Below are 144,179 nucleotides of genomic sequence, written 5' to 3' on the forward strand. Positions count from 1 at the left end.
TGAAGTGTCATCTTTCACCTTCTTGCTTGCTTTCCGCTTAGATCCCAAAGATTCTCTACTGGATTACAGTCAGGGGATCTTGCAGGCCACTCCATACGGTGAATGCCATTTCCCTCAACAAACTGATCTACAATTTGCTAACTTTTCAAGATTCAAGATTCAAGATTCAAGATAATTTATTGTCATGTATAAAATATACATAAAATTTGTTTTCGGACAAAAATAAAGATAGAGGTGCATAAATGAAGAATATAAATCATGAAATAACTTAAATTAACATGAGTTTTATACCATACATACATAAAATACATACATTTAATACAAAAAAAATGAAATATTGCAGGAGAAAATAAGCGTATATAAAGTATGCATTTTTTTCCTTCGCCTCATTCGCCCCATCCAGGCACTTCCATATGCTAGAGCACTCCTCCAGTTGAGACTTTAACACATGTTCTACACGCCACCACTACCCCCCCCCCGACTCTCACAGAGTACACTTCCACATACACACCCACACACACACACACACACACACACACGCACACACACATACCCCACGCCCGCGAGTTACACCCATATAAACTTATACATACACACACACATACACCAAAACTATCACCTAATCAACGTGAAAGAGCGCTCCAGCACACAAAAAGCCTGGGCAAGGATAGGAGACAGTAAATTATCTCAAAGAGAATTTGCTGCGTGACAAAGGCTATAAAAAGACAGAGACATTCATACTCCATACTAAAATACAACAGGCAGTGTGACGTATTGCAAATGCTCAATAATGTTATCATATTTGTATTTTGTTTAAAAGTTCTCTTAATTCTTTTCCTTCTTTCCTTTTCTGCGTATGTTCCAGTAACAAATACAATATATAATAAATTAAAAATATTTCATCACAAAATCTGAAACATTCAATTCAGTCATAGGTCATAGGGTTGGCAAGACATGCAGCTCAAAACTTCCCAGGTCTACTGTTGGCTCATCCACAATTACACTGCTGCTGTTAACAAATTTGTGTACAATTATTTTGCAACTTGCTTAGGAAATGTACACAACATACTTATTATAACCTTAAGTGCAACTTTTTTCCATGCATTTTGAAATAAAATGCATTTTTTTTTTCACACCAATAATGATATCTGGTGGCAATGATATGCCATTCATATTATGAGTAATAAAATTCCCTATCCATTCCCGTTTGAATTATGGAAATCGGTAAAATACTTTTTGAGATATATCAAAAAACGCTAGGGGGAAACTTACTTTTTTGGTTATTTCAGCCTGCCTTCTGTAAGAGGACGTCAAGTACTCTTTTATTTTGCAAGACAAGTGAAAATATGTTGAATTATTTCGTTGTACATATGTGACATCACGAGCTGTAGTAGTCTTCTCATCCAGCAGTGACAGCGCAGAAACTTCAAAAATTCAAAACTTTTGAATGGATTGTCAACATTTCCTCAAACTTTCACTGATGTGTTCTATTAATTTTGCAGTATTCTCTCAATCCACATGAACATTAATATAAGGGGAACTTGTCCTTCAAGAGAAGAATCATGACTGATAACATAAAATGAAAAATGCATGAGTGACATTACTGCATGTCATCTATAGTTTGGATGATTTTTTTTTTCGTCATACTTCAAGCTATTTAGAAATAAACTATTCTCCCTGATGATACCTTCTTTTTAATGTGAAATAATGTCATCATCGTATTTTACAACACCTGATGAGATTTGAAATTGGTGTTTCTAACTTTTAATCTCAATACCAAATATTTAGCCCTCCGAAATTTTCATCTGTCATCAACGCAGCTTTCATCAGCAGAATGACCCGTCTTCTCTGCTGAAGACTTGACGGTTAGTAAGCGGGTCATAAACTTTCGGAAGTTTAACACCAATTTCAGATGAATTTTCAATACAGATGAGCTTCTTCTATAATACCTGAAGAGATTCTTAATACCCAACTGGTCGAGTGCTCAAATTTTACCTTGATCAGGAAATTAATTGCTTTATATATTTAGAATAACTTCGATAATATGATAGTAGGATTTTTCATTTCTCCCTTTTAGAATTTGTTCTTCTCATCACGTGCTCATAATACTAATCTGTTTTCTCCTTCTTCCTCTTCTCTTCCGTCTTTGCCAGGAGAAGAGGAAAACGGAATGGTCTTAGTCGGAACACTTCCGATAATCGAGACACGTATGCAGGGTTGCAACCTGTGTCTGGCCCCGATTCAGTCTACCAAGGATTGAGAGTGAAGGTCGAGTCGAAATCCAGCGATCCTCCAGATCAGGTTTACGAAAATCAATTCGTTATGGCTCCGCGAGGGAGAAAGGCGCACCTTCGTTCAAATGCCGGCGACACCGGTGATAACGAATACGCGCTTTGTGAATATGCGAATTGTCAAAAGGTGTAATATTTGAATGAAAAGAACATTGTAACCCCCCCCCCCCCAAAAAAAAAAAAGAAGTACATTACGATGAGATTCCGAACAGCATGAATTTTTTTCTTGTTTGTGTTAAGAGGGATCTTTTAACTTTTTAAGAAAAATATAACGTAGATATGATAAGATATTGCACAAGGCAAAAAAAAACCCACACAAACAAACAAAGAAACAAACAATATGTACCATTATACATTATGCATATTTCTTATCACATTGATTATGTAATGTTTGTTTCTTCTAGAGCTGTAATATTCCTTTCACAAAGCAGTAAGCCACTAACAAAGTTTGTATAATTGTCATTCACTTCGAGAAATTAGACATCTTTTTTTCGCTTATTTGTACTAAGTATACACGACTTACACTAATCTTCTTAATGCTTTCACATGAACGACACAGAAATTTTAAAGAAGACACCATCAGTAATTGGGACTAAACTCTATGATGTTTATATTAAAGTGAGATGTTAAGGAATGTGAAATAGGATATGAAATATTTACGAAATAACATACAAGAATGAAAAATAATAGTAAGCGGAGGTGCTGTAATCAGAAGAAACTTCACCATGGATAATCGGCTCATCATGAAACATGATGAACACCGAACGTGGAGAATCTAATAAACGAAGTTTGCAAGATTGTAAGAATAAGCACGTGGGAGTTTGATTGGCCATATGATACAGAATCAGACATTACCCTTTATAGATAAAACATCAAACATTGTGTAATGCAATGTATTCGTTAATCTTGACTCGTGTTTTCCATGGGCTTGAAATGAGTGGAGAGAGATGAGCATTGTTTCTGGATCGACTCTGTTTATTCCAAGGAAGAGTATTGTATGAGCAATTATACATTCCAGAGCCCACCCACGCATTCTGCTTCACTTTTCGTGCTTTGGATAGTTATATACACCTGTAGCCCGTGAATGAACCCACCGCACGTTTCTATAGTCGGTCAGAGAGCGTGGACATCGGAATTTTGCAGTACATAACTAAATACACATAAAACATTGTGTATAATGTGTTTAAATGGCTGGAATACGAGAAGTAAAACATGCGGCTCTTGTCCTTGTCATGTTTTCTTCGCGCCTTCCTCTTTTCTTTTCTTTTTCCTTTCTTACAACAAACTATAAATCATGCATTTGGATAGGCTCAACTATACATACAGAATGAAAGCAATGTATTTATTATTAGACAATGCTGCGTGTGTGTTTGATAATAGTATTTCATTTTGACATGAATTGTATATAGCTATAATTATGTAGACACAATTTGATGCTTAGGTTATTATAGAAGTGTATAAAAATGTAATGTGTCGTGTGCATAAACATACATACCATGCAATATGTGCATTTTCTCAGGATAGAAGTTTTGTAAATGTATAGTTTATAATCATGTTAGCTGTTATCTTTAATTGTCCTTTGTGATGTTAACACTTTCTATCATGACTATGAAAGACTTAGAGCAGTTCTAAACATGCACGACCATAACAGTGTCTGAAAGGTATAATACCGTGTGTCTATCTTGGATCTTTTATTTGTCCTGATGCAAGCACTCATCTCATAGTCAGAGTATTTAGGTAAAACATATAGGGCACTAACACTCATGATGGTGATGGTTGAGTTGGTTATTCAATAAAATGCGTATACATAACTTTTATAATGTTTGTACATTGTGCTATATTTAATGTTACATTCTACTCTGATGTATACGTTTCCGGTTTTACCATCGGCATGGCAGAAACGATTCCATTCAATGCTGAGGCGATGACGTCACTTTTTTTAATTCATCAAGGGTTTTTGCCAAAGAATTAACTGTAATGTGAACATGCGTAACTTCAGAATCCTTTACCTTTCTTGTTTCTTATCCAACATCACGACGAAGTGAATTGGGTATAGAATGAACGTAAAATCGGTCATTGTGATTATAATGCAATGCCATGAGAGTAAATTGAATTTTGAAAAGATTTGAATCATTTTTATCCCAGCAAAGTGTACCTTCGATGAAAATGTATTCTTAAAGATAACGAGGAATGAGAAATTTCGCGAGGTGGAATTTCCATATTGCCCAACAGTACACAATATATATATATATATATATATATATATATATATATAATATTAAACATGTTGAGATTTCACTAGTCTTTCCACGAAGAAATGAAGAAATAAACTGAAGAAGGCGGAGTCGAACAAACTCATTTTATATTGGCATAAAAAAAGTGTATTACCAGTTTATTTCTTCATTACATTGACGACGCAATGAGAAGAAGAAGAAGAAGGAGAAGAAAAAAAGAAGAATTAATGTAAGAAGACTAGGAAGAAGACTACCTACGTGACACGACATCGATTGCACTGATGTTGCTGTGGAAGTATATTTTGTCTTTTAACACATAGTGTAACTTTATAAGTTTATAGAATATCTAAATATGAACCTGAATTCGAGAATTGTTTGGTTAAATTAAGTCCCGTAGATAGAATTTTTCTTTCGTTTATAAGGTGTTTGAAAAATAAGTAACCTAGCAGGATGGTATACACAAACATCCCAAGAAGTGAAAGAATTTCTGAAAGTTGTTCTTACTTAGGCTATATTGGTTATGAATTTCATTATTTGTTTCGATGTCCGCTTTTTCAAAATTTCCAAAAAAAGCGCTATAGAAATACTTCTGCAAACATCCAAACATACTAAAAATTAATTCATTTTTTGGATGACACTTACTTTAGAGATTGGTAAAGATGGCAAAATTTTGTTAAGAAATTGTTCAGTATTTTGATAGGTAATTAATCATATGCATTTAAACAGAATCATAATAACATTCATTTGACTTTTATGTTTATTCATTTTTTATTTTATTTATTTATTTATTTATTTATGTATTTATGTATTTATTTATTTGCAAATATGACCATTAAAGATGATTAAGTTGTTATGGTATATAGGTCTATCTATAGGAAATTTTGTATACGCCTAGGCATAATATATTTATGAGTTCGTGTTTTAGCTCTCGCAGGCAGTCCCTGCAACTTTTCTGTGCGCTAATAATATATTTTGTCGTATTTTGTAGGCCTATGGGACCTATTGATTTTGAACCGCTGGAACCCGCATATCCCCAAAATGGGGTCATTGAGTTGAGAAACGTTCACAGAAATATTGCTGTGCCACAGCCGTACACCACTCCATCACACACACATGTCACTTCCACACACAAGCATGGATATTTCTATTTTTGTTTTTCCATAATCTTTTATTGATTCCATATTCAAAACAATTTCATAACAAATCAAATCACATATATTACAAAATCCACGATTTATCATGACACAATTTTATTATAATGAAATCAAACCAAGCTGTACTTTCAGCAGAAACAGTACATTCGTATACGATGCACCAGAGAAAGAAAACAACATACACTGCTTACTTACTTTCATTAAAATCAGATCGAGCTGTACTTTCAGCATAACAGTACAATTATTCAAAAAAAAAAAGAAGAAGAAGAAAACTACTTATCACGTTATCAATCTTTCCACACATCCAAATGAAATCGATATTCCCTTTAATCACTTTGAGTATGGGAGGGGTATCTTGCCACCCTCCTATTGATTGGTCCCCTCTATAGACTTAGTACACTTTTGGAAATGACAATTTCCGAATTTCCCACAAAAAGTGTGCTTCAGATCGCTTTATTTTAATTTAAAAACGCAAGCTCCGTCGAGCGGGAGGGGACATCCCCCATCCACACCCCTCCCCCTCTACCTCATTTGACTTTGTACATACACACAGATGATGCACACGCGGAATTAAGCTAAATGTCGTGATTTTGCTATTAACACCCTCCCTGAATAAAAAAAAAAAAAACCAACGTAATTATTTCCATCATTATTATTTTTTTTGGGGGGGGGGGGGGGAGGGGGAGTTTAGAAAAATTTCAAGTATCGCACCAAAAGTTTGCATCAGATCGCTGAATTCCAGGTCTGAAAATGTTAAATCACCTTCGTGTGGGAGAAGAAATATCCCCCATATAATCATGTACACCCTCGTGGGCATGCCTTTTCTGTTTGATTGCTTAACAGACAGCGTTCATGAAATTCATTGTAAGAATACAAGACGTTTATCCAAATGCTACCACTTTATAGGCAAATTGTTCAATAATAATCCACATCAAAATATCCTGCTACCTCAAACAAGTGGGGTCGTTTCAAGTCGATAAAACATGCATCAAATTGCACCATTTACAACATAAAAATGCAAAAAGTTCTCACCATGGGGGGGGGGGGGGGGGGGGGCTTGACCTTCACACCCCGGTCCCGCAGCCCCCCCCCCCCCCCACACACACACACACACTGAAAAACGTTCCGCGGCCCCTGCAGATCAATCTAATCAAATTATTTCATTAATCAATCAGTCTATGCATAATGATTGTATTGCTTCACCTACTGGTTAGTATGTTATTGGTTAAGAATCACCAGTGTATAACACAATGAACACGTCGAGCTGGAATATCAACAGAAAACATAAAATATATTACATTAATGGGGAGCGGGTCAGTTTGATCAAGAAATTGTTTTGGTTTACCATCAAATTCTTCAGGGTGCATTGATTGAACATCAACCGACACTGTTTTCATCACAAAGTTGTGTGTTTTTTTTTTGAAAAATACATATCTTTTCAGAGAGATGATGAGGTATCGTTTATTATAACTTATATAGAAAGTAATATTTGTTTGTTTTTTACTTGCTTTATCAAAAAGTCAATTCTATTCCATATACATATCAATGTATAGAGAGAGAAACAACATACAAGTTTTTTTTCATGAGATGACAATCAGCTATAGAGAAATCACGGTTTTTACTGTTTTTCACATAAAACAAACAACCTTGAATTGAATTACATTGAATTGAATTAAAGCTCACTTATTACTTATATTCTTTAATTCACATTCCATGCTATCTATCATTCAAATATTGACTAGCTTTATATTGCATTGACCTACAGTATAAACATGTAAGTACTGTACAACATGCCTTTCTGTTGGCCTACGGTAGGCTAATGTGATGTTTTCTGCATGACTGTCCTGTGAACATGTGATTGATGAAGCTAAAAAATCAGAGATTTCGACACTTCTAAAAGATAAACCACATGGTATAATTCAAATGACAAGGATTTTACATGTCACAAAGGAAAGCATTGGAGTCAATCGGAAGAAATTTGACAATGATGCACGCCTTGAAACTGGATTGAGATCTTGTCACTGCGAAACCGTGCGCAGTGTTCGTCGTAGACACTGAAACGGGCAAGTACGATAATTTGATTAAAATGCAAGCGCCTGGAACCAAGAATAACTAGTCGTTTATCCGCGCATAGCAACAACATTTCACGAATCGAAATGGCTGATGAGAGGTAAGTACCCAACAATTTTCGTAATATTTCAAAGCGCCCTGTGTCATGAAAGATATTTCTATCTGTTTATATCGTCTACGTGCCTTTCTAGGTTTTGTCTGTCGCAGCTGAATCAGGAAGGTGTCATAAACTGAAGCGAAACTGTAAGGCACCGTGACAACCGAGAATCCACAGCTATAGCTAACTTGTGCGGCTTGTTACTCGTCTAGTGTACGATTGTACAACACAGTGGTTCGTGGGCGATTGGGCACTGCGCTGTGCAACTGTGTGATACGTCCGTAGCCGTAGGTTCTCGATTGGCGTTGCATTGCAGCGCGCAGAATTACTGAAGTCCGCTGAACCATGATTAGAAATCATTATTTAGAATTTAATTAGTTGACAGTGAGTGGCACTTTCTTCAACAAAATGAACCCCTCATTTCTTGCTATCCATTAGAAATCCAGAAGGATAGACTAGATCATGAGATTCAGAGGCAGAGCTTTGACCTATTTATGTATTGGGATTGTGCCGAGTTCTAACGTTACCGTTGACGCGTTGTCTGAATGATCAGTCTTTACTAGTTACAAAATTGTATGAATGTGTGATTTCCAAAAGTTTATATTCCCTTGTTTATTATTTGCTCCAGAGCAAATGTCATTTTTATCTCATCTGGATATTTGTTTTGTGTGAAGACCTTCAAGTAGAGACCAGGAAGAGCTGGACAAAATGGAGGAGCCTCCAGCCCAGCAGATCGAAGAAGCTGTTGAACAAGGTGAGGTTTTAAATCTGAGTGTTCTTACTATCCCCTTTTCATATTTTCAATATTTCTAGCATAATGAAGAACACTTGGCCATTGATATTTCAAAACATTTGAACTGCAAATCCAAATTACCTTAAATTTTGTCAATCTGTTCTACTAGTTCATGGAATTCACACACATATGTATTCAAGGTAATTTTCCCATTAAACCCAAATAGTATGTATAAAAGGTTGGGGCACTTCCTATTGGCAGGGCACCTTCCCATCGGCACCCTGCGTATCATGGCTGTTTGCGTATAGAACGAAAAGGTACACGCGGGATTAAGTGTCATTAGCTATAAAGACAATAAAAACGAAGAAACGAAAATCAAACTCAAACAAACCAAGCTAAAAATTACACATCCGCTCAGTAACGACACATGGCTGTGAAATTCACGTGTATTAGTCACTATTACCTATGGCCTGTGAAATTCACGTGTATTACCTATGCTGTGAAATTCACGTGTATTACCTATGGAGGGGAGGGGGTGCCGATCGCAAGGTACTCTTTTTAGCTGCGCGAAGAAAACGGAACGCACGCACTAAAATTGCGCCATTTTAAAACGGAGATTCATAATCAACGAGACGGTCACGACATTCAAAACTGCAGTATTTATGGCATATTTGAGGTAAGAATTAGGCGGATTTGTGTTTTTCGAATAAACAAGCTACAGATCCTTAGGGTGACGATACAAAAATGTAGGTGGTACCCCCAACCCTACTGCTCACATGCTGGCCACCAAATACAGCAGAGGGGACATTGATAACTGCTTCTTGTACCCCAGCTTAGTATGCAAAATATACATGAAGAGCCCATTGATGTTTGATGAGCTGACATTATCACCAGCATATTATAGATCTATCATGATTGAATAACTATTAGGGATTTATCCTAATAACATCCTCAGTGGAAATCTGAAAATGCCAAATATTCCAAAGATGTTTTTGTTTTGTTCTTTGTCTTGCAGTATTATGAAATCAATTGTGAAAGTGAAGCACCATATTAATTTGTGATATAAGTGGGTTCCTTTTATTTGATTCTCTGCAATAAAGGTGAGGAACAGCCAGAAGATGCACCCCAGGAGGAAGAGGCTCCTGCTCCACCAGAGGACGAGCCAGCAGCAGAAGAGGTATAGAATTCTGTCTGCATGTCTATACTTTGATCATAAATGCTATCATCCGCAATTCTGTACATATTGATCTGGGAAATCATATAGACAACAATGACAAAGTTTCGATGGATTTTTTTTTTTTAAACGCTTACAGGTGTTTTTGCTGTTTTGTAACATATCTATTGAAACAGTCACAGCCTGAGTGAAGAGCTATGAATTCAAAAGAAAATTGAAATGAAAAACGGCGCTGCTTACCATGAGAAAACATGTAAGCAGATTGCAAGGGAAGGTGCTTACAGAAACAAAACTGTGATGATCTTATCTTCTACATACTAGTTTCAGCGTATTAGTCCCATATACACTTTCAGTGTACTTTCAAACATACATGGTTGTCCGGAACCCTTAAAGCAGAATACTATTAAAGGAAACGCATATTTTGTTGGATTATTCCCCCATTTCAAGCATAGAGCATGTTAAACACAGCGGCCTTTAATTCACCCATTTAGAAAATTGCGTTTTGGAGAACGGCTGCTTAGAAAAATTGTATCCTGAATCATGCTCAATCGGAAGATCCGTGGTTATTTTGGGGGGCGTGTCCATGACGTCATGGGATGAAAGGCAAACCCGGAAGTATCACACAACAGCCTAAGCTTACCTATGTATGCTCTCGATGAGAGCGTGATGTCGAGGCTCATACCCCGAAATCCCAAGACATTTTTTATCAGAATGTCACAAAAAATGAAATAAAATTGTTTTCTACTTCAAGTCTCCTGTGAAATCACACATTTCCTCGTTTAAATAGAGTCTGTTATGTGTTATTTAGGCCACGAATACAGAAGCTGTCAGGCCTAGTGCCTGTACGATGGTGCTTCGTAGTCGATCAGTCACATGCATGCGCCCATCACCGTCCGCGTATGTCGCAGTGCAGTAGTATAAAAGAGCGGAGAAGCCTGAACTTCGTATACTAGTACCTCTTTGATACGTACAATGTATTATATCGGCAGTTCATCGGTAGTACTACAGCTGTGTACGCCATGTACATATTGTACATGTATTTAGCGAGTCTATTTTTTCGCGAATCGGGACTTGCCAATAATTTCGCGAGTGCTTAAATTCGTGGTTGTGGAGTACACCACGGAAGAAGGAAATATATACAGAAAGATAGTTAATATTTTCTCGTGTTTTTAAATTCGCAAAAAGCACCAGGTTCGCGAAATTGGCGAAAATAATAAAAAAAAACTCGCGAAACATTCGGCGTACGTGGATTGCTAATGCTAGATACCACGCAATCAATGCGCGGGCACTGGCTAAGACCTAAGTCGAAGTCTTGACTAGGCCGGCCGGCCTATCTGGTGATAAACGATACAGAGCACTGCGATTTTCATCGATAGTGATAAAACTTTGATGGACTCGGTGAAGTAATGGATGGATCGTGCAGTACCTAGCTCTTGCTAGGTAGAGTGCTGATGAGCTGTGAACGGGAGTACGGAGTGAGTTAGCCCGACCAGACGCTGTAAGTATACGCTGTGCGAATACCTGTCGCGACGTACCTACGTACAGCGACTGGGCTGTATAGGAGTGAGTGTGATGTGATTGATAATACGTAGCCCAACCAGACGCTGCGCTACTTACAGCGACTGGGCTGTGTTCAGTTAGGCCTACTGCTGCTCTGAAGTACGAGATCAAGTCAGCACTAAGCTCAGTTCATTTTCAGTTCAGAATAAAAAAAAAACTCTTACTCATCTAAATTTTGAAGTCTACCTGGTATTGGTCCTGCGTCACCAACATTGTCCCCTGGCCTGCCGTGTGGCAAGGGCTCGTACTGCCAATCTCCACTTAAGTCCGTCCGCTTCAATCGGACCGCCCTGGGCCTTCCCCACTAGCTCGCCCATAGCATCTCCCTCCTGCGCCCCGCCGTGTGGCTCGTCAGCAACATCTATCTCTCCAACTTCACCAGGGTCATCATCACTAGTTTCATCATTGTTATCATCACTAGTGTGTACTGTATCACTCAGTTCATCATCGCTCCCACATTCAAATTCCACCAAGAAATCATCCTGATCATCACTGATGTCGTGCAGTATCGAAAAACAAACTTTTAAACTTTGTATGCAAATACTATCTACAACAACTTGTATGATAAAATGCATGCATTATGCGCGCGGGGGCCTAAGTCGCTCGAGACCTTGCGCGATTCCTTTCATCCCATGACGTCATCGGCAAAGCCTCGAAATTTACGCTGTGACCTAGATTTCATGGGGGTGACAGGTGTAAATTTTCAAAATCCTCTAACTCCACTTCAAAAAGGCCATTTTAAACGATGTAAACGACAAATTGTTCTATGTGTCCCACTCTTTCACTTCATATATAATTCTATTTCTTTAGTATTCCCCTTTAAGAACTGTGTTGTTGTGCTTGTGAACAATCCCTGTTGTAGTCAATCAGTTTTTTTTTTTAATTTTAGTCAAATTATTACTTTTTGTCTTTAAACCAAACTGCCTCTTTGCAGGAAAAAAAAAGAAAGTGGTTATGCTACTCCACATACCCATGTCTGTGCATATAATGTGTTCTGCAAAAAATTGTATTATCTTATTTTTTTGTACTGTCTCTCTGGCTTTTTTCTAACAGTGATCTACTGTAGATAATTCCAGAGTGCCATTAAATTTACATCAACAGTGTTATCACAATTTAGTAATTCTTTGAAGCACAGACATCTTTGCCAGAACTTGATAAGGCTTCAAATAAGAAGCAGTGTGTCTCTTTTATCGAAAAGTACCATGTGGAGTTAATCTCTTTTTGTGTAGGCGGTAGATGCTCCCCCTCCAGATGAAAGGCCCTCATCTGGTGCACAGCGGCCCTCATCTGCAACCCAGCGGCCCCCTTCAGCTACAAGGTCACCCTCTGGTGGCAAAGCCTCGCCCGCAGACCGGCCCCCATCTGCTGGGAGGCCGCCCTCGGCTACTAGGCCCCCCTCGGCCACAAGACCCTCCTCTGCTACTAGGCCACCCTCTGCAACAAGACCCCCATCTGCTGGAAGACCTTCATCAGCAGCTCGTCCGCCGTCAGCTGGGGCCCGACCTCCGTCTGGTTCCAAGAGACCGGGTTCAGCGGACAGGAGGCCCCCTTCTGAAGAAAGGTTTTCCCCCTTGCAGCCTACCGTTGAGCCGCCTCCCCCTGAACCAGTACCTGTGGAATTACCCCCTGTTAGAGCAATGGGTGCATCAATGCCAGAGCCAGGTAAGAGTATGTGGACATATGACAGAGTGCTTGTATCCATAGCAACTTGACAGAATTGAATTATAAGAAAACTAAACATAAAAAAAGGTTCTTGAATTTGTGGTTTGTGATTGACGCACATGATTCAACCTGTTCAAAATTTGCAGAGAAAATGGTAAAGATATCTTGGCGGGTTTAGAATTTGAGCTAGCCAAAAGTAGTGCAAAATGCTAAAAAATCAATGTACCGTGAACATTTCCGCATTTACAGTATGTGGTTTTTAGAAGTTCTCCAAAGTCCAGGAGGCTTTGAAATCATTTCCCATTATGCCACTCCTTTCAGTTGCTGAGACCACACTAGTTGCAGAAGAAGAAGAGGAGTACGCAGAGGAGGAGGAGAATCAGGGAGGAGTAGAGGGAGATGGCTACGGCTTGGAGTCCGACGTCTCCGATGATGAGAGTGAGATGGTGGTGTTGGATCCTGATCATGTAAGTTGTTGCAAGTTGATTAACCTTGCATGGCAAGTGTGGTTCTATTTTCATCTGCTATGTTGTTGTTTTTGCTTTTTTCTCTCTCTCTCTTATCCAAATCATGACAAGTCAAAGGATCCTTTGCAGGACTTAAAGTAGTCCCAGGCAATCAAAGCATTTATCTTTAATATCTGTCTAAAAAGCGCTGTTTTGCCTTGTGTCTTTGAGATGAATTTTCTAGGACTTTGTGTCCCTACTGTATTAACACAAAGCTATTTAAATGTTGTAAACGTGATATCTCTAAAAATGATGCGCAGAAAAGCCAAGGTCTGTGGGCTGGTAATATGACTAAGCTCATCGAGACAATTGCATGAATATCGGTCGCAAGAATGAAATGCTGTACATCACATACTTCATTGTTCAAGGAGCTTGCAAAAAAAGAACAAAAAATCGGGTGTTGCTTGACATAATGAGTGGTCCATGTATTACAAGCCATGCTTTTTAGTGGATCTTTCTTTTTCATCCTTTTCTGTCAACCCTTCAAAGTACAGATTGATTATTCTGCTTTGTTTTACATTTCATATCTATCGTATAGTTTACGATTCGTATTGCATTATGTATTTTCTTTTTCAAACTGATCAAAAAATGTGATGGTGTGATGCATACTTTGTATTTTGTTGTACTTTTTGTCAGATGTCAGATGGAAAATAAATGAAATTGAACTGCCCTGAATAATGATAATCTGTAAAGTGCATTGAAATTCTTAAAAAGTCTGGAATACAGTATGTAAACACCAGCTTGTATTGTTATTATCATTGATCGTTTTAGCTCATCTTTTGTTTTTTTTTTTGTTTTTGCTTCTTGACCCCAGCCCCTGATGAGGCGCTTCCAAGACGCCCTCAAGGGCCACCTGACCAAGCAGATGGAGAAGGCGGAGCTGGAGGTGCGCGAGCTGCGGGAGGCGCTGAAGAACAAGCTGCAGGAGCGCGAGGAGCTGGGCGTGAACCTGTACGGGGTGCAGCAGGAGCTGGCCCGCCAGCAGACCATGTTGGAGAAGCGGCACGACGACCTCGGCAAGCTCCACCAGCTGCGCAACCAGTGCGAGGAGCAGCTGCGGGAGGTGCAGGACATGTACAAGAAGACCCAGCAGAACGTCAACCACCAGCGCAAGGAATGTGAGTCTGTTAGCCTCTAACGACGATGACTGGCCCACGCGCTGCTTGATGGGCCGCGGTTTTGTGTAGGTGTGGTTGTGTGTGTGTGTGGGCGTATGCATGTGTGTACATGTGGGGAGTTGAAGAGGAGTGTAGGATTTCATATGAACTATAGCCATCCAACAGACTGACTTCTGCCTCATTTTATAGAGCAGTTTGCATGGAATGTGACAAACAAGAACTACAGTTCTTGTGGCACCTGCTTAAAAGCAGCAGCCAATCACCTCTAGAGTGAGTGCGCTGGTAGTTATGCACAAATTTCATCAGAAGTTAAGCTCTGATCAGAAGACTGCCAGTCCTTTTTGACAAATGTCGTAATCAGCTCTCTAACGATTGTAAACACAGCATATAAGGAGTATTATTCCTCATCCATGCAATGTGAAAATAAGTCATGATTTCTGTAAAAATCTCTTGGTATGTTATTGTTGAAATTCAAATTTCAGACATAAAAGAAAGGCTGGAATTAATGCTAAAAAAAGAGCATGAAAGAACGTTATTGTTGTCAAGGTGTTAGCTTAACCAATTTATCCTTGTAAACTGGCACTTTCTATATGTATGATTGTATGTCAGTCATGTAATCCATGTGTGATTGTTTTGTAACCACCAACAGCTTCAACGCTACAGACGGAGGTGGAGAATCTGGCCCTGCATCTCTACTACATGAGCAACGCTAAGGAGGACATCCGGGGAGACATTGCGGTCATGCGCAGGGCTGCAGAAAAGGCTGACTCGGAAGTGTCAAAGGCCGAGGAAGACAAACAAAAGCAGGTGTGTGAGAAACATCCACCACAAGCGAACTGAGAATGCTGATTAGCTGTATGTTGGACCCATTGGTACTGCTACGTTTCTAAATCAAGAACCATCAATGATATTCCTTGCAGATTTTCTGCATGTTCTGCTATGATATGGTTACATGAACAGTACGACACAATATTGACAAAGAGAAAAACCGTTAATGCGAATTTAAAATGCTGAGGATATTTTAGCATGAAAGAAAACACATTTGTGATGCTTGTTGACAAATGTTTTAGATTTGACAATCACCATGTTGCAGATGGGACCTGCATTTTGTTGCATTCTTCTCTGCTGAGTCAGTTGGAGCTCAGATAATGCGGAACACTCATGTATGTAGTGCTTGTTACCAGGGGAAGTCACATATTATATACAGGCGCTGATAACCCATTGAAGACGATCAGATTTTGCTACAACAGACATTTCCCATAAACACCTGCCCGAGTATACTGGGGACTAGTCTTAAATGGCTTAATGCAGACAAGCGTAGAGAGTGGTTATTCAGCAGTAGTGTGCTGGTCTTTTACGTGGCGTGTGAATTTGCCAGCTGTTTGGTTTAGGGCCAACAATTTTCTTTGCAATATCTGCAAAGATTTGTCTTTGTTTTGCTTGGTTTTATGTTTCTGACTTAGCTGTAATGAGGCTCCCCTGTATACAGTATTGTAGTTTTACACAATGCTTCAATGCTACCCTTTCGCTTCATCCCCCTCTCTCCCAGGACCTGTATGTGGACCGGCTGACCGAGACAGTGGACAAGCTGTCAGAGCAGATCGCCCTGTATGAGGCCCAGAGTCAGGCCCAGTCAGAGGAGACCAAGGCAGCCAAGGAGGCCCTCTCAGAGGCCAGGATGGAGATTGAGGTATGTACTTTGATCTTACACTCGTCCTCATCAACTGTTGATAGAAATGCGCCTGCTGAAACCTACCCCTGGAATCATCTGTGGCTTATGTTGTCCTGAAGTGAACATTTTTGCAGTGTTGAAATTTTCGCACATTTTGCACAACCAAGAAACTAGCGTGCGAAAAGAAAAGCATGCAAATATTTTTGCTTGCCATATGTTCTAGTAGTTGATGTATTGATTCCGCAGAATTAAAAACATGCGAAACTCATGTTACGTTGCCAAGTGCGAAAAATTACTCATGTGAAAATATCCACTTGTACAGTATCATTAGTAGTAAAGTTGCCAATGATTTGAGTCTGTACTATTGATGGGAAATGTTGCTAGAAATCATACAGAGTTTACCCATACACACATGTCAGAATGAAAGTGAAGTAATGTAAAAGTGGAAGGGTTCTTACGTCTAATGTTTTGCACTTGGCCTTGTAAGATTAGTTTTCATGTGTCTTTCATTCCACAGGATAGAGAGATTAAATAGTGTTGCATATGACAAGTAAAAACATGTGTGCTTTTATTTTTGCACCAGTGTTTGGTTTCACAAAATGTGCAAAGTTTCCACACCGCAAAAATTCTGCTTTTACAGTAATCTGTTTGTCTATGTGTGGTATCTCGAGAGGGAGGCACTTTCATTCCATAGGAATTTGCAATTAATTTTTCACCAAAACTATTTTCGTAGTGTGACACATTATGAAACAGATGTAGATTGTTTGACCTGACGATACATTTTTGCCTTTTTTTCTCCATGGTCATTCATGCCAACATTATCACTATTGTCATCATTTACAAGGTACCAACTTTCTCTTTACTTTCAGTCCATCAACTTGGAGAAGAAGCAGCTCTTCCAGCAGTGGAACAGCAGTCTGATTGGGATGAGACGGAGAGATGAGGCCCACGCAGCCATGCAGGAGGCCCTCAGGTGAGGGAGGGGCTGGCTGTCCCTGGCATGACCTTCGCTTAATTTGTCAGTCAGTTTTCCCCTTGTTGAGTCCTGCCCAAGAAAACTGTGTCCTCTCAGTGGACTTTTACTGATTTATTTTGGTAGATGTACCCTTCAAAATAAGTGAACACTCACAAATCTTCCCCTCATAATAGCTGTGGCATGTACGGATCCTCACCTGTCAGGGAATTTCCCTTCTGAATGAGTGTTATACCAAGCTATCTTTCGTTCTAAACAAATTATAATCTTATGGAACTTTCCTTGAGCAACTGCTATGTGTAGGGATCCACCTACTACACATGTTTTACACTCAGGGATCTCCCTCTCACAATGTGTGTGCACTCAGGGATTTATCCTCCGACAAATGCTGCACTCAGGAATATATCCTGCTACATGAGCTACACGAGTCTTCATGTAAGGGACCCCTGCAAGTGTTAAGCTTCCCTTCATCCCTTCAAAGCAGGTGTAACACATTGGGATCTTCCCAACCCTGTTCCCAACAAACAAAATAACCAGGCATCTTTACCCCCGAACATGTGTTACGCTTATGGATCTTCTTTTCATCCCCTCAGCCTATGAGTGTCTTATATTTACCTCCATGTGAATGCTACACTCAGAATCTTTTCCTGTAAAGAAATGTTACACTCGATTGTCTTTGCCTGTAAATGAGTGTTACACTGAAGGATCCCCGCATTTACACCAGTCCTAATCCTAACTAACATATGCCGTCCTCTGTACACACAAAACAGCCAGCAGAAGCAGCACATCATGTCGCTGGCCACGGAGATCGAGGGCTACAAGAAGTCCATCCAGAAGGAGCAGGAGAACAACGAGACGCTGACGCTGCTGCTGCAGAAGAACGAGATCGACATCAACTCGCTGCGCAAGCAGATCCAGGCCAGCCAGGACCGGCAGGAGAAGATCAAGCAGGAGTACAGCACGTACTCCCGCATGCTGCACGAGACGGAGCAGGCCCTCAACAGGGCAACCACAGTAAGTTTGTCCACAGCCACCCGTAGATTACATCTTAGGGAAGGAAAGAAGTCTGATTTTTGTCTCGATCAGTTCGAGGCAGTGAAATCCATGCAGGGTTGGACTTTTTGATGAGATTATCATCGAGATGATACGATTGTAGATATCATGTACATTAAATACCCCAAATATATGCTATCAAAATTCTATGTATACTGCCATCACAAATATAATCCATATTTCCTCAAAACATGCCTGCTATAGCAACAACCTTAGTGCACAATATTCAGTATTAGATCCAGCGAAACATATTGAAATGGGAGAAGCCATTAAAATGAGTAGTTCATTGGAAGAAAGTAAAAGTATCTGTTCGTGAATCAATAGTTTGACCCATTGTATTACATCGCAGCTATACGGCACTGTACCTTGCGTGTTATTCTGGACATATGTGCATGTCATTGCTACTGTAAGAAGACTCAATATCTCCATTGTCTGAAAGTATATTGGCTTCTTGATTTGAATACATACATAAAGTCAGAAATATAGTTTTGTTATTTTTAAGAAAAGCAGCAATACACCTTGATTTGTGTAGGACTGATATTCTCATTATCAAGTAGTAGATATCAGCTTGACAGTATCCATAGCTGTGACTGAAATGGAAAGTAAAGGCTGAGTAATTGGTGTTCACAATGTCATTTCTCTTTTCAGTCATATCCCTAAGATTTTGTGTACATTAAGAAATGAGGGTGGTGTGTTTGTGAATGTCTTCCACAGGACCGCACCCTGCGAGTGAACGAGCTGACAGCACTGAGGAAGCAGATTGAGCGGGAGTACCAGGAGAAGCTACGGCTAGAGGAAGCCATCATGGACACCATGCGCAACAAGCTCACCATGGACAAGGCCTCGCACTACGCCACCAAGATGGCTGGCAACGTCCGCAAGCAAATCGCCGATCAGGTGGGTTCCAGTCCGGGGGATGTTCTCAGTTGCTCTTCAAAAAAGAAAAAGAAAAACGCAATTACAGATGCCCGCACAGTGGGCTGTCACCGCCACAAGGTTGTGATATCCCTGGTAAACACAAGATTAGCCTTGCCAGTTCATACACTGGCAACATAAACTGGCTCTCTTCCTGTTTTGTTCGCCCAGAGAAACATGTACTTACAGCAGTGATACTCCAGTACTTTTTCCTGGCAAGCAGTTGGGAGAGATTTTAAAGAGAATCTTTCAAGCAAGGAAGTGATTTTAGACAGTGAAATATTGCATTTATAAATTGCACTGTGATCTTGCATCAAAATGGCAACTATGACTTTAATTTGTGAAAAAATTTCATTCTGTTCCTACTGCTGTAGATCACTCTTTAAAAGAAAACAACGTCCCCCCCCAACAAACAAAAAAATAGAGAAAAAAAAAAGCAGCACGACAAGTGTTATGGTCTGATACTGCAAAGTAATGTAGGCAGTTTTTTTTTTGATAGTCAGCAACCTTTGATATGATATATTCAACAACTTAATATCTGTAGGAAGCTGCAAAGGCCAAGGTGGAGAATGAGATCTCGCAGCAGACGCTGGACCTGTCCAACACCACCACCCGGGTGGAGCGGCTGCGCAAGGCGCTGAAAGAGCTGGACGAGGAGATCCATGAGAAGAACGGCATCATCTCCCGCAGCGAGGGCGAGATCGTCAAGCGGAACGCTGTCATAGAGCGCAAGCAGGGTCTCATCGACCAGTACAACAAGAAGATCGAGGCCGTCCTGAGTTCGCAAGGGGTAAGAGCACACCAGATTGTAAAATCTCTCTTCTCACCTGAAATGAGGTGCCAAGATTTGATACAGTTTGTTGCCTAGCACAGAGCTCTGATAACTTTGAAATAACTTAATTGAGGAGAGGTCATATCTTCAACATGATCACAGATACTGTGCGTATGTCTATTGCATAGGGGTAATCATCTATGAGCAGTATGATGTCATAATTTTCATAATCCCAGAAAGGATATTTTTGTCTTAAAACATCACTATGTGTAGCATAGTGTCTAGCTCTGTGCTGTAAACTATGGTGGTAATGGCATCTCTGGCAGTTGTCATGGTAACTGTTTCCCTGGCAATAATCTCCAGCTTAGAAGTGATGGTGCAGTCTTCAACCTGAAGATTGGAGTTGTGGGTTCTATTCAATGGTAGCCACTGCTTGCATGGTTTCATATATTTTTCTAGGGATGGCAAAGCAGTACTGTGAAGGTGAATATTTTACGCATGAGTAATTTTTCATGCTCGGTTCGGGAAGGTGAACTTCACATGTTTTTAATTCCACAGAATCAGGACATTAATTACTGGAACATATAGCATGGAAAAATATTCACATACTTTTACTTTTGTGCTAGCTTGTGGTTGCACAAAAGGCATGAAAATTTCTTCCACTTTTACGGTGTATCAATTTCTACTTCTCTTACACTGTCTGTGTCTGTTTTTTATATATATAGGGAGAAGAACTGGGCCCCTTGGAGCAAGAGGTCAATGCCCTGACCAAGAACATTGAGACGAGGACGCAGGAGATTGCCGACCTGGAGCAGTTCTGGCTGCGGCAGCAGGGAGAGCTGGTCAAGATGACCCAGGAGAAGGACAACCAGCAGATGGAGGTGGACACCATGAAGAAAGCACTGACCATCCTTCACCAGAAGAAGATGAGGATTGAAGGTGAGTCTATGGAGTCTTTGTGGGATTGTGAGACTAGTAGCCATGGTGGAGGAACATTGATTTGCGTATAAAAGGCAGGTGGTCAGATTGTTGGTCAAGAATGTTGGTCTAGATTGTTGGTCAAGATTGTTGGTCAAGATGGACAAGATTTCTGGACAGATTTTAGTTAGGAAAGGACAAGAATGTTGGGCCAGAAGAAGCTAAAAATTGATAATATATCATGTTTGTTGGATGTGAGAGTTCATGAAAATCAGTTGATAATGTATCATGTTCATTGTATGTGAGAGTTCATGAAAATCAGTTCTCATTTACTTTCTGAAACAGTTGGGAACAGCTGATGTATAAAAACAGGTCCTTAGGAAGCAAAAAGAACAAAGGATGATTTCCTCTGAGATTATTTATATGCTGTTGTTGTAATGTCCTGCGTGCACAATAACATTACCCTCACCAACCATGCATTTGGTCTGAAATCAAGCAATGTTTCTCTCGGCTTCCCGCCCTCCCCTCTCCCCTCTCCCCTCCCCCTCCCCCTCCAATTTCCATTCTTCCCTCCCTCCAACCCCCACCCCTTCCCCCAGGTGAGATTGAGGGTCAGCTGCATGAGAGGAGGACGGTGGACAAGAGTATCCGAGACATGCAGAACGACATGCTGAAGCTGAACCAGCTGCTTACCAGGGAGGGCAAGATTCGGCAGGACCTCCACCAGGACAACATCCTCATTGAGAATGACTTTGTCCTCTCCCTCAGGGTGGGTACAGACCAACAAATGAGGTGTCCCATGTCATCATGTAATAAATACACTTTTTACTTCATCTTTTTCTTCTCATTTTTTAATTTTCATAGATGGGTTTTGAGACCTTATCGTATTTCTCAAAGGGGGTATGTCAACAAACAAATAAGGTGACCCAGGTGTCCCATGCCATCATGTAATAAATATACTTTGTATGCCTCCGCCAACGAAGTGGCCGGAGGCATTATGTTTTCGGGTCGTCCGTCCGTCCGTTTGTACGTCCGTCCCGTTTTGTTTTTGTCGATATCTCAAGAACCGTGAGGTGGTTTTGCATCAAACTTGGTATGAGGGTATATCCTGGGGGGATAATACTTTGTTTGGATTTTAGGGTCACGGGGTCAAATGGTCACAGGTTATTTTGTGAAAAAAAGGTTGAAATTTCATGTTTTTCTCCATATCTCGCAAATGGTTCAAGGTATCTTCATGGAACTTCGTATATATGCATGTACCGATGGGCAGTGATTATCTAGGGAAGTTGGGGGTTATGGGTCAAAGGTCAGGGGGTCAAAGGTCAAGGTCAACTCCTCAAAATATCACTGCTTTCCTTATATTTATGGAATGCCTGAAGGATTTTAAAAACTTGATGTATGCATGTATTACCCAATATATATTCTGTGGGAAGTTTCTTGCCAAAAGGTCAAAGGTCAAAAGGTCAAAGGTCAAGTGAAAGTGCTAAATTGCACTTTTTCCTCCATATCTCGAAAGTAACTCAAGGTATCATCGTGAAACTTACATATTTATGCATGTTCTACCTGACAGTGATTCTCTTTGGAACTGTGAGGTCAAAGGTCAAAGGCCAGGTTTAGATAATACTATTTTACCATTTGATACTGAAATTATACTTTTTCTCAATACCTTGAAAATTACTCAATGCATAAACTTATAAAAGGGTCAAAAGTCAAGTAAAAATCATCAGTTCCCCAAATACCTGCACTCTGATGTTTTAATCATTCATCCAATTGAACCTAGTTCTAGGAAAGTGAACATTCAGCACATTTGTGGCAAACCTGTCATTCTAATATTTTGCCAATTGTGTGAAACTGTCATCACACATTGTCAAGACGTTGTACTATAAAACTATTAGGAGAACCATGCATTATGGCGGAGGCATACCAGTCGCCGTAGCGATATTTCTAGTTATTTCATGAATTGATTTCTTCTTAATTCTTAAATTTTTTAAGATGGGGTTTCTCGCTCAAGGTGGGTATGTCAACCTACAAATGAGGTGTCCCACGGTGTCTCATATCATCGTGCATTAAATACATTTGTATTTCAATGATTTCTTCTGATTCGTGAATTTCAAAGGTAGAGTTTGGTTGACATTCAATGTGTAACTAGGAGCACTCTCAATGAATGCAAACATCTGAAGAAGATGAGATGTAAAAAGTAGAGTTTAAGCCACCCCGTATTTCGCTGTCGTGCAATACTTCTAGGAAATATTTTGCTGTCGTGCAATACTTCTAGGAAATATTTCACTCCAGTTCATTGCACTATGTACACTGTAGTAGTTTTGACACTATTGATATGCCAGGGTTATCATCAAAGCTAACTTTGATTAATTATCTGGCGGGAAAGATATCCTCATGTCATTGGTAGAATTTACTACGGAAATAGGAAAAATGCCATGTGCGATAATGTGGAAATATATGTTTTTGATTTGGTCATCAGGAAGCTGAGAGGGAATCTCTGGAGATGCAAGCCAGGCTGGATGAACTGAGTGAGGAGAAGGAGAGATTACTCAACAGCCTGGTTGAGGCTGAGTAAGTCAGCAATTTTAAAAAAGAAAGGCAGAAGGGCACTAAAACTGCATGACATTATCCCATTGAAGACTAGTCCTGAGTATACTCAGGCAGATGTCAATAGGAAATATGTGTCACAGTAAAATGCCATTCTTGTTACAAGCTATTGTACTTTCCCCCACAGAGTTCACTTGGTCCACTGAATTTCACACTCATTTATTTTGATAGCATCCTACTGTGCGATGTTGAATATTGAGAACATATACGATACATTTCCTGCTGATTTTCAAGTAATGAATGATGCCACATTGTGCCTTGAATAGTTTAACATGGCTTGCTTGACTCTCTCAAAGTACAGATCTTATCTGCATTTGAAAGTCGCCTGTAGATGATTTCAGTTGTCATTATTTAGTGGAACTGTTTTGCTTGTGATTGTGTTAAACGTGAACTAGTTTCCTCAGCTGCCAAGTAAAGCTCAAAATAAAATAGATCATGCAACCCTATCACAGTTCTCTTTATTCATGTTTTGAAAGTGAACTATACCTGAAAAATTAGAAATTGCCATCAAAAGAAAATGTAAAAGCTACTGTCGTTAGATAGAATGCAAAGGTATCAGCAACATACAACATGTATTCAATGCTGCATAAAGTGTTACATAAACTTAACCCGTTGAGGACGGGTCCCGAGTATACTCGGGCGGATGTCTATGGGAAATGTGTGTTGTAGCAAAATCAGCTCATCCTCAATGGGTTTACTGTGACCCATGGTATTTGATGCAAGTGTCTTTACTGGGATTCCTTTGGATTGTAGAGCCATTAGATCAGTGTGCCAAGGCAGTTTGACAGTAAAGTCCTTCTAATGAGGAAAGATTAGAAATCAAACTTTTGTGATGAATTTGTCTCGCTTATAACAGACGCCAGATCATGCTGTGGGAGAAGAAGACACAGCTGGCCAGGGAGGCCAAGGCTACAGTGGACTCTGAGGTGGGACAGGGGGAGATCAGGGCCATGACAGCTGAGATCCACCGCATGGAGGTAGGTGCCCGGTGTCCCTCCATTTGACCCCTGACCCGTGAGTCATATGTACACACACTCACTCACACACACACACACACACACACACACACACACACACACACTCATTATTTGTAGGACTCTGGCAATTGCCTTAATGAAGTGCATCCTTTTGTGTGTTGGTCCCATTCAAGAGAACAGCCTCCACTTTGGTACAGTTCAGCCTAACTGTTAAATTTGAAAGCATGTCGTACACAGTGACATAACATGAACAGAACCAAATTAGAGAGGCTAAATACTGTGACAGCACTAATCTTAACTAAGTTTATACTCGAATATAATATTCTTTGTGTCTAGTACTCTGAAAGAAATTATGAAATGCTTGTACATTCACAAACAGTCAGTCTTTTCATTCTTTTTTAATGTGCCAGCTGCACTTACAAACATCTCCAGAGTTATGTGAGTATATTGATTTGTGACCGTTGGAACCCCTCCAGTCTTTAGCGATCGGTAAGCTGTCTTAGTGGAGACATGAACGAACCAGCACCGAATGAAATATTCTGTCAATTGCGCAAATGAAAAATATTTATTGTTTGTTTTATATATCACCTAAACATAATCTGATGTTTTCATGAATTTAGAAACAAGAGATAAATCTGATGTTTTCATTCAATTTAGAAACAAGAGAGAATGTGTGAGACCTGAGATTGAGAGAGTGCTGAGCACTATGTGTCCGGCAATATGCTTGATTGTATGCACACTGCAAGCACAAGTGTTTCACGTACATAGTGTAGCAGGCTTGCGGCGTGCATGCAGATGGAGCAAATTGCATGGATCCAAGATTGCACAGTAAATAGAGCCACAAAATTGCATGAATAATGATGTAAAGGTAAAATTTGACAAATGATCAATATCAAACAACCAATCAAATGACATGGATCTATTTAGGTGTTTAATATATAATGACAGCTAACATTTCCTCCTTCAATTATTCGTCTTTCTCCGCCCCCTTTCTCGTCTTTGTCTCTTTCTCAACAGGTGCGCCACACCCAGCTGATGAAGCTGCAGGAGAAGCTCATCCAGGACATGGAGAAGGCGGTGTCTCGCCGGGACACCATCGTGACCCGGGGCGACGCCCAGTCCAAGATGAACAAGAAGGTGGAGACCAAGGGGGCCTTCCACAAGAAGCTGGCTGAACTCAAGAAGAAGATCAAAGAGACACAGCAGGTCAGACACTTGTGACGTATGATTTCGAAAGATTTGTTCTTTAACCCTTTGTGTTCCAGGGACGGTGGACAGTAAGCAAATAATCAACGTTGGTGAAGGTGATGGGACAAACTATCACTTCCAAGGCAATCTAGATGTAGCTATCTTTCCAAAGCGCAGCTGAGGAAAGATAGCGTACACATTCAGATCGCCAAGGAAGTGATAATTTGTCTCATTGCCTGAAACTAAAAGTTGATTATTTGCTTTATATTCCACATCTAGGGTCCTAGATATTCCCATTTTATTCCACACCTGAAACCGTTTTAGCTGTCTTGAGGTATCCTCAGGGCTTAGGCTCTATGCTTAGGCTACGTAGTTTACTTTATGACGTATGCGTGTAGATGACAAAACGACAAATTTGCTCCGCGTCCCGCGCGTGGCACCGAAATAAAAGTGCGTTGCACTGTGGTCTATGACTTGACCCAGGTCAAATGATAGACCACAGTGCAATGCACTTTCATTTCGCGCGTACTCAAAATTGTAAGTTGTATCACGCGTTAGGACTGTATGGACTAAGAGATCAGCGAAACAAAATGACTATCATCATAGAGTGTAATGAACTTTTCTTCTCCGGTGATGTGATGGGCAAAACTACGCTTAATCACGTAATCAGCTCTTGACTAATCCTATAGCAACATTCTTAATATGTGGAATATTATAGTCTCTATGATGCCATGTGGTTTTCTGTGCCATTCGGCATTAGTGATAATGACAATAGTAGATCATTTGTTGAGTGCAGAAACTACTGTATATCTATATATTCTGCTATGATGCGAAAGTTCCATAATGCTATTTTGTTGCACTGCCCTATGTCATTTAAATAGATTAAAAATTTAGTGAACATCAAATTCACAATTTAATGCACGCAAAGGGTTCCTTTTTCACCCCTAGCTGTTCGGCATAAGAAAAATTGACCAAAGAAAATATCTTTGCTCATTCATCAATTCTTGGATATCGATCATTGTGATGAATTTACTTTATCATACTGATACTGTTCATTTTAGTGAGGTTAATGCCTCTTTCTTCTGCATTTTAAACAGTCTTTGCACTAGGGGACACATTTCTCTGTTCATTCATGATGTTAATTGTTTTAATTTTTGGTCTTACCACTATAGGATGCTAATAGCTGTGACAATGACATCGCTGAGCTGCGGAACCATCAACAGATTCTCAACCAGCAGCTGGACAACAAGCAACGTGACTTCCATGAGCTCCAGAGTGTGGCTGACACCATCGACGGCGACATTGAGAGACTCGTAGAACTCAAGCAGAAGGTAACTGGGCTTTTTGTCAAGATTCAGCCAGGCCAGTGAATTCATAGTCAGGACTTTCATGGCAGATTGTGACTCTCCTGTTAATGCATTGAAGTGACAGGAGTTACAATCCTTGAAGCACATAAAACTCATTTCAGCCAAAAGTTATGTAATGCAATGTAAACTCCTACATCATATGAGTGGACATTTGATTGTGATGTGGCAGTGAGCCATGGGTCACTGAAAGACTCCATTTCTCACTGGGACTTTACTGGAAAATAGGTTAGAGTCCATGCTCTTCTCATAGCTTTTGCCACCTTTAAGGAGAAAAAGACAGTTGGTGAAACTTGTAATGGATTGCCAAAGAATGCCACTACCTGTAAATGTCAAGCAATTTTATGCCATCTGAAAATAGTCTTAGATAGTCTTCTCTGTTGCACAAGGCTAGACACTTCCTCACTAGAGTCTGAGGAAGCATCTAGAGTAGCTGCTAAATTGTCAAGAGGTAAGTCTTTTTCATCTTATTTTGGTTGTGACAAAGTGAATGAATTGCACCGCATTTACAATAGCTGTTAGTAAGGACTGTTGTAAGGTGATGTACAAATAAGTTGTTTCTCTTGTCCTGACCCATTTTAAGTCTGTATTGTAATCGACCTGTAGCGCAATTAACCTATGATTGATTGAAGCAATAATGTATTCATTGTCTGATTTTCTCAACACAATATTTCCCCAGCATCTGGCAGACATCGTGTCAAAGCAGCGCAAGGTCAAGAACTACCAGGCGCTGAAGGACGGCAAGTACACGTTGCTGTGCAAGACGGAGGGCGCCCTCGCGGCCGAGTCCCAGAAGCAGCTGGACAAGATGCAGACCATTGCCACCATCGCCGACCGACTCAACACCGAGTTCCCCCAGATCCAGCCGGCCATGCGCCGTGTCACTCTCACCCTCAGCTCAAGGGGTGCAGCAGATGATGACTTGTAGGTCAATCAATCGCTGAATAGCAGCCCAGAGTGATGGTGACCCAGCAACAGATGGGGTGGGGGGGGGGGGTAGGGGTCAGCTCCAAAGAACCCACATATGTTGTGGCCACCTTATAGAGGACTTGTGTGAGCCAAGTTAACTTTCTATCACATTTATATGTCATGAAATTGCACCCTACCATGTGCAATTACTGTTCTGCAGTTGTTCTAGAACCTTCATATCAGTTTCTTTCTTGAGTTTACTGGCCAGTTGAAGAGGACCAATTTGAGCTGGATCTTAAAAATATGATTTCTGTCATCCTAGTCTTTGATCAAGAAACACCCTGTCCTCACTATTATTCAGTTGGAAGAGGACCAGTATAAGTCAGATCTAATAAACATGATTTATGTGGTCTGAGGCTTTGATCACAAAACATCCTGTCTTGGTTATTCTGCAACTAATTACCTCTCATTTCAGCATCTGATGTTGGAACACATGCTAGGTTAAGTGAAGACCAATGTTAATCATATTGTGCAGCAGTGATATCTGTCACATGTGGTGTCTGATCAAATAGCACCATGCCATATATAATTACTGATCTCTGGTTGCTTATTTCATTCAAATTTCGTGTCAAGCAAGGTGTGATATTTGCACATGGAAGAGTGGTACAAGTTGGACAAAGCGTTATTTTTTCTAGACATGACAAAAAGAAAAGAAATCTTTGCTCGAGTGTCTTATATATGATTGCCCTAAAAGAGGACAGTAAACAAAACAAAAAGATATTACAGTGATGGATCAGTACCCACAGTCTTTATGGCTTTCAAAGAGAAATTGGAATGAACCCATGATAACTTTCACAAAGTTTCAACACACACAAGGCAAGTTAGATGTATACACTGACATTTGATTAGATACTTTTCCAAATACACAATGAGCTTAAACCAGTTAATATTCTACAATGTTTGCAGTGCTTGCAATATAAACTATTTCCAAAGAATTACAAAAGTTATATGGTCCAGTTTTTAGGAATACTGTGTGCTCCGTACACTCGAAAAATCCCATATAGCATGCAATGGGATAGTTTCAGCAAAGTTTAATTTAAGTTGAATATTTTTCTCTTTTTTTCCCCCCTTCTGAGTATGACTGGCAATGAGACAAAGTTGTGGATTATATTGAGTTTAAAATCCAATTTATTCATTACTAGATATTTTATGTACATAGTTTATGTATTTTAAGTGTGGTTTATGTCAAAAGATATCACTTATGTCTGTAATAATTTACAAGAAAGATATTAGATTGTATATAAACAGATATATGTATGTTGTATTTCAGATGTGTAAATAAATATCAGTGCAAATACATACCTATCTGGCTATTTGTTATGATTAGCATTGTATGTAGTTATACTCATTTTGTTTGTGAATATATATTTTGTTATGATAGGTACCACTTGAAATGCTTTTACTTGAATGGGCATGTACTCTATATCTTTGTTTTTTATTATTGCTATCAGCATACTAGGTAATAGTATATGTGCCTGTAACCTCACTCTCACACCCACTACTATTACACACACTTATAGAGAAGAAAAAAAGCACAAAAAGCTCCAACAGGTTAGATTCACAAGAGAGTAGACAGACTCTACTGGCAAAGCCAACACTTCATTACTTCATGAAAGTTTGAGGAAAATTTTGACAATCAATGCAAAAGTTATGAATCTTTAAAGTTTTAGTGTTGGAACCACTGGCTGAGGAGACTACTAGAGGTTATGATGTCATGTGTGGACTACCTGTATAAAGAAAATACAGTGCACTCCCGTTATAACGAAATGCTCGGGACCGGCAGTTTTCTTGCGTTATAACGAAATTTCGTTATAACCGAACAAAATACAATATATAACGAAAACAATTATAAGGAAACCAGGTATATATCATATTCTGTTTGTTGAATACTCATCATACACTGGAAAGCTATGTGAAATGTGATGGGATAACTGTATTTCAATGATAAACGCAAGTTCCCCTCAAAAACTATGCGTGACACAAGGAGCGAACACACAGTGGTGTGAAGCGTTCACCCATGCAGAGACGCTATATATGCTTGTTCCGCTACGTATTTTCAAAAGCAATTCTCATTTCGTTATAACGGAGCACATTTCTTTTGTTTTTCTTTGTCTGTGGCGCTCAAAAAAGACTTCGTTATAACGGAAATTTCGCTATAACCGTGTTCGTTATAAGCGAATTTTGTACCATAGACTATAATGGTGATAATTTTGGGACCAGAAGATTTACTTCGTTATAACAAAATTTCGTTATAACCGTGTTCGTTGTAACGGGAGTGCACTGTATAAGGGGAATTCCACAAAAACTCATTTTTCATGGAAATTACACATTTCATCAACTTGGTACTGACATATGTCAAGGATAGTAATTATTCCCCCTTCTTTCTGAAAGCGGTTACTCAAGTGCTTTTTCATTATGCTAGAAAAGTGAAAACATGTTGAATTTTCTTTACATTTTGTTTATAATCATTGTCCACACATTATGCCACGTGCTTGCATACATCACATTTCAGAATGAATAAAGATTAGCTGTGATAGTTGAATTTCTCATTAATAAATAACGGAGCATTCAAATCTTGGTCATTGTCCAGGACCATTGTATGGGTGTCAACTACACACTCCCATACACACCAAGCGACTTCTGTGCAAAGTTAAAAGTTTTGTACAGAGGGTTGAAAATAGAGCAAAATCTGAAACCTACCTGAAAAATTAATGTTTGATTTAATGAAAGTGAATTATGCTGTCATTTTGAAATTGCCTCCGACAAAATTGTACACTATTCAGCTATTGCTCATATCAATGTCAGTGTTGTCTGATATATAGTCTTTGAAATATTAAGGATCAAAAGTAGGAAATGTTTTTTGTAACATGTAGTATTTGGGTTTTGATTTCCTTTAAGTTCAGAGATAGACTGTCATAGACCCCGTTGACAGTGCGAGGCTCGGCCGCGGCTCGGCCGAGGCCGTGAGCAGCCCCGCTTCAGTGTAAACGCGCAAAAGGCCAAATACGAGGCCAAATTGGCCTCGCGTTTGGCCTCGCTCTGGAGGTGGTCTCGGCAGCAGCTCGGCCGCGGCCGAGCCCGGCCTTCTCTTGGTGTAAACGCAAACTGGTCCAAATGCGCGGCCAATTGCGCGGCCAATTTTAGTCTGGCTTCCAAACCCTCTGCCTGTACTATTTCGCTGTTCAGGATGTTAACCCCCTCAACGTCGAAAACTAGTATAGTTTAAGGTGGTTTTGTCCTGCAAAGGATTTTTTCCTTCGGCTTCGTTGCCACGGAATTCAGTTGGCAAAGGGTCTGAAAACCAGACAATACCAAATTGCGTTTGTTTACAAGCAGAGCGCCACTACGACAAAATATTGAAAGGTTTGAATCAAAAGCGCGGCCGAGTCCAGCAGTGTAAATGGACAAAATTGCGAGGCTCGGCCGCGCAATTGAGGCCGGGCTCGGCCGCGGCCGAGCCCGGCCCCAAACTGTAAACGGGGTCATATTCACATTACTGGAAATTAGCTAATATTCATTTTCTAATCATTCACATGCATGCAAAGTTGTACATGTATTGCATACATCTGTCCTCTAACTCTTTTCTTTCTTTTTCAGTTCAAGTAAATTTCTGATATCAATACCTTTTATCTTGTAACATTTGTCAATTAAGGGCACAAAAACAAAAAGTAAATATGTATGCATTAGAAGAAGCAAGCCAAGATATTTTCCAAGAGTGTTTGATGTTACCCAGAGGAGTTATGATACTTGGGAAAACAACAGTAGCTTACTCACTTTTATGATTTTGTTTTAAATGCTGTTACCCAGAATATGATGTTAATCATTTAAATGCTGTAGCACCAAAGATGTTGACGAACCTTTTTGTCTAGCGCCCGCCAGCGTGCGGTCGCACCCTAGTAACTGTTGCTTGTGGATGAAATGCCAAGTAGACTTTACTCGACAGTCAGTGCTCCAAAGTTACAAGTGATTGAGCATTTCCAAATCGATATGATACCCAGACTTTACATCTCTACATCCTATCTTTTCGCATCTAATATCGATCATCGTATATTCATTCATTCTTTCATTTAGTTATGTGTCAAATAAAGGATTATCTTCTAGTACTTCAGTTTCTTTTTTAAAGTGATGGAAGGACCTATATTTTTGGTTTAAATGGGTATTCAGGTTTCAACTTTTTGCAAGATAATTAGGAACAACTAAAATGAAATATTAGAGAGCATACATTTCTCAGAGGAATTCAAAGTTTATTTGATGAAAATCAGTTTTAAAATGGCCGAGATAAAAAAAAAAAAAAGAGCCGGAGTGAGAAAGAAACAAAAGATGGAACCCACCTTTTATGAGGGCCACTTTCTTTTGGTTTGTTTTTGGAATATCTCGGCTATTTCAAAACTGACTTTTAGCAAATGAAATTTGAAGTCCTCTTAGAATTGTATGCTCTTTAATGTTTCATATAAGACAAGGGGTTCCTGATTATCTCACAAAAAGTTAAAACCTGAACACCTATCTCATCCAATATTATAGGTCCTGCCATCCCTATAAAAAGAAAGTGAAGAAATGAAAGTACAATAAGATAAACATGTATCTAATTCATGATTGAAGAAAAGAATTAATGAATAGATGATCAATGTTAGATTCGAAAAGATAGGTTGTTGAGATGTAAATTCTGAGTATCATAATCTGGTAATGTATTACTATTACAACAACACCCCTTTCAGATAAAACAAAACGTAACACAATGATGACGATCTATACCTTTTTTGTTGTTGTTTTTCAGTGATCTTTATTCGATTTCTACAATTTTACATAACAAAATATTCATCTTGAATGCATACGAACAATATGCAATCGACAGTAATTAATCGAAACAAACATATAATCACTGCATGCATGGGGTGACCCCAAAATCATAGCATACCATCGTGAATACGTACACAAAATATATACACTTAAACCCTTCACAGAACAATGCACTTACACACATATTATGTTCATTATGTTTTCCAATTATTGTAGAGAGCTGTCTCTTCTCTCTTTCTCCCTTTTTTCTGTATTTATCTGTTCTCTGTTTTCTGTTATTGGAGGCCATGATAGCACAAGGAAGTTGTAAGGAAATTCATTTTTTTTAATCAAATGCAGTTGATAATGATAACAATCTCAATATCGTGTAAATTTGTTCGATGAGGTAAAAGAAGTGCAATCAAATAACCAGAAAGTTAAACTAACTGAAAGTTAAAAAAAGCCAGAGGATTTTTGTAACATTTTGATCACGTTATCAATAAACATCATGGTCTTGCACAATATTGCGTAGGCCTAATATAACGCAAATAATCCCTTTAGCAACTGAAGATTCAGTGCCCGTCATAATGACATATTGTTCCCCGGAAGGTACAGTAATATTACTCTCATTTCGACAACTTTCAAAATTATGCAAAATAGATCACTGCACGTTTACTTTTGTCTGTCATAAGTTATGTTCATTTGAAAGCCTATAAGACTTTACCAAGAGACTTGCGTGTAACAGAAATAATGATGACATGATACACTGCGTTTGTTGACCTGTGACCTCTTTCAAATTGCGTAATTAGGCCTATATTATAAATGAAAATTATAAAAAATAGTACAGTATAAGACTATAAAACGAACGGGCTGTTTCGGGCGGTTTAGGGAGTAATCTGATGGATTGTTTCGGGCAGTTCAGTTACTAATGGGTTATAGAATAGATGATATGACGTTGCATGATTTCAAAGCTTTGCACATTCTTCTATTGGTTCGTTATAAGGATATCAAATTATTACACAAGTTTTTATGCATATACTCCACCTATAATATTTAGTTTCCTTTCCATGGGGGGGGGGGGTGATATCAGTTACTGTTGCACACTATATCCTTGCAATCATTTCATGTATGAATTATATCACATTATTTTTTTTTTCTTGCCACTCCTGGATCTGTATTAGGCCCCGCAATTTTGACAGAATTTGATAATTACTTACAGTTTTTATTACGTGTTTTTTTTATCCTTTTGATGTATAATTGAATTGTTACATAGAACATATAATTATCTTTGTAACAATTCAATCAATATCGAAATATAATTGGATGTAAAATCACGCACCCACACACACAACACTTATTACATCCACTCTAATCCTCCACGACCGAGATACATAGTTGATTCCCCGTCAGTTCAACAATATTATTTTGGTTCATGAGACAATTCTGATTCTACTGGACAAACCTTAATCAAAGGCGGTTACTGTCATAAAGCAATGACAATCAAATAAAGCGAGCATGCAGTCAAAACAACCATGAATTTCGTCGGGATCCTTCAGGTTTCGTCAACTCATCATAGCCGTATAGAATTTTGAACTGAGCAGATAAAATTGTAGTAGAAAAGTAAAATCATAGGTTTTAGGCCTGACGAAAAATAAAAAACACACAACAAAAACCATACATTTCTTGAACATCTTGAAATAAAACTTGTGGATGGTACGCCAGAAGTTACATCTCTAGGTCTAACAAAAAAGAAAACCGAGTCAAAGCAAGAAGAAAAGTTGAGAACACGATTGTATCTTATCAACACACACGAGTGAGACTGAACGATGACCGTAGGATTAAGAGATACGGTAGCTTTCGAGTTGAAACATGACTCGAGTTTGGAAATGCTAATGTTTTAAAAGGTTCTTAAAAACAAAATACAAAGAAGGATCGGGTGCAAACAAAAAAGAGGTAGACAGATAGATAGATGAACAGATAAATCAAAATATTAGTGAAGCACCTGAAATGTAAGTCACTGTAAAGAAGTTATATGTGATTCATTTAAAGTTTGTTTAGAAACTTAATCTTTCTTGAAATGGATTAATATTATTACCGATTTTACCGAAGGCCATTCTCAGTCTTGTGACAAACTTAACTGCATTAACAATAATTAATTCAAATGGAAAAGAACTCCTAACTAGAAAGAGTCAATCGGCGTTCATCTTTGAGTTAATGCGATCAGTTTGTAGCGTCTTTGCTACTGTAATTTAAAAAAAAAACACATAAGACGTGCATGAAAGTAGTCGTCGATGAGGGGGATTTGACCCCCCCCCCCCTCAAAAAAATAGTGTAGTTTAGGATTCACATATTATTCAATAGATGGAAAAGTACGAAACATTAAGAAAAGTAATGGTACACCACTGAAATGAAAACTGAAAGAAGAAGAAAAGTGATTGAAATATGAACGAATTATTTCAGTGATTTCTCACGGAGGTGGGAATATAGTAAGCTTCCACTTCTCTGTTTCAATCTTATTAATCATAACTTCAGTTCAATAGTTTATTTATTTCCATCAAAGAAAAAAAAACTTGCTAAACCGTGTGCCCCACAAAATTAGACCTTCTTCGGCGTCACACTAGAGATCCTCTTCAATGTCCTTCCACTGATCTCTATCCTAGGAGAGCAGAAATTTAGTAAGTCAATTTTATTAAGGTGTCGTCAGCAAGCACGGTCGGTACAAAAATTTTAAATGACGTTTCGCTTGAAGTTGTCAGCAGTCTACAAGAGTTGTGCGAAGTGGGCGCGGTTGATTTTCCATGGTTTGGGCAAAGACATTTTTCTCCTCACTGCGGAAAATCTCTTTGGGTTTGGGCTGGAACTTGTTGCCGAACAGTCGAGGTTCGATCAACCGGTGTCTGCGGCCGCCGTACGTAATCCGGACGGCGCCTGGGCCAGAGGCCAAGGCGAGGCAGAGAGGGAGAGAGAGAGGGCAGGAGAGAGGGATCGTCTAATACACGGCTAGCTACGCGGACGCCAGACAGTTCGCCACGGCCACTATCTGTGGAGAACATATATTGTTGATGTCGCCCGACTCGTATACGTTGTGGTGATCGAAATTATGACTTTTAGTGCTCAGACTATTTTTGATGTCGCGCAAGCTTGCACAAGTTTGGATTGTGATTCATCTGACTCGTCTTGAAATATAACTTTGACATCCACCGCACGGACCACCATTATTAGGTCGACATCGTCATAAATATCGTTGATCACACTCCCCTAGGGCGGCCCTAAACTCTCGAGCTCTCTCGAGTCTCGAAGCTCTCCTCGCTCGCCTCGGTGGTAAGTCCATTCTTCAATATAAAAGTTCTCGCAGTATGGTAATACTCAGTCAATACCACCCGTCAGCGAAATCAGGACCATTGTCGTAAAGTCTGTGACTCCAATGAGGTTAAGTTAATAAATTAGGCACCTCGACGAGTTTGAAGCAGTGATCGAACGTGTCGTTTAGAAACGCATCAGATCACGAGATTGAAGTCTTTATGATGTCTCATGAAAGAGGAAGGAGAGAGTCTTTCTTGTTTAGTAATGAAGCGAAGGAGACCTGCCGATGATTCAGACTTGTGCATGATTCGAACATCTAACATTAATGTTATAAATTAGAACAGTCAGTATGCTGCGTAGGCCTAACTTACACAGTTGACAGATTTATACTTTTAGTGATTTAGTCAGGAGTAAGAATGTTTCAAAATTCACAGCAAATCATGGTGAACAAAGCCAAAAGGTGATGATTGGCATGGGTGCTCATTTGTCATTGAAGCAGAACAAAAGAAAAAAATATGCATTAATTCTACACATATCACTTATTATCAGTATTTATGGAATTGCATTACCAATAGTACTGTGAGCCTCCAACGTTAGAGTCCTATCACCTTAACCCCGTCGCGGGGCGCTGTAACACAGTACGGTACGTATTTGTCCGTATGGGGTCGCTGCTGCGGTTACTATCACCTATGCCATCATCATTGTTCAGTGTGATATGTGTGTGTGTGTGTTTTTTTTTTTTCAGAGTAGATACTGGTACTATTAAATACCGTACATGCCTATTCATTTGTCTGCTCAAGGACCACAATAAATTCCACAAATCAATACATGGCACTATCAATCTTTGACCGAAAGATCGGTCTGTATCTGTCCGTCGGGGAATGTTCCGCGGAGACTGCGTCTGGCTTCACGGATCCCCTCCGTATACAGACCGAAGTCAATGATTGCGGCTCCTGTGTGGAGCAGTTGCGCACAGATCAAACGTTACGATAAACCAAATTTCAGACAGCTTTTTTACATTCAAACAAGTTTGACATGACATGACACATTATGCAGCAATATTTGGGATAAATTTCTCAATTGTGCAATCGAAATACTCACATAAACTCGGTTATAACGCAGACATTTTATCGATATCGCAACATCACCGTTCGCAAGCTGTAAGTCGCCATTTTGAATCTGTAAGCCAATCACATGCGAGGTACGTGTTTTAGTAAAGGGCAAGTCCAAGATAATGCGCGCGTTACGTATGGGACATTCAGAGACTTTTATGACCTGAAAAATAGTGTTAATGGCCTTTGATCATATTGAACTTTATCATGGTGATTGATATCTAGGAGAAGTATAATCATGTAAAAAATGGAGAAAAATGACCTTGACAATTATATTCTAGAAGAGAAAATATGTGCCGTTACGTATGGGACCAGAAAAATTTTGTTTTTTTGAACACTTTTTTTAACCTCAAAACTCTCTGAAAGTATTTCATTCTACAACTTGTAACTCACTGTGATGAAAGTCACAACACTCAAGATTATCAGAGGTAAGTTTCAAGTCATGAGGCAAAAAGCTCTAATTACAGGTTCTAATTAAAGACGGACATGACGTGTTACGTATGGGACAGTTACGTATGGGACACTTTGTCCCCCATTTGTTTAGTGTGTGGAGAACCATGTAAATTGGTATTTTGCATAATTATTGAAGTAAAATCAGTTGAAACTACTCAATACTGATCCAGATTGTCAAGGGAACAATATTCCCCAGATATTTACCACCATAATCATATTTAATCATATTTTATAATTTTTATGACCAACCTGAGTATGCATGCCCTTTGTCCCCCATTCGTTTAGTGTGTGGAGAACCATATTTATGGGTATTTCGCATAATTTTTGAAGTAGAATTTGTTGAAATTACTCAAATAGTGATCCAGATTGTCAAGGGAATCAATATTATCCAAATATTTACCATCATAATCATATTTAACCATATTCTATATTTTTATGACCAACCTGAGTATGCATGCCCTGTATTTTTTATCAGGATAGTTACTAGTAAAAATTGAATAGTTAAGTGTTTACTTCCATTGATGAAGGGCAGTTTGCCATTCAGTTTCAATAAAAAACAAGAAATATTAATTTTGATAAATGCAATACCTGCTGCGTGGAACCCTAGTGATGGAGTAGATAAACAATATGATGTCTGTCTAGCAATTAGGTTGTTTATATGAGTCCCTCCTCATTATGTATACCCATGATTTTTGTCGTGGCTACTACTAAAAACTGAATAACTGAGATATCCAGAAAAATGGTGTCCTAATAAAATAATTTTTCATGAGGACCACTTCATTTTACTTTGTATTTGTTTGTTTTTTTGATATCTCATCCATTGCAAATTGGATCTTCATCAAATAAACTTTGAATTTCTCTAGTCTTAGAATTGTATGCTCTTTGATAATTCATATAAGGGGCTCCCAATCATCTTGTAAAACATTGAAACTGAATCCCTTTTTCTACAAAAACTGTACTATCCCTTTAATGCTGATCTTCATTGTGTATTTTGGCATCTCCCCCTCCCCCTTTCTGAAAATTGTTTAGTCAAGTACTAGTATTGTTTCAATTCAAAAGTAGCTGCAAAGTTGGGATGCTTTCTGCAGGATGATTGACGATTTGTGTACTGAGAGACCTTCCCAGCTAGCTACATGCATTCACATGCAATATGTATGAGGATGTCCCATACGTAACACATTTTTCCCATACGTAACATTATTTAATTGCTTGATAAAAAATACATCTTTTACAATTTTTTTTTTCTTTCTGTGGTATTTAACTTCTTTAAACAATAAATTAGAACTTCCCAGAAGGGCATTCAAATAACTTTAGAAATTTCAGAAAAAACCTAAAAAAATGACCTCAATTTGTTACGTATGGGACATCTCATGATAGGACACGAGCTAATTTGCATAATCATTTGCATAATCCCTAAATTTTCATCCCAAGTTAAACTATTTGATGAACTTCTTATGTCCACATATTAATCAAATATAATTTGCTTTCCTTTGAATAAATATGAATTTTTATAAATGTCCCATACGTAATGCTGTATTTCACATTTATGCAAATGAAGCCCTCAAAATTTGCATAAATTTGCATAATATCATATTTTCCTCCCTGGAAATCAAAACTTCAACTCATAAGCTTCAAAATGATACCAAACATGTCAATATTCAGCAAAGATGAAATTTTGCCTTCTGAGGGGACCTTATCTTGGACTTGCCCTAAAACAAACACGTAGAAACTACCTCGCATGTGATTGGCTAATAGATTCATAGTGTATGTTTCTGCAGTTTGAACGTGACGACACGACAGGCTGTGTTTTACGTTGAAAATTCTACTAAAATTTTGGATTATTCATTAATCTGGTGAGTTTAATGTATTCTTAAAAAGCTAATTTCACTATACAAGCTTAAATTTGCCGACCTAGGGCCGTGAATTAGACGCAATCGAGAAGGGTGAGGTACCTCACCCAATTTTCCATAGAGACAGTGGTTAAGAACATCCACACAGCAATGGGTACTGCAACCTTCCGTCTGTCTACGGAGGACAGTGTTAATGGCAAAATATAAAAGGCACCAATATAAAAAGAGTCCTCCGGACAGACGGATCTTTCTGTCTATATCAATCTATGCCTTCTATACAATGTAGGCATATGGTGGCATGGGTGTATGCAAGGGGGGGGGGGGGGGGGGTCGGGAGGGTCGTACGACCCCCCCAAATTTTCAAAAGGTCCACTTTTTGTAACAGACATTTTTGTTTTTCGAGGGCTTTTTACCCTGTATACAACAGGGGGAAAAAGTGACCAGGTGGTGTTCCAGCAAATTGTCAAAAACCTCGTAAATTTCGTAACTTAGTTTTAATCTGCCATAACTTATTTCTTAGGCTTAAGCCACACTGCCATGTTTATTGATTTTCCTGTCTCCCATGAGCAGCTCATGGAACTGGTTGCCTAGACTACACACTTACAGCCGACCTTATTACTCGCGCCTTACTCTATGACAACCGCGGCCGTTTGAATTATGGCCTAACCTATATTGTCCTGTAAGGAGAATGTTATAATTCATACTCATGTTTTCAACTCCTGTCCTTTTGGATTGAGATTGAAGTGCGTATTCTACTTTCTTACAACATTCGGAGGCAAAGTTAGGCAGGATTGACTAGCTCTGGGAGTATCGTCAACTCTGGAATACTTGTATTAAATGGTCCGCAAAACTTTTTACTATATACTCTAGGATTTGATAGGAAGGTGTAGCTAGTCAGCAACTTTTTTTAAATGCAGTTTTCAACTTACCGATTCACGAACTTAAGTGACCAACTCAGGTTTTATCATCAGTTTTAACATAAATGAGTTTTTCTAAGTATGCCGAAAAAGTCACTTTTGTATGCATCAAATGGCCCCATTTTAAGACATAAAATTCAAAAACTCCCCACCGTGGGAGGGGGACAACCCCTCCCACACCCTCCCCCGCTTGGTCGCTCCGCTCCCTTGCAAAGGTAAAGGTCAAAAAATTGTGATGATGACCCCCAAGAAAAAATCCTGGATACACCCCTGGACCAACTCAGGTTTTATCACCAGTTTTAACATAAATGGGTTCTTTTCTAAGTATGCCGAAAAAGTAACTTTTGTATGCACCAAATGGCCCCATTTTAAGATATAAAATTCAAAAACTCCCCACCGTGGGAGGGGGGAAACCCCCCTCCCACACCCTCCCCCCGCTCGGTCGCTCCGCTCCCTCATAAAGGTAAAGGTCCAAAAATTGTGATTACGACCCCCCCACAAAAAATCCTGGATACACCCCTGGGTGGACTGATGGCGTGATGTAAAATCTATCATCTGGAATATGATGTTCCACCTCCATGATTTGATGTATAGCCCAGGGTGGTCCACGAGGGGTTTTAGCATGTCGCTACAACATGCTAAAAATTCTTGTGCAACATCCTAAAAAGCCAGCAACATGCTATGCAACATCCTCAAGAATTTGCAACAAGCTCAAAGTAAAAGTATTCAAAAATGTGCAAAACATGTGCATAACATAAGAAACATCAAACTACCAGGTACTTTAGATATCTGTGTGCAAAACATGAGAGAGAACATTGAATGTAAGCAGCACAAAGAGAGATAAGCAGCAAAATATTGCGTACTATGTACTCATTGTGTGCGCTTCGCACATATTCAATTTCTGCAATATTCTCAGATTCTGAGCTTGCAACATGCTAAAATTTCAAGTTGTGGACCACCCTGTAGCCTTCCTTGCTAACAGAACACAGTTGTTGGTCCAGCTCATATTAAACTTCTCCAGAGACTCCAACTCTCCCGTTTTCGACGGGAGATCTCCCACCGAAAACCCATTTTTGAAAAATCTCCCGTTTTCCCATTTGAGATTTAATTTCTCCTGCCCTGGCTCTGTGTCTCCCGTTGGAATAGATTTCTTACTTATTGCTGTCGTATGTTGAAAAAAGATAAGCCTTTGATAGCACCAGAGACCATCAAGAACCCTAGGAACTTCGCGCTTCGCACACATCAACTTGGACTCTCCCGTTTGCTAGGGGTTTCAGGCGGGAGAATCTCCAGATCAGAAGGTGCTTTGGGTTGGAGTCTCTGCTTCTCGTTGTATTCCTCTGCTGTGCAACCATTCAGTTGTCTTGTCATGTGTGTATTAAGAGACTTCTGAGTAGGTCCTAACTATACACAGCCCAGTCGCTGTACGTAGGTACGTCGCGTTCGCACGGTGTAATTACAGCGTCTGGTCGGGCTAAGTAGGTCCCTACCCTAGATGAGCTGTAGGTAAACTCGGCCTAGCGGATAAACTCGGCCCCTAGCGCCCTCATTACATGTGGCCGAGTTTACCCATAACTATGGTACGATACTAAGACATAGGTAGCAATGATAAAGGACTCAGTTGAGATAATTAGCTGTTTAGTCAACTGATGGATGGGTTTTACTTCTTGTCTAAGTTATTTGTGTCAACCATGCAGTACTCTTAGTGGAACTATCTAAACACTAGCTGGTATCACACAGAGGTTCTCTGATTTGGTTATTTGGCTGATATGCATGCAGAATACCCCACGACTAGATGTCAAACGCAATGGCCCGAATTCACGAAGGTGGTCCAAATGAAACCATGGTTTAAACCATGGACAAAAACCATGGAGGGCCAAGTGTCGCACGGAATATATCGTTACGAAATTGGTCATTTCGTTAACAAAATGACTGTTTCGTTAATGAAAATATCATTTCGTGGACAAAATGTTCATTTAGTTACAAAATGTCATTTTGTTACAAAATAATCATTTCATCGACGAAATGACTGATTTTGTAACAAAATATTCCATGCGACACTTGGCGCTTCATGGTTTTTGTCCATGGTTTAAACCATGGTTTCATTTGTACCACCTTCGTGAATTCGGGCCAGTATGTGTACAACTACCAGCCAATGATATGATACAGGGTATTTCTATTAGAGCAGCGATGTGGTGGGGGCCAGGGCAGGGGTACCGGTATATATTCTGCACTTGTTCTGGTTATTTTCATCACAAAGTCATAGTATATCTATAGATAGAACACATTGAATTGCATTCCAGCTTTACCCCTCTATTTCTCTAGCGTGACCATCATGTCTATTCTGAGTGTAGAAGTCAGGGTGTCAATGGAATATTTGTGTCTCATTTGCAACATGTTGATCAATTGCCACTGCTCATCCTCTTAGTCTCTCTGTACACGTACAAACCTTGTCCACTGCTATTCCTGATTTCAGGTTTGCAAACTTTTACTGTACACAACCCAGAATGGAGTGGTCATTTGGACAACTTTTACAGAAAATAAAAGGCTGAGATTTGAAAACACATTTTTTTTTGGGGGAAAATTCTTGCTCTGACCTGTCTTCTATGTGGTAGCACACATTCCGTTGTTTTATATACTGTAAACGTCGATATTTTCGCGCGATTAATTTTTCGTGCTGAGCGGCTCGAAAACATATTCGCGGGTTCTTAAATTCGCGCTCCGCAGTGGGTTAATACACAGTCTCTGTTTTCATCCAGCGATGCCAGCGTACGATAAGCAACGTAGCGAGCGGCGCGAGTGCGAGTACAAGCGCTCAACTACGTTGTACATGTGTATTTTACTCGATACATGTACTGTAGTACTAGTACTGTACTCGCGGGGATGTAGCACACCAATCGGCCATGGGCTCGGTGCGTGCTGTGCATGCGATGATACTGCTATATGCGTAAACATGTCTGTACTACGTAGCAGTATCATCGACGAAGCGCACACAATTCAGGCCGTTCAAAATGTGCATAGAAAATTGCGAAGATATATTCGCGCGTTTTTGAATTCACGCTAGCCGAACGTAGCGTGAAATCCGCGAAAATTAATGTACCGTGAAAATTTCCACATTTACAGTAGTTGCAGTCTTGCATTAGGTGCTGTTAGATTGTGAAATTGTCAATTGTTGTAATTGTCATTAGAAAATAGTGTTTTCTGGACGTCAAACATACCCGGTACTACAAATATGCAAGCTTTACCCTTGAAACACAGAATTAAGTGAGCTCTAGACTGTATCTGTCATTGTTTCAGGAACTCTAAAAAATGCACCCTGTATTACTCACTATCAGAGGGTGCAATTGTCATATATTTTTGTGTCTTTTGAGAGATCTACAGTGCATACTGTACATGTAGCAGGGAAGTGGCTCTTTCACCTCCCTGATACAACCATTAGTAGTTGGTTCACATTTGTCCTTGCATTCCAATGGCTCATCGACACTGTTCTTTATGAGCAAATTATGCAGATCTGTATAAGATTGGTTGGCTGCACAATAAATGCCCTTCACTGTGTTGGACATTTGTGTGGTGGATTTCAGCAAGAACTCCTTTCTCAGCATATGGGATATTGTGGGAGGTGATATTTTTGCATTGTTGTTATTTTTTGCAATTGTCGGTTTGGCTCAGAAAATTAATGAAAATATCACCACCATGATATGTTTCCTGCATTTTTTTATTTTTTATTTTTTTGTGGCTGTGTGGATGTTTAAATTTCTGTGCGTATTAGCAGGGTAAAACCACCGGTGACACAACATTTGCTGATATGACAATTGCTCTGTCTTATTCTTTTCAAAGGACTTGGGGTTTAATAGGGTTATGAAAATAGGGTTATGATAGGGTTTAAAGGTCCTGTTTACCATTGGGAGCAGTGATTGAAAAAATGTTCAAGATATCACATTTGATGTGCATATATATGTGTAGGTCAGTTGTATCACAAAACATCCTACCATATAAGAATTTTGCAATAAAACCTAAAATATAAGGAGATATCACTATTTTTCTCAATAAACTGTAACTGTAGACGATTTAGTCTAGAAACAATTTTATTATAACCATTGTTCATATTTTTTTTTATTTAACATGTTCATTGATTACACTAATTCAAATTTTTACATTGGTTGTTTCTATCCCTAACTCACATTTTAAAACTATTTTAAAGCACTAATGCTTGGTTTTTGTTTCATCTGCAAAAGGTAAATTATGCCTTTAAGGTTTTAGTTTGATGTGAGAATTAGGATTAGGGTTCTAGGGCTATGTTTGTGGGTAGAATTTACAAAGTGTATGTTTAGCTTGATAGTGTGCAGATATTTCATGGGAGCCATTGTCGCATTGATCAAATTTCATGGAACCAAAACCACCACAGCCAGCGCAGACCTAGTACATGTAGCCGAATAACTGTGCCACCCATCCTGATTACTCCCATCTAACTCAGTGTTAACTTTGCTTCTATTTTGCTCCTCTGTCCTTCATTTTGATGAGTAAAGAAAAAAAAATGAGAGAAAGTGTATTGGCAGTAAAGTGGGTATCCTGGTCACATTCTCATTGTAAAACAGAATTTGTCAGTAAATGTGTGTGACTATGACATGGTACACAAAGAATTTTCCTCACCTGTACACCAATGAAGTCTTAATTTCTTGTTCCATTTTTTTCTCGCCCACCGGAGGTAAAGGTGAGACTAAGGGATCCAAATGGCGTCCGTCCGTCGTCCGTCCGTCGTCCGTCGACCGTCGTCCGTCCGTCGTCCGTCACAAATGTTAAAGTTTACCTGCAAGACTCTCTTATGGTGCATAACTTGGCAAATGTTACAGCAATGGCAGCCACACTTGGGTGATAGAAGCACTAGGGATATCTTCATGTTATGGTGTTGTCAGAGGTCATGTGATGATGTCAAAGGTCATTTGAGGTCATATATTGAAGAGTATGTGCAAGACTCTCTTTTCTATGTTAAAGTTTACCTGCAAGACTCTCTTTTGACAAATAACTTCACATAAGTTGCATGGATTACAACCTAACTTGGGTCATAGATGCACTTGGGGTACCTTCATGTTATGGTGCCGTTGGAGGTCACAGGATAAGGTCAAAGGTCATTTGAGGTCATACGTTAAAAGTTTACTTGCAAGACTCTCTTATCACACGTAACTCGACACATGTTGCTACAATGGCAATCAAACTTGGGTGATGGATGCACTGGGGGTACCTTCATGTTATGGTGCCGTAAGAGGTCACATGATAAGGTCAAAGGTCATTTGAGGTCATACGTTCAAGTTTACTTGCAAGACTCTCTTATCACACGTAACTCAGCACATGTTGCTACAATGGCAATCAAACTTGGGTGATGGTAGATGTCTCATGGGAAGTTGAAGGTAACCACAAGGTCAAAGGTTACAGACAGGGGTCAACGAACTTTTAGGGCCCAATGTTAAGTTTTTAGCCCTGGCGCATTTCGTTTATGGCTCAAACTTTTGATCCCTTTGTCCGTTTGTGACCAAACTTGGATGGCAGATGTCCCTTCGGGAGGTGAAGGTCGTCACAAGGTCAAAGGTCACAGACAGGGGTCAACAAACTTTTAGAGCCCAATGCTATGTTTTTAGGGCCCAATGCTATGTTTTTAGGGCGCGTTTTTCATTGTGGCTCATAACTTTTGATCCCTATGTCTGTTTGTGACCAAACTTGGATGGTAAATGTCCCTTAGGGTGTTGAAGGTCACCACAAGGTCAAAGGTCAAAAGCAGGTCAATTAACTTCTAGGAGTTATAAAAAATATTAATTCCGTGTACGCGAATGGGCGAGACACAATTTGGCGATTGCCTTGGTTTTTTTTAAGAATCTCAGTACCCGTGTACATGTATAATGCCCACAGGTCAATACCACTGAACTCAGGGCAGCCCAAGATGTCATAAATGAAGCAGTGTGTGTAGTTTGATGATTGTTAGAATCTAATACGATATAGTTGGTACTTCAAACATCTTTGTGACAGCAATCACCTTGGCATATTTATTTGTTTCATCTTGTCTTGCTTTTATACCAGAGAACGAGAACCTGAACATTTAGGCTGTAAGGAGAGATGGAGGAGAATGCAAGCAAGATAATTCGCGGCCGTTCAAGTAGCCGGTCCATCTACCACTTGGTGGCCAAAGATGAGTCAGATGAGGACATCGAGTGTGTCACCAGCAGTGAAAAGTAAGCCTGTAACTATTTCTAAACTACCAGTACCTGTGTTTGTTGGCTCAGTATGATATATGATCCCTTTAAGATCTGCTATACTAAGTTGTCGAGTTAAGCTGACAAGAGGCAGTAAGTCCTGTGTACAGCCACTGATGAGGGGTCACCAGTCCCACCTTGATTAATCAAGATTAATCTGGGTGGAACTCTTGTGACGTTTAGTCACCATTTGTCAACTTTATCCCCTTTGGATTAGATAAAAGGCATGCATTGAACAGTAGAATCATTCCTACGCTAGGTGTGGGCTCATATACATTAGCTGTGCTTGTATCATTAAAGGACAAGTTCACCTTCATATACATGTGGGTCGAGTGAAGGCAACAATGTTAGTAGAACACATCAGTGAAAGTTTGGGGAAAATCAGACAATCCGTTCAAAAGTTATGAATTTTTGAAATATCTTTACAATCACTGCTGGAGGAGAAGACTACTACAGTGTATGATGTCACATGCATACAACAATATAACGAAAATAAAAAGAGAATTTCACAAAACTTGACTTTTTGAATAAAGTGCACATTTCCTCGACTTGTTAGTGACTTATGTTTAATAGGGGTAATATTATTCCCCCTGACTTCTGAAAGAGAGAAGTTGAGTGTTCTTTTATTATGTGAGAAAAGTGAGAATATCTTGAATTTTCTTTATACTTTCTTTATATAGTTGTACTCATATGACATCACATGCTATAGTAGTCTTCTCATCCAGCCGTGACTGAGCAGAAACTTCAAAAATTCAACTTTCGAACAGATTGTCCGATTTTCCTCAAACTCTCATTGATGTGTTCATATTGCTGCATTCACTCAACCCACATGTCTATGAAGGTGAACTTGTCCTTTAATATTTCTTGGCAGTCCAACCATAACAATAGGTGGTCCAAGAAGACAGCATGAATTGTCATGCTGCATCAGGTTGGTGCTTCCATGCACTACACTTAGGTCTCTATCACAACAATGTTTGAAGGAATTGTACGTAGATCTGTATCTCTCATAGGAGACAATCAACATTATGGCATGTGTTTTCATGCACTACACTGGGGTTATAGACCACAAATTACTAAATTGTCCAGAGTGCTGTTTTGTTTATTAAACAGAGGCCACAGGCCGAGGTGAAATAAAACTGTTTTATGAACTATATTATAGTGCATGAGGCTGAATGCACTATTATACTAATGATGCACAGGATAGAGTGCGTTAGTGTAGGCGTAGTGCACTCGAGGGTATTTACAATTGTGAAACATGCACGAGGCGAAGCCGAGTGCATGTTGCACTACATTGTAAATACCCTCGAGTGAGCTACGCCTACACTAACGCCACGAAATAATCCTGTGCATCATTTGTTTTATAAAATGGGTCGAAAATTCGAAAACTAACATCATTTTTCAGCGTTTTTCACGTACCTTTGTGGGTCAAGACGTCCGAAGATGTTCGTCCCAAACTTTTACGCACGTCGCACTCGCGGAAGTCCCGCACATACAGTATAAGTATAATGGGGGGTTGGGTTTCCGGACACCCGCATGAAAACTTACTTATTTTACATAGAATATGCACCCTTTACCTTAAAGACGTGATATAGACTCCTCATATAGGCCTACTAGACAACATACTCTGAAAACGGCGTGAGAATTAACCTGCTAAATCGTTGGATTTGCTCTTCAAAGTGACTCCATGTACGCGTCCGGTCCCATAACGCTTGGTCTACTGTACTGTACAAAGTGTACGTATAGTACAGTATACGTACGTACGCCACATATGTTATGCACAAGGGAAGACAGGCCGGCCGGCCGGCAGCCCGAACTAGAAGTTGTTTACAGGATTGACAGCGCGTACGCGTATGCATGCAATTCATCAAAGGAGCCGCCGCGCGCACAGACGATCGGCAATCTACCATAGGATTACAGGCAGTGCAGTTGTACTGAAGTAAAGGAAGGAGGTGTGTCTCATTTCAGCGCTTCCTATTGGCTACATTCTTGAACCCATTTTATAAAACAATATAAGCACCGACAAATTCTGAATTTGCCCCGAAGGTCAGTTGTATTCAATGAGGCCGCAGGCCGAATTGAATATGATTGCCTGAGGGTAAATTCAGAATTTGGAGGTGCTTGGTACTTGTTATAGTGCAATAAGATGTCATGCACTATGTGTTATATAAAATAGCATACATACCCAGGCGAACCATACGAAAGCCTAGATCACTTTAGATTCTACACGTGCATGACGTGTCTAGACAATACCAGTTTCTTTGAACCTGTGACCTGTGTAGACAAAATCCTGAAAATCCAAATTCAATTATCGAGTCTAGGGTTTATATCTAGATCTATAGATCTAACAGTGCAAGTAACAGTACGATAGGTTAGGACCAACGTTAGATCTACGAGTGACAGAGCTAGTTGAAACACTAACGTTAAGTGACTAACGTTAGACCGAATAGGTCTATTCGTATGGATGTAACACGTTAGAGTGACGCCCTACAAACAACTTACTGCACTGGGTCCTGGACCAGGACTAGATGATGTATTGTAGGACTAGGGATCTACTGGATTTAAAAACAAGGCTTGTGCCAGGCATTGTAGTCACCGTTGCTGAAAATGTGGATGCCGAGAGTGTGTTGTTGAAGTTCATAACGTAGCGTGATCAAAGAGCATTTAGCGTATACCGTACATACGCTGCCCATCTAAGGGTGCACTTCCGCGTAGAATGTACGGTGAAAGCAGCCCAAATCTTGGGTTGACTTGCTTAATATCCGTCGGATTGATTCCTTTTTCACAACAGTAGGAGTCTAAAATTCGTAGGGCGTATTTGATGACATCCTTTGTTTCCTTTGTGTCCTTATCTATAGATCAGTCTCTGTAAAAGTAGCGAACCTGATGTTGTTTTCAGTTTCCATGTTTAAATCTACCGCTGAAAGTCTAGTCCCGCACAGATAAGTTGCTGGCATAGCCAGCGAGAATCGAGAATAACGATAATATCGAGCAAAGCATATCGTGGTTGTGGCGCAATCGCGTCGATAAGATGCGGGATTCAAGTACTCGATGATTAAAGTGAGGGAGCCAAAACCGATAGTCACATCGATAGTGGGTTATCGTTTGCAATCGTTATATTTTGCGTGCACTATAACTTTTGTCATGTACTGCCGGCCTGTATCATAAGTATGTATGCTATTTTATATACAGTTGTAAGTAATTATGAAATTGACAAAAACACTACAAAGAAATCAAGCAGATACATTTGTATTGTAGTATGAAGCAGTCAAGGCAGCTCTTTTGTTTCTCATTTTCAAATTTAGAAATGATTTGATACGAAATCTGCATGATGCATGATTATGTAATGTTACAAGTTTTTGTAAAGTATACAATTGCACATTTAAGTATGCTCTTACAGATTAGTTTACTTGTTAAATGTTAACTTTAGAACACATCTTTATAGAACATCATTATCTTACTACACAATTAACACTGGAGTAGAAATATTTCTTCCAACTAATACATACTTTGTACAAGTTAAAACTATTTTTGTCAAATTGTACAAAATTGACAAATTACCAGTAAAGGTTCTTACATTGATCTTACAAAGGAGGTACCAAGTGAGCCTAGTACCTCTTCGTCTTTCAGTTTTTGTACACTCTACCATCATAAAAGTAGTCAATCGTTTAATACTTGGTCCTTTTTTGTTCAGTTTTAAAGCTTCACAGTCAGCTGGTTAAGCAGAGAATAGCACGTTTCTTTGCCCAAGACAGGAGTAAGCTAGATTTATCACCTCAAAGGCACTCATGTGTAGCTTGTACACCGACTGTGGTGTGTTACACCAGCAAATCCCCCTTTGCACTAGCTCCTTTCAATAATGGGAATGAGAACGGATTATCCCTGCCAAGGATAAATTGTGAACTGACTGTGTATTCAATTGCACATGTAATACTGTACCCTACTGCTCCTTAGTACACTGTAAGCTTTTATTCTATATCTAACTGTAGAAGTGTGCACTCTTATTTGACAACTGGCCCAGGTTCTGTTTTCATTCATCGATTGTTTATGGTTTATATATATGCAAACGCACATTTCATATTCTGAATATTCATAGAGTAAACATGAACAAGTCCCACTCTTTCTGTGGCATTCACTAAGTTAATGCTGGTACTGTCGGCAGAAAAACCAACATGTTCAAAACTTTCAAGATTTTGCTTGCAACAGTACAAGTGCTCGATGTTGGGTAGAAATGATGGTCACTAATAATCAGCAATTTTGTGCAGTAAAATTGAGATGAACAGTCAACATGCCTAAAGATATGATATACTTTAATATGCAACATGCGACTCTGGAACTTTGATAGTACCTAGACACATAAGGGTTGTACAGCAGACATGAATATTGTACCGAGTCTAATGCATCAGGCGTAACAGTCATGCCTCAAGGGTTTTTATAGTCCTGTTTACACACCTGACAAACTTTTCTCGCACCTCCTAAAACCCCTCAAAAACAAAACAAAACAAAGCGTGAACTTCCAACTACCAGAAGTGTCATTTTGGGACAGTATTTTTCTTCTTTTTTTTTAAAAACAGAATAAGTCGAACTATTATGTAATATGTACCAGATTGCACAATTTACAGCTTAAAAATGCTAAAGCTCCTCACCTTGGAAGGAGGAACACCAAATTTCACACCTTACTGCTGTCTGATCACGGCCTCTCTGTTATAAAATTTGTGATATATTAAGTCTGCTCCGATGGTGATGATCACAGTTATGATGAAAAAGAAATTATACCGTATTTGAAAAGTTTGCCTCATCATTATCTTTATCATCATGAACATTGTTGTTACCACAAAGGCAAGCACTATGTAATGATGATGATTGTAAGTACGATGATTGTTATTGCTAGAGGTATCATCGTATCAGCGCCATTGTCAACAGTATCATCATCATCGTCATCATCGTCATCATCGTCATCATCATCCATCACTTGTCCATCACCTGTCTAAATTACTTGATGCTTTGTAGAAAAATCCTATGAAAAGTTCACTGAGCAAGTTATTGTATAGTTGGATGTTGGTTGCGGTGAGTGATTTGCAAGGAGTGTTGAATATTGAAATGTCATAAATTGATGTGATAAAATCAATGTTTGTTTTTAACAGATGTGTCATCTCTTTTTCTCAACAGAGTTGCCAAACTTGATGGGAACTTCTTTGAACAATTCATTGCACTGCACTCAGCTGCCAGGGAAGCTGGCCAAGAAGCATACCAGCCAATAGAGGTTTGCACTACATAGTCATAGTTTCTAAACACTTTGTTTGTTTTTTTCATTTTCAATGAACTTCTTTTGAGATGACCACTTGATTTTGTCAATGAAAACTATACTCATCTAATAGAAGGTTTAAAGTAAATTGTTGGGTCATCACAATTTAAAATGCATTTCTCATAATCAAACATGACTATTGTTGTACGTGAAAATTAAGGTCAGTGATTGCTCTAACAGCAACTTGAGAATTGCAATAAGTCCAATAGTAAAGTGAAGATACAAATTTCTCATCAAGTAACATAGCTACAGATATATGAATAATTCCTCTTTAAAACCAGGGGCAGATCCAGGAATTCCATAAATGGGAGGTGCCTTTACACAATTAAAAAGGGGGGGGGGGCACAGACACCCTCCCCCTTTTGTTTCTTTTTATTTCCTTAGTTTAAAAAAAAAAAATAAGGAGGGGGCATGCGCCTGGTGCCCCCCCCCCCCCCCCCCCCCCTCCGGATCCGCCACTATTAACCATTTGTGACCCGCTACAACAAAAGGATCCTAAAGTCACTGACGGGCGAGCCAAGCATGGCCCAGAAAAATGCTATTTTCAGGCCTTTCCTTTGATCATTTAGCTTCAAAATTTCGACAGATGATAGAAGATACATTAGACTACAAAATTATGTACAAACTCAATTTTCTCGGCTCACCCGTCAGCGACTTTAGGATCCTTTTGTTGTAGCGGGTCACATTTGGTTGCTTTGGTGCTGATTGACACAGAAAACCCCATAGCATTGTACACACCATGCAAAGTGCCTGGCATGGAAGGGGTTAAAGAAGCCATGAATCCACAGCCCAAATATGTTTGCAATCTCTGCGAAATCCCTCAGAGCAATGAGCAACACATGTCACTTCCTGTGTATCACGTATGCCAACATCCTCACACTCCCCAAGAGATATCTGCACTGGGAAATACATCATGTACAATGTATGTGAAGGAAATGTTTTAAAGGGATGGACAATATATATGAATGAAATGTTTTTAAAGAGATTGTGTAGTTTTGGTTGAGACCTATCTTCAGGTTTTTTATTTTATTTTATTTTATTTTTTGGTGAGAAAAGAAACCTCATATGAGATGTGAAAGAGCATCTAATTCCAAGATGAATTCAATGTATATTTGATGAAAATTGGTTTTGAAATAAGCTGAAATATCCAGAATAGAGCAAGCCTAATAAAAGGTGGGACTCATCTTTTATTACAGTCGCTTTGTTACCCACGCCGATGAAAATCGGCAGGGGGTTATGTGAAGGGTTCCGTATGTTTGTTTGTTTGTTTGCTTGTTTGTTTGTTTGTGTACAAGATAACAAGAGAACGGGTAAACGGATTTGCACGAAATGTTCAAGGGATGTTTGGATAATGACAGGAAAGAATCGTTTAGATTTTGGTGATAACGGTTGACCCTTGCAAATTCTGTGTGACCATGAAGTTTTGACCCCATGGTATAGTGACCACTCCGAAAATTTTTCGTTTCTCACTTTGCGATTTTCCGCTACCATACGAAAACATAAACTCCCAAACCATCCGATTTCGCTGCTCAAATGTTCGTAAGAATTCCGAAATTTACGTTTAGGCTTATTTGAGGGACTATGTCCTTCTGGATTTGTGAAAGTTCGCTCTCCGTTGTCACAAACTGGCCCGTATTTGGTGATTTTTCAAATTAACATCGATTGTTTTTTTCGTTGGAGGAGCATTTGCTCGTTCCCAGTCACACTGCACGATATGCACGCTCAATGTCAATGCGTGTGCAAGGCCGCTGAAAATGCATCGCGCTCTACCCTGTTGGTGCAAAATTGCATCGGGGACGTTGCGGCGCTCGTTGGTGACCGAATACTGGTGCATTAAACATTTGCATTCAACCCTTGCATGGAATAATTGCCGTAGACACGATTCATAGGGGTATATAGGCCTATTGTTTGTTGGTTTAAATTGTCTTATTATTTTCTGTGATACTGTTGTAACGTGACACAATATGTACTCTGTTCTATAGCGCCTTGAGTATCTTTTTTAGGTAGAAATGAGTGCTTTATAAGAGTCTCACTATCATTATTATTATTATTATTAATTGCCTAGGGGGTACGTAAATTTTGTTTTTCTTTTGCGCTTTTGTGGATACCATCAAAGATCGTACACTCACACGACCTTTGATACCATCACACTCTCGGCTTGCTATAAAGCAAAATATCCCGCAAGAAAACGGCGTATTTCTCGATTTTTAGCGCTTTTTTGGTGACCCGTCACGTAGACAATATTCTTAAAGCTGGACTTAATTAGCGCGCGCTTGGAAAAGTTCGGATTCTGCACTTTTGACGGTGGAATTTGGGGTTTTCGATGGATTTTTGGAGGAGACTAAAGGACTTTCCTGTTGTGAATTCATGAGTGTTCCCGTATGTGAAATGATGTGATTTGCGTGTGATGTGACTGTAGAACCAAAGATCGTACACTTCAGTGTACGATCTTTGGTAGAACTCACTAGCTGGTGATAAAGGACACTGGTGAGTGACCGAATTCAGGTAGATGACCGAATGCACAGTATGTTTACCCTGACTCTGTACAAGGCGTGGGTCTGCCGCCTTTGATGGCCCCTCTAGTTTTACTTTGCTTTTGGATGTCTCAGCCATTCGAAAACCAATTTTCATCAAATATACCTTGAAATCCTCTTAGAATGCTTCGCTCTGTACTTTTTCATAAGTGGTTTCTTGGTGCCTTGTAAAAAAGTTAAAAGCCCTGTCCTCATCTCCACCAATACTATACCATCCCTTTAAAATAATGGAGTGTACCGACAATACATAGACTTTGCAGGCACAGGAAAGCTTGCCAGGAAATCGCTTCCAAGATTCGAAGCTGCAAGTGTTGTTTACAAGCTTCTAGGTTGAAATTTGGAGGACTTGTTTTTCTTCGTATTCCATTAAAAGTGATCTCCAGATATATCCTTGTGACCTATAGAGAAAATGCTTTGATGTATTTGTTCAACTGTATTGATACATGAAGTAAAAAAACCCCACAATTTTATGTCTGTGTGCTAATGATATCACAAGATATTTTAAGGGAAATTCCAGGCCAGTTACCAAGAAATTATAAAAATTGAATTTTTTGCCATCAAAGTGTTAAATTTCTGACTCAATAACTTCAAAATTATGCTCAGTCAGATTCAGGACTTCTGACTGTGGCATAATTGCATGTGAACAAAATAACACTGAATGTAATAAAATAAAGATTTTATGTGCAAACTATGTGGCAAGTAGTGAGGCGAGGACATCATCAACTCACTATTTGCATTTTATAGATCGTTGAAAATTGTTTTGGGGAAAATGAGTGAAGCTTAACAATTTGATAACTTCCCAAAATTTTATCTGCCTTTGAACAAATTTTCACTAAATTGTGCTTGTAGAATTGAACCCTTTTGTTTTCAGACTAACTTTTTGATAGGTCTGGAGTTCATCTTTAAACACCAGTCAAGTTTTGTTGACCCTTCCTGTGCTTTGTTCATTCTGTAACCCTGATGACCCAAAACAAACTCAACAAATACTGATTATGCAATCCTATCTAACCTAAGGGTGTCTAAATGGCCTTATGGGGGACTATAGCACTGTTAACGCCTCAGTGTTGTTTTTGTTATTTTACTTACAGTTCTGGGAAGTTCTTGTGCAATTTACTGATAGCCAATAGGCTTTGCAGGTTACAACTTGTATCATAGTGGTACTTTAATGGTTGATAAAGATTACCATGCAGTACTTTATTGGTCCATTATATACCAACCCCCAAATTTCAGGAATGCACTGTACAATGTAGGTGTACCTACAAACACAACTCTTTGCTAGACTTGCTGCCATAGCTCACTGGAAGGTACATTTCACATACAGTAAAGTGTCAGACGAGCTATTCAAGAACACATGGTGAACTCTACGTCTGCTTCCAGACAAAAGATCTCCTTGAGTGCATGGCCCACATGTTTGTAGACAGCTGTGCCAGTCAGAGTCCCTTGCTCGAAGTGGGTGCATTTCATGTAGCTACCACCTGCTTGTAAACCCAATGAATTGGAACTAAAGTGAACTGTTTTTGTTGGCTCATGGATACAACATGAATGTAAGCAGAAGTAGGGCAAGTGCTGGTCTGCATCATCTTAAAACTCATAAACTTCCCTTTTCATCTCCTATCTTTTGTTTTTGAACATTTTGATGTAGACATTTTTGCCTGTTTTTGCTTGGGCACTTAAAGATAATAAAAAGTTTTGGTACCACAAAAGTTTCCCTGAATTTCCTTGTCTTAGTTTGTGTTTCAGGTTAAAGTACGTTGTCTGTGAGAATTACTCGCCCCAAAGTGCTCTCATGTCTTAGTAATCATGCAATAATGGTTTCGTACCAGAGCCGTCGCAGTACCGCGAGAATCAATATACAGCACAGGTATTGTACGAAACCATCACTGCATGCATGATAACTGCGACCAGCAGCATGATAACTGCGACCAGTAGCCCCATACGCATAGCGTAATGGGGCTTCGCATTGTAACATTCAGGATCATGACAGATTTAGTATCGTGGGTAAATGTCAACTTAAAATCCCAAAATTTCTTCAATTTGAAGACTTACCGGTACCAATTAAGTTGAAGTATTGAAAACAGGCTGTGGACAATGTTTGGTTCTGCCAATAGTCCCTTTCTGTTTGAATTGATGACTGAATGTGACTCGGTCGAGAGGACCTTGGGAGAGCTACATACACTGAATACTATGGCCAGTGCATGCGCTCACAAACATCTTATCCGTTCATGGATTTGAAATTTGTGCGCATGTGATGTGTTCGCATGCACTGGCTGTAGTATTCAGTGTACCAGGTATGTAGCTCTCCCAAGGTCCTCTCGACCGAGTCACATTCAGTCATCAATTCAAACAGAAAGGGACTATTGACAAAACCAAACGTTGCCCGAAGCCTGTTTACAATACTTCAACTTAATTGGTAAGTCTTCAAATTGAAGAAATTTTGGGATTTTAAGTTGACATTTACCCGTGATACTAAATCTGTCATGATCCTGAATGCTACAATGCGAAGCCCGATTACGCTATGCGTATGGGGCTGCTGGTCGCAGTTAATTGCATGATTACTAAGACATGAGAGCACTTTGGGGCGAGTAAGTCTCACAATGTTAGTTATATGAAAGGTACTTTAACCTGAAACACAAACTAAGACAAGGAAATTCAGGGAAACTTTTGAGGTACTGGTACCAAAACTTTTCATTATCTTTAAGTTTAAAATCAAATTTGTGGTTTCATATTTTGTCTGTGGACTAAAATAAGTGCCAGTCAGTGTGTGCACATCATAGATGCTGGTTGGCATACTGTAATGTTATGCACATTTACTCAGTCAACATTTGCCTAATCTATGGGCTCAATTTTAATTAGCTTTGAAGAATTCCAGCCATTTCATAGTGTTCATTCATAAGTCAGTGGTCGTCCTTTCATCATGGATTTGCTTTGATAAGCAGTGAGTGTTCTGTTTAGGTGGTAGGTCCATGGTTAGACTTTTAGTCAGTTTTTAGCATGCTGCCAAGTATGATCCTTGTTCCAGGTACAATGTAGTAAGCTGAAACCTGTGACAAAGCTTGCTGTGTATGATGAAAGCTGGCTGAGCTTTTTTTTTTTTTTTTTTTCCAATACACACTATTCCTTCCTTCCTTCCTTCCACCTGTAGCAATTCCAATTCAAGTAGTCCATAGTCCAATATGCAAAGGAAATTGTCGGTATGGATGTATGGATGCACAGGAAATGACTTGTGTTTAGCTACGGAAATTATAATTGATATACAAAATTAGCAGTAGATTTTAAAGATAATTTCTTAAAAGTACTGCTGATTAGGGTGTAGGGTGTACAATGTATTTGTGATCTGCTTCATTGCATAACTTTTTTATGTGCCTTCGTGGAAACCTCCTGTGTGCCACATTTAATATTCTGAGATACCAACGTTGTCATGCTTTGAGAAAACATCTCTTTGTCAAATCTTTGTTACTTCCATAAAGTTTTCTTTAAGCTGGGCATATAGTGAGTAAATTTGTGGAGAAATGCCGAGCTTTGCTTTGATGTAAATTGTATGACAAATCTATGATCGTTTTTCTTTCAAATGACTAGTACAAACTGTAGCTAAATTACTGTAAAGGCATGGCTTTTGCACACAGAGTCGTGACAGAAACTTAGAATTTACATGCAAATCCAGTACGGAACACCACTTGTAAGTCAATCACAACATAAAATGCAAGCTTTATGTGAAAGGAACGAAAGCGCGAGAAATGCTTTCATTGTACTGTGGCATTTGGCGATTTATTGATAGGTTTGGGTGAGTTTGTGCGTTTGAGCAGAATACAATACGTATGCGAAGTTGGCACGCCATCCACTGAGTCTGATGTGCGTACGCGGCACACGAAGCTAGTTAATATGATAAAGAATGAAAATCATTCAATTGTGTGTGTGTGTGTGTGTGTGCAACACCTGTATTTTTTAAATGTAATGCAGTATACGTGGTATGTGTGGAGTTTGACCGGGAACCTATATCATATGGAGAAATTATGGAAAGCGTGGCCAAGGGAATTGTAATAGCTGAGAATTGTAATAACAGAGAGCACCTACAACTATTTGTATGTCTGTAATATGTTGGCTGGCGAGACAATCAAATGTCACAGTGTTCCATTTGAGAGAGAAAGGCTCAAATGAATTGAATTGAGTGGGACTCCAACCTGAACATAAAAAATGTAGCCAAATCATGTAGAATGTGAACATTTGCTGGAATTTTCAATGTAGTGATAAAAATATTCTATATGTATGATAGTCTTGACAATAAAGTTATCAAGAATCTAGGTCTGCAAAGTAGAATCTTTTTCCATATCATAGGCTAGCATAAATCATCACACAAATAATCGTTTAATACAGCATAACAACTTTTTATGCCTACCATTGACCAGCCTGTGAGTATCTAGATTTTTTGATTAAAAAAAAACTTGGCCGTGCCCATGCATTCAGAAGAGAACAGGAAATGACAATGGCAAATGAAATTGTTTAGTCATGAAAATTGAAATCATCCTGAGCAGTTGTCAACATACAGGTGTATATCTGTGTCATTTTTTCGTATATCCATTCCCACATGACAGTGATTTCTTGTTGTTTTGTTTTTTCCTTTCATTTTATTTAGTCTGAGTCAGCCAACAACAATGCGGATATTGACTTCAGCGTTTGCAGAGGACTATACAAAGATATTCCAAATCCTACTCACAAAGAGGTAACCATCTCTAATGATTTATTTTGTGCACAAACTAGCCCTGAACCAAGATTTTGTACTGGCTATCTTCATATCATGTATTTTTTGTAATGCTTGGGGTGGGGATTACAAATGCAGCAAATTTGGAACAAACAGAAAGGAGGCACCATGTGTGACTGCTCTGCTGATTGACTTTCTTTATGGCATGGGAAGCAACAATGAAAATTATAGTGATGATAATAGTACTAGTAGTTTGAAAAGTAATAGTAGTAGTAGTAGTAGTAGTAGTAGTAGTAGTAGTAGTAGTAGTAGTAGTAGCAGTAGCAGTATTTCTGCTGCTACCATTGTGAAAAGCAATGATAATGATAATACCATTGTTCAAAATTTATACATTTGCAGATTGTATACTCAATAAAGTATACCGGTACCGTATATAGATCTCTACATGTCGTGATGGAAGAGGGAGAAGGAACCTCAAATGAAAATATGACATGTTTCTGCCAAGTGCCTTCCGTCTAATCATGCATCAAATGGTGATGGGAGTGTTTAAAGCATGTGATGTAGTTTCCTAAAACCAAATTCACCGAGACGAGAATACATAAAAAGAATGAACAGTAAACTTGTAAACGAAATCAACAATTTCCTTGCAACATCACATCCATTATCAAAGGCATCATCACTTTGTACCTGCTGAAGATTTCTCAAGCACAATACTGTAAAAACCAGACATTTTTGCATGTATTTGAATTTTGTGAATTTCGCGAGAGCCAAGATATACGCAAAATAAAAATGTATGTCTCAAAAGCTCTTATCTACAGTAAAATGCCTTGAATGGCAGTGGCAATTCATGAAAATTTTGTGCCATCAAAAAAGGCCTTCAGCTCCAGTTGAATGAATAGCTTCATTATATACATATAGGTTGATAAATGTGACCCGCTACAACAAAATGGTCCTAAAGTCGCGCACGGTCAAAGCCGTGAAAATCGAGTTTGAAGTCAGAGCATCAAAATTGGTCAAAACTTACGGTTTTCTGAATTTGACATATTATTAGAGTCTGACATGTCTTCTATTGTCTGTCGAAATTTTGAAGCAAAATGATGAAAGGAAAGACCCAAAAATAGCATTTTTCTGGGCCATGTTTTTTTTTTGGCGTTTCAACGAAGCAGAAACTGGTTCGAACATTTGGATTGAGCGCCACAGATAGGCTCCGCCCCTAACAACGACCAGAGTGATCTCATTGGTCAGTTTGCTGCTTGCCGCTAACCGAAGCGTGAAGCTCGCACACTGCCCAGTGCACTGGTGCGTGCTGGCGGGGTGCGCTATGCCCAGCCGCTTCTCCTGGCATCCTGGTCACTGATTGGTCGGTGAGGAGACCGCCGATGCTGTGTTTGAATAAGCATTTCGGGGGTTGCTAGGGCTTACCTTCTATTGTCCGGAGGTGAATACTGACTTGCGTGTCCCTTGATCGTGATTGCGTCGCAAGGAGAACTTTTAGGGCGCTTTTCTCAAAACAGTGATTTCCCAGACGTCTCGACATGCTGTCTTTTAAACATCGATTTCTCCACAGCCGATTATTTTTATAAGATGTGTTATATATTTGTTTGATAGTTTGATAGATACTTTATTTTCTGCCAATCAATATACATAAACTGAATAATCGTGAACATGGGAAATATACAAAGTATATTTGAAACAGAGTCGTTTGACTTGTATAAACAATGATATAAAAGGAAATTAATGATATTACAGTATGCATGTCTATGCAGCTGGGATTACAATAACAATATTATATTTAGGAAATGATAATGCAGAGGGCCGCCATTGTAAGCATTGCTTGAAAAGATGGCCGGCCCGAGGAAAAGGTAGGTAGGTAAATTGGTAAACAATACAAATTCTGCTGCGAGGATAGCAGGGGAAAATAAACTCTGATGTGTGAAGGTGGTGAATGTGCGTGCGAGTGCTTGAGAGTGCACAAGGGCAGATAGGCTGGGATTTGGAATGATAAAATTGGTTTGCTGAAAGAGGGAATGACTTACGATGTTGCTACTATCGGGAGACCAACATAAGTCATATAAATTATTCGGGCTTAATTCATATTTGAAGTATACTGTGATAAAATATGCTTTTTTAAGTTTGCTTTGAATGAAAACAAGGAGGCACACTGTTTCAACTCTTCAGGAAGAGCGTTCCATGTATCCGGACCGTGATGTCTAATCGACTTTTGAGCAAGTAAAAGCTTTGGATTACTTAAATGAAAATCATGGGAACGACGGGTAGGGTATGAGTGAATATGATCATTAGTAACTAGGGCATTATGGAAAAATGGTAATAAATTTCGAATGTGTTTGTACATAAATATAGCAGTTAAGTATGAATGTATATCATGGTCCTTTAGAGTTTTTAGGCGATAAAATATGGGATCAGTGTGAGCCAAAAAATTTGAATGTGTGCATATACGAAGAGCCTTTTTCTGAAGAAGAAAAATTGTGTTCAATTTGGTTTTGCTACAGTTGCCCCATACAATATTACAGTACATTACATATGGTAGAAATAAGGTGTTGTATAACATCATTAAAGTTTGATCATTAATTAAGTATTTTATTCTCCTTAACACACCAGTTGCTTAGATATTGCTGTTATAATATTCTGGACATGAGTATTCCAAGTTAGATTGTTATCTAGGGTCACTCCTAGGAACTTAGTTGAATGTTTCTCAGTAATGTTTATATCGTCAATAGAAATACTTTGAGGAAGGGTGGGTTGAGATTGAAGCGTATGAAAATGTATAAAACATGTTTTATCAATATTCAATGAAAGCTTATTACTTCTAAACCATTTCGAAATATTACTTAATTCCATGTTAAATGTATCAACCAATGTTACAATATCCTTGTGGGAATAAAAAACATTGGTGTCGTCTGCAAATAAAATGAAGTTTAAACGAGGAGAGGAATTAATGATATCATTAATATAAATAAAAAAAAGTAGGGGCCCGAGGATAGATCCCTGAGGGACACCACATGACACGTTCAAATGGAACGAACGACTGGATTTAAATGCAACATATTGTTTTCGATGACTTAGATAACTTCTAAACCATGACAAAGTAATCCCTCTCACGCCATAATTATGTAATTTTTCAAATAAAATGTCATGATCAATAGTGTCGAATGCTTTACTAAGATCCATAAAAACTCCAATTATGTGCTCCTTTTTAATAAGCGCATCAATAATATTATCGACAGATTTGATTATAGCATAATCGGTAGAAAATCCTTTCCTAAAGCCAAACTGATTCACATTTAATATTTCATTTTCAATCATGAACGAGGAGAGACGCTTATAAACTAATTTTTCTAAAATTTTCGATATTGCAGGTAACAATGAGATGGGTCTATAATTTTTCACCAGAGATGGATCTTCTCTTTTATAAATAGGGATAACTTTGGCGATTTTAAAAGAGTCTGGAAACTCACCGTTAAGTAAGGATAAATTAAATATATGGGTGAGAGGGGCTGCTAAGGGGTAGATTATTTTTTTCAAAAAATTCACCCTTAAGTTGTCAGGCCCACAGGAATTACTACATTTCAGAGATCGAACAATATCAATAATTTCTGATTCATTTATTGGAGTAAAAAACAAGGAGTTTTGATTGCTTTCAGGTAAGTAATCTTTATAATTTTTGATATCATTTATGGGAATAGATGCAGCTAAAGAAGGACCAACATTAACAAAAAAAATTGTTAAAAATATTTGCAATTTGATCAGAATTAGTAATAACTTTATCATTATGTGTAATGCTATCAGGACATTCCGTAGGTTTCTTTTTGAGTATTTCATTAACAATCCGCCAAAGAGCATTTTTATCATCCTTATTAGATTCGAGTTTATTTGAGATATATGATTTACGTGAAACTCGAATCAAAGAAGTTAATCTATTTCTATATGTTTTATACCTTTTCACGTTTTCAGGAGTAGGTTTCCTCAGAGATATTTTATAAAGACGGTTTCGAGTAAGAATGGAATGTATATCATTTTAAAGCAGAAATATTAGGAAATTGTGTCATGCAATTTTCCAAAAATCGACCTCACCCGACTTTAGGATCATTTTGTTGTAGCGGGTCACAAATGAATTTATGTGATTATGTACACCGTTTTTGGCATGATTCTCAGCTCTTCATAACACTTAAACAACACCAGATACAGGAACCTCAGGTTTTTAACATATAAAATGTGAAATGATGCCCTATCATACCAGTACTGTAGTAAATGCAATGTGGATTATTTTTTGAGTAGGTTTGATGAGGTTACCTTTTTGCTCTTGTCTCCTTCAATAAAACAGACAGAATTCTTCTACTCAGCGATGCTGATTGCCATCAACCAGAGACTGGGGGTCCCACATGAGATGAAGGCTCTTCCCAACACTAAACTCTTTCAGTATGCACAAGAGGTGAGTTTACTGCATAAACAATAAAAAAAAGCATGTCTTTCAGCCTGTCAGGAAGACTACTTCACAAAATATTTGAGTGCTGATGTTTGATGGCTGGTTTGATGACTTGTCTTTTGAAAGAAATTCTTCTTTTTAAGATGATGGTGTATAGATGAGCAATAGCATGTGTTGGCACCAAACTTGAGATGAGAGGCAGGATTTCAAAATGTAGACTTTGCAAATTGCAATAATCACCATGCACTTGTGTATTGTTCAGCCTATTAATCCATTACATAGCCAAATCAGAACAGGGGTGTGCTTTAGAGCAATTCAAGAAAAAACAGACAAACACACATATTCATTATATACTGTATGTACAAAAAAAAGAAAAAGAAATAAAAAAGATGAGGAAATACTAGTACATTGTGAGGGCTATTATGGTTGTAGGTAGTGTTTTATAATAAGGCTTTATGTTTTATGTGGCCCATATCAGTGCTTTTCAACCTTTTCTAAGCCAAGGCCCACTTTGGATTTAGAACTGCAACTTTTTTGAGGCCCAGCTAAATCGAATACAAATGTTTTTAAATTCATTTTTGGCCGACATCGTGGCCCACCTGAGAGAACATTGCGACCCAACAGTTGAGAAGCACTGGCTTACAAATTTTGTATATACTGTCTTGTGGATTAATGTACTGATATTCCAGCAGTCATACCTCCTGAAGTATATTGTGTGCTTGTACAAAGACTTGTACTTCATCTGATCCTTTTATGCACTGCCTCTCATTCAAAATGCTGCTTCTTTGTGCTAATATAAGTCTGCAGTAATTATCATCCCTATAAAAATGACTTAATCAGTGTTGACACATGTTGGCACATCATCTGTTGAGTTTGTGAATTTGTGTTTGTATTTATCTGTTCATCCCTGCATTCAATAGGCTTTGAGCGTGAAGGCCGCGGAACATGCAACTCTCGTGGACAGAGTCCGCAATGAGTCGGTGAGTATGCGCACAGTCAGCTCACCCATCAGAGCTGGACCATGACCAACTGTCCCTTGTATTTGTTTTGCTGTTATGCCTGGTTGGTTTTAGGTACACGTCATAATTGTGGCATGTTGTTTGTGTGTTAATCCTCCATGGACAGGGGATAAGTCTCTTTGACAAGGACGATCAGTGCAAGATTTTTTTTTTTTTTCAGTCACAAATCAATTTGTTATTTCTTCTTTGCTTGGGTTCTTCTTATCCAATTACTTGTGTATTTATTACAATGATATATAATTGGGTATATATACATCCCATTTACACTGTGTATATAATGCATATCTTAGAACATGATTAGAAGCATGCATGAGGTCCTAAATAGTCATCAGAGCCATCAATGCCTTTTACACTGCTCAAAAATCTACCTGTTTTCATTTACATGGAGCTGTGACAAGGTTGGACATTGTCCCCAGTAAGCATTGGTTTCCATGCCGACGTATCCCTTACTGTTCATTCCAAATGCTGGCAGGTCAGCTATTAGTGTACTGTGATAATTTATGCAGCTACATCAATGTGTAAAGCCCTAAACCAGGCCTGAATAATCACCAATTTTGTGCATTGTGTGATTGTTGTTTTCTTTTTTTTTCTTTTATTTATTTATTATTTATTATTTATTATTTATGTATGTATATATGTATATATGTATTTATTTATTTATTCATTTAATTAGTTAGTTAGTTATGGATGTATGGATGTATGTATTTATTCATTTAATTCATTCATTCATCCATCCATCCATTTATTTATTCATTTATTTATTTATTTATTTATTTATTTATTCATTTATTTATTTAATTAATTAACTTTATTTTTTCTTTTATTTGGTGTCCTTTCCAACACAGCCTCCACCTCTTGTTCTACTTGTGGATGTTATTTCTGCCAAAGGACTGTTGCCCAAGGATGCAAATGGTATGTGGAAGACATGTATATATTTATGCATTTTTAATGCATTTATTGTACATATGCTTGTAGCATGAACCTTCACAAAAAGGAGCACTTTTTGAGCCGAAATATTTGCAGTGGTTTCATGTTGGCATTTTCCCAAATTTCCTTTAAACTGCGAATATAACAATGCCAGATATAAAGATGTGTGATAATATTATTTCTTAAGAAGGAAAATCAAGCCTTGTCAGTGCTGATTCACGTGCAACTATTAACTATCATACGTAGGTCTAGCATGCTGTGTTGGCCATGTGATGTAGTGATATCTGGGGCATAGCAATGTGCTAGTACAAAACTTCAAATGCAGAATGTTTTATTTCCTGTCCATTCAGCCTCAAGTCATGCCCAAGTAACTATTATGCACCAAACCATCTAGGTTTGTCAATATGTGAGATGTACATGTGCAATGGTGAACACAAGATTGGCTTTGAGCAGTATTGATGTGCATTCACTCATAGCTCTGTCTCTGTTGTTTTCTGTTTATCATTGGATGTTATCAAACATTACAAGCAATATTTTCTGCTGTGGAAGTGATCCACTAAAGGGCACATTTCATGTTCTTTCATTTTGTTTTTCTTGTAACTCAAATAGTAATCTCCTTGTAGAATAGGCTGAGTAAGGGTGGTGGGGGATACATTACAAAGCTCTGAATCCCTTCTACTCAAGAAGTAGACTTTCTACTTTAGTTTTTTTTATAAAATGAACCTTTTTTAATGAAAATGAGTGCTCAAAATGGGAAAAGCAGTCTCCAATTGGTGCAAATTTTGCTTCTCCATATGAAGTTGTGGCTTTGTTTGGCAGAAAAATTATGTCGATCAAGAAATCAATCAACCAGTTCATCAAAAATGCAATGTTCTCTATTCAAGACAAGCCAAGCTGCCTACTAGTACCATGTAGCTTTCCCACATTTAGGATGAGATACTACAATTTTGTATCTGAGGTGTGTAATTTATGGTTTGCTCAGGCAGTAGATAATGAGGCCTCTTGCACTAGTGGTCAGTATTGTCAATTATGGCATCCTGCCTCATGATTTAAGTGGGCCATAAAACTGCATGTGGTTTTCTTTGTTACCTTTTCCTCATTATAGGCTGTGTTATATGCTGTAATTTGATGATCATATGTCTTGATGAGAGTGCCCGCTTTTTATGTTGTAGAGTGTGGAGATTTATCATCATCGCAAGGACTATAAAAGCAATTTCACATCAGTTTGGGTTGTGTTTAGTGATAAGGAAGCTAAACCAAGGCAGGCAAATTGCTCTAAGTGTGTATGATATGCAAATGTGTATGCAAGCACCCAAGCACACACACACGCACACTCACATGCACACACACACGCACACACACACGCACACACACACACACACACACACACACACTTAATTACAGTGGACCAATTTTTGATTGGAACCATTTGGTCTCCTTTACAAGTATTCTCCATCACCCTGACGTGTTTGGGCACACAGTCCATGCTTGACCTTTGATACACTCTACTGCCTTTTTTATGTCTCATGTTTGTGTTACGATTGTCAAGAGCAAACAATGGCTCACGCAGTGACATCACCAATGCATAATAATATGTTATGTTTTATCTCCCTTTGGCATCGGCATAATCATATCATTAATGCTATAAAGTTTATCTGTGTATGGATTTTTAGATAAGATATGTTAGCCAAACACGACAGTTGCATATTATGCAACAGTTTAACTGCAGCAAAACCAATACATCAGGGAATCATTCAGCTTGTAATCAGTATCATCAAATCCTTGGTAGAATTTTGCTGCAAAAATGATCATCTTGTCATTATTACATTACCTAGTCTGAATTTCAGTGCATCATCTTGTATATTGGAGAAAGATTAGATGGAAATTGCTAAAGTAATTAACTCTTCTCTAAATGAGAAAGAAATTCATAAAACTTGGAGAATAACCGATAGTTGTCAATCTTTTAGAATCTAAGGATCATTTAGAAATTTAGTGAATGAGAGGATTTGAAAATTTTGCTTATTACATGTACATATGATATGAATATAATACATATTGATATGAACAGCAAAGGGAACATTGATCAGGTTTTTTTTTTTATCTACCTTATGATATACTAGACATTAATAGTAAATGTTATAGTGATTGAAGAAAAATACTACACCAAGCCACAGAAACAGCTTTTTTTAATCTTTTTTTTTTAGACTTACTGATGGTATGACTTTTTGATTGATAATGAAGAGACTTGTAATGTGATGTCAAACTTGATAAGCATACAATCCCACAAAATTAGTGAAGTGACTCTTGACGTTAAACACAATAATCAAAAGGAACAAGGAAAAGTAGAAATTACGCGGTGTGTAATACACTCTACAAAGAGTGTATATTCACACTACAAAGACCTTTATACACTCTACAAAGAGTGTGAATATACACTCTACAAAGAGTGTATATTCCCCTGCTCGAACGAGTTCGAGCAGGGGACTATGAAACGGGCTCCGTACGTGTGTGTGTCCGTGTGTCCGTCCGTGTGTCCGTCCGTCCGTCCGTCCGTCCGTCCGTGTGTGCGTCCGTGTGTGATCAAAATGTTCAAAATGCTACTCCTTCGCCATTTCAAACCCGATTTTGATTCTGTTTGCTTTATATGATAGCACTACATGGGAGCTTTGAATCTTCTATACAGAATTTCAGTTGTGACCTTTGACCTTGACCTTTGACCTATATTGTACATTTTGCTTCAAAATGCTACTCCTTCGCCATTTCTAACCCGATTTTGATTCCGTTTGCTTTATATGATGGCATTAGGTGAGGGCTTCAAAACTTCTACACAGAATTTTGACCTTTGACTTCTTTGACCTTTGACCTTGATTTTTGACCTATATTGTACATTGCCTACAAAATGCTACTCCTTCGCCATTTCTAACCCGATTTTGATTCCGTTTGCTTAATGTGATGGCACTAGGTGAGGGCTTCAAAACTTCTACACAGAATTTTGACCTTTGACTTCTTTGACCTTTGACCGTGATTTTTGACCTATATTGTACATTTTGCTACAAAATGCTACTCCTTCGCCATTTGTAACCCGATTTCAATTCCGTTTGCTTTAAGTGATGGCACTAGGTGAGGGCTTCAAAACTTCTACACAGAATTTTGACCTTTGACTTCTTTGACCTTTGACCTTGATTTTTGACCTGTATTGTACATTTTGCTACCAAATGCTACTCCTTCGCCATTTCTAACCCGATTTCGATTCCATTTGCTTTATGTGATAGCACTAGGTGAGGGCTTCAAAACTTCTACACAGAATTTTGACCTTTGACTTCTTTGACCTTTGACCTTGATTTTTTTACCTATATTGTACATTGGCTACAAAATGCTACTCCTTCGCCATTTCTAACCCGATTTCGATTCCGTTTGCTTTATGTGATGGCACTAGGTGAGGGCTTCAAAACTTCTACATAGAATTTTGACCTTTGACTTCTTTGACCTTTGACCTTCATCTTTTTACCTATATTGTACATTTTGCTACTAAATGCTACTTCCGGCGGGGACATATATTACATACCGCGTAATTTCTACTTTTCCTTGGAGAATAACCGATAGTTGTCAATCTTTTAGAATCTAAGGATCATTTAGAAATTTAGTGAATGAGAGGATTTGAAAATTTTGCTTATTACATGTACATATGATATGAATATAATACATATTGATATGAACAGCAAAGGGAACATTGATCAGGTTTTTTTTTATCTACCTTATGATATACTAGACATTAATAGTAAATGTTATAGTGATTGAAGAAAAATACTACACCAAGCCACAGAAACAGCTTTTTTTAATCTTTTTTTTTTTAGACTTACTGATGGTATGACTTTTTGATTGATAATGAAGAGACTTGTAATGTGATGTCAAACTTGATAAGCATACAATCCCACAAAATTAGTGAAGTGACTCTTGACGTTAAACACAATAATCAAAAGGAACAAGGAAAAGTAGAAATTACGCGGTGTGTAATATATGTCCCCGCCGGAAGTAGCATTTAGTAGCAAAATGTACAATATAGGTAAAAAGATGAAGGTCAAAGGTCAAAGAAGTCAAAGGTCAAAATTCTATGTAGAAGTTTTGAAGCCCTCACCTAGTGCCATCACATAAAGCAAACGGAATCGAAATCGGGTTAGAAATGGCGAAGGAGTAGCATTTTGTAGCCAATGTACAATATAGGTAAAAAAATCAAGGTCAAAGGTCAAAGAAGTCAAAGGTCAAAATTCTGTGTAGAAGTTTTGAAGCCCTCACCTAGTGCCATCACATAAAGCAAACGGAATCGAAATCGGGTTAGAAATGGCGAAGGAGTAGCATTTGGTAGCAAAATGTACAATACAGGTCAAAAATCAAGGTCAAAGGTCAAAGAAGTCAAAGGTCAAAATTCTGTGTAGAAGTTTTGAAGCCCTCACCTAGTGCCATCACTTAAAGCAAACGGAATTGAAATCGGGTTACAAATGGCGAAGGAGTAGCATTTTGTAGCAAAATGTACAATATAGGTCAAAAATCAAGGTCAAAGGTCAAAGAAGTCAAAGGTCAAAATTCTGTGTAGAAGTTTTGAAGCCCTCACCTAGTGCCATCACATTAAGCAAACGGAATCAAAATCGGGTTAGAAATGGCGAAGGAGTAGCATTTTGTAGGCAATGTACAATATAGGTCAAAAATCAAGGTCAAAGGTCAAAGAAGTCAAAGGTCAAAATTCTGTGTAGAAGTTTTGAAGCCCTCACCTAGTGCCATCATATAAAGCAAACGGAATCAAAATCGGGTTAGAAATGGCGAAGGAGTAGCATTTTGAAGCAAAATGTACAATATAGGTCAAAGGTCAAGGTCAAAGGTCACAACTGAAATTCTGTATAGAAGATTCAAAGCTCCCATGTAGTGCTATCATATAAAGCAAACAGAATCAAAATCGGGTTTGAAATGGCGAAGGAGTAGCATTTTGAACATTTTGATCACACACGGACGCACACACGGACGGACGGACGGACGGACGGACGGACACACGGACGGACACACGGACACACACACGTACGGAGCCCGTTTCATAGTCCCCTGCTCGAACTCGTTCGGCGGGGACAAAAAGTGACATATGGATAGTCACAGTATGAAAGCAAAAATTGCTATGTTTCAATGTATACTCTTGGTCTCATTGCCTGTAATATTTCTTCTTGTTTGCACTGTCCTTTATACATAACAAAACACACACAAAAAAAAAATCAAGATCCTCTTGTGAAAGCTGCTTGAACAATACAATCATTACCTCCATCAAGGAGGTTAATGTTTTTAACAACATTAGTTTGTCTTTCTGTCTGTGTCTGTCTGTCTGTCTGAAAAAGACAAAACATAACCTCCTTGGCGGAGGTTTTGATCTTTGGATGTCATTCTTGAGGTCCTTGGACTGAGTTCCCTGGCAGTAGTTGCGCCTTTGGGTAACGGTAACAAGTTGACGTCACCTAGTCATGCAGAGCAAACTTTAAACCCATACTGTGCTTTGTTGGGCATCTGGCACATTCACCACAGTGCTTTCCTTGAAGATTGGCACAAATGTCTGGTAAACACCTGTCAATGAGTAGAGATTTCCCATCCCCATTAATCCCTGTTGTGCCAACATGGCCTTCCCATTGGACTGAGGCATAGTAAGGATTGAGAGAGGGTGTACAACTTACAATAATAAGGTCAAACTTAGGAAGGGGAGGGGATTAACTGGAAGCAGTGAAAGCTTGGCAAGGTCTTGCTTAAAGGAAACCCAAAGCCCAAATAGTAAATCTGGATTGAGTGCAAGCGGCTAGTTTAGAGAAACACTCGAGTGTAGACTGGAGAAAATCAAAAGTTATGAATTTTTTAGGTTTCTGTGCCATCATCGCAAAAAAAAAGAGAATTCTACAATTCATGACATTACGTTGGACAACAATATAAAGAAAATCTAAGGAGATTTCCACTAAATTGTATTTTTTTTTGATTGAAAAGTACGGTACACATTTTATGGACTAGATACATGTACCTGGTAGGCCTACTGATATATTTTGTATGTTAATAGTAATATCATTCCCACTTCTTTGTGAAAAGCGTGAGTCAAGTGCACTTTCACTATGCTAGAAATTTAAAATACATGGACATTTCTTTCAATTTTCTTCTTATATTGCTTTCCATAGTGATTTCATGAAATGTAATAGTCTTCTCATCCAGGAATGATGGCACAGAAACTTAAATAATTTGTAACTTTTTAATCGATTGCTGATTTTCCTCAAACTTTCACTGATGTACATGTATTATACAAATTGTCAATTGTACAGTATTGTACAGTTGTCACTCAATCCTTGTTTATATTTGAGCTTCAGAAAGGCACATGGAAGGGTTGAATATCTTTATCAAGATTCAGTTCAATTGTTTGTCAATCCCAATCAGGACTGAGTGACCCCTTCTGTATCCTGGGGATCGTCCCCCTCTGGAAGGAGTACTACGACGGCAAGGATGGGGCCCGTAGCCATCTTCCCACCATGAAGCATGACATCCTCGTGGACCACCTCAGCAAAGATGCCCTGGTCAGCACCAAGGTGCAAGAGAAGACGCTCACGCCAACGTGGAAAGAGCAGTTCAGATTGTAGGTGTTGTCTTATCTATTCCTTTAAATGCATGAATTTCCGTGGTGCATTAATTTTCACGCATTTTGCGCTGCTTTTGGCTAGCACAAATTCTACGACACACAAAAATATCTTCACAATTTTCTCTGCACTTTTTGAATGGTTTGACAATCGTGCAGCATGAATTCAAGAACCCGTGAATATGTTTTTGAGCCGCTCAGCATGAAAAAGTAATCACGCAAAAATATGGACGTTTACTGTATGACTGTTTTGTGTTTGTTTGTTTGTTTGTTTTAGTGTATGTTTGTGTGTATGTGTGTGTGAACCTGACCAAAGTTAGTGTGTCATAGAAGAGAATCAGTATGTAGCCCTGTCTATGTATTACATTGTAACTCGCCAACGTTGGAATCCCTGAAGTCCATTAAAATGTCAAAATGATGTGATCTTGGTATTTAAAAAAAGATGAAACTGGAGTTTGGTTTAAAGCTTAAATTCCTTGTCTCCTACATATCCATTTATCAGTCTCCACAAGTATTTTGAAGTCTGAATTTTTTGCTTTCTAGGAAGCATGTAGCTTTAGTATCATAAATTGACCCACAATATTTGAATTCTTGCTTTTATGCACACATGACTACATCTAGTCATTTAGGAGCCCATTTACTCGAAAGTGTATGGATCTGATGTCTGGATTTTATACTCTGCCCTAGATGGACTTTTGCAGAGAAAATGGGACAGCTTACATGTTTGGAAAACTTCCAGTCTGGAAAATTTGAAACTGTCAAAATCAGGAAAGCAGTGTCTGTGTGGTGCTCAATATTGAGGAGACTTGCAGGGCCCATGAATTAAATGTGTGTCAGTTCACATGCCAAAAATACTCCCCAGATAGTATAAGGCTGATACCAAAGTTTAACACTTCAGAGAGCATCTGGAATCAGATGTGATAGTAAGAGCAGTGTATGTATCCTGAATTACAAGCTCATAGCATTCTTGGAGAGTTTGTATTTTTTTTAAACATTTATCAATATTAACCAGGAAAAGCTGTCCTTTTTTTTGGGGGGGGGGAGGGGGGGGGGGGGAGGAAGGGATAATGCTTGTACTTATGCAAAGCACATAGTGGTGTGTGAAGATGCACAAAGTTATCACTACCCCCTCCCATTCCACTATGATGACCAGATATGTTACTTCACCTCAGGCCAGTCAATGACCCCCTACTAATAGTCTCCCCACCTCCAGTGAGTCATTGACCTTCATCATCCCTTGAGTATACATTGTACATCTAGCCCCATCTAATTTACAACCAGGTTAAGTCAAACCCAAACATCCTACCTTTCCCCCGTTGATTACCTAGAATTGTTGTTGAATCCAAATCCAAGAATACTCCCTCCTTCCAAAAACTAGTCCAGCCTTTGTTTCTATAACAACCAAACTTTTGCCCAATTATTAAAAACCCTCTCTTTAACATGAAGGTAGACTCCACCCCCATTCACCCATTCACAGTATGTTAGGTGTATAACCATTGTGTTTCATTCAATGTATGAAGAGAATAGTATCATTCAGAGAAAGACTTGCATTCTGAAGCGCAAAGAGAAAGGTCATGCCAGAAACCACCTCTCAAATAAACCACACTCGAAAATACATTACAGCGTGCCACAATATTTCATTGATCGTGTACCTCCCTCTAAATGAAACCAATCCCAATACACAGCAATAGATACAGCATATTAAGTTTTCATTTCCCAAACCAAGATTATTTAAAGGATGCATTCGCTTTAATACCTCAGTGCAGCTGCATGTGGATTATCATTTCATGTCGATTAAGGTGAGATGTATACATCTATGTAGAAAGGTTTTGACACTGACAGTTTTTATACATGCTCTGTGTTTCAGTGATGTTGGAGATGTCCAGAATGAGCAGCTTCAAGTTGAAGTGTGGTAAGCTGGATTTTTATTTCTCAATTAATTTCAGAAATGAGACTTTTGCAGTTGAGAGAGAGAGAAAAAAAAAACCAACAACAAAAAGTTGAATCCTAGGGAAGTTCATTTTGATATATCAGGCAAAGTATATCAAATGCTGTGTGCTGCATAATAATACCAGTGCTTAAAAGTGAGTCATAATGCATTGCCTGGCTTTCGTACCATGAACCAGTTACCATTGGACTGCACTAGGTCTCAATTCTGCCTTTGTCTAGATGAGTAAAGTTTTATGTTAGAAGTATTTGTCACAGGTTTCTGCATGACTGCATGACATGATATTGTGAACCTGAAAGTTCTTTGTGATACTATATCGCTTGGTTGACCTTGTTTTTGAGCAGAAGAAAGTGAGTAAATTACGAAATATACGTGTGAAATACAAAATATGATGAGAGAGTACAGTCTATGAGAGATATTGCAGCATCATAAAACGTCTCACATGAAAAAAAAAACACCAAACACTCACAAATCTGAATGAAAAGGCATTGATAATGTGTAATGAAGTGAGTGTGCAGTTGTGCAATGCAGCTGAAGGGAAATACATGTATCACCAAGTTCCTGCAATCAATTTTGCAATGACTTGTTTACCTATAGGAGGCGAAGGAAGCTTGCTCTGTGTTGTGCATTATATCGAACATTCTCCACTTGTATGCACTGCATTGCAAATATTGATTGTATTGTTCATTTCATAGTGTGTGTTTGATATGTGCCATGAGGGTAGGTATTTATTTTTCTAATTAGATTTCTAACAATCACATTCATCTACTTTGCGTAGAACACAAGTATTTTTACACAAAAGCCTAGTAGAGAAAATATTTCTTCTCCCATACTAGTAAGTGAATTATGCTTTTAGGAATGTTGTGTATAAAGTCACTCCATCTTCAATATGCTGTAAGAAGAGAAAATATATAAAGTTTGAATTCTTTCTCTGATAGAATGTTGCAACTTGAGTATGATATATTCATTGAGAAGGCAAATGAAGAATGCTTAGAAGGCAGTTACTGCATGTTGCGTGTCATGTGACAAACATGGGTGCCATAGAGGTGCCCAGAGGCTGGTACTAATCTGAGACACAGGATGCAGTTGCAGTGGTCATAAGTTGGTAAAAGATTGTTCAAGTTTTGGTGAAGTTTCAGTTAATCCCTTTTATGACCAGTGTGTAATTGCTTGACCACATTCATTGAGTCTTTCAGTACTTCTTGATAATGGCGCTCTGTTTAATCTGTGGAAAAGAAATGTTTGAAAATGTGATGGTTTCTGTTTTGTTTTGTTTCCAGGGACCATGACGAGGACTCATCAGTGATGCAGACGATGAAAAACATCGGTGAAGTGTCCAACCTAAAAGGAATGGGAAGGTAAGACACATGCTGCTCTGTCTTTGTGTATGGGGGTTAAAGGGACTGTACAGTACCAATTTAGGTGGGGATTCAGGTTTATAACATTCCTTAAAGTGAGATAATGAAAAACCTCTTCTGAAATATGAAAGAGCATGTAAATTTAAGAAGTACTCAACATTTATTTGATGAAAATTGGTTTTCAAATGGCTGAGATATCCAAAAAAGTGATAATAATAAAAGATGACAGGCCACACGTTTTATTAAGATTTCTTTTTTTCACCTTGTTTTTGGATATCTCAGCCATTTCAAAACTGATTTTCATCAAATAAACTTTTGATACCCCTTAGAATTGCATGCTCTTTGACATCTCATAGAGTGGTTTCTGAATATCTCGCAAAAAGTTAAAAGCTAAATCCTCACCTCAGCCAGAACTGTACAGTCCCTTTAAGTAACTAAGGCTTCGAACCTGACAAGTATTAGGATAGGCATAACAATCCACTTACATACAGCTACACGTGTCTTGTGTATTTCCTTCCTCCTGGCAGTGTCTTCACACATTGCTTCCCCCCCCCCCCCCCAAGAAATCATGTGTTATGGCACACATACAAACATTTGATATGACCTTTTAATACCATATGATCCCCATTCACTGATGCCACTATTTAATGATTGCATTTCCTAAACACTGTTATCGATGCACCCCATACATTCTAGCTATACCAGCATACTGCTCATACAAAATTACAAATGACATTATGTGTTCAAAGGAATTTTGTACTTTCTTGGAGTGATATGTGACCTGCTACAACAAAATGGTCCTAAAGTCGCGCATGGTCAAAGCTGTGAAAATCGAGTTTGAAGTCAGAGCATCAAAATTGGTCAAAACTTACGGTTTTCTGAATTTGACATGTTATTAGAGTCTGACATGTCTTCTATTGTCTGTCGAAATTTTTAAGCAAAATGATGAAAGGAAAGACCAAAAAATAGCGTTTTTCTGGGCCATGTTTTTTGACGTTTTAACGAAGCAGAAACTGGTTCGAACATTTGGATTGAGCGCCACAGATAGGCTCCGCCCCTAACAACGACCAGAGTGATCTCATTGGTCAGTTTGCTGCTTGCCGCTAACCGTAGCGTGAAGCTCGCACACTGCCCAGTTCACTGGTGCGTGCTGGCGGGGTGCGCTATGCCCAGCCGCTTCTCCTGGCACTCTGGTCACTGATTGGTCGGTGAGGAGACCGCCGACGCTGTGTTTGAATAAGCATTTCGGGGGTTGCTAGGGCTTACCTTCTATTGTCCGGAGGTGAATACTGACTTGCATGTCCCTTGATCATGATTGCGTCGCATGGAGAACTTTTAGGGCGCTTTTCTCGAAACAGTGATTTCCCAGACGTCTCGACATGCTCTCTTTTAAACATCGATATCTCCACAGCCGATTATTTTTATAAGATGTGTTATATATCATTTTAAAGCAGAAAGATTAGGGAATTGTGTCATGCAATTTTCCAAAAATCGACCTCACCCGACTTTAGGATCATTTTGTTGTAGCGGGTCACATATGGTTGGATATATTCTTACAATTTTTAATTCCTGCAAAGTCCATCTTTGAATGGCTGTGAATAAAAATTTGGGGAGCCAAAAAATCCTTTACAGAGAATTTCGAAGAATTTGTCGGTACTGACTTATCCTAGGCACCAACTCTGTCAGACCTATTGCTCTTTAAAAGCTGATTACAGTGAAGGACATCTTTTCTTCTCACTCTAGCTTCCTTTTTCAGCCTAAAAGTGCTGTTATCAACAGAGAATGGAGGTACCAGTATTGTAGATATCTCTGTGTAGACGGGAAAGAAAAACAAGGATTATGCCATCTCTAATGGGTGGTGACCATGTTTTGTCGAGAAATAGGCGACAGAAGATCAAAGCAAGGACAGTTTCTACAGGGGCCTAGATAGTTCCTGTAGCTTGCCAATTCTTGGTTAACTGTTTTTCTGCTAGTCACTTTGGACAGTGTATTCACCACTGTGGGGTTCTTATGTGCCAGTCAGTACTCAAAAGCACACAAAGGGTTTAAGTTTGTGTATCTCTTTTGCAACCCTGAAAACAGGATTCCTCTCATAAGCTGGTATATTTTAGAGGTTGGTAATTCAAACCTTTCCTCAGAATAATAAAACTGGAAACTTATGATGGAAGAGGAATGAATACTGTAGACTTCCAGGGACTTTATTCAGACTCTGAAAAAAAAAAAATGTGAACCATTATTCTTAGTATGATAGGGGACTGTTTTTCGTGAGACATTGAGTTTGGTTTTAATTCATTTTCTTAAATGCTTTGGTGTATTACCATAAGATTTCATACACAAAGTTGGGAAACATTATTCTTCAGCCATGCAAAATCTTGTGATGTTAGTAAAATGGATTACTACGACCTCTAAGATACTAGTTCAGGTGAATTGCTAATATGGGAAAAAGGTTGGTCAGCGTGAACTATTTCTATCTGTCACCTAGAGATAAATTTTGTTTTACCAACTCGGACCATAATTTCCAATCATGGGGCATCTCAAAGAGATGTCAAAAGCCCCATTATTCCAAATTACTACTCACAACAAAACTTAACTGTCGTATTTCTACCATGGGATGTGCTTTGATATGGATTTGACCAGCACAATTCTTTATACGCCAGAATACAGCGTAAATATGTTCATTGTACAGATGAGGTTGAACTTTGTGTTGTATGTAGGAAGAATCTGTACCCTTACATTTCCCAAGGGTGCTTCATGTGAGGTAAAGCACTGAAATAAGATACATGTACCATCTGAGTCATCAGCATATCTTATCTTTGTGGTGGTCAGCCATTATAGGTTTTTGGCGCACCAAAGAATTGCCGATGATTTGCATGACTGAGCAAAAACAAGTGCGTAATGTTTGTTAAAGCAAATTAAAGGTGTAGGATCATTGCATGGTATTCAGAAACTGTTATGAATGTTAAAAAAAGGATAAAAAATGTTGCATTGGTGTAGTGAGAGAATGTATCAAATAATGTGGAAAATACAGTACTACTACTAATACTACTCCTCCTCCTCCTCCTACTACTACTACTACTACTACTACTGCTACTACTCTTTCTACTACTACTACTTCTACTACTGCTACTACTACTACTACTACTGCTGCTGCTACTAGTACTACTACTACTATTACTACTATTACTACTACTACTACTACTACTACTACTACAGTAACTGTTACTACTCTCATCTTTTGAACAATGTATTCTTTGTTCAAATTATGTATGTTGTGATTATTACTTTGTAATGTGCAGCAGAGTATATTATTATTATAGTAGCTGTGCAATATAAATGTCCTTTATTATTATTGTAATTACTACTACTACTACAACTACTACTTCTTCTACATCTTCTTCTGCTACAAAAAACAAAACAAAAAACAAACAAAACAAAGCTACTCTTTTGACATCAAGTGTTTGATGTATAGTCTCAAACTTTGCTTCTTTTTCTTACCAGGTTTTTCAAGGAAATAGCCCAGTCGGCCAAAAGCAGTGGGAAAAACTTGGACGACTTCCAGGGCTGGGTGACCATACCACTGAACGTAAGTCTGGTCTGTAGTTGCCTCGAAGGGAGCTAAGTTTCCAACAAAGTGACACGTTGTGTTTTGTGAATTGAATATGCACGATGTAGTTTCTTGTATGAATGCGCGTGATGCATGTATTTGTAGTAAATATATGGTAGGAAAGCCTCGCGATGAAACAAAACTTAGAATAATGCCCAGGTACATTCATTATCCATTTATTACCTTAAACTTTATAGTTACTTAATTGTATTATCTCAGTATGTATTTTGAAGGTATATTGTTACTTTGTTATCATTTTGTATTACATGAACATGGAAAATAAATGAAATGAAATGAAGAGAATTTGATTGCTTCTTTTAGGAATCAAATGAAGATCAGCACTTGGATATGGAACTACTCTGACTCACGCATGATAAACTTCACAGACATTTTTACAGTGTACATTTTTATTCCCCCCTTTGTTTTTCATTTCCGTCGACAGACGATATCCAGCACAGGGCTGGAATGTTCCTTTCCCCTGCAGGCGAGATCAACCAAGTCCAAAGTGGAAGGCGAGCTGAAGCTGAAGTTACAGTTGACCCTGAAGGTATCATATCTCATGTTCATATGGTATTCAATGTCACCACCACATCCTGGGTGTGTGTAGACTCCACATCCACAAAGACAAGGGTCACCTTTCCTGTTAATCTGGCCCCCTGTTCAGACGCAAGCCGATTTATACCAAAACTCGATTAATAAGAAATGACGTATAAAGAATCATCTTATAGCCAACAGACCATTCGGAGGCTAATTTCGACCATTCCGGAAAAACGTCGTTTAGATGTGCAGTTTCTCACTGCGCCTGTTGCTATGGTCATGAGTGACAGGTACAAGGTCACCTTTCGTGCTTGCTCCTATTAAGCCCCGCCCAGTTATACCATTCAATGGTATTATCACTTTGTTTTACTTTGTGTTTGGATGTCTCAGCCATTCCAAAACCGATTTTCATCAAATAAACTTTGAATTCCTCTTCGAATGGTATGCTCTGTACTATTTCATATCTCGCAAAAAGTTAAAAAGCCCAATCCTCATCTCCACCAATACTGTCATTTCTTTAGCACATTCTGTCCATTACTAATGCCAACTTTCAAAGCAGTAACTTGTACCATCCTTTCAAAAGTTAATAGAGTTGAAAAGTGAAGATTGAGAATGTGTAAAGAATTTTAAGAAATGAAAAGGGGCCTCAAAGCCATACCTAATTTCACTATTCTACAATAAAGTGTTCTAGCGAAACTGCTAAGAGGACAATTTCCCATTCATTTTATGATCCAAAACTTTATAATGATGTAGAAGAAGAATTGCTCTGTCAGAAAATATGAAAAACTCAAGATTAACTCAGTTGAACCGCTTCACCTATTTTGAGTCCTCGTGTAAAATCAAGGCTTGCAACATTTTGTTGGTTTAATGCGCAGTCACAAATGTGAATCTGTGATTCTGTGAGAGAAAGTGCCCCACTGACATTTATGATGGCAGGAGAACATGTAACATTAGATTGCTTGGGATTACGCCGTGGAATCGCGTTTCAGATATTTGGCTCAGAAAAGTGGTTTCAAATATCCTTGTTGGATTCAGTCAAGAATCAAAGCTGTATTGGTTGTATGTATTTACTATTCTGTGTGCATTGAATATGGTTTCTATGTTTTATGTGGTTAGTCTTGGAAATTTGTTCTACAGAGCTGCCAGAAAAACCACACTTTCCCATGCCCAGACAACAGAATATGAAAGCCTACCTGATCTGGGTATTGTTTTGGCATATTGAGTTTCATATACCCAATACACAAGTATATAATATCTTTTTGATTGATTTGTAAAAATCTCCCTGATAATGATTGATTGCTTGATTCATTCATTGTCCCCGCCGAACGAGTTCGAGCAGGGGACTATGAAACGGGCTCCGTACGTGTGTGTGTCTGTGTGTCCGTCCGTCTGTCTGTCTGTCCGTCCGTCTGTGCGTCCGTGTGTGATCAAAATGTTCAATTTGCTACTCCTTCGCCATTTCTAACCCGATTTTGATTCTGTTTGCTTTATATGATAGCACTACATGGGAGCTTTGAAACTTCTACACAGAATTTCAGTTGTGACCTTTGACCTTGACCTTTGACCTATATTGTACATTTTGCTTCAAAATGCTACTCCTTCGCCATTTCTAACCCGATTGTGATTCCGTTTGCTTTTATGTGATGGCACTAGGTGAGGGCTTCAAAACTTCTACACAGAATTTTGACCTTTGACTTCTTTGACCTTTGACCTTGATTTTTGACCTATATTGTACATTGGCTACAAAATGCTACTCCTTCGCCATTTCTCACCCGATTTTGATTCCGTTTGCTTTATGTGATGGCACTAGGTGAGGGCTTCAAAACTTGTGCACAGAATTTTGACCTTTGACTTCTTTGACCTTTGACCTTGATTTTTGACCTATATTGTACGTTTTGCTACAAAATGCTACTCCTTCGCCATTTCTAACCCGATTTCAATTCCGTTTGCTTTAAGTGATGGCACTAGGTGAGGGCTTCAAAACTTCTAGACAGAATTTTGACCTTTGACTTCTTTGACCTTTGACCTTGATTTTTGACCTGTATTGTACATTTTGCTACCAAATGCTACTCCTTCGCCATTTCTAACCCGATTTCGATTCCGTTTGCTTTATGTGATGGCACTAGGTGAGGGCTTCAAAACTTCTACACAGAATTTTGACCTTTGACTTCTTTGACCTTCGACCTTGATTTTTGACCTGTATTGTACATTGGCTACAAAATGCTACTCCTTCGCCATTTCTAACCCGATTTCGATTCCGTTTGCTTTATGTGATGGCACTAGGTGAGGGCTTCAAAACTTCTACACAGAATTTTGACCTTTGACTTCTTTGACCTTTGACCTTGATCTTTTTACCTATATTGTACATTTTGCTAATAAATGCTACTTCCGGCGGGGACATATATTACGCACCGCGTAATTTCTACTTTTCCTTGTTTAATCTGGCTGACAAAGTAATACTGCCATGGCAGCCAAGAGGCTGAATCTGGGCTATTGGACCGTGATTTTCTAATCGATTTGAGCTCATGATACACCACCCATGGTTGCATGGATGCCACATTAGGATGATGAGTTGGTAAATATGCTGGAAGTTTACAGGCATAAATTTGCGTAAGATCTGCAGAATATAAAGCAAACCGGTCACTAATGCATTTAGGAATCTCGACATAGTTTTCTTGGTCAACATCAGGTACCACAATTCATAATGGCCAAGTTTTATCTGACGTCATCTATTGTATGCCACGATACCACACCTCTGGGTTGCTGTTTTTTTCTCAAGTTCTAGATTTCAGTCAAGTAGAACGTGCATTTTGAAATGGCTACTAGTATTCAGTTGGAGGACACTTTATTTCGGGAGTGTTTCTTTTTCATTTGTGGATGTTTTCAGCCCTGGTTCCAATACAGACTTGACTCAGAAATCCTTCAATTGTTCCCTTGTCAATATAACAAATACTATGATTCTTTTATGTATATTTGGCAGAAACCCAACATGTATTTTGCAGTAGTAAGACTGTGTGCGAGGCCTTTACAGATGAAATAAAGATTGCTGCGCCGCATTCACCCAACATTCAGGCACAGCAATGAACTTTTGAAAAGTTTGCTTGCTGTTTTCACGCTCGTGTGCAATAACATGATCAGTGAAGGCATTATTCAATGCATGAAATATGTGCATACTTACACAGTGTTGTACATGTATGTGATACACATGGAACGGTAGAGAACCTGTGTATAGCAGCCACCTGTCTATAACGGCCAATCTTTTCATCTCCCTTGGCTGGCCACTATAGGCAGGTTTTACTTTATGCCGAAATGAAGTGCTTTGAGCACCATGATGTAAGAAAAAGATTCCCACATGAAAACAGGCCAACAACTGCTCCTTACTGCTTCCCATCCACAGACAGACACACCCAAAGCCAGGGCCGACGCCATGGGGGCAGTGCACCAGTACCTGTGGTACAACTTCGCCCACTACGAGGTGTGCGACAAGGCCATGTCCTCTTGCCGCTGGAACGGTCAGCTGTCGGCGGAGTCGACTGCTATCCTCCATCAGCTTGCCCAGCAGCATGAGCTACCAGAGATCTACCAGTTGGCAAGGTAAGAGTCTGAGGCTTCAAACCATCAGAAGTTATACAACTTATAGTGAATGGTCACATGGAACAAGACTTTACATGAGGTGAAAGATGAAATGTTATATTCATTTAAGAGGTGAAAGCAGGTTGAATAGCACATCACCAGGTTGAATAGAGTGTTGCCTCATTGAACAGTGTCTCATCTGTCACTCAATGCGAAATCCTTTTCCATTGCATGAATAAAACCTTTCAGTATTTGTTTTATAAAACACCTTGGATGTTAGCAGCCATGGTCCCAGCCAAGACATGCATTATGTAATAATGTGCAGTTCAAAGTGATTATGAATGGAAAATTGTGGTTTTGTTTAGTCTCTGGGAGTACTAGTAATGTTCATGGTTGATTGGGTCATCCAAAACTCATTGACGGCATTTGCGAAGTTGATGGCTAAAATGTGCAGTCAGTGTTTGTTTGAAGTGAATGTCATGTGATGAGAAATCGACCAGTTGGGTATCAAAATACTGTCTCAGTGAATTGTATAAATACTATCATCATTTGTTTGCAATAAAGCTGCAAGGGAAATGTATGGTAGATTGTCCCGGTCCCATGTTCTGCAAGTTTTTATGATAGATATAATTTCTTAGCGGGTGTCTGGAAACCTTTCATGAGATTTGCCTGTAAAAGACTTCAGAGTGTGTGCCTTTGCCTTTTGTGCAAACAGCCAGTGGATCGCCTACAGCCAGCGATGTGTTCTACCCCACCTTGACCTCAACGTCATGCTGTCCATTGTGACAGGTATATCCAACTTGTGGGATCAGCATGCCCTCGACTCTCAGATGGTGAGTTCCTGAAGATGATCGTATTATTCATTTTCTTTTGGACAGCCCAGCATTACTTTGTCTTTGACCCCTTTATCCATTTGCCTCTATGCTCAGAGTGTTTGCATGTATCGTACATACATGCATATGTGTTTATTTTTTTGTATCATCAATATTGAGAAACATGGAAAATGAAATGAATTAAATGAAATATATGTGCTCGTTGTTATTTTGTAAGAATGTTTGATGAAAATTACATATAAGTATTTATTTTCGTGTATTATTAATTGAGAAACATGGAAAAAATGAAATGAATTAAATGAAATATGTGTGCTCAAAGTTGTTATTTTGTAAGACTGTTTGATGAAAATTACATATACCATGTGTTTATTTTCATATATCATTAATTGAGAAACATGAAAAATGAAATTAATTTAATGAAATGAACATGCTCAAGTTGTTACTTTTTATGAATGTTTGATGAAAATTGAGTTCCATACAACCGTTGTCTCATCCGATTTATGCAGTAAAATTATACTGCCTCTGAAATGTTGTCGTGAAATTTTCCCATTACAACAATTAAAGGCCATATTTGCTGTGGCACTTGTATTATTGCCTCTCGAGAATGTGGAAATAGAATGAATGATAATATTGTTGTATAGAAGAGTATTTCATGATCTCTGTGTTTTGCTTTGTGACCTAGACTGAGTACTTGGAGTGCTCGTGCCGTGCGTTTGTGGACCACTCAACCAGGCTGCTTCACAAACAGCATGAAGCTTTCCCATTCAAGGACACAGAAGCAGTACTGCAGCTGCACCTCCTCATTAGGTAACCACACCCTTGTCCACATACTGATTCTCCTCTTCCTCCTCCTCTTCCTTCTCCACCTCCTCCTCCTCCTATTCCACTCATTCCTCTTTTCTTCCTCTTCTGCTTTCATTTTCATTTCATTTCATGTTATTGTTTCTGTATCGTACAAATAATCAACGATGATCACTTTCAGAAATATACACATGGTTCATAATAATTCATGGCTGATTTTGCACTTGAAAAGTAAGCAAATCATTGTGACAGAGAACGGAGACATAATAAAAGAAAAAAAAAAGGTCAAGGTACCATACAGGAGGATCCCCATTAAGCCGAGCTTAATATTGGGGCCTCATGCACAAAGAAATAAGTAAACAGTTTTAACCAACTATCGACTTACTTAACTACATACAAAAACAAACTATTTCACACAGCAAAACATACACGGTCATGTAGGCCTACACAGGTGATGCTAAGAGAGAAAAAACAAAGAAGAAGGGGATAGCGATAATGAAAGATGATGAGAAAGAACAGGTGGAGGAAGAAATAGAAAGACTCCTTGTTCACTGTACAAATACAACACTATTGCAAGTGTATTCACCCTGTTGCCAGGTAACGGCTGGGTGAAGCAACGGCTTTCTTCTTCTTATCTAACTCCTCTTCCTCCCTATCGTCCTCTTCTTTGATCCTTCCTCTCCACTGCCACCTCATTCTCCATCTCCATCTCTTCCTCCTCTCCCTCTGTTTTCTGCACATCCTTCTCCTTATCATTCCCTTGCGTCATTTTCCTCATAATCTCCTCCTTTTGCCTCCACCCCCTTTTCTTCCTCCTCTGCCTCTTAATGCCCTCTCCTCTTCCTCTCCTCCTACTCTTCTTCCTGTTAATAGATTATCAGCTCATAGCTTGTATTCTTTAGTTACATAATCCAGTTTTGTCACACCTATTTCATTTGCATAGATGCCTTCATGTCATCGAGCAGCTCAGTAAGAAGCTTGGGTGGGATCTCTTCCCTAAAACTGTGAAGGAGATGGCGACAGATGCAATAACGGCAAGTACTCATGCTAGTGGTACCTGTTTTTGAAGAAGAATAAAATCCTAGAAATGATGCGATATTGATTGAATCATAGAGAAAAGGTTAGCATATTGTACCAGGTCATGTAGGTATGCAAAGATAGAGCTCAGCTTCGTAAAATTGTTCCAATTTGCAGTCTTTTTCCTCTGCTGGGATATCTCATTGACAAACTTCATCATAAAGAGTATCAAGCTTGATTCCTCTAGCTGGTGAAGTGTTTGTGAGATGATTTTGCTATTTGCATTTACCATGCCTTGTTTCTGTAAACTAGTCTAGAAACATACAAGGAATACATCTGTATGAGCAGTATTTCTGTGTGAAAAGTCACATATTTGTGTTTCAGTGATATCTTTGTAAGAGCAATATTTTTATGTGTAAAGCAATATCCATGTGGAAGCAATTATAATAAACACAGGGCTCCCTCTTGACCTTGACAGCAAAGCACAGGGGACTGGTTTGTCAAACAGAATCTCATGTGCGAGGAGGTCCTCGAATCCAGGAAGAACATCCTGATGCAGAATGGTGACGATAGCGACGATGACGAAGAGGAGGAGACGGAGGAATCCAGAAAGGTCAAGATCCTCGTCTCGCTGGTCGAGAACATGATTCACCATGTCAAGGTCCAGATCAGGCCGCCTGCCATGGTCTACATGAAGTCTCTCGGGGTGGATTTCACCAAGTCTGTTCACATGGAGCTGGCTGACAAGGTGAGTTGGGCCTCTAGTGTGACAGGCATTGTTGGAAGTCCAAGTTTAAAGTGAAAACAAAGTTCTGGTAAGGTCTTGAGAACCCGTCTGGCACCATTTCATATTTGCTTGCAGTACATCGAGAGAGTCTACAAAGAAACTTACCTGGCTGACGCGGTTTGCTAGAATGATGAGTCGTTTTGGAGTATTTTGAGAAAAATAATAAAAGTCGGTAGACCGACTTTTCTTCCAGAAGGCTCCAGACTAACTCGATCTCAGGGAAAACTCGACCCTATTTCAGACAAGTTACACACAGTTCGTGATTGCCATGTTCATCAGTACTCTATAATACCATGAGTACCAAATGAGGCCTTACTGAGCAGACAGGAAAGTGTGTGCTAATCCTCTACAAAACAAATGGACAGCGCGCGGTCCTCAAGCCTGCTAGTATACGCTCATCACCTCAGTTGCTGAGACGCGCGGTCTTTGAAGTTTTTGTTGTTGTTTATCAAGCGTCTTTGATTGTTTTTAGAGGTGCTTGAGAGGCGCACACTAATTTTGCATGCACGCCAAAGAGGTTTTTGATGCGTGTGTTGTAACAACTCGGACCATTACTGCGAGTAGCCAGAATGCTACAATGTAGTTTATACAGGCCGCTCCCATATGCATAGTACAACACTGTACAATCCAGAGGGACAACCAATACAACTCATCCCGCCGTCAAGCAAAGCGAGGCCGAGTTATCCCCGAGTCCAAGTTTAGCCTGACCCCGTTCGGGTAAGTTCTGAGACTGAACGTTTTTGGTTAATATTTCCCATTTTCATCATTACCCATCGAATATCTTGTTTAATTACAGCGTTATTCCGCACATTTCCTAGGCATACGTTCACATTTTGGAGCAAAATTTGACAACTTTTGCAGGCGTACCAGAACTTTGTTTGGGGTTTTAATACAACTGTACATCATTTTTAGAAGTTATGAAATTGGTTTAAGAATATTGCCAATCAAAAGTGCTGAAACGAGATACATGTGTGCTCTTTATTGATTTGTTAACTTGTATGGTAGTGCAAAAAATGTTCTGTGTTTTGCTGCTCCTCTCATGGGTAAGACCATTGTTCTGGAGAATCTTGCAAATAATTTCATGTGACATGAGGTTTTGTGAACTTCATTCTGGACGTTTGGTGCACATCAAGGACTATATCTTCGCATTGACAATCATGTCTATTTTGAGTTGTGGACTTGATTTACAATGTAGACTCTCTGTGAAGTGGAATTCATATTTCCTGTTATAATAGACTACTGGTACCTTCTTGTTAACCCATATAGGGCCAATGCACTTGTGTAAACAAACACCACAGTGGCCCAGCGCCGTTTGCACACACACGCCGACAGGCAGACAACTCTCCAAACAATAGCTCTTCATTAGGAAACAATGAACAGAACATAGACAAGTTATATATCATTTGAAAGAGGGTAAAATTCCCTTTAAAATGGTATGTGACATGCTGCCATTCAATGCATAGTGCAGTCATAGTACTCTGCAGAAGTAAAGTACAGTCATCCAAAAGTTACGAAATTAATTTGTTTGTTTGCTTTCATTCATGGATTAAAAATAGCAAATGTTGTAATTTTACACATCCAGTACCGGAAATGAAATGATCAGAGCCTCAGCTTTCTGGACATATAAATATCATGACCATAGATACAATGATTGCAGGTTTATGTTTATGTTTATGACGATGAAGCCATTGCGAGTGCACAGGAAATTGATAGTATGATGTGTGCATTCTATAGCTTGTTGAAGCGAAACTCGTCAAGATAGATAGAGCTAGATCTACAGCTTTTCAGTTTCGACTGAATTAGGTCCTATACAATTATTGTACATACATGTGGATGTACATGTTGGACTATTATCACAGTCGAATCATCGCCCTGAAAGTGTCCAAACCTCCTCAAAAACTGCTGCATAAAATCCAAAATCGAGCACTCCGTACAGCTGTACATAGCACCCACTGAGGCTTCGTGGTTATTCGCATTATTCCATGTAAACACACATTTTTTCGATGATTTTTACAATATTGTTGGCATTCCACTGACAAAACCTTCTTGAATTATCGCAGATAGTGTAGCAAAGCATTCTGGGATATGTTGTCAAAGGTTATAAGGTGAAAGAACTTTGGAATGACGTTGTTTATATGTCATTTCATTCACTGCGGGATATTCCGTATGTGGCCCCTGCGGCGTTCGAACGAACTACGGAATATCCCGTAGTTGGCCCGATATTGGTTAAGTTAGTGGGCTTAGCTCATATCTTTGGCTATATTTCGGCTAAGCTTGTTTTTGCATCCCATGTGATTTTGCATCATATTTTTCATTTTTCTCTGTTTGTCTTTGCATCCCGTTGCCTGCCCGGCAGAATGGTCTTATGATGAAATGTAACCCCCAAATCAAATTTTTGTTTGTTACATGATTTTACAGAGTTTTGAAAGTTCTTTCAAATGATGTGATCATTATTATTATTATTATTATTTTTTTTTTTTTACCTGCAAGCCTCAGGGCCCTTCTGTCAGGCAAGCGATGACTGATTTCATTTTGCATCATCGTTTGTTTATGTTATTGTTTTCCTTTCACTCCTTGATCACAAGATCATGGAGGAGACCAAGGAAGTAATGGGTCAGTGCAGGAAGGTCTCCCTGGAGGATTCTCACCAGACAGCCATAGCTCTCTTCTCCCTCTATCTGGCCATCAAGGGATTTCAGGCAGCTGGTGACAGAGAGTAAGTAACATGCTTCACAGGGGCCGTGGGAAAAAAAATGGGTGGATGGGGAAGGGGGAGCTGCAGGCCAATAGGAGGGTCAAGGAGAAATGGTCAGGGTAGAACCTTTGAAGAGTCACAGCCTGTGTTGTGATTTTTTTTTCCAGATTTTTTTTTTAATTGTTGTTTTCCCCTTTTTTGTAGAGAAAATCCAAAAGCTAGGGGAGGGGTGCTGTGTGTCATTTTGTTAAATTTGTTTTTAAAGCAATCTTCCATTGTAAGTTGAGTGCTACAGCTGTACGTTAATCTTTTTAATACTTGTAATCTTTTGCTGTTTGTGTTTTGCTGCATTCTTCGTTATTATCAGCCAAAACGAGCAAAAACTAGTGTTTTAGGTGTAAAAGAAACAACAACAACAAGGTAAATAGGAAACTAAACCAAGTGAAAAACTCTGTAATGTGCCATGGCCTTTTTCTGCATTAAATGTCAATTCATGATTTCTGGGTTTATGTGTGCATGCAGGTATCGACTAGAACTAAAGACGCGCGAGTTTCACACGATCTTCAAGAAGATCGTGGAGCAGTGGTTCGACTTGGCGAGTAGGAAGGCCAAGGCAAGGATACAGAAAGCAGTGGAGGTGGATGAGGTAAGGGGCAAGGGGGAGTGACCCTATCATGTTGGAGATCTATCACTTGGTCTACTCCCACTTCATCCAATAGCCATTTAGTCTCAACCCACATGATCTAATCCCGTTTTGTCTACAACCAGTTTGTCTAATGACCGTTAAGTCCAATTGCCAGTTGGTCTACTTTCAGATGGGCTATGCCTATTTCATCTAATACCCACAATTTATGAGACAAAATGGGGAAAATTCCAAGGAGAGAAAATTGCAATTAGACCATCTGGCTATGAGACAAATTGATACTTAGCCAAACTGGGCTTTAGACCAAGTGAGAATAGGACTAAACAGGAATTAGACAAAATTGATAGTAGACTAAATGAGTTTAGCCATAGTGGTGTTAAACAAACTGGGAAGAGGACCATCTGATAGTAGACCAAGTGGCATTAAACCATTATGTTTACCAATTTTTTTCATGTTTGGGGATGGCTCTGACCCAAATGCAAGGTTTAATGTTATTCAATATCCACATTTCCCCAAGTATGTGTATACTCTGTAACATTGCTTTTAAGATGAACAAGAAATTTCCGTTTTGGGCATTAGATGTAATTTAATCAAATTATTTGGTTCAAAGGTTTCTGTTACTTCACATGTGAGCATCAGTTGCTTGCATGAAGAGACAAGCGTCAAATAGATGTTTCTTTCAATTTTGATTGAAAACTTTACAATAAGCTAATGCATGAAAGAAATATATATATGACAGTCTTGTATAAAGTGGAATACTGTTCTGTGCCATGCTTTCGGTAGTTAGCGTATAAAAAGAATATTTTCTTTTCTAGTTCATGTGTCAAGCGTAATAATGTGAACATCTAAGAATGGCATTGTGCAACTGAGCCGAGCTTGCTGTAAGCAGATGACTTTCAAAATTGTGAGAACGACTTAATATTTTGTAATGGTTTTGATGTTTTTAAATGATTTTGCACACAATTAAAGTTCATTTTCTGTGTTTCAGGTGAGGCTGGTGGACAACATGGTAAAGCACAGTTCGTCAGCTGTTGATGTCACCACCACTTTTGCTCAGGTGATTATCAGCCTGTATTATTTGAGTGGTTGTTGCATCGATTGTTTTTTAGGTATAATCAGTTCTTGCGCAGTGCACTTTGGTGCATTCATGTACTGATGATGTGATTTATGCATGAGTGCACTGCATTTTATCCTTTTTCCCTTTGTCCCATTTGTCCTGTCGGAAGGAAGTTCAGACTATTTCTTGCATTGTCAACACTTTCATGACTGTCAAATAGAATTCTTTAGCTAGGTTTTCTATTACTTGGATTTAATACCTTCACCAAGGAGATTGAATATGTTTTTGTTTGGCATTGGTTTGTTTGTCTGTGTACAAAATACTTGAAAACAAGTTGTGAACAGATTTGGATGAAGTAGGGAACAGATGACTAGATTTTGGTAGTGATCTGAGAATTTTTCTGAATTTTTGAAGGATTTTTTTATCTTTGGCACATAGGGTCAATGAACTTGGGATTTCAAGCCGCGCATATTTGAGGTTTGCATATGCGCAATAAAGCGCGTGCTCTGCTTGAGGTGCAGCGCAACAGGAAACAGATGAGGTAAACACCAGGCTTGTTTATCATGAGTGGGATTCACACCTATTGATCAATACAAGTCTCGAGATTTGGATCGCGATTGCTGTCCTGCAATTTGAATGTGTGAATGCTGCTATAGGAAAATTGAGCTATTTCTGCATGCACGTATGGGTGGAAATGAGCTGCTTGGCGGAGGTCTGCACTTTGCGAGTGCTTTTCTATAACATGGATGTGGCATATTATACGCACATGTAAATGTACTGTAAAACACAATATATTCGCGGCATGAAAATTTTGCGAATTGGAGCTGACGGGCTTTCTTGCGGCATAACATTTTCGCGTATTGCCAAAGGTATCCAATGCATATTGTGTATGCAAGAACTTTCGTGTGCATTTTAATTTCGCGAATATTTGGCACTCGCGAAATTTGCAAAATTAAAATGTATGCGAACATTCCTCGTTTTACAGTATTTGCCGAGTAGGTTGTCCTGTGTTAAGGTAGGCTTGTTCTTGTACGGGATGTATCATGATTCTATGGAAAAGTGATCTATTACGCAATACATAAACGACTTGCTTTGGGTTCATGATCTTTAGATTAAGAAAAAAAAATTGTAGCAATCTGTTTGATAGATCTACTGAAGGAGTCATGTAATGTGTTATGTGGGTATTTTAACACAAGTCTATAAATTGCTTAATCAAGACTTAACAAGTGCTTAATGTCATGACAATCTTGTATTTATGAGGTTTATGTTTCAAAATAATGAGAATGACTGCCACAGTGCATCTTCTTCTTTTTTCTTTTTTTTTTTGGGGGGGGGGGGGGGAGTGACCCAAAGTCAGCTGCTGTTCCAGATTTAACAATTCCTTGCCAATATCTGTATATTGCATAGATCAAAGAGTTCTGGAGTAAACTGGATTGGCCAGATGCATCTGGGGCATATGTCTTTATCGCTAAGGTGACAGATGTAAGTACTTCACATTTCTCTCTGAAAATATTTCTGTACACTTGTTGGATGATTTACTTTTCATATACAAGAAAAAATGATGGAAAATATGTAATATAAGTCTTTGTATTATGCAGGCAACGTAGATGAAGATTAAATTCTTTGCTGTATCTTGTTTGTAAGACAGTGTGTATATGGTATTCAAAGCATTTGTGCTGCTGTAATCCTTAGAGCTGAATCCATGTAAATTACTTTTACAGTTGACTGTGTAGATAGTCCAAGATGATCTCAGAATACAGCTGTAGGAGAAGTCCTTGTGCATTTTTTCCTTTTTGTGTCTGCTTAGCATGATTTATAGGATTTAATGTGTATTGAGCAAAAGTAGCAAAATTTGTAGAACATATCAGTGAAAGTTTGAGGAGAACCAGACAATCAATTCAAAAGTTATTCTTAAAGTGTCAGCGCCGTCATCACTGGATAAGAAAAAAAAAAAAATGTGAAGAAAATTCAACATATATTCTGGAGTTTCTGGATGCAAAAAAGAAAGGAAAAAAAAAATATATATAAAGAAGATTCTACATATTTTCTGAAGTTTGTGGATGCCTGGAATGTGATGATTGTCTTTCAAATTTGCTGCAGGATATTCGCCAGCAAGCAGTGGAGTATGCCAACATTGTCCACAAGAAGTTGGCTGACAATCATTTTTATGACGACGAAGGACGGTTTGACATCACTGATCAGGTAGGCATCTCATTCGTGCAAGTTGAACACATCTTGAAATTATCAATCTGTTGTATATGTACTTTTTTGAAAGATACTTTCAATACAAATTCACTTGTGATTTCATTTTTTTTAAAGTTATAGTATCATGTATTGCCATTCAGATGTTTTTACCCACGCCGATGTAATCGGCAGGGGGTTATGTAAAGGGTTCCGTATGTTTGTTTGTTTGTTTGTTTGTTTGTTTGTTTGTTTGTTTGTTTGTTTGTTTGTTTGTTTGTTTGTGTACAAGATAACAAGAGAACGGGTAAACGGATTTGCACGAAATGTTCAGGGAATGTTTGGATAATGACAGGAAAGAATCGATTAGATTTTGGTGATAATCGGTTGACCCTTGCAAATTCTGTGTGACCTTGAAGTTTTGACCCCATGGTATAGTGACCACTCCGAACATTTTCCGTTTCTTTGCGATTTTCCGCTACCATACAAATATGGCGCGCCATTTGATCAATAATGCCGATTAACTGTTCATCGCCGAAAAACACTGTTTATTGGCGATAAACACTGAAAAAACACTGTTTATCGGCGATAAACAGTGTTTATCGAACGAAAAACACTGTTTATCAAGTGATAAACAGTGTTTATCGAGAAAAACTATGTTTATCGACCAAGTGGTAAACAGTGTTTATCGAGGAAAAACTATGTTTATCGATCGACCGATAAACAGAGTTTTTTGTGATAAACACTGTTTATCGACCGCCGATAAACGGTGTTTATCGAGAAAAATTCAGTTTATCAGTTGATAAAGGTGTGATAAACAGAGCTTCATCTTGATAAACAGAGTTTATCGCTCGATAAACAGAGTTTATTGCTCGATAAAGTGTTTATCGCCGATAAACAGTGTTGTTGGTCGATCGGCGCGCCATATACAAAAGCGTATCTCCCAAACGATCCGACTTCACTGCATGCAACTCTGTTCGTAAGACGATCCAACTTCGCTGCTCAACACCATTCGTAAGAATTTCGAAATTTACGTTTATTTGAGGAACTATGTCCTTCTTGATTTATGAAAGTTCGGGGTTCGCTCTCCGTCGTCACAAACTGTCCCGTATTTGGTGATTTTTCAAATTAACATTGATTCTTTTTTTGTTTGTTTGTTGGAGGAGCATTCCTCAATCATGAAATAATTTTGCTCGGTCCCAGTCACACTGCACGATATGCGCACTCATTGTCAATGCGTGTTCAAGGCCGGTGAAAATGCATCGCGCTCTACCCTGTTGGCGCAAAATTGCATCGCGGACGTTGCGGCGCTCGTTGGTGACCGAATACTGGTGCAGTAGATATTTGCATTCAACCCTTGCATTGAATAATTGCCGTAGGGGGGTAATTGCCCAGGGGGTACGTAAATTTTGTTTTTCTTTTTTCCCACGCCGATGAAAATCGGCAGGGGGTTATGTAAAGGGTTCCGTATGTTTGTTTGTTTGTTTGTTTGTTTGTTTTTTGTTTGTTTGTTTGTTTGTTTGTTTTTTGTTTGTTTGTTTTTTGTTTGTTTGTTTGTTTGTTTGTTTGTTTGTGTACAAGATAACAAGAGAACGGGTAAACGGATTTGCACGAAATGTTATGGGGATGTTTGGATAATGGCAGGAAAGAATCGATTAGATTTTGGTGATAATCGGTTGACCCTTGCAAATTCTGTGTGACCTTGAAGTTTTGACCCCATGGTATAGTGACCACTCCGAAAATTTCCCGTTTCTCACTTTGCGATTTTCCGCTACCATACGAAAACATAAACTCCCAAACGAACCGACTTCGCTGCTCAAATGTTCGTAAGAATTCCGAAATTTACGTTTAGGCCTATTTGAGGGACTATGTCCTTCTAGATTTATGAAAGTTCGTTCTCCGTCATCACAAACTAGCCCGTATTTTGATGATTTTTCAAATTAACATTGATTGTTTTTTTCGTTGGAGGAGCATTTGCTCGGTCGCAGTCACACTGCACGATATGCGTGCTCAATGTCAATGCGTGTGCAAGGCCGCTGAAAATGCATCGCGCTCTACACTGTTGGTGCAAAATTGCATCGGGGACGTTGCGGCGCTCGTTGGTGGCCGAATACTGGTGCAGTAGACATTTGCATTCAACCCTTGCATTGAATAATTCCCTTAGACACTAATCATAGGGGTAATTGCCTAGGGGGTACGTAAATTTTGTTTTTCTTTTGCGCTTTTGTGGATACAATCGTACCATCAAAGATCGTACACTCATACGACCTTTGATATCATCACACTCTCGGCTTGCTATAATCAAAATATCCCGCAAGAAAACGGCGTATTTCTTGATTTTTAGCGCTTTTTCCGCGACCCGTCGCGTAGACAATACTCTTAAAACTGGACTTAAATCGCGCGCGCTTGGAAAAGTTCCAATTCTGCACTTCTGACTGTGGAATTTGGGATTTTTGATTGATTTTTGGAGGAGACTTGAGGACTTTCCTGTACGTGAATGAGTGTTAATACCGTATGTGTAATGATGTGATTTGCGTTTGATGTGACTGTAGAACCAAAGATCGTACACTTCAGTGTACGATCTTTGGTAGAACTCACTGGTTGGTGATAAAGCACACTGGCAATTAAGTGGCCGAATTCTGGTAGATGACCGAATGCACATTATGTTTACCCCGACTTTGTACTTAGGCGTGGGTCTGCCGCCTTTGACGGCCCCTCTCTAGTTGTTTATATATTTATTTCATTGGAATCCTTCATATCTTTACATTTGCAATTAAGTAACATAAGTTCCATATGATTCTATGCCATAGCTGCATTCCTAGTTAATGTAGGTGTAAATGCAATTTGTGTATCAAAGAATATATTCAAACATTTTGAATTCTTAGTGTATACTTGGTATAATTTCTTCCCGTGAATAGAACCCCAACTTGAGTAATAAATGCCATATGTTTAGTACTTTAATTATGAATATTGCGGTAGGACACTACTTGTCACATTGTAATGTCAGTTCAGTCAACATGATTTTAACTTGAATTTTGTGTATGTCACTGTCTTTCTTCGCTGTTCAGCTATGTATTGCCATCAACAACATAGAGCAGGTGCGCAAGTACCTGTCCAACCTGCCCGCCCAGCTGGACTTTGAAAGGGTGTTGGACGGAGTCCTGATAGAGTATGGGTCAGTGGGGTCCGAGCAGTGCAGCCAGACCCTCCACACCATGCTGTCCAGTGCCGATGAGGACATGCTGAACGTCGTCGGACGCGTGGTCAAACACGTCGGCCAGAAGATGGCGCCAGACCTGCAGAAGTACACCGAGCCCCTTCTGACGGAACCACCAGAGAAGTCCCTGGATGATGTGAGTGTAGGCAGGGCCCGACATTAGAGGTGGCCCCATGGCCTGGGGCCACTAAAAATTGATGTCGGGCCACCAAATAAAAAAAAACAAACAACTTATCTTTTCTTTGCTTGATCGGGCAACCTCGGATTCAAAGTGGATTGTTACATTTACTCATGCATCACACATAACTAAAAATGCAGCAGACCACACAGGCCTGAATTCACGAAGGTGGTTTAAATCTTAACCATGGTTTATGCAAATTTCTTCTGCCTAAGTACAATTGACAGATTGCGTATGCCAACAGACGTCCAGTAACAAACGTGTATTGATACGCGCATGTCAGAGGTATGCTTATTTCACACTTATTTTAGACCATGGTCTAAATTTGTATCATGGTCTAAGTTTAAACCACCTTCATACATTCGAGCCACGGTGTGTTTAATTATCAAGCTAATATGCAGTGAGTAGAAGCATTTTATATCTTGAAATTCTGTAGTCACATTTAGTCTGTTGAGAAGTGTGCTAGCACTGAAGCAGCCCATCCTGCTGTATTTGGCCATAGGATACAAAGAAGATCTATAAAGCTGAAGTCCTGTTTTGCAAAAAATGAGTCAAACAGGGCAAATATTTGTCTTGGAAGATATTGGTAAAAATATGCCATTATGTGTTTCAGATACCGTTGTACATAAATTTTGTAAAACAGCAATGAATGTGTGATTTCATTTTCTGATATTTGACTTATAACAATACCCACAACTGTTACTGACTTGACATGATATGATAATTTTATAACAATAAGGTGACAAAGTATTTTATTTTTTGTTATTACAGGTCATCACCCCTCTGATGGAATACCTGGACAGTAATCTCATCACTCTTCACAGTTGTTTGCTGAAGGCAAATTTCAACAGGTGATTATAATCCTACTGTTTTACCCTTTACATGCCCAGGCATGTAGCTTCAACTTACTAAACCTGTTTCTTATGGGAAAGTGATATACCAAGTTCCCATGGCATCATTCCATATACAGGAACCTGGTACCATGTTCCAAAAATGTAGACAAGAGTGTCTGCATTCGTGGCCTAAATTCGTGTTTATTTGTGTTATGTTGACCAGAAAAATGACTTTGATAAAAAAAATTGGATTTTCTTCTTTCAGTGTCTGTTCTTTTTCTTTATCATGTGTGATCGATATTTTGCATTGTTCAATGGCACATTGATTGTGGAAAGGGGGATACATGGAATGTTTGACTGCTTTCACACAGGCTGATTACCAACCTGTCTGTTCTCTGTTGATGGGCAAAAAAGAATCTCATTTGGGAGCATTGAAGGCTCTCAGATAATTGTGGGAGAAACAGGTTAACGAGCATTTTTTTTTTTTCATCAGCATTCACAAACCTATCCAAGTTTGACTTAGTTTTAGAATAGCAGACCCACTCAGATGTAGCAATGTGCAGCAGTCCACCGGGAAGACCATGATGACACAATGGGGATTAGGGGATTAAGTAATCCCTATTCATTGACAATCATTTTCTAGACATCTGTGCCAGTCGACGATGACAGCACCCCAGTATACATTCCAGTAGGCGAACAAAGCACAGTATGGATTACTGACAGTTTGAAGCAACACATTACAGTGTATTTTGTATAGTTTGTAATTTTTACAGAGATTGACCCAAAACAAAGGCACAAAAATAGACAAGCATGGAACTCATTTATTTGTTAAGGAAATACCTCAGTGTATTTGTTTTTTTTTTAACTAGTGACAAAGTAAACCTTTGTTCATTACAAAGTTGTAGATTTTTTGTTTTTTATTTTCAAAGTGTTTATTGTGTAAGAATTCTTTTAAGAAATGCATTTAAGGAGAATATGTTATGCTCCTTGACTCTACCCATATGTTTATCTCTGATCTAGCCACTTTACCTGTTGATCTGTCTATTTATATGTGTATCCATCTACTTCTATATCTTTTGGAGTCTATATCTCTCTATGTGTACATGTATACTTGCATATGAATGTTTGTTTGTGTATGTGTGTAAACTTCATACATTTCTTTGGAAATATTTGTGCATATGATTTATTCACCTTTCTCTCCAGCTATGGAGCACAATATAATAATTTGTTAGGATTATTAAAACACAAAGAAAGAGAAATATTTCCTTTGTGCTTTGTGACGTTAATAAACAATATGACAGTCAGATGCAATGTATACTGACTGGACAGTAAAGATGCTTGCTATGTTCACTCCAAGCGAGTTCACAATTAGAAGATTGAAGACATCTGAGCTAAATGGGAAAAATCCAAGAGCTCTGTAAAGTGTTTGCTAGTGTTCATGTAGAGCCCTTATACATAATAACCCCCTCTCCACTCATTTACTGTCTGATGTAGAATACTGGAAGAGTTGTGGCTCGTGGTCCTACGCCTCTTAAAGGAGATGGTTAGCTCCGGACTGAAGGTGAGGATGAAATCATTGTTGCTTTGACTAGCTGAACAGTGTCAAGTCACTATTTAATTTTATTTTAGTAAACATACAAACATGCATGTGTGATACTCTTAGAGGTACATGTAACATTTCATCTTCCCATCTTTTTTTTTTAGTATGTAAGCATTTAATGAGATAGAAATTTGTGATATGTACCAAAGCGGCTCCTGCCAAGTGGCTTTCCAGTTTGTGATGAATGAAAATGTAGAAGTTTTTTGTTCATTGTATTATTTTTCTTTTCTTTGTTATTTTCATTGCTGAGATTTCTTCCTTAGCGTTAAGTTATAAATGCATTCATTTGTGAATTTAACATTACATTCTAAATATTTTTGACTACGTGGTATTTTTTCAATGTGCAAATATGTCATAAATTCACTTCATGTAATTGTTTTTCCATTTATATTTGCTTGATGTTACATAGAGTGTAGTAAGCAGCATGATGCATTACAATGTACATTCCTGATTGTCAAAGGTCTTGTTAGCAGTTGTTTTAGTTGATTATCTCAATGAATATGGTGCATTTTATCCAAGAATTGATTGTGTCTGTTGTGCTAGAATTTATTTTGGCAAATAACAAGGGAAATTCTCTCATGCACTTGATTCCTTCAGACTCTGAATCAACACTCAGAAGTAGGTCAGCGGATGCACGATGCATTTCAGGTAAGTGGATTTCTGTGTCGCTGATGAAAATGATGAGTTAGAGTGTAAGTTTTAGAGTGTTTGCAAAAATGCTGTGACTGTAGACAATAGAACGTGGAACTTCTTCCAACAAGTTTTCATTACAGCAATAGCAATATACCTGTATGTACTTTGTAAATGAGAACAAATTTCTGACATAAAGACAGCTTAAAATGAATTAATAGGCCCTTGTCCATTTTGTAGGTGTAAGTGCACACATTACAAAGTGTTTCTATGATAAAGGCTTTTAGGATGAATGAGCACTGAAAGGAAATAACTGCTCCTTTGAGTTGTATATGAACATGTGCTATCAGTATCATCTTTCTCTACCACTGACAACTTACCTGTAAACAATGTCAATAGCATTTTGATGCGAGGATCCCAACTGGGTTAGGAGTAGCATGCTCCTCATATTCACCCTTTCTCCTCTCTCTCTCTCTCTCTCTCTCTTCTTTTTTGTCCCCTCTTTGTTTGTTCTTTTGGTCTGTTACATTCTCCTTCATCCAGGCTGTCAGCAGTTTTTTCCATGCTGAAGGCAAGGGACTGTCCATGAAGGTCATCGAGTGTCCAGCATTTGTGGAGACCATGGGGAAACTCAGCAAGTTTGGTGCCACCACGAAGCGGCTGATCGAAGACTACCTCGTGGCTAGGATTAATGCGCAGGTGAGATTTCATGATCAGCTCAGATGACTGTGGGTGGGGGCGGGAAGAAAAGACCTAGAACCTTTGTCTATACCTAAACCTCAGATTTCATGTTCACTTCAGAGGACTGTGGATGGTGTGGGGGAAAAACTATGTCCTCTGATCTAGACCTCAGATTTTATGTTCAGTTCAAAGGACAATGGGTTGGGTGGGGAAAAACTGCAACCTGTTACTTAGACTTCAGATTTCATGATCAATTTTGATAGAGGACTGAGGACTGTGGATGCAGTGGGACAAAGACCTAGAATGTCTGATTTAGATCTAATTTCATGATCAGCTCGAAAACTGTGGATAGGGTGGGAAAAAAGACCTAGAACCTCTTGTCTAAACCTCTCAAACTACTCATTTCTTGTTTATGTATCATAAGAGACGGCAAGTGATTGTGATTGTCTTACCAATGCGGGGTTATAGTCATAAAGGTATATCACAATCATTCATAGAATCAACTGCAATGTCCTAAAAATTGTGTGTCTCTAATGATCATACCCTCTTTCTTTTGCTTTTGATGTTGAAGGTTTATCACAGAGCCTTTTTTCTTGTCCTGTTATGATATTGTTGTTTCTCTTCTTACTTATGACATTGCTACTTTAGATGTTAGTTAATAAAACTTTTACCTCACAGAATAGTGCAGAGCTTAAAAAAAAAAAAGAAAAAAAAAGAAAAAAGATTTTTTTAGTCAATATTGTACTGCTTCAAGTGTGGGCAGTAAAATGAAAGTCAGGAATAGAAATTCAACCAAGATTTATCTTAATTTTTTTTTTTTTAGTTTCAAATTAGACTGAAGTGGCTGTATAACTCAGACGCACGCTCTTCGCTTTTGGCTTAAAGCAAATAAGAACAGAACAATTCATGCATCACATAGGTATTGGAGACTCCGTCAAGAGAATGACTCCATCCAATTGGCTAGCCACAAGCTGCATTCATGGGTAGTGGAACCAAATAAACACTGCTACGAGGTTGTTGTTTGAGATCCTCTTTTGTAGAGGCACTTTAACAGCAAATGCAACCCATTTTAAAATTGCAGTCACCAACGTGGCAATAGGAGCTACAATTTATCAGCTGTGAATGTTTTGGCTGTCGACATAGAAACTGTATGTATTGCCTATCTCTGTTTGATGTATGATGAGCCCTGATCTTTAATAAATTAAGGATGGCTGTTCCCTTGAACTGATGATTTTACACCTCTCAAACTTGACATCCCAGAGAGCAGCCAACAAGACAGATGAAGCTCCGTTTGGCACCCTGACCGTGAAGTGCAATTACAAACAAAGCCAGAACAAGCTGAGGGTTCGTGTCATGAATGCCAGCGAGATCCGACCCCTCGATGACAATGGTGAGACTGCTGCATTGACCTGTTGAGGACAAGTCCCGAGTATACTCGGGCAGGTGTCTGCGGGAAATGCATGTTGTAGCAACATCAGTCCATCCTCAACGGGTTAATAATGAAAAGTTGATTTTTTTTTCTTCGGTGTGGAAGTTTTTTTTGCATTTCGCACAACCGGAAACTAGCATGAAAATAAAAGAATGCAAATATTCTTGCTTCCTATATGTTCCAGTACTTGATATCTTGACTCTGTGGAATTAGAAACCTGGGAATTTCATCTCACCCGGCTCAGGCTGAGTGTGAAAAATTACTCACACAAAAAGATCCACTTTTACAGTAGGTGAACAATGGAGAAAATTTAAATGTGAAGAACTCATTACTTCTGTGAAAATTCAAGTATTCATTGCAGTCATCTTGTGGTAGAGCTTACTAAGAAAATCAAAAGGTTATTCTCTCGTGAAATTTGGATTTTTTTTTTTCCTGTGGTTATATAATAGTCTGGGCATTGACCCAAGTGTGTAGGATGTATGATTTGATATGGCAGTGGCTATTTTCTTATCGTGAATTGGATAATCTATTGTGTTGTTGTCACAACTTCCAATTTGTGCTGTTAAAGATATCTATAGTAACTACACTTAATGTACTTTCATATAGGACCTAACTTAACATGCAACTGACAATGTAGCATAACCTGATGAGAAAAAATATTCATTATGTAGATGTCACAAACAAATATTTAATCAGTCAACGGTCAGTCTTTTAAATTTGCCATAGGATAAGGCTTGAAGATAATTATTCCTTGCTTCGCTTTTGCCTTTTTTGCTTGAATTGTTGGTGGTACATTCTGTGTCTAGTGTTTTTCATGATTGATTATTGATCGTCTACACAAAACAGCACAACATGGTATTGAGATAGATATTTACATATACTACTCTTACTGCAGTGCCGCGAGTCGAGAAGAAAAAAAAAAAAGGGGGAGGGGTAACCGAGAAAGATTGAAGAAGGGAGAATGCAATGGGCATAACTCCAGTCACTGTAAACAACATCTCCATTCTATTCTTGTCTTCTATAGGGTTGAGTGATCCGTACGTCATAGTTTACATCCAGCCCCATCATGCCTTCCCAGAAGTTCGCTTCAAAAAGACACAGGTTGTCAAGAAGACTCTTCACCCCCTCTTTGACGAGAGCTTTGAATTGTGAGTAAACATGTGTGATGTACGTTATCTTTGCAAGGATTTAATTTATGTGAATTTCATGAATCACTTTGGGGCCGCGAAGTTTACAGCTCGCAAAAATATCATCACCTGATCTTGATCCCATTAAATGCTGAAGTGAAGAGACAGGCATTAGTGATGCAATAGCCTGCATCTCTAATCATGAAAACAACATTTTGTGAAAATGTCTGTGTGACCTCATTCATGAAAATATCTGTATTCGAAAATATTTACAGTACTTAATGTTGTGGAAGCAGGAGACTTTGTCTCTTCAATTTTCTCCCTCTCTTTCTCATATTTTTGTATATGTATGTATGTACAAGTCAGTATGTACATGTATGTGCATTTGTATTTCTGTTTATTTGTACATTCACAATGTTGGTATGCAATTGTATAATATGTGTATGTGTGTATGTATGTATCCATATGTACAATGTGTATGTTTAAAGATAATATAAAGTTTTGGTACCTCAAAAGTTTCCCTGAGTTTCCTTGTCTTAGTTTGTGTTTCAGGTTAAAGTACCTTTCATATAACTAACACTGTGAGACTTACTCGCCCCAAAGTGCTCTCATGTCTTAGTAATCATGCAATAATGGTTTCGTACAATACGTGTATATTGATTGTCGCGGTACCGCGTCGAGTCAAACTAACGGCTCGTTCAACTTTTTCAGAGCCCGCTCTGCTCTGGTACGAAACCATTATTGCATGATTACTAAGACATGAGAGCACTTTGGGGCGAGTAATTCTCACAGTATTAGTTATATGAAAGGTACTTTAACCTGAAACACAAGCTAAGTCAAGGAAACTCAGGGAAACTTTTGAGGTACCAAAACTTTATATTATCTTTAACTTATGTGCAAGTAAGTACATATGTTTGTTATGCATGTATGTGCAATGTATGTACATATATTTGTATATGTTTTAATCTGCACCAGTGTGTGTATCTATGTATGTGTGTATGTCAATGAGTGAATGAATACTGTACCCACCATATATTTTTGGTGAGTCTAATTCTTTGTTACCCTATAACTGGGACTTCCTGAGAATTTCACACAAGTGGCTAAATTTGCACTGTATCAGTCTCACAGAGTACAGTACTGAACAGAGAAATGTATGTGTGCACGTTGCATTTATGTTACGACCAAAGTTAGTATACTCGTGTGTTATTCAATTCATGAACGTCACCCCACTTGTGAAATTCACTAAAATAAAAACTCTGCGATGTATATGGCGTATCCATACGTTACATCGGTTTGCAGTTGTCTCATCAGTATACGTGCGTGATTTTAAGTACAGTTGAACCTCTCTTATCCGGCCTCCCTTCATCGGGATCTCTCTATTATACGGACGCAATCTCGCCGTGATTTTTTGTTAAATAATTACGGGAGGAAAGGGGGATTCCCAACTCCTTGAGAACTCCTACACAGACACACATGAATTACATATACTTGATACATTTCTTAATAGTTATTTAGGTAAATAATCCCAAGAATTTATAAAAGAAAATGATTTCATTCTTGCAAACACGAACCTCTATTTTGGGGTCTGTTACTGAGTGTAACAATGAAAAGGTTGCAGTATACACATTACTACATGTGGTACTACAATGGGCTACTGTACATGTGTATGTATATTATGTACATGTATAAAGCATTGAGTCTCCCGTATCCGGCCAAATCCCTTATCCGGATGAGCCCCGGTCCCGACTTGTCCGGATACGAGAGGTTCAACTGTAGTCATTTGGAAGAGGAGACATTCCCTTGACTAATTTGCAGAGTCACGTCGCTGACAGCATGTGATGACTTTGTTCTCCTGATTCCCCCACCCCACAGCATCATTCCACAGAGACAGATGCAGGCGTACGGCGCCACCATCCACTTTGTGCTGATGGACTACGACCTCCTGATCAACGACTTCGGCGGGGAAGCCTTCATCGACATTAACGATGTCCCCGGGGTCCATGGGAAGCTGGACAAGACCCTGGCGGAGGAGAAGCCCATCCCTCTCAAGCTTCTCCAAGCCGTCCAGAAAGGTGAGATGATCCCCACCCTAGTCATGGCTTTGCAGGCTGTCTCAAACTTTGCTATTCATAAAAAGATATATTAAAGGGACTGTACAGTTCTGGTTGAGGTGAGGATTTAGCTTTTAATGTTTTTTATGAGATATTCAGAAACCACTCTATGAGATGTCAAAGAGCATACAATTCTAAGGGGAATCAAAAGTTTATTTGATGAAAATCGGTTTTGAAATGACTGAGATATCCAAAAACAAGGTGAAACAAAGAGTTCCTAATAAAAGACGTGGCCTGTTGCCTTTTATTATTATCACTTTTTTTGACATCTCGGCCATTTGAAAACCAAGTTTCATCAAATAAACGGTGAATCCTTCTTAAAATTAATGCTCTTTCATATTCATCATTTTATATTCATCATTATCTCACTTATGAATGTTATAAACCTGAATCCCCCCTCAACCAGTGCTGTACAGTCCCTTTCCTTTAAAGGTGATGGCTAGTAACTGATCAGTGGGAATCAATGGGAATGCTGGGGAATGATTGTTCCAATTCTTGTGGGACTCATTTTAGAGTACATTATATATCTGTTGTTCTGTTGAAATTATTTGCTTCAGAACGGTCTCATATTCAAGTAATGTGCAGTTTAATGCCCCTTCACTGTACAGGCATGCTAACCTGGAAACATTAACCCTAAAAAGGCCGGGGGAGGGGGGGGGAGGTTGAATCAACCCCCCCTCAACATTTTTCGTGACTTCTCCGCCGCGCGAAATTTTTTGACCGCGCCGTTCGCTGACTTTTTACTTTCAAATCTCGCGCATCTTTTGACACCATTTTCGCGAAAATCGGGCATACCGTTACGACGCTGCATAACGTTTTATACATGCCTGTCAGATCAAAAATGGCTCAAAAACGTGATTTTGTGTATAAAGTCTATGCAAATGGAGTTTTCTCTTCATATTCATAAAGATCTGATTATTTTCACTTTTATAGGCTGAAACTAATTAATTTTAGCATAATTATGCTTGATATAGGTTCTGTCATAAATTTTGCGGAAAAAAAATGATAAAACAAAAGGTCGAAAAAACAAAGAAATACGTAAGAAATTCATAAAACAATAAAATACATAAGAAATTGATTTTGATACCAAATTTTTTTTTCAAGCACATTGTTAGGAATGCTACAAAGAATGTTTTCACCAAAAATTAGGATTCTAGGAGCTTTAATTTCTGATTTAGAGCAAAATGTATGATTTCATGCATATATTAGCATAATTAATTATTTTGACAAAAATTTCCATTTTTTTTGTATAGCTTGGTAGATTACGCCGCAGGTGATGCGCGTGCCAAATTTCATGGCGATTGCGCGATCGACGGCCGAGATCTCAGGGGGGGGGGGGGGGGGTTGAATCAACCCCTCCCCGGCCACAGAACACCCAAAAAAGCCCGGCCTGGTTAGGGTTAAACTGCACATTACTTGAATATGAGACCATTCTCAAGCAAATAATTTTCACACAATAGATATATAATGTACTCTTACATGAATCCCACAAGAATTGGAACAATCATACCCCAGCATTCCCACTGATTCCCACTGATTCCCACTGATTCCCACTGATCAGTTACTAGCCGTCCCCTTTAAAGGCATTATTTACCATTTGCAGATGAAACAAAAAACCCCGCTTTATTATTTCAAATAGTTCTAAAATGTGAGTTAGGGATAGAAACAACCAGTGTAAAAAAGTTTATCATTATGATCAATGTTAAGTATTGTTAAGTATACAAACTGTGAACAAAAGCTATAATAAGATTGTCTCTAGACTAAACCATCTACAGTTATGGTTTAATGAGAAAAATGGTATCTCCTTATATTTTAGGCTTTATTGCAAAAATTTTATATGGCAGGATGTTTTGTGATACAACTGACCTACACATATGCATCAAATGTGATAACTCTATCATTTTTAAAATCACTGTTCCCAAAGGTAAACAGTACCCTTAAATATAAATGGCTTTTAGACTAAAAGAAGCCTCTGCCAAATAATTGGTTAAAGGATAATGATGCATAAATGTATATCTGGGTTGAAAGAATGCAGCGACACATATTAAACACATCAGCAAAATTTGATGAGGAAAATCATACAATCCATTCAGAAGTTGAGAATTTTTACAGTTTTGGTGCTGTCATCCTTGGATGAGAAGACTACATTTTGATAGGTCATGTGTGGATAGTGATATGAAGAATAATTATGAAGAAAATCTAACATATCTTCACTTTTCTAGCAGAATGAAAGAGCACTTCACTTCCTGTGGGGAAATGATATTACCATTAATACTATGTCAGTAATGTGTGATCAAGTGGCTCATATGCAAATAGAAAAAAAGTGAAATGTTCTGGAAATAAATGTTATTGATTGCTCATTTTTCCACTTCAGTAGTGACCTGGATTGAAATGGCTCAAATGTACAATTGTTTGTTGTTAGAGGAGAACTCCGGATGATTTTCAGATTTGTACATTTGAACAACTATAGATTAGTTAGAGTGAGTACACAACAGAGTTTCAGGATATATGATGATTAGGATAGAGAATAAGAATGTTTTCAAAATGTATGACAAATTGCAGTGAACGAGGATGATGACATGGCAGCCTCACTATAAGAATGCATGAGTTGGGGCTCGGGGAAGCAGTACAAATGAAGAAGGCATGCATAGATTATGCACAGGTGAACTTGCAAGCAAGCAGTGTTGTAATGGAATTACACTGCTACATTTCTAAAATATGTGAGCCTCCTAAGTTGTATGTCATTATCGTTCAGTGTAATTTGTTTAAGGTTTTTCAAAGTATTTTTGCTCTGCTCAAGGACCACAACAAATTCACAAATCTGCACATAGAGCTTTCGATTCATGTACTACATGATGTGAAATTATGAAAATCGTCTGGAATGCCCCTTTAACTAGCTGCATGTTCAAAATTAAGTGCTGCTTACTTTCATCATTTACACCCTGTCTGCATTGTTCCCACAGGAGAAGAGGCCTGGACCTATGTGCAAACCCTGAAGGAGAGGACATCTGACAAGCAAGCCACGGAATTCCTCAAGCTTCACAGGATCAAGTAGCGCAGCCTCCGCGATGGTTGCACCTCTTGAGATGTACCCACCTCAGCCTTTCATTCTGCAGGAGTTTTAGGAGTGATTATACAGCCTGACTCTTGGAAATCTTTGTGGAAGATTTCATAACCCTATTGCTTATACTGTTCCCATACTCTGTGATGGCCACACCGTTTTAGACTGTGCCCACCTCAACCTTCATTCTTCAAGAGTTTTAGGACTGGATACAGATCGAGTCTTGGGGATCTTCTTGGAAAATTTAGTCACCCTATTGTGAATACTCATCCTGTGATATCTTATCGTGACACCATCACATCCGATAGAAAATCCACCAGCTATATATACACAGGGGGGAAAAAGAAATCCAACTGCAGATGCAATCACATCTTTAAGATCGCCGTGGTACTTGCGCTACTCTTGTATGATGTCCAATATTAGGTCACAAAGATTGATTTGAATTCTTGACTGTTTTATACATGTATGCAGTTTGGTAGAGTAAATATGATTCAGCCAAGCTATTGGTTATGGTAGGGGTTCAAGATTTCTGTGCCCTGGCCAATGCTAAGGCTTGGCCATGGTGAAAGGAACCTATCACTAACAGGCGAAAATGAAAAAGTGGTTAAGACATGAACTTGATCTACCTTGATAGTCACTAGAGTGAGTGTCGTGCTCTTATTTCTCGTCCAGTGTCAGGCCACAAATGTCAGTTCGGATTTTTGACAGTGCACATGGGTGCAGTTCGATAGCATGAATTTAGTTCTTGCTTAGTTTAGGGTGCTGGTGGTGAATGTGACACAGTTTGTCTGGTTGGTGATTTCATTGATCTTTCAGTAGTGAAGTGGATCTTTCAAGAAAATCTGATCATCAAGTGTACTTAGAGTAGATTCGTTGGCCTTTATACTCTTTTGCATATGAAATATGTAAATAGTACCAGGTTTATTTATTAGATTAGTGCTGCTAGCGAGCCAAATATGCATCGATCATATGTGTATATATGTTTGTATATGTATATACATATCTGCATTGAAGGTGCTCGAGTAGGATCCAAAGGACATATGTGCATCAGAAGGCTTTCTAGAGCCAGGTGAAAGCACTTTGAGAAAATGTGGCCTGTAGGCTAGAGAGATTGTTAGTAAACTTACCTTGTTTCTATGCATACCCAACAGCTTTTGTGATGAAAATAGTATGGCATAACTGTATGCCTCTATGATGTGAAGACATTGTTCATTGATAGAATTACTGGAAAACAAGAAATGTTCACATGCATTCTAATTTCGCAAACTTTGCGAAAGCTAATATTCGCGAAATTAAAATTCACGCAAAAGTTCTTGTCTCCACTGTATGCATTGAATGCCAGTGGCAATTCATGAAAATTTCATGCCACCAAAAAGGCCATCGGCTCCAATTCGTGAAAAATTCATGCCGCACATATATCTTGTTTTGCAGTAATTTAAAAAAAAAAATGTTGGAACAAAGACAAAGCAATGTCTTCAAAATTTCTGTAGAGCTTTGTTGTACATTGTATTTGTATGTGTGATCTGTTTTTGTTGTTTGGTTTAGTTGTAGTAAGTCCTTGCCATTACAGTATATAGAAGGTATTTCTTGTGATTATAATCAGTGGTATGCCATTAATGCCAATGTGCCTGTCAAAAGTCAGTGAATAACTTTGCCAGAAATGCACATAAAGCCTTAAATTACAATTTGTTTTTAATCCAGTACTATACCAATAATTCTTTGTAGGATTCAGTTGAAATACCTGATTGAAAGATGTAGTCAAGAGTTTAATACTGATAAAAGTTCTTATGAAAATGAAGACTCTAGAATGAATTTATTAGTTGTTTTTGTAGATATATTTGATACATTCATTATACAAGAAAATGAAGGAGAATTATTCATGTAGGCAATGCTGACATTGATGGCAGGCTCCGTGTGATGTCAACAAATTTGTTTGGATGTACAACTCCTCAGAATGATAATTATGGAGTTGAACTCCTTGAAGAAATGTTATGTGACTTCATTATGCAACAACAAAGAACATTGTGTACTCTATTACCCCTTCTCATAGAGAAAGAAAGAGTGAGAGAGACGGAGACAGAGTGAAAGTAAATAGAAGAATAAAGAGAGAAATAGACAAGAAGATGGAAAAGGCAGAAAGAGGACATTACATCAAGTCTTATGTTTCCTGTAAAGTTTTTGCAAATCACAATGTGACAACTACTCTAATATTCAGGCATGAGCAGTGATTACCTGATGCTGACTACCAAAGCAGAATTGGGTGATGTATGTGTGTTTGTTTGAGTCGTAGTAATATGACTCTCTGTGGCCAGACTAGATTGGCACTGCTTGATATCTCAAGTAAAGCAGCAATATTGGTCTTAATACCACAAATTAACATGAATGGTATAGAGCTTGCTGAATCTGAAGGGGCCTACCTACTGTCTTAGATTACATATCTATTTTTAATGTGTTGATATGCAATGAAATGTAATTTTTGGTTTTGTTGTTGTTGCCCATAAAGCTTTAGTGCTTGCATAGTCTGTGGCATCATGCAGGGCTCCAGGTTACCGAAGTGTTGATAAAGAAGCATATTCTCTACTATGCTGAGCAAGCTCTACGCATAATAGTACAGAGTAAGTCTCAAATTGCCTGGTATGTTGAGTTTTCCCCTTCCAAAACACATCTTGCATGTGTACAAATGTACAGAAACGCCCAAGCACTGTGTGTGTGCCTTAATAAGCAGCGTAGTTCGTGAACTGTTGTGCAGCATGCATGCATCATATATCTCAAAAAGTATATGTTGACAGTTATAATAGTGGATGAATTTGTGAGGAAATTATTTGTAAGAGCACCAGGTGATTGGATGACCATGAGGTACAGAAATTAATGCTCCTACCTAGAAGGTGAATGCATGCATTTTAATTTCGTGAATTCCGTGAAAGCAAGATTCGCGAAATTAAAATGCACACGAAAGTTCTTGTCCACAATAATCAATATGCATTAAGTGTTAGAGGTAACTAGCGAAAATTTCATGCCACGAAAAAGGCCATTGGCTCCAATTCACGAAGATTTCATGCCGCGAAATTATTGTGCTTTACAGTATAGCATCCTTGCCTATCAGCCTTATGAGTACAGTATTTATATCATACCCCCTTAACAGGGTAGTATTGACCCCCCCCCTTAAAAGAAAGAAAGAAAGAAAGAAAGAAAAAGAAAAAGAAAGAGCTAAATGGGGAGAAACATTCCATTAGATTGACTGCCATCAACTTTATGTTTGTATTATCATCATTATAAATCATCATAATATTATTATTATCATTGTTACAAAGATACTGGACTAGTCACCATGCTTGTAACAGTTTGATAGTTCAAATGTGGACTTTATCATATGGATTTTCTCTTTTCCAGTGTAGTCCTGATAAATTCTGCATAGAGGTTCTAAGGGCACATGTCAAGGTTACCAGTTTCATGAGGATTTCATCAGAGATAAAACAAGGCATAGATTTTTTTTTTATTTTTATGCAGCAACAATTATTATTACAATCTTATGCAGCAACAGTACTGTAAAAGTGGAGATTTTCATTAATTTTGCACTGCATGAAACTTGTGCAAAAATAGAAACATGCAGAGTTTTGCATATTATATATAGTATTCTGTTATGTACTGATTCAGCAAAGTCAAAAAACACAAAATTTATATTACATGCGAAAAAATGTCTGCTTTTTCAGTCGTTTGTTGCCATCAATGTCTGTAGACAAAATGCCGCTCAAAATTCAGCATTTACAGGGTTTATTTGACTGTTTGAGGGTTTATTTGACTTCACCAAAATGAATATTTTGGTGGGTTTTTTGTGTGTTAGGGCATTCTAGTGTATCAGGGACACTGGACTCACAGGAAAACCCATTTCTAATGGACCCTGATAGGACACATGGTATAAAGTATACAAACTCTGTATGGACTGCAATTTCCTCAAAACAAAAAGAAAAACTGCCTGTAATATTTTTTTATTTGGGTGCTTGGACACATCTTTTGTAAAACATCAATTACTTCTCAATTTTATCTCCAAAATGTTTATCTGATGTAATACTTGCCAAATCGGCGAGTACAATGTACTGCTCATTGTGCCATTTCAGCATAGGCTCTTCTTCTATCAAGAGAAGACAACTGCTCTTGGAGGAAAAACAAAAATTGATAGATATAAAATGAGCAGGCTATGTGATGGCTGCTGTAACCCAAGTCAGCCTAAATGGGTCAAAGACCAACCTCCTTATTTTTCAGTCTACTGTAACATAATTAGAAGGAGAGAAAATTGTTCAATGTATAAGGCATATGACATTGTGTGCATAGTGTATTTCTCTGATTGTATGTTACCATTTCACTTATGCTGGCATCGTGAAAATAAAGTCAGATGATATACAATGTATCACTCCTAAAAGAGCAAAAGAGTTTTGGTTAATAATACACTGTACATGATTGCTGGGAAACTTTTCAAAATCTTTTGTGAATGAAAGCATATGCCAGAAACTGAATTCCATCAATTAATGGAATTGTGGAATATATCTAAGAGCACAAAATTGTAGATAAAGGCCATAAATCATTTATGCCAAAGAATTCAACACATATCTTTAAGAAGTAGGGAAACCAAGGTCTGTTAAAAGTCCCATATTTCTGTGAATCTTGTTCATTTTCCTTGTTCAGTTCTGTTTTACCCCCACAGGATAGCTCTTAGGTTTGACTATGTGATCTCGAGGGAATTTGATAGATGGAATGTCATTGGAGGGTGGTGAACAATGACAGTGCTATACATGTGGTGCCTTCTCTATGCAATAACACTGTAATAGAACCAGGGGCTTTCACTGCATGTAATTAATTTCCACCAATCTAGTGCACCAAAACTCTACCGACTGAAGTGCCTTTTTATAGCGCAATAGGTAGAGAAACTCTATTGCCTGTGCAGGACTAATTTCTACCGTACCAGTTTATGACCATACATTGTATTTATATAAATATATAGATGTGTACCCGTAGGACATACTGATAACCAGTGTACTTGTTTCTGGTAAATACATATTGATCATTTGAATCCAGTGCGGTTTTTAGTTCTTGCTATGCTGTACTTTGTACAAGACTCGGGCAGGCTTATTGGTTGTTCGATAAAAGCTTTTGTTATAAAGGAAGCATGTGTGAAAGTACAGTGTATGTTTGTAACTCTTGCAACTCTTTTGAGTTTTCCTTGATATTGAATGGCCAGAGAGGAAGGTGAACATAGAGATTGAAGCTTTCATATTCTTTGCAACGAAGGGATCGAACAAGATATGATACAAATAGGTTGTATTAGCCTTTTAGAATTGTCCCCATGCCCAAATTCTTGTATGTAAAAGGTATAAGTCATTCTAGAAACCAAGATCATGTGATCTGGTGTATGTACATTCCCTCCTTGCATTCCACATGGGTTCCAAGTATACATGAACAAGAGCCATGTACATCTACTGTATAAGCTGTTACTTTCGCGACGGTTTAATTTTCGTGAATTTTGCAAATCACTATTGGACAGCAAATTTAACAACACGCAAAACTGTTGCCCATGTACTGGTGTAATAGTACCCTTACAACAACTTACTGTCGATTCGCAAAAACAACATCTCGCGAAAATATCAGTATGTGAAAATAACAGCTTATACAGTATTTGGCAGTAGGTGTAGACGTGAGCTACATGATATGTAGGTGCTTTTAGTTTAATGTGGCATTTGCCAAGTGTACTGTAGCTTGGTAGACAATACACATATCAGTGCATTGTAAAACACAAGAAATGAAATAAACACAGTCTCTTGGTTGCTTTAATTCTTGTGTGACTTACTTCCCGTGTGTCTTGTTTTATAATTACCTGAGGTGTGTGCTGTTGCTGTTTTTTTTTTTTTTTTGAGTATGTGCCAATGTTAAAGAGCAGTGAAAAGATGAAATAACTTGATACTGTAGTGGTAAGTCCTTTGAACTTTCTTTTCTCAACTATGCGACCCTAGAACATGCATTTATTTCTAGGTTATACTCTCCAAGTATCCCGACTGTTGATCAAGGCAGTTGGAGGGGGGGGGGGGGGGGGGGGGGAGGGGAGGGGGGAATTTAGACTGAAGTATCTTTTATACAGAAGAATTGTGTTTCAAGTGTCATCTTCAGTTGACAAACCCGATTTTAAAAACTAATCTTTTTCTATATCAACACAGTGTAAAAATACAGGTATCGACTTCCTTCTGGTGATGAGCTATGGTGTGTCAAATATGTCAATATGCAACATTATATCCCTCAAAAAAAAAGGGTCTTTATTTATGGCTTTGCCAAAGATGGTTCAGATGAAAGCAATTTATGGTCCTATGGTGTACTAACAATGAAATGTGGATGTATGTGATGACAATTACTTCTGACCATCGCTATCACAAATAATGTTGGTAGCATAAGCTCAAAGATTTCTTTTATATTTATGTATGATGTGTGCACAAGTAAAAAACTGAGCTTTCTAATTCATTTCGCTGAAAATGGCAGCAAATATACAAGGAAACCCAGTTACAATGTATTACAAATCTAAACACAATCCCCCAAGATAGAGGTACTGGTAATGTTACATTATGGCTTGTGACAATACTTCACTATTCTCGCTTTTATGGAGTTTACTGAGTACTTGTCTCATGGAGTTTACTGAGTACTTGAATCATGGCAATGAACTACTAGGCCTCCAAACTGTGAACTACATGTAATCATTGCATTCAGTATAATTCCATGATATTTACCACTAATTTGTCAATTTTAGACATCACTTGATTACAGAGGCTCATCAGCAAACTGATTATAAAATTTTGCAGTCATATGAATGAAAGAAAGAATGAATGAATGAATGAATGCACAATCTGTCTTCTGTTAACATTGATGTCAGATGCACACACTCTGTACTGTACATGACAGCTAAATAATGAAAGGAAACTTATTTTTTTATCCATTTTTTTAATGAAAACATTTTTTTTTCACACAGGGGTGAAATGTATTCATAACGACATTCTGATATCCACTTTGTACAACACTAGTTTGACATTTCTGCGGCAAATGTCTCACCGAATATCAAAATTGACACACTGTATCACTGTGAAATTAGAGGGAATGAAATGAACACGGATCACGTAAAGACGTGTCTTCAAAAGCGGGCGTTATTTACCTTATCTGAGATATACTGATTGAACATGCAGACACCTTTTTGAACATACACTCGACTTAAAAAATGTTCTGTGTTTCAGACGTTACAGTTGTCATTTGACATTCATGCATGATTTACAACAGGCCACTTGAATACCACAGAGCGCATGCGTGGTATTTTTATACTGCTATTGTGTTTTGCTACAAGGGGATATTGCTTGCTACATTTGTTGGAACTGAAGCAACTGTAAAATATACAGCATATAAAAGGTAACTGCTGTAGTACTTTCAATCACATCCTAACCAGAGATGGTTGCATTTTAGCTACTTTGATGGTTTGCAAATGGAACATGGATACTAACCATTTCCAATAAAACACGATACATTGCATATTACACAAGTACCAAGCATGTGTTCCGATGAGCATCATTAAACACTGCCCTGTTGCACTTTAAAAGGAAAAAGAAATATTTCTGAATATCAAATGGTAGGTCCATATCCGTGGTTGTGATTTAACAAAAGCCAAGCCGAACTTGGCTATCTTACTAGATTTCAATCACAACTTTTTGTTCAACTAGGCTACAAAGAGTAGCGTTCTTATTAATCAATTGCTTAAGGGAATTGGGTAAGATACACAGTAGGCCTTTAAGGAATCTAGCATCTCAAAAGCAACAGCTTAAATGCTATTATGCAACAAGAACCCTTTTTAACATTCAAAAATTGCTAGAACCTGGCAACACTCATTTGAAGTACTTGGTACATGTTCATAATAAACAAATCTCACATCATTCAAACGATACTCTGTGTATCATAAAATCAAGTAAACTTTGGATCAAAAGTAGTCCACTACAGATCACAGAATAAGTTACGACGATGGACTCGTACACATACAACAGTGACATTGTTCAGTGCACACCATAGTTCCCTACATTCTGATTCAACCCTTTGGGTGCCATTTGGCAGCGAAAACCCCATAGCATTGCACACACTGTCTAAAGTCTCTGGCACAGGCTGTCTTTGTCATAAATCACTTCCAAGCTCCAGAAAATGAAAATAAAAATCAATTTTCTCTAGCACCTGTCTAGAGAGCAACTACGTTTACGAAATTCACCCTTCAAGGGACTTTCCTTTCATTCGTTCTTTTTTTTGATAAAAGAAACTCTCTTTTGAAAGCCTTCCCAAACCCATCCACTTTCATCTTGCGACAGTTTGGGTGATGGATGCGCCCAGTTTTTGCTCAAGCTATCACGGAGTTATACCATGTTTATAACTGATACAACTCTGTGGTGTATCAAAGATACTCTTCATTCCTGACAAGAATTGAAACCTCTATAAACAAACAAATGAAACTATAGTAAATAAAAAAATGGTAGATCCTGTGTGCCTGGAAAGGATTGTTAATAAAATCAAACAATTCATTTTCTCTCTTTCCATTCTTTTGGAGTTTAACCCTAATAAGGCTGGGGGGGGGGGGGGGCAAAATCCGCCCCCCTCTCAACTTTTTGCACAATATCTTCGCAGTGCGATAAGCTCCCGCCGCGATGTTTCATGACTTTTTTCTTTCAAGTATCGCGCAACTTTTGAGACCCAAATTGTTGCACACGCGCATACCGTTTTGACGCGACGCCCGTTCGAAAAAAATTTGTCAACCCCAAAATTGCTCCAAAACGTGATTTTGTGTACAAATCAATGCAAATTGTGTTTTTTCAATTAATTCACATAAAAATTCATATCTTGACTTAGAATGGACGAAATTAATTTATTTTAGCATAATAAAGCTTCGAAAAATGTCTGTGACAAATTTTGGCCAGAAAACAAACAAAAACAAAAGGTCGAAAATCAAAGAAATACATAAGAAATTCAAAAAACAATCAAATACATAAGAAATTAATTTTGATACAAATCAATGCAAATTGTGTTTTTTCAATTAATTCACATAAAAAGTCATATCTTGACTTAGAATAGACGAAATTAATTTATTTTAGCATAATAAAGCTTCGAAAAATGTCTGTGACAAATTTTGGCCAAAAAACAAACAAAAACAAAAGGTCGAAAAACAAGGAAATACATAAGAAATTCAAAAAACAATCAAATACATAAGAAATTAATTTCGATATAGATTTTTTATCCTATGTCTCAGGAGAATGACACAAGAAAACATTTTTAAAAAGAAATTAGCTTAATTAGAGCATTAATAAGTGATTTGGAGCCCAAAGCTGATTTTATGCATAAATTACAATAATCAATTAATATAAAATATAAGAAAAATTTTTCGGAGAAAGCAACCATACATTTTGATAGTATACGTCGCGGGCGTCGCGTGTGCCGATTTTCGGTGCGATCACTCGTTCCATAGGCAAGATCTGAAGGGGGGGCGGAATCCCCCCCAGATATAGCATAGCCAAAAAAGCCCAGCCTGATTAGGGTTAAGATAGGAAAATCTCTTTCTGTGCAGTATAACTGACACTCAGAATATTGGTGTAACATTTTGAAGGCAGAGAAATTACGTCTATTTCCACCCCTACTCCTAAATATTACCGTTAGACGATTGACAGGCATTTTTCCTAGATGTGCTTCCTTTCTGTTTAAAGTATTTCATGACTATTAATGGGCAGTACTTGAAATAAAATATACAGAATGACTAAATTCTGCAGTTATATATTCACAGGTGAGTGAGGAATCTCTCCCACTACTTGTGGCCCGATTACTGACGCCACATTCTGGCCAAGATACTTTCGGCCAATACCCTGCTGGTTAGATGTGCCCTGAAGGGTCCAGATTCTCTGCAACTTACCGAAATGACTCCACAAGGCTATACATTGGGCCAAGTGAATAAAAATTTGTAGTTCAAAAGTAAGGAGTGTCACTCGTATATTACTAATAAAATAAAGCAAGTATCATGAAGGATATCTGAATTACATCACTGGTGGTGTTAAATCATTATTCACTTCTACTAGAACAGACTTAGTACAAGCCTGATAGGATATTGGCTATTGACTTCAAGAGGTTTGATGCATTGATATCTTGACGCAAGAATAAACCAATGGAACGTCACTCCATATTGATTCCACTTTGGAGTGCCTCCTTAGTGGAGTACACGTCATCTCGATGAACATTAAGTCCAAGTATCCTCAGCAAAGTTCACGTGACCATTTATCACACCTCCCAACAGGATGCAGGAGTTCCACATAAATAGCTACAATACTCTGCTTTTTTTTTTACTGTTTCCATATCAACAAATATATGGTCAATATGTACAGGCCAAACTTAGCAGCAGGGATGGGGGGGGGGGGGGGGAGGGGAAGGTGCCTATTTCGTACCGAATGCACCAACGTCATCATCTTCCCGTACTCCCATACTCTGTGGATGAACAGAAACAAATATACAGACAAACAAAAATCTGTGAGTTGGGATTGTCATTTCATGATTTATCACAATCAAAAATAGGCAAAAATGCCATTCTTACAAAATAATTTGTGTTCATTAACAGTTACATACAAGAACATTGCGGATGTATTTGTGGAAGAATTTTAATATTGAGGTTACTGTTTTGCATTTCCTATCATTTGTTTTCTATCTTGTCAGTTCCTTTTTGCTATTTCATTGCCATTTGGGTCAAATTTGCGATGACATTATTTCACATTTAAACCGCTATGCAAAAATCAACTAGTACATGTCACTGACAGTGCAGATGGTAGTTTCGAACAAAAGTTTTTAACAAGAGACCCGCGGGTCTAGCGCTCACCTGAGTATCGCAAGTTCACCTTTCACGCAGTCACTAATCTAAATTATTCACAGCTCTACCAAAATTTGACGAGGCATTCTCAAGTGGAAGATGAAAATGTACAATAAGGGCCCAATTTTTTCAAGATTCCTTAATTTGGGGGAATTGGGGCCCCCTGGGGCCCTCTGGGTGGGGCATGGTGCCCAGTTTGATAAATTGAGATCCTGACCACCTAGGGATGCTACCTGCCAAGTTTGACAAAAATCCATCATGAGGTTTTCAGGAAGAAGATGAAAATGTACAATTCAGGCCCCCATTTGGACCCTTCCAACCACCCCCCTCCCCCCTACCCCCAAGAGGGGCACCCCTGGATCTCCTATGAACAAACTTGAAACTACAGTCATTAATGTACTCACTCATAGTATTATCTCAGCTCTATAACTTCTGATTCTAGAGAAGATTTTTAAAGATTCCTTCATTTGGGGGGTTTGGGCCCCCTGGGGGCCCCCTGGGCAGGGCATGGTGCCCATTTTAGCAAATTGAGATCCTAACCCCCTAGGAATGCTACCTGCCAAGTTTGGTGAAAATGGGTCATGGGGTTCTCAAGAAGAAGATAAAAATGTACAATTTAGGCCCCATTAGGACCCCTCCTCACCACCCCCCCCCCCCCCCCCCCCCGGGTCCCAAGGGGGGCACCCCTGATTCTGCCATGAACAAACTTGAAACTACAGTCATCAATGTGCTAACTCATAGTATTAACCTAGCTCTATCACTTCTGGTTCTAGAGAAGAAGGTTTTTGCGGATTCCTTAATTTTGGGGGGTTTGGGCCCCCTGGGGCCCCCTGGGTGGGTCATGGTGCCCATTTTAACAAATGGAGTTCCTAACCCCCTAGGGATGCTACCTGCCAAGTTTGGTGAAAATGGGTCATGGAGTTCTCAAGAAGAAGATGAAAATGTACAATTTAGGCCCCATTAGAACCCTTCCCCACCCCCCTCCCCTGGGTCCCAAGGGGGGGCACCCCTGATTCTGCCATGAACAAACTTGAAACTACAGTCATCAATGTACTAACTCATAGTATTAACTTCGCTCTATCACTTCTGGTTCTAGAGAAGAAGATTTTTACAGATTCCTTAATTTTGGGGGGTTTGGGCCCCCCTGGGGGCCCCCTGGGTGGGGCATGGTGCCCATTTTAACAAATTGAGTTCCTAACCCCCTAGGGATGCTACCTGCCAAGTTTGATGAAAATCGGTCATGGGGTTTTCAAGAAGAAGATGAAAATGTAAAAAGTTTACGCACGACGCACGACGGACGACGGACGACGGACGACGGACGACGGACGACGGACGACGGACGACGGACGACGGACGACGCACGACGCACGACGGACGCCGGACGAAGGGCGATCGCAATAGCTCACTTGAGCCTTTGGCTCAGGTGAGCTAAAAATACAATAATACACATAATGCATTCACATGCACTGTCCAACACATTATTGCTTGGGAACGTTTTGCTGCAGACCACATCACAGTGGCAGCACTGAATTTCACTGCAGCGTATCCTACAAGGGAGAGAGGTTTGATGAAACTGGTCAAGCTCTGTAAATCTGCATCATAGTTACCTGATGCTACATCACATCTTGTTTTGCATAAATGATACTCTTTCTTGTAATGAGCTCAAACACATTGGGTACACTAAAATGTACACTTAACAGCCCATCACAGTACGTTAATCCCTGTCCCGGGACATTATTTTTTCATAGCTGGGTAGATGGAGTGAGTCCTGTGTTAACAGACACTACAAGCGGCCAGTCAGGGGGGTGTTGGACCAACTACAACCCATGACCCCGAGAATGAATGCTCATAATGTCCAATCCCACAGACAAGCGCACTTTCTCTTTGCCTACGAATGGTGAGAAGAGGTGCTTTTGTCTGACTTGAACCTAGGACCTAATGACTGATGGCTCACACCACCCCATCCAACACTCCAGCATGTTCCTTCTCACCAAAAGATTGGAGCAAAAGCACATGCCCTTCTACTGTATGCTACCCCAACTTACCTTCTGTACATATTGTGGGTTGACGGCAATCCCTTGCTCCATGCTCTTCAATTTATCATCCAGGCTGATACACTGTTGCATCTGCAGTAATGAGGAAGGTTGTTGTTTTTGTTTGTTTGTTTTTTACACTGCACCTTTCCATCACACTGACAAGCTCAAAGCATTCTACATTATAAAATGGGTTCAAGAATGTAGCCAATAGGAAGCGCTGAAATGAGACACACCTCCTTCCTTTACTTCAGTACAACTGCACTGCCTGTAATCCTATGGTAGATTGCCGATCGTCTGTGCGCGCGGCGGCTCCTTTGATGAATTGCATGCATACGCGTACGCGCTGTCAATCCTGTAAACAACTTCTAGTTCGGGCTGCCGGCCGGCCGGCCTGTCTTCCCTTGTGCATAACATATGTGGCGTACGTACGTATACTGTACTATACGTACACTTTGTACAGTACAGTAGACCAAGCGTTATAGGACCGGACGCGTACATGGAGTCACTTTGAAGAGCAAATCCAACGATTTAGCAGGTTAATTCTCACGCCGTTTTCAGAGTATGTTGTCTAGTAGGCCTATATGAGGAGTCTATATCAAGTCTTTAAGGTAAAGGGTGCATATTCTATGTAAAATAAGTAAGTTTTCATGCGGGTATCCGGAAACCCAACCCCCCATTATACTTATAGTAATATACTGTATGTGCGGGACTTCCGCGAGTGCGACGTGCGTAAAAGTTTGGGACGAACATCTTCGGACGTCTTGACCCACAAAGGTACGTGAAAAACGCTGAAAAATGATGTTAGTTTTCGAATTTTCGACCCATTTTATAAAACAAATGATGCACAGGATTATTTCGTGGCGTTAGTGTAGGCGTAGCTCACTCTCGGGTATTTACAATGTAGTGCAACATGCACTCGGCTTCGCCTCGTGCATGTTTCACAATTGTAAATACCCTCGAGTGCACTACGCCTACACTAACGCACTCTATCCTGTGCATCATTTGTATAACATCACTACTACATGCACCACAGTTATATATTATGAGCATATTTTGTGAATCGATACTTGTGAGACAATTTTGAAAGAAGCAAGACAGGCAATCAAGAACCACAGCCACACCCACCTTGAAGGCAATATACATTTTATTTGTGTAATAGGAGGCAATATTTTGACATATTGTTCAGTTTGCTAGTATCAGTGGACTCAAGAAATTTGCAAAAATTGAACCACAGTGAAATATCATGCCGATACTGTCTTGTCCCAATCACTGGACTCAACTGTGTACCTGAAGTGCCGTCACTCACCAAACTGGGAACGGTTTTCGCTATCCTATGATACACACTGTCAAATCTGAGCACAATAACATTAATCTTCCTCCCGGGTACCCATTCATACACCAGAGTGAAAAGGAGCACTGTAGATGGGGTGTCTTGCAACAGGACACAACTGTCATGGCAGGACTTGAATCCTCGCCCTGCAGATTGGTAGAGCAGTCTACTATACCATGACACCTCTTTATAACACAGGGAGCAAGAGAAAGAAAAACTGGCCAGCAAAATAAATGGGAGAGATTCAATAACTGCTCCACTTTTGAGCTATGGACAAATGTCATTCCATTCTCTTAATACATCTAAAATATATGAGGTAAAAGTAATGGAAGATATTCATGACCTTGTTTATCTCACACTAGCAAATATTTCTTTTGGAAAGTCATGAAATGTTTGCAACGAAGAAGAGACACACATTTCACTTTTGCATCAAACTGATCCCTTCATTCAGAAACACACAGAAGTCACTGAATGCATCAGGTGCATGATATCCATTCCGTGTACAATGTGTACAATGTGCAAAGCAAGAAAGGGTACAAGAAAGAAGGGAAAGGACAAAAGTCAGACCATGGATATCTCTCTCTTTCTATCTTACCTGCTGCTCCATGTGTCTGAGAACTGCCGGGTTATCGTACTTCTCTGGGTTGTCGTGGAAATGGACCATTCCATTCTGTTTGCTAATCGTCGCGTGGATCTCTCCATCTTCAATCTGTCAGCACATGAAAGGTTGATACAGCATTAGAGCAAATATCTTAAGAAACATTTTTAGATGCATATCAACTTTGCTGTTTGCATAAGTTAACAACTTTATACCATGGTACACTGTACTAAGCAAATAACTAGACAAGACTTGGGGAAATGCTCTTGACTGAGACTTGCACCAGTGCTGGTTGCATAACAGACAAACATGGGTTTGCAGCATACTATGGTAAGCTATATACACTAAAAAGGCAAATGATAAGACAATCTTCTTGACGTAACAATGGAACCTTTGTGTAACCCTGACTGTGCTACATGTATGTATGCCAACTGCCACAAAAGCTGTACTACACACACTGGCATAGGTGTCTGGAAACAAATTATTTTAGAGATTGCCTAATCTTTCTCATCCATACTGCATCACCATGGCCATGACCATGGCCCATGGGTAGGCTAATCCACAACTAGGTCAAATTTGAATATAATCATTATTACTAAATGCTGATGAACCAGCTGGGCAAGTGAAGCTAAGTGCCCAAGTTCTCAAAGGGTTAACCCATTTGCATTTAATAAACAGTAACACTGATGGAGACCCACCATGTTCCTGACATACTGTTCTGCCTCCTGGGCTGTGTGTAGATGGACTCGTCTGGCGATGTCACTCAGGGAGAGAGTTAAAAAGGTCTACAGGAAGACACGGAGACAGAAAAAAGAGAACAAGCAATACAAAACCAAATCTTAGCTCACAACTACTAGGAAGAACACCTGTATAAAACATTGGATTGCACCGCTATGCCAGCTAGTGACGAAACACTCATTGAGCAATTACCAAATGTGTGTTTTTTCACTCTGACCAAGACTAGTCCTGAGTATACTCGGACAGGTGTCTATGAGAAACATGTCTTGTAGCTCATCCTCATTGAGTTAAGATCTCTAGTAGCTTTAACTTCCATGAACAAAAGACAGAAAGAAATGTCAATAGTTCCTTCACAATGAGTGAAATGTGCCTGATAAACAGACATATCCCATCACTGAAACCCAAACTAGCATGAGGCACTGATATACAACAATCAATCCCTTACAGAAATACAATGATTAACACATAAAGAATTTCTTAATCTGAGCAGTGACTGCAAAATACAGATATGAATTAATTCATGAAAGCAAGCTATGCTAAAATATGATACCTAACTGTCAAATCATTTACTCTAAGAGATATCATTTCCCTTGATATTCAGACACTGATAACGAAACATTGATAACCACTCTGAATGAATTGTCACTTACTTTTGTCAGTCTCTGGATGTTTTTTCTGTACAGGGAAGAGACCACTTGCTTGGCGAGACCCATGTTCTGGTCCTGTGGAGTTGAAGAAGGTACACACATCCAACTGAGCAATCTCGTACAAATAGCATATCAGATCTAACCACTGCATTATATGACCCACAATTATACACCTCCTCCTTCTTTCACTTCTTCTTCTCTTCCTTGTGTATGAAGTATGTGATCAAGGAGGGTGTACAGACATTAACTCCTTTCATTTCAAAGTTCTATATTTTTTTATCCCTCCTCAATGTGTATATTGCCTACCATTCCTACCAACCACTCATTCTCCACAGGATGGTAAGAACATGCTCACTGAAATATGGAGATTGAGTGGGTCCACTTTCAGGACCACGCTCACATCCAACAAAGAATACATGGCATACCATGAAACCTTTCACCCCTAGAAAAAAAGATCCAAAAAAGTTCTAATCGACCAGGTAAGTCATATAGTGGGCAGCCTCATATTGCTCAACTTACCAGACTACTTCTTTCATATTTGTGGGAAGTCATCAATTAAGGATTTACTTTTCACTTTCCTGATATCTTTAAAACTCCTAAAAATGGCAATATCTAAACATAAATTAGGTTTGGTGAGTAGAATCATATCTTCAAATTCATGAAATTCTTCCGTCAAGATGTTTTCACTGCAACTGATTGTCAATCAGTTGCAATGAAGCATATCTTACTGTGTACCTAACCCATAAATCACTAGATGCATTACTTGTGAGCAGAACTTGGACCAAAATACTTTTACAACAGGGCTGGACTGTTTCACAATACACATAGAGAACATTGGATTCTTTTAGTACCTAGCTCAGCTTCAGTATTTGCAGATCATAACAGAGAAATAACGATGCAGAAAGATGATGAAGGAAAAGATTGCCCAGTTTTTGTCTCAATAGGCAGATTTCTGCCCTGCCAATCAATGAACACTACTAATACAAATGATACATAATCAATATGTGTCAAAACTGGCACACAAAAATTGTTCCTCTCTCTCTGAAAAATTGTGGGCCAAAAGTCTTCAGAAAGGACAGCCCAGAATATTTTTCTCACCCTATTGAGCTGGTCAGCGTGTTTGTCCAGGACGTTGCTGACTTCACCTGGGTTGTTGGAGCCGTAGGAGTTTGCAACCTCCTGGTAAAGTTGGCTCAGTGGCTGGGCAGAGGGAAAAAATAATACGGTTGTCATTTCTACAATTCATAATCACAGCACACAAAGTTTCTTTTCTCATAGTTATCTCTAGTCTTCAAGCACACAAAAGAAAGAAAACATATCGTCACTGAGGCGACAAGACCTCATATCTACAAAATGTCAAATGTTCAGGAGAGCAAAAAAACATGGCAGCCAAAGCACTGAATCCAATGGGATAGACATTCCTTTGACATGCTGTGGTGGCTTCATTTTTGGGGTAAGATATCTAGGATTTGGACAGGACATCACTTAACTGATTAACTGACCATTAATCAAAAAAAGTCATTTTCACCAAAATTGCAGATGCAAGGTCTTGTCACCCCAGCGACGACATACATTGTATTTTCTTCATATTTTCTTTATATCGTGGTCCATGCCTGATGTCACAGAATGGAGTAGTCTTCTCATCACGTGATGCAGCACAGAAACCTTAAAATTCATAACTTTCCAACAGATTGCCAAATTTTCCTCAAACTTCACCGATGTGCTCTACCGATATTGCAACATTCCCTAAATCCACATATCAATTTGGGTTTCTTTCTCCTTTTAAAGAACCTACACATTAAACTGTAATTTTAACAAAGCTAGTTTTCTTCACCCAAACATTACATTTTTTGTATTCTTTCATTTTCTACCCGTGGTAAAACAATATTTTGCTTCAACAGTGTTTTTTGTTGGTCCCAAGGCTGTGCAGCAATGAGAATTTATCTGTACCTGAAAAAGAAAAAAGATTCCTTACTTTGATGAAACGGTTGACCACTTGTGACGTGTACTTGGGCAGAGTGGGGACCTTGCCATGCTGTATGAGACAAACGAGGATGAACTTCTTGTAGGCCTCCAGCATGATGTGGCTTACTGCCATAGAGGGCGTCGTAATGGCCTGTCAGAATGGAAAGGGAGATTGCACAGTGTAGTTTGATAAAATATGTAATAGAAAGGACCACTCATGAATAAATTTGCAAAACGGGTAAAGAAAGAAAAGCAACAAACCCAGCTGACAGCATATACTATTGTACTTTCTTGAATGAATCTTTGAAGACAAAAATATTGAAAGGCACACATGCATGAGCTTCAGGTAGTATGGACCAGGCATGGGAAAACTTCAAATAATTTATCTGCTCTCTACTGCTGTCACACAGTGCTAGCAAACAGACTGTTATTTCATTGCAACTAAACCATCCACCATAGAAAATAAAACCAAAACTGACAGAAGTAGACAACTTGACCGACATATACGAAAACCAGAATCATTAAAAACTTTGGCAATTAACATCAATGTTTGGAACGGTCACACACTTGCACACATTGAGGATTTTTGCTCTTCACCCTCGTGCACGTATGGAGGGATGTAAAGACATTTATGGCACCTGTAAGAATATATACATGACCATGTGACAACCTGTTACTCACCACTTCAAAGAAATACGCTGCTCTATCCCAGTTCTTTAGCGCTGTGTAGATCATGCCACCGTAGTAGTAGAAGCACAGGAAATGTGTAGCATCGAAATGCCCGCCCTGCAGTAAAACAATGCCAGAATTGATGATCACTGCAAAGTCGTCTTCTCTATAACATTATCGAGAGCTAAAAGGGTCTAAAGCAGTGCGCAATGGGAGCATATGTGTGCTTTCAATGTTCTTGCAAGCTAAATCCTGAATTCCGAATTCAGCTTCCCCATAAAGAGTGCACATGCAATCAATGAACTTGAAAAAACTTGAAAAATCCTTATGGAATTCACTCACCTCTTTACTAATTTCAGTAATGTCTGTGTCCAGAATGGGTAAGGCAGGTTTCATACATTTGGCCACCAGACAGAGCTGTCAGGAAGCAGAGACAAAAATGACATAGATACAATCTATTCAAGAATCACAAAGGACATTTCACTGCTAGCTGTTATCACATCTTTAAAAGAATACACATGAACAGTCAGCATGGATCAGTATGATGATGATGTGTGTGGATAAGTACAATGCTCAGCATTACTCTTAAGTGGTGACTTTCTTGACACACTGTAATACTAATGATACTATCTGATGGCTGTTGTATCAAACTGTACTCTCTGTTGCAGTATCTACGCCATATGACTGCAAACATTCTGAGATGCTAATATTCCAACACAAGACACGGCCATTATTGTTGTATACAATTACAGTCAGTTTCAAATTTAACCAAAAGTGAACTTCACGGTGATTATGTAGTAAGTTCAAGCACAGACAGTGTTTAAGTTTAAAAGTTTCTACACATTTCTTCCACTCCCCTGACCCTGTCACTTTTTTTATTTTCAATAGTACAAGTGCTGTCTACAACATGCTTTATATCATTAGCATCATATAGGCACCCTACTTCAATTATCAAATGCTTCAACATTGTATATTTAGACTAATTTTGCACATATGTTATTGGCGTCGGGGCTCGCCAATAACGTCTTTTTCTAGTGGCCCCTTTGGGCCGCTAAAATCTTTGAATTTGGAATTTCGGTGGCCTGAATATTTTAAAGAAATGTGGTGGCCCGATATAAAAGGTTTTATAGAAAAAAATTAATTCTGAATTTTGCCTGCCCAATCATGGGCCTCTAGTGTGGTAAGACTTAGGACTGAGCAGGCAGTAGGGCAGCTTTCTTCTCACTCACCTGGCAGAGGTCTGCGTGTAAGGACGTCAGCTGGCCCGGGTGGATCTGGATGCGGGGGATGGCGTTGCGCAGGATGGCGATGCCCCGGATGGCCTGGTTTCTCTGGATCAAGCCCTTGGTCAGATGGTGAGCCAGTGATGCATCTACAACCACCATCAGGGCAATTCCGCGGTTAGTAACGTTACATTTAAACAAATTTAGATATTTATTTTTACTACTAAATCCCCATTTATTCATTTCAAGTCAAATCATATTACAAATATGTTTATTCTTCCCATATTCATGATATACAAAAGAATGAATACAATCCAATAAATATTAGAATTGCTATGGCAACTAAAAGGGGAGGTTAGTAACGTTACGAAAAAAGGACACAACAAAAAAAAATCAATGTCTTGTAACAAAAAGTGTGCTAAAATTCAAGGTACTTCAAAGAAAGTGTTGCATTAATTTCAATTATTGCATCATGACAAATGTTCACGCAATTTTGTTTAGCAGTTCGACCCATAATTTATTAGCTAGACCCCCAAAAGCATGGTTAGTAACGTTAAGGTTAGTAACGTTACATTTGTCCGAAGTAATTCCGCAGGTCATTTCACCCTTTTGTAATTGACGAAATGTCACATAACTTCTGGAGTATTCAAATGTATTCATCTGTTACCCTTTAGCAAAACTTTGAGGAAAAATTTTCAAAGGAACCCACTGTAATTTACATTTAAACGAATTTCAGCATCCCCAGTCCCACATGTACATTTTAAATGATGGTTTCAGATCTCACAAAACCAATAAATACGAAAATTACAATCTACTGAATTTGAAAGCCCTTTATGATTGGTGAACATCCATGGCATTAGTTGTTACCTAAATTAAAGAGTAAGATAAAGAGGCACATTTCTTTTATCCACGTCATGTCCACCTAACTGCGGAATTGCCCATCACCATCACCACAACAACAACAATGCAGTTACAGTGCACTCCAGTTATAACAAAATTTCCTTCACAACAAAGTAAGCTTCTGGTCCCAAAATAATCATCTGTATATTTCATATACTTTATCTCTTCAGGTCCAGCAAAATTTTGATACAATCAAAGAAAACTGCAGGTCCCAAGGACTTAGTTATAACGGAAGTTGTCTGTACTTATTGCTACTATATTTTAATCCTGTTTTGGTTTGTCATATAAAGTTTTTTATATCAGTTGGTGAATTGTGTGTTTGAGGTACCTGCTTGTCTTGGTCAAAAATTCAAATATCTTGACAGACCTTGATTCAAACAAGAATTTACTTGCCCCTTGATATGCTTGGAACTGTGAAACTTAATATGTGCCATGGAAATGCTTGTTGCAAAGACAGAGGTTTTACAATACAACAAATATCATCATGAACAACAACAACCATTTGTATCTGAGGATTCCTTGTTGCTGACATGGCATATGCCAACATAGTCTTGTTCTACTTCCTTCTGACACCAGCACTAGAAAATATCCTATGTTAGGCTTAATCCCATCTGATCAAGACAACAACAACAAAATATTGAAACCATGTATTACATTCTGTTAGTAGAGATAGCTGGCCTTACTAAATTAATAACTATACCTTGCTTATTATGATTATGCCAGCTCATGAAGTGCTCATCAACATTTTTTTTTTTTTTAATCTACCAATATGCCAACAGTATTTATTTTTGCAATTTTGCAACATGGATTTGAGTATGTACCACAGTCTATGACAAAATGATCACTAACAATGCAATCCATGAATAAGTTGCAAGTTGAGGAATCTTTTGAGTGAACAAACTTACAATTTTCTGTCGTGAACCGCACTTGTTCTCCATTGCATGTTGAGAAGAAGAGTTGTGTCTGAGAGAAGAGGGTCTCAAATTCTGTAACTGAGGGCGATGTGGCTACCTGAAACTTGACATTACTGTCATAAAAAGAAAAAAAAAGGAAAGGCAATAGACGGTCACAGTTGTGATACTGAACATTCAAAGGGGAATAAAACCACAATATGTGGATTGCGTGAATGCAGCAACATCAGCAGAACACATCAGTGACATTTGAGGGAAATCAGATAATCCGATGGTAGATCTTTAGTTGGTACACCAAGGCATCACATACTGCATCATGTGATGGTCGCTCAACAATAATACAAAAATTTGGTATCAATGACAATATCTGTATGGTACTGAAATGTACTGAATTTGCTGAAAATCGATTACGGGCAGGGTAAAGGGTTAATCACCTCAGAAGATTATGAAAAGTAATGAATCTAAGATAGCATGATACTTAATTTAGCTACTTCATTTATCTCTGCATCTCCCTTTATCCGTTATTCAGTAATGCATTAATTTATTCATTTTGTGTGTTGGATTTCTTATCTCAGTACATATCTATCCATCCATCCTAAATCTATCATGTACTTACATTTGAGACCCTGCATCACAAAACCAACCAAAAGTCGCCAGACATGTTCTTTTTTTAGTTAAGGGCAGATTCTGAAAGAGCAGACTTGAAGCTTTAAACTGGTGTATAACTCAATTCAAATGGACTCTCTTAACCTATCTAAATCTTGGAAAGAAAGCACATACTCTGGAAAAGTGTGAACTGAGAACAGAGGCTCTGAAGTACAGGATCTGCTCAAGCGCTTAAAGAGGACCTCCGGATGATTTTCAGACTTTTACACCTGAACAACTATAAATTAGTTAAACCAAGTGCAGAGTTTCTGAATTTATAGTAATCGGAATGAGAAATGAGAATGTTTCCAAAATTTATAACAAATTGCAATGAACAAGGATGATGACATGGCAGCCTCACCATAAGAATGCATGAGTTGGGGCTCAAGGAAGCAGAACAAAGGAATGAGGCATGCATAGATTCTTCACAGGTGTACTTGTTAAGCAGGTGGTATCGTAATGGAAATACACTGCTACATTTCTGAAATATGTGAGGCTCTGATGTCATCAACACTGTTCAGTGTAATTTATTCAAAATTTTCATTTTATTGGTTTCTCTGCTCAAGGGCAACAATAAATTCCACGAATCTATATATGGAGCTGTTGATTTATGTACTACATGATGTGAAATTATGAAAATCGTCCGGAATGTCCCTTTAATCTTTATCAAGCCATGCCAGCTGTGCGATGAATGAGACTAAAAAGAAAGTAAACCACCGGAGCAGCAACAATGAAGAGATTATCAGATTTAGCTGAAATTATATGTGCTTTAGTAACACATTCTGTCCTTGATTAATGCCAACTTTCAATGCAGTAGCATTATCCTTTCAGAAGTCATAAGAGCTGAAAGTGAACAGCGTGGAAAGGATTTCATTAAGAAATGAAAAGGGCCTCTGTGACATACTTGATCACACTTTACTCTACCATAAAGGGTTGTAGAAAAACTGCTCACAATCAATTTTCCCATTCATTTTATGATCCCAATCTTACAACTGATGTAGAGGAAGAATAGCTCTTTCAGAAAATACTAGTAAAACTCAAAATTGACTTGGTTGACCCATTTTACCCTTTCTGAGTCCTCACGAGAAATCAAGGGGTGTGACTTTTAGTTGGTTTTGTGATGCACAGTCACATGATTACTCATCAACTGAATGCTAATTTAACTGATTATTCACTAACTCCTACAATGAAGACAATAAACTTACAGGATAGCTAGAACTCCGATTGAGTGAAGCTGCGGGTCAAGTGTTTCCAGGATAGTGTCAAGATGTGCTGCATTCTTCCTCAAAAGGTCCAAGTATTTTGTGACCTCCTCACAAAGCTGTGAATAGTTTCCTGGTTCAAGCCATTGCCATTTAAGACAAGTGAAAAATCAAATATAGGCATGATTATGCTTGCAAAATTCAAGACACATACAAAACAAAAAATAAAGACAAACAAACAAACAAATCTCCAGATTTCCAAGATGTGCCTTTACTGTAGGATCTACGATACGGTATACTATTGACGCAAATCACCCATGATTTGACCATAATGCCATCCAAAATGTGAAAGCATGCTACATGTAGAAACCTACTGCATACGCCGTTATTTTTGTGAATTTCGCGAGCTTCGGGCTGATCGCGAAATTAAAGACACGCGAAAATATTACCCCGTCATACCTTATGTACAAATTGATGACAAAATGCATCCAACGCTGGCTGGACCAGATAGCGGCTGTTACACCGCCCAATACGTACGCTGCGGTGCGACTGATTGTGGAAGTGCAGTACAATGCTAAACATGCATTAAAATGTGCCTAGGGATGCCTGCAGCCCGACCAGACGATGTGTGCGCAGGGCCGTGTATTGGTTAGGATGCATGTTAGCCCGACCAGACGCCGTGCGCTACTAGCGCGAAACTTGTGTACAGCGACAGGGCCGTGTATAATAGGATGCATGTAAAACTTTCGCTAGCGCTAGCGCAGCTTGATCTGAAACTTTGTCGTCTATCTATTTGTTGCAAACAGGTGGGTACTGAGTACTTGTGAATGCCATAATTGTTTCGTTTTTATAAATCTTGTACTGTGTCTTTTCTATTTTCATTGAAGTCACAATGCGAATGGAAAAACGTTACGAGTACATTAGCAAGTGTTTCTCGGGCTTGGCAGTAGACCCTACTGTACTAATACTAGTATCAATCGCGAATTTAACAACACGCGAAAATGCCACTGATACCGTGATTCCCGAAAATATCTGTACGCGAAAATATTGGCGTATACAGTACTTTGAATGTGATTTCTGCACACGGTCAAGCCTAGACAGAAAAATCCATCTGTCCTCCAAAGTCTCTTATTTTGTTGACGTTATCGGCTCTCCTCCGTAGACAAACGGAATCGAGTCCCATATGTCACTGTACTTCTACTTCTACTTCTATGGTGCTTCTCATCAAAGCCTGTTCAGCAACTGGATGAGGGTTTGTGATGTGGTGCTTCAGACAGTGGATGCCATTTGTGCTTTATGCTCTTTCAAATGTATATATACAGGTGCTCACTGTGCAAGTAAAAACTATCTCTGCCATGCTTAGTTGGCTTCTATGGCTCTCTTGAACTGCTCAACAGAGGGCAGTTCAATGATGTAGTCAGAGCGGGTTGATAGATAGAGTTGCAACACTGGAAGTTCTTGCTGATTGGTCAATCCCTCAAAATAGTTCCCCCTGGTAGTATGATGTCAATAAGACCTTAGAAAACCGCATACCCTACTATGACGCAAACAATGTATTCATCGTTATTTTGCTCCGTGGCTCGCGCAAAGTAGAGTTACGCGCTCCGCGCATGGGTTTTGCGCGAGAGTGCAAAATAGCTTCCCCTCGTCGTCATAACAACAATAAAGACCCACAACCCGGGATTTTGAATTACAACAACAATTGTTAAGGAGTGGGACTACATGATATTTCCGTCCTTACATTTTGACGTTCGCCCATCAACATCATCCAGGAGTGTTAAAACAACTCTGAAAATATTTCATCCTTTCCGGTTGTTTGCATCCGTTTCCTTAACTTCGACAGTAAGTACTCCTTTCTCTACTTCATTAAGTTCACATGATTGCCGTAAAAACAGGACATTTTTCTCAACAAGTCACACTCCCGTCGCAAGCAACAATGGTATCTCACACTACTGCTGGGTCCGGGTACTGCACGCCTATGTGAAAACCCTGTAGAAATAATTCATCTACATCGACGACCAGGGGGAACTATTTGACGTGACCTTTGTACCCCAGTGTCGCAACTCTATCTATCAACCCGCTTTGGATGTAGTGAGACTCTTAACAACTGTTCCTAATAATCCTAATATGGAGAATTGGGTGAGGGTGAAATACCTCACCCTTCTTGATTGCATCTAATGCACACTAAATCACAGCCACAGATCGGCAAACTTAAACTCGTAATACTAATAGAACTAGTAAAATCAAAATTTCATGAATACAATGCCCTCACCAGTTGTTTGAAATATTAAAGACTTGAGTGGAATCTTCATGGAAAAAGACACGGGTCCCATCACCAGCTCATCGCCACGCTAATATTAGACCTCTAAATACAACAATGAAAGCTAAATTTATATAATTCAAGCATTTGTGTGCACTTCTATAAAATTACCGTACTCTTTCTTTGGTGATAACTGAGCGTGGCAAATCGGTTTCCATGATAGAGCATCCCTTGCTTGCACAAATTTGAAACATGCTACTGTAAAAGTGCATATTTTCGCGTGCCTAATTTTTCGCACTCAGCGGGCTGAGAAGAGTTTCATGTGTTTTCAATTCCGCGGAATCAAGACATCAACTACTGGAACATATGGCAAGCAAAAATATTCGCGTGCTTTAAGTTTTATTTTCGCGCTAGTTTCGGGTTGCGCGAAAATTTCAACACCGTGAAATTTCCACTTTAACAGTAATATAAATAAGCATGTGGTGATAACCAAAGGATATAGAAGTGCACGCACTGTATGTGCGCGTGCGCTCTTAGTGCATTTGGTGATAACTGACTTGACTGATCACTGCGAAACACTGTCGAATCTGTTTCTGTGCCATTATAAGTATCTCCCTACACTCAGGCTACAGTAACAACCCATAACGTAGGACAGCACAGCATAATGTCCAGCTGAACTAATTTGTGTTGACTATTGTTGACTGATGACACCATACTTTCTACTAACAGTTAGTACAAAGTAGCTTTTTTGTTCAACACAACGCACATCAGGTGATCAGGAATGCCGACTAAACTACAAAATATAGTAGGCACACGAAGCCATCATAAATGTCAGTAGATGGGACTACAATATCCATTTCGGGAGGGTAATGGTTCTTATAGAGGAGTTTATTTCAAAAAGACACTCATAATCTGCTTTTCAAACCCATGCATGCGTTCATATTAGATGCTATGGAAATGAAGACATATTCTCACCATCTGTAGAACACGAAACGACAGAATTGACAAATCCTTCGAGTTGTGAAGCCATGTTTCACTAATTCGTAACTTCTTAAAAGCGCCCTCTACAGTTGCAATCTCCAATTTGCCGCATTATCTTCACATCCCATTATCCACCTCCCAAACATCACACCGATGATCACAAATGATGATGCAGACGATCCTGGATGATCTGCATCACAGGGGTGAGGTCAAAGAACTATAATGGTAGATGATACCAGAGTATGTTGGGAGATATTGTCAACTCTCAAATTTACTGTGCTGCCTTGAATTCAAATCAAGTTGTTGTTTGTTTGTTTTTTCCTCCGAGCTGTCTGTCGAGAGAAGATTCCATATTGCGGTGTGTAAAGTATTTCCACACCTTTTCTTTTAACGTGCGGTTACTATACACGCCTTGGTGCTATTCTCTGTAGTGTAATGTTCGATTTTTTTTTTGTCTCTTAAAAAAGATTGGAATACCCTGTAGGTAAACTCAATCCTTTTATCAGTTTGAATGTGATAAGATTCTCTGTTCGATTTCTTTATTATGTTATCGAGTGCTTTGATCAAACTCTTCCCAGTCTTATTTCTAATGGGAACGACCCATGCATATTTTGACAAGACATCGATACACGTTAACAAGTATTTATATCCCTTATTCTGCTTGGCTAAGGAAGACAAATCTCCCAAATCCATCTTCCACACATCATCCATACCGTACACAACAACTCTACTCCTAGAAAACTTACGCCTTAGTACTGGTCGATGCAAAGTGTATGTATCATTTCCCTCTAACCAACGCTTAATTCCTCGCCGAGTTGCATTTTGCACACCATCACTCTTTGCACTCTGATACATCTTTTCAACACCGGAAAAACTCGATTCGTGCGATGAATCAAAATATATTTCACGCAGATATTCATCCATCATCGCATTAATCTATACGACAGTCGGACAAAACCAGTCACACACGCAAGCACGCGCAAATCTGGAATGAGAAGTCACACACGCATACTACCTGTAATAAAAGACGCGACAATTAACAATTTTTTTTTCACGAATTTCCAATTGTGATTTCACTCCGCACGATTAAACTTTAATAAACTCAATACATGGTTGAGGTAGATTCAAAACATAGCGTAACTTCAAACGAATTGGAAACATATTGACAAAGTTATAGCAAAAACAAACAAACACACACACACAAAAACCCACAAAACTGTATAGACAGTAAATGTACAAGTTTAGCCATTGGATTGCCCCCCCCCCCCCCATCTCATCTCATCTCTCCCATTACTGTTCCTTCAATTTGCGTTTCACAATGTTCTTAACTTCCCTTTTCGGAAGACAGAGATGAAAAAATTCTGATGCCTCCGCCAAGCAAACCATTTTTCGTCTTCAAACATTTAATATTTGATATTATAAACGCAGTCCAAAAAGTGGAAAAATCGTTTTTGCGTTAACCTCTCCCACGATGCCTCAAAATACTTGTCTACAACCTCGTCCCACAACAGCCACAAACACTCCTCGTGGTCAATTTGGCTGTTATACCCTAACTGACAGCCGATGCATGACTCTTTCACAAGTTCGTTTATAATGCATGAAAGGGCCCGGACGACCATACACAAATCTAAGGGGCTTGGTTAAATTGTTGATTAACCAGCATCTAATAGAAAAGCATAATCATGTGATCTTGTGACACATTATTCAGGGAGCCTAGTTTCCCCACCCTCCCCAACATCTCAATGTGATCACATGTTGAATTTTGTGCAGAAAAAAAAAATCACGATGATGCCTGAACGGTGCAGGATTATCATAAGACCATTTGGATCATATGGTCTGATATAATTTCGGTATACATGTACAATACTCATTAACAGGACACGCTGACTTCTCTTTAATAGCGATGATGCAAGATGTTGGAATCTAGAACATCTGACTAAATTCTAAAATCCCATAGACCTAATAATTGTGAAATCAGTGTTAAAATGAATCATATATGGGAGTGTATTACCTCGACGTGTGTTGTACTTGTTTATATCTGAGCGGTTGTTTGCGAAGCAATAAAGAGTGTTTTCTTTTTTGCCTCCGTATTGTTTGTTGCCTTTTTCTTTCCAGCATGATAAAAGATGATCCAATCAAACTTAAAATTTATGTGAGATGTAATTGTGAATTCTATAGGTTTTTCAGAAAGCCCCTGATTTTTTTTTTGTTTCGACAATGTTTTTATACATTATGTTGGGTTTTTTTTTTTGAAGGATAATTGTGGAAGACTATGGACTTCCTGTGGAGATGGGATCAGGAAGTGTTCTCCTATGTAAAGAACCACTTTGAGGTTTTTTCGGGTTTATGCTTCGTACTTCAAGCTTTCTGTGTCGGTGTGTGTGTGTGCTTGTGTTTTGAGTGTGTGTATGTGTATGTGTGTTTGTGTGTATGTTTCTACAGAAATGCCGCTGACGGTCTCTCTTTAGCTTAAACATGTCAAATGCAACACAAAAATACTTCGAAGACACTAGAAAACTCCTAAAATATGAATACCATACGAGGACATAGATTTCTATTTGATTTTTTTTTATTTACGTTATATCAATAATACAAATCAAACACATCCAATCTCCTGATTCTTTCTCCGTTTTTATATTATTATCTCAACAGTTTTTGCATTACTTCGGTAGTTTCAAACAATTGCCGTCCATACTTAATATTCATCGCATTGATTACATTATTTTCTCCACCTCTGGACAATAATTATGTTCTGCTAACTATCTAACATTTTCTTAGTAGAAGCTGACTACACCATAGCCTATGCAGCAACGATGAAGATGAAAAAAACAACAACAAAAGGCTACAGCTGACTCAATCATTTATCACAACATGTGACTTATTAGCATCAAAGTGAACGTAAACATTAGTCCAGCCATATTTCTATACAGACTAGGCGAAACCTAAGTACCTATAGACATGAGCTATACATCACAAGATATCATTATGATACTTGTCATCATTCCCGAATTCTTCCTAATTATGTACTTAGCTATTGAGAGAGGCGTGAATGTATTCTTTACAGATTGAATTGAATGGCTTTTTGAGAATAGATGTACAAAGATGATATAATGATATCTTTACATAAAGTACGTTATTTCGACAAGAACTCTCATGAACAACCACAGCCTTGTTCGTGTTGATGCGAGTGTGAAGAGCAGTCTAATTGGCTATCAAAATTCCGATTCCGACACTGTGGTAGAAGGTTGCTGATGACGTCAGAGGAACCTGGTTCGAACCACATGGTGGCGTCGTTCATCCTGTAGTAGCGACCTTCTTGGAAGAAGTAGACGAAGCCGTCGGCGAACAAGCTTGCTGCTTCGATGCCGCTCCGAAGTGCCACGGGTACATTGCTGAACATATTCGTAATGCGAGCCCGTCGTAGTAAGCTGTTGGTGCTGCTAAACTTGTAGGCAAAGCTCCCTGTTCATGCAGACATTGGAAAGGAAAAATAAAAACACTTTGATGATGAACATTTACCCGAACATTCCTATTCATGAACTTTGATTCAAATTGCAGGAAAGGTTAGAAAGCGCCTACAAGACACAGATATAATAATTATGATTCAGATAACAATGGTAATAATCACAATAAATCAGTACTGAATACAGACGAAACTAAGTTTAGCAATATGGTACACGGGATCACACCAGGGTCGAGAGGAACATCATGGGTGATAACATCTCGTCCGAATGCGTAAGCATTCGAACTCGGGACATCTGTTTGAAAGAAATTTGTTCAATATAGACATTACTCACACACTCGTACCTCCAGAGTCGCTAGCATTTTCTTTTTATAGTTCCAAGTAAGTTCCAGTAACCAGATTAAACAGATTAACATAATATATGAGATTGCTTATTTATCAGGAGAAACCGAAAAATGACAATATGAGTAGAACAGTAAACTTAAACTTTGCTCACCTTTGAAGAAGTATTTGTCACCATTTCCTGACTGGTAGGCGGCATCGATGTTGCAAGGAAGACCGACCCATCTTCGGTTAGTCGGGAAAGGCGGCTGGTTATGATTAGCGACCGTCTGACGATACACGAAACAATCCTGTCAACAAGATCAGAAGGGAAATACTATCCTAACTAATCGAGTCAACGTAATGTGCATTTGGCACCAAAGAATATTCAATAAAGTTCAATTTAAAGATCTTTGTTTTTTTTTATACAATGCACATAAACTCGACGACTAAACGTATGATTATACAAAACACATTATCCATCTTAATTACTTGATGTTAATGAGCAGGAATTGAATTGGCACTTCGGGCCATTGTTAATGCAAACGTTGATTTCTTAAACAGAATATTATGTCTAAAGAGAAGCAGTCATGAAAATAAGATTGATCCTTGCTACAAATTAACTTTTTCGTTTCTTTCTTTTTTCGTGATATACCTATATGTACATACCTGCACTGTGCATTGTGTACGTATACTACAATCATAAACAACTTTTTCATTACAGTTCCTGTCTAAACAAAATAATTGTGCTTTCAACATGGGTCAATGAAATAAAAGAATGACATCCATATTTCATGGTTGGAAATTGCTTATAAGCACAACGGAGTCAAGCAACTTACGCTGAAAAAATATGAGAAGATGCCATCTTGGAAGCTAGCGTCAAGAGCTGAGGGGAAATTCGTGCCAAACCTGACGTCGACTCGTCCCCACGTCGCTGTCGATTCGTCAAGTCGCCAGTAGTAGGGTCCTGTTAAAGAGAATAAACACAAGAAACGAAATGATTAACCTACAGAAATCTGAATCATTGTAAAGTTGCGAAATTTAGATTTTCAATTGCTATCGGAAGATAAAAACTTCTGCCAGCAAGCGGTGCTTAATGATAACATCCGTATAACATTAGATAAAAATCACGACAAGATCATTAGTGAGTAAGAAATGTAATCGTGACAGGCATACTCGTAAGGAAAAGGGTGTGTTTTACTCACCACTGATGGCAAAGACTCGGCCCCTGACATCTCGGATGACGGATTGAAAAGAACCGCTGCAAACTGTCCTGGGAGGGGGTGGGCTTGTAGGTGGTTGGCGTGTCGTGGTGGTTGATACCGTGGTGGTCGGTCGACGGGTTGTCGTGGTTGTTGGTCGCCCAGAGCCAGTGTTCGCTGATGATTAAACGGAAAGAGAAAGAAGAATGTAAGCATGGTAGGAATGCATGCTATGGTCAACATTAGCACGTACTAATGAGCATGTAACAAGAAACTAAACGTTAAAAAAAAGAAGAGATACAATATCCCATACATGCTGTTGATTACATCTATTTCGTTTTTCATGTAGATCTAAATGACTGTATCATACCTTATATATTCATGCATACATACGGTATAAGAAAGATTAAGATCAAAGATACTTACGTCCATACAGACTTTGAATTCCAAGGATGTCATCCCGATCGAGACGAAAATTGGGCTGGTAACCACGATAGTAGGGGTACATGAGGGCAGACGACACGTCCGAATGATACAACCCAAGACTGTGTCCAAATTCGTGGGCGGCAACTTGAAACAGGTTGGTACCTGATTGATAGAGAAAATATCAGTTAACACTTGAGGATTAGAAGGCAGAAGGGTGAGTTGCATCAAATGTACTTACGAGTTGATGTTTTAAAGTCTTCACCGAAATGAACAAGGGAATAATATAAGACATGTACTAGGGCAATAAGCAACTCACAAATTAAAAAGAAAAAATGAGTTCACATATCGGAAGACAACACATCAAATGCGACAATTTATTTTGTTGAGCAACTCACCCGAGTATGTATTCATAGTCCATGTCTCAGACTCGTCGAAATGGGCGTCTCCGTTTCGGGGAAGGAAGGCGTGAGCGAGTACACCACCACGACCGTCAAACCGGATACCATCGCCGTGCTCGTAGCTGCCGAACAAGATCTGGATATCGACTGAACCAGGTCCGATGACTTCCTGGAAGCTTAAGCCTGACACATCTTCCCAGACCTGTGAAACAAACAGCGCCAAGGAAAGTCGATTTTAAACAGACGTGCACACACTCGATACTGAAGTGATATACTGAAGTGATATCAGTGACTGTTTGTTGATTGCATGATACTTTACCAAGATACAATAAGGGCCCAAGGAAGAGTGATATTTTCGTTGTTGTTTCACAAGCATGAAAGGATGATTTAAACATAAAGTCTGCTTTAGAAGTGTTTTCATATCATTATTCATCATAAGCCTAAAAAAGAAAACATGCGCATATGATAGCAGACTATTTTCATCGAAATAAAAGAAACTCAATTCGATTGGATGTTAACAGGTGAAATCTTTGATACGTCCAACTGCCAAACAGTTAATAAAATCGTCTTACCTGGAAAGCTCGTCTTATTTCGCTCTTCACCTGGGATGACGATGGGATATCGGCGGTGAGGGCGCCAAAGCGGTATGTCACACGACTGTTGAGCCATTTGGTTCTAGCAGCCACGAAGGGAAGCACGTCAGGCACTCCGCAGCGAGGTGTGTTCAGAATCTCGACGGTTGCATTATCAAGAATGCCTGTCAACGACAAAGAAAAAAAAAAAAGATTGAGTAAATAGTTTTGATACCTAACTTATTGTGTACAGCGCACGGCGTTAAAAAGTAATGACACGTATATAAACGTAGGTGGAATATAAAACGAGGAGATAATGTACATTTTCGGGGGGGGGGGGGAACTCCAGACAGATGGGTCATTATTTTCAGTTTGTACAGATACTTCGAAATCGAATCCTTTTTGCACTAATTCTAAGGTACAAACGATGGTGCACGCTTGTACACTTGTCCTTGTCCCTAAAACGGATGTGCAATATAATATAAAAAACCAACATGTGTAAACTCTCTGTGGACTAAAACAAAAGGGAAGAAAAAAAATGTGTGGCTTGGTTTTCCAAGTGCCAACTGCAATATATCAAAAGCTATTCTGGTTTAAGACGAGATAATAGTGAGTGACCTCACCTGTTTGAGGAATACTAGCGTTCCTCTGGAAGTCCATTAGAACAGTGGTCAGATTGACTTCGGTATTTGGGTTGAAGGAGGAGCCTGGTGGCAGATACCCGAACTGCTCAAGTTGACCCTTTGTGGAGAGAGGGAAACAAGAAAATAACAGAACAATGAAAACCAATCAACTAAAATTTTCTATACTCTAGCTTCGATTACTCAGTTCTTTGATGGATTGTGGTTTGATTGCCAATTTGCAAACTCGTATTTTTTTATAGTAATATCCTGATATGGAATAATATAGGTTTTTAAGACCAATGCCCTGTCATATACAGTTTCATTTAAGAGTCATGAATTTTAATCAAATGCGCACAGGAATTGAATTATCATCATTCAAAATCGATTTCGCATTTGCGCATTCTGATTCATGATTACGCTTACTAAGTATGTTTTCGGCAATGGTTATTCAACTTCGTCTCAACCTGTCCCCAGCTCATTCCCAATATTCAAATTCACATAAATACGGGGAAACAAGTTCATAAAAGGAACATCGAGAATAAACCAGTACGCCGATGTCCATCTTAAAAGTACATGACTTTGACATTGATCTTTCCCTAACAACGAATATGAAAGCTCTAAACGAGAAATCGTCGGACCAAAGTCTTTCGATCGTTTAATCAAACATACGAAATAGAATGTACATAAAATGAAAATGGATAACAACTTTACGAAGTCTATGATGCCATACAAAGGAGTTCAGTATAACCATGATAACTAGCAACATTAGTTTTTTAATGCATTATAGGAGTTGACTCTACATGTATTATAAATCAATGGATCATCATTCAAAATCAAACTTTTGTAGCAAGTTGTGAGGCTTACTTTGAGTTTCGTCACTTCTGACAGTTCGATGCCATCTTCAACAACTACCATGGGAGATCCGGATGGCTGTGCCGTCGTCGTGAGAAAATCTTGGATGTCAACGTCGCTCTGGATTGAATCAGTTGAAGCTTTCGCCACGGTAATTGATGTCCACAACCTACACAGGGTAAGCAAGGTGATCAGATAGACTGGTTTGTCCATCGTGGATGTGAAGCTCCTAATGTGTTGATTCGAGAAGGACTGATATTTTATTCTCCAAAGTTTCCCTTGGTTAGAATGTGATTAGAACCTTCCTTCTCGGTCCCATTAAAGGGTCTCTCCGAGAGTGACGACATAAAGAAGACTCTGCTCTTCGCTGATTGCCTAGCCAATCAGCAGGTGCCCTCTGAGAAGCGAGCGTGTATTGGACGTTCAGTGTCGCTTTGGTTTAATACAAAAGAAGGGCAGCCAGGCCTTGTAGTATTGTTGCTGCTGCTGTATCCGGGTTTTGCTTTCAATTTGTCCATGGGTGTTAAGGTGTAGGTGTATTAAGGGATTAGATAACTGACACCTAGCTCACCTGAAACCATCTTCTATTCTTCCTCCCCTCTCCTACTAAGTAGCTTCAAATTAACTTGAAGTTGAACGTGTTTCTATCTCCATGACAACGATAAGTATTTCAGTCCTTATTTTCATTTGCATGGTGTTACGGTTGAAATTGTGACAAAGCCAATAACATTCCCCTGTCAGTACATTGCACAAGTTTGAATTTTTAAGTTTATCCCCCAGCGAAACATATGAGGAGAAAATGGCATGATCATACGGCAAACAAAAATTACTCCCATAATTATACGTAATTTTTTGCTATAATGTAAAGCTGATATCGACAATTTGTATCAAACAAAATCAGGTGCTCGTAATTCTTCGAGAAATATTGTTCATGACTTCCAGAATGCCAAGGAATATTAAAAACCAATTCGGAGATGCATTTCAAATCCTAAATAATTGATGACTAGAAAAATAATGATGGATCGTATGTGATGTATATAAACCACGGAGGTCGTATCTGATTTTATTTGTGATAAAGGAATCGTGCATTTACATTTGGTTTTATAACACCTTTTTCTACTTACAATTTACTAAGTGTGATCGTGGTAGAAGCTATGACAGGATTACAGTCATGATTCCACACTTCATGAGGATGGT

General features: G+C 38.8%; 4 protein-coding genes across 4 annotated transcripts; 2 read left to right on the forward strand and 2 right to left on the reverse strand.

The window, feature by feature from the left end:
* Nucleotides 1-7,835: 7,835 nt before the first annotated feature.
* Nucleotides 7,836-27,966, forward strand: LOC139711458 (coiled-coil domain-containing protein 40-like). The gene is made up of 19 exons (XM_071623337.1): nucleotides 7,836-7,849; nucleotides 8,521-8,600; nucleotides 9,680-9,756; nucleotides 12,543-12,975; nucleotides 13,297-13,442; nucleotides 14,296-14,599; nucleotides 15,249-15,406; nucleotides 16,149-16,289; nucleotides 17,141-17,244; nucleotides 18,015-18,258; nucleotides 19,012-19,194; nucleotides 19,757-20,002; nucleotides 20,710-20,923; nucleotides 21,502-21,671; nucleotides 23,382-23,473; nucleotides 24,366-24,486; nucleotides 25,504-25,692; nucleotides 26,847-27,005; nucleotides 27,718-27,966. Exons 1-19 carry the CDS (start codon nucleotides 7,836-7,838, stop codon nucleotides 27,964-27,966), a joined length of 3,324 nt encoding a protein of 1,107 aa, XP_071479438.1.
* An 18,532-nt stretch (nucleotides 27,967-46,498) lies between these two features.
* LOC139711478 (protein unc-13 homolog D-like) lies at nucleotides 46,499-108,683 on the forward strand. Its single transcript, XM_071623356.1, has 30 exons — nucleotides 46,499-46,639; nucleotides 51,827-51,920; nucleotides 59,127-59,213; nucleotides 63,535-63,642; nucleotides 64,557-64,616; nucleotides 65,501-65,567; nucleotides 72,027-72,222; nucleotides 74,090-74,134; nucleotides 75,451-75,528; nucleotides 79,027-79,111; nucleotides 79,575-79,679; nucleotides 83,067-83,263; nucleotides 83,958-84,075; nucleotides 84,758-84,882; nucleotides 85,820-85,910; nucleotides 86,372-86,641; nucleotides 89,266-89,396; nucleotides 89,898-90,021; nucleotides 91,007-91,075; nucleotides 92,483-92,557; nucleotides 93,176-93,277; nucleotides 96,325-96,609; nucleotides 97,423-97,502; nucleotides 98,979-99,045; nucleotides 99,682-99,732; nucleotides 100,258-100,413; nucleotides 101,656-101,785; nucleotides 102,849-102,972; nucleotides 104,824-105,023; nucleotides 108,026-108,683. Exons 1-30 carry the CDS (start codon nucleotides 46,524-46,526, stop codon nucleotides 108,115-108,117), a joined length of 3,528 nt encoding a protein of 1,175 aa, XP_071479457.1. The 5' UTR covers nucleotides 46,499-46,523; the 3' UTR covers nucleotides 108,118-108,683.
* Nucleotides 108,684-118,593: 9,910 nt separating this feature from the next.
* On the reverse strand, nucleotides 118,594-135,200 carry LOC139711479 (COP9 signalosome complex subunit 3-like). Its single transcript, XM_071623357.1, has 13 exons — nucleotides 135,120-135,200; nucleotides 131,888-132,017; nucleotides 130,032-130,153; nucleotides 128,233-128,375; nucleotides 127,346-127,420; nucleotides 127,016-127,120; nucleotides 126,345-126,485; nucleotides 125,468-125,569; nucleotides 124,373-124,444; nucleotides 123,683-123,769; nucleotides 122,982-123,095; nucleotides 121,066-121,146; nucleotides 118,594-118,644 (listed from the first exon to the last, which is right to left on the reverse strand). Exons 1-13 carry the CDS (start codon nucleotides 135,172-135,174, stop codon nucleotides 118,594-118,596), a joined length of 1,278 nt encoding a protein of 425 aa, XP_071479458.1. The 5' UTR covers nucleotides 135,175-135,200.
* A 2,699-nt stretch (nucleotides 135,201-137,899) lies between these two features.
* LOC139711459 (hatching enzyme-like) lies at nucleotides 137,900-143,195 on the reverse strand. Its single transcript, XM_071623338.1, has 10 exons — nucleotides 142,995-143,195; nucleotides 142,131-142,248; nucleotides 141,508-141,692; nucleotides 140,933-141,137; nucleotides 140,538-140,699; nucleotides 140,115-140,288; nucleotides 139,749-139,876; nucleotides 139,085-139,220; nucleotides 138,357-138,587; nucleotides 137,900-137,925 (listed from the first exon to the last, which is right to left on the reverse strand). Exons 1-10 carry the CDS (start codon nucleotides 143,193-143,195, stop codon nucleotides 137,900-137,902), a joined length of 1,566 nt encoding a protein of 521 aa, XP_071479439.1.
* Between the last annotated feature and the right edge of the window lie 984 nt (nucleotides 143,196-144,179).

The sequence above is a fragment of the Diadema antillarum genome, unplaced genomic scaffold (genome assembly GCF_040938485.1).
Source record: "Diadema antillarum isolate AM-2024a unplaced genomic scaffold, OU_Dant_1.0 seq00001660_RagTag, whole genome shotgun sequence".
Taxonomy (NCBI): domain Eukaryota; kingdom Metazoa; phylum Echinodermata; class Echinoidea; order Diadematoida; family Diadematidae; genus Diadema; species Diadema antillarum.

What these genes read in the sequence shown, in the direction of transcription:
- LOC139711458 (XM_071623337.1), top strand. An exon ending in CAACCACCAGCGCAAGGAAT is followed by an intron (nt 14,600 to 15,248) that starts GTGAGTCTGTTA and finishes AACCACCAACAG; the next exon opens with CTTCAACGCTACAGACGGAG. An exon ending in TCGTAGAACTCAAGCAGAAG is followed by an intron (nt 27,006 to 27,717) that starts GTAACTGGGCTT and finishes ATATTTCCCCAG; the next exon opens with CATCTGGCAGACATCGTGTC.
- LOC139711478 (XM_071623356.1), top strand. Translation starts at nt 46,524, where the DNA reads ATGGAGGAGAATGCAAGCAAGATAATTCGCGGCCGTTCAAGTAGCCGG. An exon ending in AAGCATACCAGCCAATAGAG is followed by an intron (nt 51,921 to 59,126) that starts GTTTGCACTACA and finishes CATTTTATTTAG; the next exon opens with TCTGAGTCAGCCAACAACAA. An exon ending in TCACCACCACTTTTGCTCAG is followed by an intron (nt 91,076 to 92,482) that starts GTGATTATCAGC and finishes TATATTGCATAG; the next exon opens with ATCAAAGAGTTCTGGAGTAA.
- LOC139711479 (XM_071623357.1), bottom strand. Translation starts at nt 135,174, where the DNA reads ATGGCTTCACAACTCGAAGGATTTGTCAATTCTGTCGTTTCGTGTTCT. An exon ending in GCGGTTCACGACAGAAAATT is followed by an intron (nt 128,376 to 130,031) that starts GTAAGTTTGTTC and finishes TGGTGGTTGTAG; the next exon opens with ATGCATCACTGGCTCACCAT. An exon ending in TACACGCAGACCTCTGCCAG is followed by an intron (nt 127,421 to 128,232) that starts GTGAGTGAGAAG and finishes GCTTCCTGACAG; the next exon opens with CTCTGTCTGGTGGCCAAATG.
- LOC139711459 (XM_071623338.1), bottom strand. Translation starts at nt 143,195, where the DNA reads ATGGACAAACCAGTCTATCTGATCACCTTGCTTACCCTGTGTAGGTTG. An exon ending in CGCTAGTATTCCTCAAACAG is followed by an intron (nt 141,693 to 142,130) that starts GTGAGGTCACTC and finishes TGTCGTTGACAG; the next exon opens with GCATTCTTGATAATGCAACC. An exon ending in GACTATGAATACATACTCGG is followed by an intron (nt 140,700 to 140,932) that starts GTGAGTTGCTCA and finishes TCTATCAATCAG; the next exon opens with GTACCAACCTGTTTCAAGTT.